This window comes from Rattus norvegicus, chromosome 9, assembly GCF_036323735.1.
Source record: "Rattus norvegicus strain BN/NHsdMcwi chromosome 9, GRCr8, whole genome shotgun sequence".
Classification (NCBI taxonomy): domain Eukaryota; kingdom Metazoa; phylum Chordata; class Mammalia; order Rodentia; family Muridae; genus Rattus; species Rattus norvegicus.
In genome coordinates, this window is record NC_086027.1 from 80,024,685 (window position 1) to 80,168,863 (window position 144,179).

Sequence of the window (144,179 nt, forward strand, 5' to 3'; positions counted from 1 at the left end):
CAGCAGCTCTCTGCTCCCAGACCCGGTGAGAGAGAGACCCAACCGCCTGGTCAGGTGGGCACTCCTGAGGCTGCAGAGCGGAAGAGACCACCAACACTGCTCACCCCTGCCCACATCCCTGGCCCAAGAGCAAACTGTATAAGGCCTCTGGGCTCCCGTGGGGGAGGGCCCAGGAGCGGCAGGACCCCTGCCACAGACACCGCCGGACCCTGAAGGAAACAGACCGGATAAACAGTTCTCTGCACCCAAATCCCGTGGGAGGGAGAGCTAAACCTTCAGAGAGGCAGACAGGCCTGGGAAACCAGAAGAGATTGCTCCCTGCACACACATCTCGGACGCCAGAGGAAAAAGCCAAAGACCATCTGGAACCCTAGTGCACTGAAGCTCCCGGAAGGGGCGGCACAGGTCTTCCTGGTTGCTGCCGCTGCAGAGAGCCCCTGGACAGCACCCCACGAGCAAACCTGAGCCTCGGGACCACAGGTAAGACCAAATTTTCTGCTGCAAGAAAGCTGCCTGGTGAACTCAAGACACAGGCCCACAGGAACAGCTGAAGACCTGTAGAGAGGAAAAACTACACACCCAAAGCAGAACACTCTGTCCCCATAACTGACTGAAAGAGAGGAAAACAGGTCTACAGCACTCCTGACACACAGGCTTATAGGACAGTCTAGCCACTGTCAGAAATAGCAGAACAAAGTAACACTAGAGATAATCTGATGGCGAGAGGCAAGCGCAGGAACCCAAGCAACAGAAACCAAGACTACATGCCATCATCGGAGCCCAATTCTCCCACCAAAACAAACATGGAATATCCAAACACACCAGAAAAGCAAGATCTAGTTTCAAAATCATATTTGATCATGATGCTGGAGGACTTCAGGAAAGACCTGAACACACTTAGGGAAGCACAGGAAAACATTAATAAACAAGTAAAAGCCTACAGAGAGGAATCGCAAAAATCCCTGAAAGAATTCCAGGAAAACACAATCAAACAGTTGAAGGAATTAAAAATGGAAATAGAAGCAATCAAGAAAGAACACATGGAAACAACCCTGGATATAGAAAACCAAAAGAAGAGACAAGGAGCTGTAGATACAAGCTTCACCAACAGAATACAAGAGATGGAAGAGAGAATCTCAGGAGCAGAAGATTCCATAGAAATCATTGACTCAACTGTCAAAGATAATGTAAAGCGGAAAAAGCTACTGGTCCAAAACATACAGGAAATCCAGGACTCAATGAGAAGATCAAACCTAAGGATAATAGGTATAGAAGAGAGTGAAGACTCCCAGCTCAAAGGACCAGTAAATATCTTCAACAAAATCATAGAAGAAAACTTCCCTAACCTAAAAAAAGAGATACCCATAGACATACAGGAAGCCTACAGAACTCCAAATAGATTGGACCAGAAAAGAAACACCTCCCGTCACATAATTGTCAAAACACCAAACGCACAAAATAAAGAAAGAATATTAAAAGCAGTAAGGGAAAAAGGTCAAGTAACATATAAAGGGAGACCTATCAGAATCACACCAGACTTCTCGCCAGAAACTATGAAGGCCAGAAGATCCTGGACTGATGTTATACAGACCCTAAGAGAACACAAATGCCAGCCCAGATTACTGTATCCAGCAAAACTCTCAATTAACATTGATGGAGAAACCAAGATATTCCATGACAAAACCAAATTTACACAATATCTTTCTACAAATCCAGCACTACAAAGGATAATAAATGCTAAAGCCCAACATAAGGAGGCAAGCTATACCCTAGAAGAAGCAAGAAACTAATCGTCTTGGCAACAAAACAAAGAGAATGAAAGCACACAAACATAACCTCACATCAAATATGAATATAACGGGAAGCAATAATCACTATTCCTTAATATCTCTCAATATCAATGGCCTCAACTCCCCAATAAAAAGACATAGATTAACAAACTGGATACGCAACGAGGACCCTGCATTCTGCTGCCTACAGGAAACACACCTCAGAGACAAAGACAGACACTATCTCAGAGTGAAAGGCTGGAAAACAACTTTCCAAGCAAATGGTCAGAAGAAGCAAGCTGGAGTAGCCATTCTAATATCAAATAAAATCAATTTCCAACTAAAAGTCATCAAAAAAGATAAGGAAGGACACTTCATATTCATCAAAGGAAAAATCAACCAAGATGAACTCTCAATCCTAAATATCTATGCCCCAAATACAAGGGCACCTACATATGTAAAAGAAACCTTACTAAAGCTCAAAACACACATTGCACCTCACACAATAATAGTGGGAGATTTCAACACCCCACTCTCATCAATGGACAGATCATGGAAACAGAAATTAAACAGTGATGTAGACAGACTAAGAGAAGTCATGAGCCAAATGGACTTAACGGATATTTATAGAACATTCTATCCTAAAGCAAAAGGATATACCTTCTTCTCAGCTCCTCATGGTACTTTCTCCAAAATTGACCATATAATTGGTCAAAAAACGGGCCTCAACAGGTACAGAAAGATAGAAATAATCCCATGCGTGCTATCGGACCACCACGGCCTAAAACTGGTCTTCAATAACAATAAGGGAAGAATGCCCACATATACGTGGAAATTGAACAATGCTCTACTCAATGATAACCTGGTCAAGGAAGAAATAAAGAAAGAAATTAAAAACTTTTTAGAATTTAATGAAAATGAAGATACAACATACTCAAACTTATGGGACACAATGAAAGCTGTGCTAAGAGGAAAACTCATAGCGCTGAGTGCCTGCAGAAAGAAACAGGAAAGAGCATATGTCAGCAGCTTGACAGCACACCTAAAAGCTCTAGAACAAAAAGAAGCAAATACACCCAGGAGGAGTAGAAGGCAGGAAATAATCAAACTCAGAGCTGAAATCAACCAAGTAGAAACAAAAAGGACCATAGAAAGAATCAACAGAACCAAAAGTTGGTTCTTTGAGAAAATCAACAAGATAGATAAACCCTTAGCCAGACTAACGAGAGGACACAGAGAGTGTGTCCAAATTAACAAAATCAGAAATGAAAAGGGAGACATAACTACAGATTCGGAGGAAATTCAAAAAATCATCAGATCTTACTATAAAAACCTATATTCAACAAAATTTGAAAATCTTCAGGAAATGGACAATTTCCTAGACAGATACCAGGTATCGAAGTTAAATCAGGAACAGATAAACCAGTTAAACAACCCCATAACTCCTAAGGAAATAGAAGCAGTCATTAAAGGTCTCCCAACCAAAAAGAGCCCAGGTCCAGACGGGTTTAGTGCAGAATTCTATCAAACCTTCATAGAAGACCTCATACCAATATTATCCAAACTATTCCACAAAATTGAAACAGATGGAGCCCTACCGAATTCCTTCTATGAAGCCACAATTACTCTTATACCTAAACCACACAAAGACACAACAAAGAAAGAGAACTTCAGACCAATTTCCCTTATGAATATCGACGCAAAAATACTCAATAAAATTCTGGCAAACCGAATTCAAGAGCACATCAAAACAATCATCCACCATGATCAAGTAGGCTTCATCCCAGGCATGCAGGGATGGTTTAATATACGGAAAACCATCAACGTGATCCATTATATAAACAAACTGAAAGAACAGAACCACATGATCATTTCATTAGATGCTGAGAAAGCATTTGACAAAATTCAACACCCCTTCATGATAAAAGTCCTGGAAAGAATAGGAATTCAAGGCCCATACCTAAACATAGTAAAAGCCATATACAGCAAACCAGTTGCTAACATTAAACTAAATGGAGAGAAACTTGAAGCAATCCCACTAAAATCAGGGACTAGACAAGGCTGCCCACTCTCTCCCTACTTATTCAATATAGTTCTTGAAGTTCTAGCCAGAGCAATCAGACAACAAAAGGAGATCAAAGGGATACAGATCGGAAAAGAAGAGGTCAAAATATCACTATTTGCAGATGACATGATAGTATATTTAAGTGATCCCAAAAGTTCCACCAGAGAACTACTAAAGCTGATAAACAACTTCAGCAAAGTGGCTGGGTATAAAATTAACTCAAATAAATCAGTTGCCTTCCTCTATACAAAAGAGAAACAAGCCGAGAAAGAAATTAGGGAAACGACACCCTTCATAATAGACCCAAATAATATAAAGTACCTCGGTGTGACTTTAACCAAGCAAGTAAAAGATCTGTACAATAAGAACTTCAAGACACTGAGGAAAGGAATTGAAGAAGACCTCAGAAGATGGAAAGATCTCCCATGCTCATGGATTGGCAGGATTAATATGGTAAAAATGGCCATTTTACCAAAAGCAATCTACAGATTCAATGCAATCCCCATCAAAATACCAATCCAATTCTTCAAAGAGTTAGACAGAACAATTTGCAAATTCATCTGGAATAACAAAAAACCCAGGATAGCTAAAGCTATCCTCAACAATAAAAGGACTTCAGGGGGAATCACTATCCCTGAACTCAAGCAGTATTACAGAGCAATAGTGATAAAAACTGCATGGTATTGGTACAGAGACAGACAGATAGACCAATGGAATAGAATTGAAGACCCAGAAATGAACCCACACACCTATGGTCACTTGATTTTTGACAAAGGAGCCAAAACCATCCAATGGAAAAAAGATAGCATTTTCAGCAAATGGTGCTGGTTCAACTGGAGGGCAACATGTAGAAGAATGCAGATCGATCCATGCTTATCACCCTGTACAAAGCTTAAGTCCAAGTGGATCAAGGACCTCCACATCAAACCAGACACACTCAAACTAATAGAAGAAAAACTAGGGAAGCATCTGGAACACATGGGCACTGGAAAAAATTTCCTGAACAAAACACCAATGGCTTATGCTCTAAGATCAAGAATCGACAAATGGGATCTCATAAAACTGCAAAGCTTCTGTAAGGCAAAGGACACTGTGGTTAGGACAAAACGGCAACCAACAGATTGGGAAAAGATCTTTACCAATCCTACAACAGATAGAGGCCTTATTTCCAAAATATACAAAGAACTCAAGAAGTTAGACCGCAGGGAAACAAATAACCCTATTAAAAAATGGGGTTCAGAGCTAAACAAAGAATTCACAGCTGAGGAATGCCGAATGGCTGAGAAACACCTAAAGAAATGTTCAACATCTTTAGTCATAAGGGAAATGCAAATCAAAACAACCCTGAGATTTCACCTCACACCAGTGCGATTGGCTAAGATCAAAAACTCAGGTGACAGCAAATGCTGGCGAGGATGTGGAGAAAGAGGAACACTCCTCCATTGTTGGTGGGATTGCAGACTGGTAAAACCATTCTGGAAATCAGTCTGGAGGTTCCTCAGAAAATTGGACATTGAACTGCCTGAGGATCCAGCTATACCTCTCTTGGGCATATACCCAAAAGATGCCTCAACATATAAAAGAGACACGTGCTCCACTATGTTCATCGCAGCCTTATTTATAATAGCCAGAAAATGGAAAGAACCCAGATGCCCTTCAACAGAGGAATGGATACAGAAAATGTGGTACATCTACACAATGGAATATTACTCAGCTATCAAAAACAACGAGTTTATGAAATTCGTAGGCAAATGGTTGGAACTGGAAAATATCATCCTGAGTGAGCTAACCCAATCACAGAAAGACATACATGGTATGCACTCATTGATAAGTGGCTATTAGCCCAAATGCTTGAATTACCCTAGATCCCTAGAACAAACGAAACTCAAGACGGATGATCAAAATGTGAATGCTTCACTCCTTCTTTAAATGAGGAAAAAGATTACCCTTGGCAGGGAAGGGAGAGGCAAAGATTAAAACAGAGACTGAAGGAACACCCATTCAGAGCCTGCCCCACAGGTGGCCCATACATATACAGCCACCCAATTGGACAAGATGGATGAAGCAAAGAAGTGCAGACCGACAGGAGCCGGATGTAGATCGCTCCTGAGAGACACAGCCAGAATACAGCAAATATAGAGGCGAATGCCAGCAGCAAACCACTGAACTGAGAATAGGTCCCCTATTGAAGGAATCAGAGAAAGAACTGGAAGAGCTTGAAGGGGCTCGAGACCCCAAAAGTACAACAATGCCAAGCAACCAGAGCTTCCAGGGACTAAGCCACTACCTAAAGACTATACATGGACTGACCCTGGACTCTGACCCCATAGGTAGCAATGAATATCCTAGTAAGAGCACCAGTGGAAGGGGAAGCCCTGGGTCCTGCTAAGACTGAACCCCCAGTGAACTAGTCTATGGGGGGAGGGCGGCAATGGGGGGAGGGTTGGGAGGGGAACACCCATAAGGAAGGGGAGGGGGGAGGGGGATGTTTGCCCGGAAACCGGGAAAGGGAATAACACTCGAAATGTATATAAGAAATACTCGTTAATAAAAAAAATAAATAAATGGGGTTCAGAGCTAAACAAAGAATTCACAGCTGAGGAATGCCGAATGGCTGAGAAACACCTAAAGAAATGTTCAACATCTTTAGTCAAAAGGGAAATGCAAATCAAAACAACCCTGAGATTTCACCTCACACCAGTGCGATTGGCTAAGATCAAAAACTCAGGTGACAGCAGATGCTGGCGAGGATGTGGAGAAAGAGGAACACTCCTCCATTGTTGGTGGGATTGCAGACTGGTAAAACCATTCTGGAAATCAGTCTGGAGGTTCCTCAGAAAATTGGACATTGAACTGCCTGAGGATCCAGCTATACCTCTCTTGGGCATATACCTAAAAGATGCCTCAACATATAAAAGAGACACGTGCTCCACTATGTTCATCGCAGCCTTATTTATAATAGCCAGAAAATGGAAAGAACCCAGATGCCCTTCAACAGAGGAATGGATACAGAAAATGTGGTACATCTACACAATGGAATATTACTCAGCTATCAAAAACAACGAGTTTATGAAATTCGTAGGCAAATGGTTGGAACTGGAAAATATCATCCTGAGTGAGCTAACCCAATCACAGAAAGACATACATGGTATGCACTCATTGATAAGTGGCTATTAGCCCAAATGCTTGAATTACCCTAGATCCCTAGAACAAACGAAACTCAAGACGGATGATCAAAATGTGAATGCTTCACTCCTTCTTTAAATGAGGAAAAAGATTACCCTTGGCAGGTAAGGGAGAGGCAAAGATTAAAACAGAGACTGAAGGAACACCCATTCAGAGCCTGCCCCACATGTGGCCCATACATATACAGCCACCCAATTAGACAAGATGGATGAAGCAAAGAAGTGCAGACCGACAGGAGCCGGATGTAGATCGCTCCTGAGAGACACAGCCAGAATACAGCAAATATAGAGGCGAATGCCAGCAGCAAACCACTGAACTGAGAATAGGTCCCCTATTGAAGGAATCAGAGAAAGAACTGGAAGAGCTTGAAGGGGCTCGAGACCCCAAAAGTACAACAATGCCAAGCAACCAGAGCTTCCAGGGACTAAGCCACTACCTAAAGACTATACATGGACTGACCCTGGACTCTGACCCCATAGGTAGCAATGAATATCCTAGTAAGAGCACCAGTGGAAGGGGAAGCCCTGGGTCCTGCTAAGACTGAACCCCCAGTGAACTAGTCTATGGGGGGAGGGCGGCAATGGGGGGAGGGTTGGGAGGGGAACACCCATAAGGAAGGGGAGGGGGGAGGGGGATGTTTAAAAAAAAATAAAAAGAAATAAAAAAAAAAGTAAACAGAGGCACAACAACACGGAGAGCTGAGTGACTCTCAGTGCTCACTCGGGGCCAAGAGACACATGAATTCCAGCCAGCTAATGGAGAGACTTCCTCAAAGTACTAACACAACCCATAGAAGCTCTCAAAGGGCCAGTTCTTAACATGAAACTAACCTAGGTCTACAGTAAGAAACTCTCATGAGTTATATTAAAAGAACAAGCCTAAGGATTTCTGTGTGACCAACCTGGTCTATAGAGTGGGTTTCAGGATAGCCAGGGTGACATAGAAAAACCCGTCTTTAAAATACAATAACGACACACACACACACACACACACACACACACACACACACACACAAATCTAAATTCTAGAAAATTCAAATATTTAGTTCTTGATTATAACTGGCATTCCAAAAACAAAGCAAAACAGACAAACATAAAAACAAAGACATTCAGAGAAGAAAACTGTGATCAGTCACAAAGAAAGCAATAAAAGAGACAATTCACATTAGCACAGTAGTATTCAAAGGAGAGTATGAGAAAAATGAGGAAAGGCATAGAGGGTACAGAAAGGACTAGAAGGAGTTCTAGAAGTGAACAGTGAAGAGTCAGAAATGTCCAGTTCCCTGTGTGTGTTTAAGATCATATTACACAAGATACTGATGTGAAGATGTGGTCAAAAGAATCTTCTAGATGGAAGGAGGGGAAAAGGTCTGAACAAAGCAGATAGACTCCTGCTTACTGGGCAGAGACAACAGCTACAACGCAGACGGAAGTATAATAAGAACTGCAAACCCAAAGGAGCTCAAAATGTATCCAGTGACATCATTAATACCAATGCTAAGAGGAAAAGTCAATACTCTCAATGAAAGCAAAATGAAAAATATAGTGACCTCCCACCAGAAATATTTCAAGCCAAAGACTATAAAATTAAAATATGTTTAAAAAATAAAACATCAATCTTATGGGCTGGAGAGTTGTCTCATTGGTTAAGAATACTTGTCCTTATCAGAGAAAGGACTGAAGGAGCTTGAAGAGGCTCGAGACCCCATATGTACAACAATGCCAAGCAACCAGAGCTTCCAGGGACTAAGCCACTACCTAAAGACTATACATGGACTGACCCTGGACTCTGACCTCATAGGTAGCAATGAATATCCTAGTAAGAGCACCAGTGGAAGGGGAAGCCCTGGGTCCTGCTAAGACTGAACCCCCAGTGAACTAGACTGTGGGGGGAGGGCGGCAATGGGGGGAGGGTTGGGAGGGGAACACCCATAAGGAAGGGGAAAGGGAGAGGTTAGGGGGATGTTCACCCAGAAACCAGGAAAGGGAATAGCAATCGAAATGTAAATAAGAAATACCCAAGTTAATAAAGATGAAAAAAAAGAAAAAGAAAAAGAAAAAAAACATGTTAAAAAAAAATACTTGTCCTTGCAAAGGACTCCATTCCCAGCACCTACATGGAGGCTCACCACTTCCTTCGGCATCAAGCACATATGTGATGCACAAACATACATGATGCACTCACATCCACAATGCAAAATTAATCTACCAAAAAAATGAAAGAAAAAAATCAATCTGAAATTTTATATCCAACAGAAAATATTTTTCCAAAATTAAGAGAGAATAAAGATGTTCCAAAACAGAATGTGACACAGCGGTGTTGCTGGATTTCTGTGCAGGTATAAATGTTGGATGAAGTTCATTTGGTTCACTAAAAAGACTACCCCAAGAAAACCAAAAATTACCGCCAAAATGACGAGAGCTAGAAAGCCATTATGTGAATAATATATTACTTATATTTTCTAAAACCTTTGGTTATTCAAAATTGTAAGCATGATAGCATCATTATCTGACAATAATTTAGGGGTTATAGCATGAAATAAAATAATCCTAAGATACTAGTATTTTATTATAACGTCGTGAAGGTTATAAGATATGGGTAAATCCAACGATGAAAACACAGAAACAGAAGAGGCAAACGCACATACCTAGCTGTAGAGCTGCTTCGCAGTGATGGTGTGTGCTCGTGTAAAGGCTCTCCAAGATAAGAAGAATGTGGTGGGCTGGACGGTGCTTCAGTGTTTCGAAGCACTCGCTGCTCCTGTAGGGGATACAGGTTCCTTTCCCAGCACCACAAAACTGGGCGTGGTCTGTAACTTCAGTTCCAGAGACTCCAAGGCTCTCTTGTGACCTCTGCCAGCATTGCACAAACTATTTGACTTTGTGATATAGTAACAAGAAATTTAGAAGGCGTCATTACGTGAAGAATGAACAAAAAGTATCTCAGAAGAAAAGGAGAGCGAGGAAAATAAAACCAGAGCCCTGACCAGGATGCTACATTATCATTTGGGTTTTTCGTCAGGTGCCGTCTGTCCGTGCTGTGCTGTGTGACTTACTGCACTTCCTTTGCTCTTAGTGGATGAATATTCATTTTTATCGCTAGATTTGTGCTCATCATCCTGTATTGCTTTTCATTAAAGGGAGCACTCAGAATTATTTATGCTTTAAGCCTCACAAGACCTTTAGACAAGAAATTGCCTGAAGGCCTGTGAGGACTAAGACATGGCCCCTTGTCAGGCCTCCGGAGCTGTGTGGCTGTCTTCATGCCTTCTTGCTAATACAAATTTTATATTGACAAAACGGGGTTCAAGACTTGATTTTAATGTAATACAATACATGGAAGGAGACTGAAGGGGAGAAGACTGAGGCAGAGAAGCTCTGCCATTTGTCAACCAAACTTTTAAGGTCAATGACCCACTACATTAAATGAGCAGCAAGAGAATACACACAGAGAAGTCTGGGCCAAAAAACCGGAGCAAATACCCCTGCCCGTCCTCTAAACACAGGGCGCTACAAAGTAATTCAAAATAGGATTTCAACAGACCACATGGGCTGTCAATGTTGCAATACTTAAATTTTATGTCTATGAATTATAGAAACATGTGCATTGTACATAGATGTATATATGTACATTTTCATGCATATAAGTACATGAACAAAGTCTAACAATTACAAATTGCTACATATGTGTGTATGCTTTCTATGTATATATGTGTGTGTGTCTGTATGTGTGTATAACTATTGTAAGCTGCTCATATATGTATATGTCTGCATATATATTAAAATTTTCGAAACTAGAAATAAAATGTACTAACATGGCACCACCTACATTTAGGGCTCTTCCTACCTCAGTTAATCTAATCAGGAAAATTCATCAGAGACACGCTAGAAATTGGTTTTTATGATGACTCTAAGCCCCATCACGTTGTTAAGATTAACCATCACAGACCAACTAAGGGATCTGGGGGGAGGGGGGGGTTCCTTCCTTATGGAATCCAGTTCTCCAGTCTGACACATTAAGAAAACTTCCAATTGCCATGATTTCTCAATACCTGCTCAAGGCAGAGGTGAGAGTTGGGTATATACCAAAAGAGTCCTGCAAGAAGGAGGCACATTAAATGCCCCAGTGTCATCTCTCAATCCCCAAACCTTTGTTCTTATATATAATAAATCTGAAAGGGATACGGTTCAGGAACAATGTTTACTTCCCATTATTATCATCCCATAAGTTTAATATATCCAAAATTCTCACTAGATTCTATTTTAGCATGATTTCCTCAGAGCAGTACATTATACCAAATAATTGTCATTAAAAAAAGAGGCAAAAAAGAACCAGAAGTTTGATGCACTGTTTATACGTTGCTTTGGGGGGCAGGGGAGTATATTATTAGTTTTATTTTATTTTATTTTATTTTATTTTATTTTATTTTATTTGTGTTTCAGCTGTCCTGGAATTTGCTTTGTAGATCAGGATAGCCTTGAACTCAGAAATCCTCCAGCCTCTGCCTCCCGAGTGCTGGAATTAAAGGAGTGTACCACAACCACCCCACTAATTTTATTTTTTTTTAAATCTTGAACACAACTGACTCTTCCTGCCTATTTCCCACTTAGAAGTCTATCGGGCACACATCCCCTAAACATTGCCAGTGGCCTTTCATCGGAATAGACTGGGGGCCCTTAGGTCAGCCAACATCGAAATTCAAGGTGACAGGAGAGTTATTAGGAGAAAATATACACTAGTTGTGACTTCACACTCCAGTGTCTTGTTGGTTTCTGGTCTGACAGGTGTAAACAGCAGCAAAGGAAGTTCCCAGCGCAGAAGAGTCACAACTTGCCTGGCTTCTTGCCCGCCATTCATTTAACATTTATCCTAAAACAGAAGTGTTTACAGCACAGAGCCTTCTGCCTATTACAATAAGAAAAAATGCAATTTGACAATAGTTTTCTCTCAATGTAGTCAAACAATCTTGTGTAATTTGGAGGGAGGCTTTAATAAAAGAGGGTATTAGATTATTCTCCACCTTTCAGTATTTCCTAGTCTGTTTCTATGAAATCTGAGCGCTGTCAGCATCCTGACTGTTGTCATCAAACAGTTCCAGAAGGACGGACATTCTCTATGCCTCAAGTGACAGCATGTATGTGTGAAGGAGCACAGGGAACATGAACTGGTGGCTTGTTCTGCAGGTCACTGGGTCCAGATGGCAGCTCAGCTGCCTCCAGAAGCCCCACCCCTCACACATCTGCCCCCTCTTTTTTTCTGTCTTTATTCAGCTCCTTTATTTCAAATGTGCAAAAATAAGTTCACGAGGCCCCTACCATGAGCTTTGACACTTGATTCCATGTCACGATCTTTTCTCATGTTCTCTCCTCCCATTGCCCTCCCTCACCTCTAGTCACCTCTGCTGACAGTTGTGAAGTAGACCCTCATGACTGTCTTTATGTACTTGGATAGATATGGACTCTTACAACACATCAGGGCATAGACAGATTTATGGACTACTGAATTCAAGTCTCATTTTTAAGTTATTGTGGGTTTCCTTTTTGAACCTAACATTGGTCTGCCACCCTAGCTACACTACTGTTTTTCAATGTGGTTGGCTAATACTGAGGCTGCACAATATTACATTTGTAACACAGCTCAAGTGGCGAATCTCCTAGAAATAGCCACATGTCATACACACGAGCTTTCCCCCAAGGTATCTCCTTGGGAATCCATGACTGAGTTTCTCATACAGAATGAGCTCTTAGGGTCTAAGAGTACATCCACATCAAAAGTCACTAGGTTTGGCATTGCATGCCCTAAGGATCAATGTATACATTGTTATACAAGGGAAAGAAGCCGGTGGACTCAAAGAGAATAGCCTTGTTATTGTCACCAAATACCCAAGGTATTCCTCAGAGGACTGTGCTTGAGGATTCCGTCCTTCCCTGTATCTCCATCTGAACCATGGCTGTTTGGTGACACCTGGAAAAGTTAATAACATCTGCACATTACTTGGCTTTTCTTCTGCATGCTTCTGTATCCATCTCCTTAGCCACTTGCTTTGTGCTTCTCTAAGTTACCAACATTGTCATCTTTGGGCAGTTCTCTATCCACTTCCTTTCTTTTATGTTCATGTACTATTTCCTCTGTAGTCCATGTATTTAATGTCTGATTGCATCTTAGATATTCTGCAAATATCTTCCTCTAGTCTCTCACCACATCTTTTTATTCCAATATAACATTTTTATAGACTATTGGGAATCCCACGTCATGCATCCCAATCATGCTTACCTCCTAGTCCTCCCATGCCTTATCATCCTTCCTTGTGGTCAAACTCCCAGAGGCCAGACCCTAAGGAAAGCAGAGTCTTCCTCCATCTACAACCCTGCCAGGAGCCATGAATTGTGTGAATGCCACACCTCAGCATCCCCATTAAAATTTTTAAGAATTCTTTTTGATGGCTCCCTTTTAAGGCTGTTACTTGTTTTAGGCCTGAGAAGGGTGGGGTGGGGGTAAGGCAGGGTTATCACAAACCTTCTATATTCCTCTCTCTCAACTGTGAGTATTCAGTCTACCGCTGGAGGAGTAGCTTCCTTGCTCTTTATGGTTAACGGGAGCACGGGTCCTGGGGTCATGGTTTCTAACAACATCATGGACCATGAATAGCCACATGGCCTTCAGTACCAGCATGGGCCAAAGACCTCTGCTTGGTCTCCAGTAGCAGTACGACCTGTGGATGCCAAAGCAAAAGCCATGGATCAGCATGGCCTCCCTGAGAAACTCAGACCGTGGAGGTCTTTAGAGGAGGTCCAATCCAGTAAACATCCTGTGATTGTTCAGAGCCAGGGTAACCCCACAGCTGGGCAGCAAACTCCAGGCTGCTGCACACCATCCTGCTGAAGCCGCTGAGTTCCTCCACCATGACAGCCTTTTCTCACACTCGTTACAGCCGTAGTGTCTACATCTCTGACACACACCACTCCCTCTGCCTTCTTTCCTGCCTCTCCAACGAAGATTTGTTCATCATAGTGGCAATAGAAGCTGCTGTGTGTCACACAGTATGGCTTTTGTCCAAACAGCATTCCACACAAATGTTCATCACAGTGAGCCTTTGGTCTGGTTAGAGGCCTCTGGCTTCTGCCACACCACCACTAGTGGACCTTGCCAAAACTCCTCTCAGATACCCTGCTGTAACTAAAGTCATGGAGATCCTGTGGTTCCGCTTCTGTGGGACCAGGCCCCCTCACATGTTCCAGCAGCTCATACATGGAGTAGGTATTAGGGTGGACCAACTTAAAATCCTGGAGCTGGACCTGGGTGGTAGTTGAGTTGGTTACTCCTAGCCACTGCCTGCCAGTGGGTCTCACCGCATCTTAACATGGTTACAGGAAAGTGGTAGGAAGTGAAGAAAACCCCAACAACAAAACAAACACACACACAAACAAACAAAATATGGTGAAGTCAAATACATGGTGGTTTTTTGGTTGGTTTATACTTGGAGGAATCTATTTGTTTTAATCCTTCTACCATCCAAGGCCAGAAAGAGACTTTTCTCATTTTATTCCACATAGCTCTCAGTCTATCTTCAGCATTTAAGATCATCAGAGGTTCATATAACTTTAAGTAATTATTCCATTACGTTTTTTCCTCTTCGTGAAGGGAGAATTTCTCCAACTTGTGTTGACAATCTAGTGAAGGGAGAATTTCTCCAACTTGTGTTGACAGTCTACTCTATAATTTGTAATGCCATCTGCTGATTTGTAATGCCACAACCATCATATACCATGTGACCTCATTTCTGGAGCTTAATTATTGGTCCATTGCCTGCTGTTTTTCCTCACCAACATGACACCAATTTTGCTCCTTTGTAATAAATCATAAGGGTTGGTACGTCGTGCCCGTCTGGGTTTTTCCTTTTTAAAGTTTGTGTTTATTTATAAAAAGACTCGGTAATTATTTATCTATATGACCTTTGGATCACACATATCATGGAAGAGTCCTTCTAGAATTCTAACTAAAATGGAATTAAATTCAAGGTTTACTTGAGAGGTAAATTAGCTCTTTATTGTGTTAGATGATCTTACTTTTTAAATGTAAGTTTAGTATCATATCATATATTTTGATCATATTCCTTCCCCTCCCCAATTTCTCCTAGATCCTCCCCTACCTCCCTACCCACCCAACTTCCTCTTCTTTCTCTCTCTCCCTCTCTCAAAAACAAAGAAAAAAACAAACTAAAAGACAGAAAGGCAAGATCTAGCACAAACAAAACAAAAAATACATACACACATAAATAAATATGGAAATAAAAATTTTATTAATTATAATAATATAAACGATATAATTATAATAATATAATAGATATAATAAACATGGAATGCATTTTGTGCTGGCCAGGTCCTGCCCTGGGGTGTGGTTGATATGTTCCCTCTCTGACACCCCATTAGAGAAAACTGATTTTCTCTTTCCCAGCAGTTATCAATTACATAGAGTTTTAGTTAGGGGTAGGACTTTTGTCTTTAAAATACTTACATCTTGACTTTGTTTTATAGGTTTTTTTAGAATCTCTATTTATGTTCTTGTATGTTCTGTTAAGTTTATTTCCAAACATTTTATATTTTGTAGTGCTCTGTTAGGAAAGTAATTTGTTTTATTCTAGTTCCTACCTTGTTACTAATTTGTAGAATGTCACTGATTTTTGTATGCTGAACTTGCACACATCATTACTTATTGAAATGTTGTTACCTGCCCTCTAATGCTTGTTTGTTTACCTTTTTTCTTGGTTACAAACTATAGGGACATTTGCCTTTCTACTTCTGCCCTCCAAATCTTGTTTTTTAATCTTTCTAACTTTTTCTCTTAGCCTGAGGCTTTCACAGTGTTCCCCAACCTACTCTCCACTCGCTACTACGTGAGCTCACTCCACATCTCACCCAAACATCCAGTTCATATCTAAACCCACACTTGAAACCACCAGATAGAGACCAGTCATCACCTTGGCAACTTCTTGCACAAACACACCCACAGGATGTGAGAGGTGCATGAAGCAGTCTTCCTACAGGCACTAGTGAGTCCAGTAGTTTGCTAACACAGCAGTAGATAGGATAAGCAGCAGATGGTAAGAGTGAGGTCCCTACACTGAGACAGATGAGATACAACCCAGTCAAGGTCATAACCAGAGACTAAAACTAACCTAGATTCTATCTAATGTCAAGTTTTAGAATAAAATAGAAGATGCCTAGCCTGAGCCCAGTGGGACCACAGTGGCTCTTATCATGTGACATAGTTTAGTCCTAAAAGACTGGAATACCAGGCTCCCAGGGAAAACCCATCTGTGGGGCCATTTAGAAAAGGGGCAGGGGGGACCTTGTTCATAGTGCTTCAGCCTGTTTATGAACTGAAGTAGCTAGCCTCATTATGGATACATCAAGCTTGGGTTTGCTCTTTGGATTCTCAGAGTGATTTTTAAAATACCTTTTTGATATGCTAAGAGCCACTAATGAGGACAGAAAACATCAATTCAAAAAAAAAGGAGGGGAGGGTCTTCAGTCAAGAGCAGCTATCTCTTCTGCTGTTAGGTAGCAGACGGCCCATAGGGACTACAGAATGGATTTTCATTCAGCAGCAGGCCTCACTAAAGAGGGCAACTATGACTGACCTTGAAGAACTTAAACATGTATTTGCGTTTAATATTCCATGATTTTAGAAAATTCAAACTCCAGCTGTCTGGGAGTTAGTGTTAAGTGCTGATGTAACAGGAAAAGGTACTGGGTTTTGATTTCCAAAGTCTAATGTTGTTCCACAAAGAAGCAGAAGGATCGTTGGCAAATTGTGCTGGTATTTTGTTTGTTTGTTTGCTTCCTTATCCATAAGAAGTTATTTCCCAATTCTCTACACCAATGTGAAAAATGGTTTCTAAACCATCTAATACATAAGAACTCTGAATAAATGACACTTGTGAAGTTTGCTCTTATCATTAGAAAAGTAGAAAATGAATCTCAGCTATATCACAGAGATCATGAAAAGAAAACACTTTGACAAGATGTCACTCCAAAACTAGCCAGGAGAGATTAATTGGGAAACACACACACACACACACACACACACACACACAGAGGGGTGGGGGGGAAGGAAAGGGAAGAGAAGGGAAGGGAAGGGTAGGGCAGGGTAGGGAAGGGAAGAGAATGGAAGGAAAGAGAAAAGAAGGGAGAGAAGAGAGAAGAGAGAGATATCTAAAGTTACAAAGTACTGTGGGATACGAATTACAATCATTGTAGGCAAGTACTCCAAAGAAATCAAGACTGAAGAACTTGTGTACACAGGACATCATGAACCATGTAAACTGTCGCTCTTGATACACCAGCTTTTAAAGGGCAGTATGCTCTGATGAATAACAATCAAAATAATGAGAAACAGAGAAATCCTTTGATGGCAGGAAATAGAAATGGCATAGTAGGACGAAGTAATGCCATCAAGAGCCTCTTCTGATGGGCCAGTGAGATGGCTCAGCTTTGTATAAAGACACTTGCTACCCCAGAAACCCACGTAGAGGAAGGAGATCGTTGACTCACGCAAGTCATCTTCTGACCCTAATTTGTCCTCTGTGACACATATACCAATTTACCACTAAACAAGCAAATAAAGAAAACATAATAAAATAAGTGCATTAATCAATTAATTAATGTAAACATTTCCTACTAAAGCCCCCCCCCCCTCAGAGAGGGTACTCAACTTTCAGAAAGAATAGTCTGATAAGTAAAGCCAACACTGTCACTCTTCACTTAAGATACCTCTAGACTCTTTGTGCACACATTAATTTGTCCACTGCACAGTGTGTACTTTTTACCCTCCAGGTCCCAGCAGTACCTCTGTAAGGGACTTCCCTTAGGTGACTAGAGTCTAATATCTGTGCATATAGAATATCTCAAGTGTATGTGCCTATAACCCTGGGGCAGGTGCTATCTTGGTATTGAACACTACAGAACACGCACGCTAGCTTTCTCTCTGGTGTCACAAACTGAGGACTCACAGGAGGGGAATCTGCTACAGTTTAGGACGTCATCGCATGCTGTGCCTCTGCTTGACTCTTCCATCCTGTGTCCTGCTGTCCTTGTTCCTTTTGTAGTCCAATGGGAGTGCCTTAGAGAAATCACTGATGGACATAAGCATCCTCATCTCAGAGTTTCCTCTGGGGACTCCTGCCAGGATGACAAGCCACTGAAAACATGGAGAAACAGTGAAAGGGGAATCTCTCTCTGTTCGTCAGAAGGCCCTTTGTTTTGCTGGGCTTGAGAATAAAAATATGATGATAGTAGTTACAGGGGAAAAGCAGGGGTTTTGTGGGGTGATGTCTGTGATATAGCAATCACACACACACACACACACACACACACACACACACACAGCACATGCACAACCACATAAAGAAGTTCTGCCACTTTCTAAGTTGCTTACACACCAAACAGATTCTTTTAAAGAACTGGACTGAGTGCTGAGTTCTTTATTGGGATGGTAAAAAGCATAGAGGAGAGGTTGGCCTTGAGGTCCACTAAAGGAGCAGAGCCTAAGGACACATTTCATTCTGGTTGCACATAAAAACAAGAGTTCAGCCTGTCATCAATACAGCAGAATGGGAAAATGACAAAAATAATGCTGGCCTAATCTGAATCTATTTGCTCTCTGCTTCCACCAACCCTTTATACAAAATGTTTAAGCCATTTGTGCCAAGCTCCACATTCTGTTACACAGAATCTGACATAATTAAAACATTTCCTTTTCTTCTTTGTTCAGTGATCAAATGCCACCCTCTGTCATCCTGACTCCCCGGTGGCTTTTCTCCCACCTTTCCTCTCTCTCCTTCCTTCAGATGTCCTCGCATCTTCCCATAATTGAAGGCTGATGTCATCTGGAAGACACATGCACTCTCTATTTTCAGAGGCTCTGTCATCAACACAGCTGTTTGGCATCCTGTCATTGCCCATCGCTGTCAGTTAATACAGGAACACAAACCTTCGGTGACATTATGCAAATGCGTAACCTTCCCTGGAGACTTTCTGCCTCGATGCCAACGTCTAAGTTGCACTGAAATAGCACATTGTCCATGTAGACAGCTGTAACCTACATGAATGTGTGTCACAAAACAAGGAAAAATTATCTTCATCTCATTTGCTAAGGGAATCTTCCATTTCTAGACTCAAGTATCATTCCGGAAACAAAGGTCTCACAAAAACAAAAATCTGACTTTAGAACTCCATACTCCACAGCACTTAGAAGGAGCATTCAGTTGAAGTAAACTTTACATCTCAGTTCCTGGAATCTTCATCTCTATTACTTCAGAAAGCAGAGTATATTTTCCATTATTTATCACACACCCACCTGTAAGGAAAGAGGATATCCACTTTGACCTGTTCTGGTCAAGCACCCACCTTCCGTCCTCTCTACCCTGTTCTTTCCTGCAGGTTCCTCAAGTCAATATAAGTCCTCTAGATGCATTAAAAAGCTAAGATTCCAAGCTTACTATGCTCGCCATTCAAGCATCCCAGGAGACTTAGGTACACTTGTTCTCCATGGCCATTTTAGTTTTCAATATCCTCAGTGTTTCCTTATATCCTATCTTCCTTTCACTCAACATATATTTTATAACTATTGACTGTACTCAGTCACTTAATAAGTCCTAGGACAAAGACAACATTAACTTGCAAATGGCCTGCTCTCGACAACCTTGGGATCTAGGCATACAGGCAGAATCACTGAGGGACTCTGCATTGTGCTGGCGACCCAGAGGTTTTTCAAGGAAAAGGCAACACGTATAAGCAAATAAAGAATGTGTACTGGTTTTCATATTGCAGTTATAACAGTAGTGACTTAAAATTGTGCAAAATATAATGCATTTAAGTCCTAAAGTCCAGAAGTCTAGAGTTAATATTCATAAGCACTGTTTCTTCTCAACCCTTGTCTCCTACAGTGCTACCAGGACCGTTGACACTCCCAGCCTTGTAATATCATCACCCCGATGTCATCATCTCCACATCTGCTCTCCTGTCATAGAGAGACCAACTGGGTAATATAGAATAATATCCCCATCCAAAAATCCTTAACTAAGTAATAACTACAAAATCCCCCTTGCCATATAACATAACCATACGTTCCAGGGATTACTGAGGTACAGATGCCTTTGGGTTATTAGGTATCAGGTATTATTCAGCCTTCCACAAAAATATTACGTATGTAGGAAATGTTTTGATCAAAGTCAAGGAAGCAAACATGTTGCCACTAGGACATGGTGAGAAGGATGTATGCAGTAGACATTGGGAATCTCCACACCCAAAGTAAGACAAAGTGTATTAAGGATGCTGGAAATATTTAAAGACAACTAAATAATCAAAAAAATGTGAAGTGAAGATTGTTTTCAAAATTGAAGTATGGCAATGATATACAGAGTGGTTTGAGATCAATCTCACTTTTAAATACAACAGAGCCCAACAGGTGCTTTCAAGGAATGCAACGATCTAGTGGAGAGAGAGTCCAGTCCTGACAGCAAAATGGAGGTCACGAGAGCACAGGCTCCATTCTGTTAGACCAGTACTGGGTAGCCCTGTGCTATCACTGTAGGGTATGGGCACAGTGGTGTCACAAATCAGATTTCTCAAAGGAAGCTAGAAATTGAGCATGCTCTGTATAGCCTAACTTTTAAATATCAATATCTATTCAGTTGAATAAAATAATTATAATGTTGAAATAATACATCTTGGATTTACAAGCCGCCTGTGGTAATTTGTAGCCTCTGGCTTAGAGGGTAGCAATGCCCATCAGTAACTTTATCTGATGCTTAGGGCCAGTACCAGCTCATAGGTACAACTGAGATCAGAAGTATCGTTACTGATCTAGTCCTTAGCCAGCCTTTGAATTGATTTCTCTCTGCCACCATATTCAGCCACATATCATCCAGTTGGGAAAATAAGACAGAGAAATAAGATGAGTAACTCCAAATGACAGAGTACTCAGTCATTAAGTGTTATACTAACAACTGCAGCAGGGGCAAAACGGTTTGGCTAAGCTCACCTTGGCTTCATTCTTACATAATCGTAAATTCTACAGCTAATTTGACTGCCCTACGCTGTAGCCAATCCTGTTCTGGAATATTCTCATCAGTATATTTGATTCTATGAAGAATCTGTGTCCACATGTTCTGACGGAAGCTGGGCATCCTCTCTTTCTGGATAAATCTTTTGTAGTATAAGTCAGTTATGGCAACCTTGCTTGTCTCCACAGTGATTGGTCACCTAACTTACCTATCAGTTCAACTCTAACCACTGAAATTCAATGACAACTTTGCTGTGGTGACTTAGAAGAGTTTTCTAGGCTCTTACAAAGAGGGAGCTGATTCAGACACTGGAATCTGCCACGTGACACCTGAAGTTTGCTGTCGTGTGTCTCTGCCAGGGCAACTGAGAGACAAACAAACACGTTGAACAGAGTAAGGCCAAATGATGACATAAACTGAGAGTCACATACAGTAATGCTATGGAAGGCAACATGTGCTTGATTGCTTCTCTCACAATAAGGAAAGAAATATGCTGGCTTTTACTTTTCAGAAAGAGAAAAAAAGAGAGAGAGAGCAGATGAGTCCAGGGAAGAGTCGAGGGCATGATAAATAGGGCTGACTGCAGAGATCTGAGGCAATAGTCATTGTCAGCATCAGTAGATGGCTACCAACCACAGCCTCAAAGGAAAAGAGCAAGCTACAACTGCTCAGGCCTGAGGGCTCTCCTAGGAGCATAGCTGGCCATGCAGCTCGGCTATCTGGAGGCTGTTTAATGGAAAGGGATTTTTTTTAAAGGAAACGTTCACTAACTGTTTAGATGACTTCAAACAATGTCATGCTACAGATTAGTTCCGTTTCCTGACCCTGTGACTAAGCACCTGATGAGAACAACTTGAAGGAGGGAAATATTTCTTTGCAACTTCAAAAGGGTTATCCCATTGGTGGAGGAAGCTGTGGCAGAGATGCTCAGGTGCAACTTGAGGGGAGAAGAGAAAACTAAAAGGGGCCAGGGCAATGTAGAACCCCAAAGACACGACCCTGGGGAATGGCTACCTCCAGCCATACCCCACCCTCCACAGTTCTTCCACCCTCCTGCTCAAATTCTAAATCTTCAATGGATTAAGTCATTTATTAGGTCACAGCCCTTTTGATATAACTGTCCCTGGTAACCCTGGAGAGGGGTCATAGCTAGAAGGGAACCTGACTAACTTTCTAAGTATTTCTCATCAAGGCTGACCATCAAACACTGAAATTCTGCTGCCTGCTAGCAATATCTGTGGCTAATTGTGAATATTCTAGATATTTCTATAACAAGTTAGGTTCTATCAACTGGGATGTTGAAATAACTGGGATGATAGCAACAGGAAATGTCACATGCAGCGTCAGGCGAAATGGTAAAGCAATGTGATTAAGCATGTGTGTTCAGGAAGTAACGGACAAAAGAAGCCATGAGAGGACCAAAAATAAGAAGAGCCCTGAGATTGTGGCACAGGTTAACTATAACAACTTAGGGGCTAGAGTGGAGGCTCAGAAGATAAGAGTTCTTGCTGTTCTTCCAGAGGGCCTGAATTCAAGTCCCAGCACCCATCTCTGGTAACTCACAACTACTGGTAACTCTACTGCTAGGGAAACAAGTCCCCTCTTCTGGCCTCCTTGGGTCCTTCTTCACATGGTATACAGCACATGCATACATGCATGCATACATACATTCATACATTAAAAAATAATTTAATATGAAACATCTTTTGTTAATAAAATTTTACCCTATTGGAATAGGCCTGATAGGTCAAGTGAAAATAGGCTAGTCAAACTGAAAATCATGGCCGACCAGAGGCAACAAAGGTTTCCTATCAGAGAATAATAATTCCTATTAGATGGCTCTCTGACCATCTTTTTATACTTGGTTCTCGAGGGGGGAAATGAAGAAAATTCCCCTCTACTCTTTATTGATGAATGGGTATTGATTGATAAATACGTTGTGTTTTAAGTTTCCCCTGTATACTGTGTAGTTTCTGAATGGGCTGACACTATCTAAGTTCAAGACAGCTTTGAGAAGTTTCCTGTGCTTGGGAAGAAAGCTATGTGTTAAACAAGTTTCTTAAACTTCAGACACAACCGTACTACACAGTCTACCCATTCCACAGTGTCTTAGCTCTATGCTAAGAAGAGACACCATGACCGTGGCAACATTATCAAAGAAAGCACTAAATAGGGGCAGGCTCACATTCGGAGGGTTAGTCTACTGTCATCATGGCCTGAAACACAGAGGCATGCAGACAGATGTGCTAAAGCGATAGCTGAGTTCCACAGCCAGATCAGCAGGCACCAGCAAGAAGAAGAGGAGGAGACACTAGGCCAGGCTTGAAGCCCCAAAGCCCTCTCCCCAGTGACACTGGACAAGGCCACACCCACTCCAACAAAGCCACACCTCCTAATCCCTGTCTAGTAGCAACATTACCTAATGAGCAAGCATTCAAACCTATGAGTCTATGGAGGCCATTATTATTCGAGCTACCGCAAGCAGGTTAAGATAGAATCTGTTTTAATAATTACATTTCCCTGGTAGAGATCAGTGAATTATCTTCTTAGGGAATTTAGCCAACATGAAATATTGTTTGCCTAAACAAGGTTTCAGGTGTCTCCTCAGAAATAATCTTAAGCACGTGTAAGGGATCCTCAAAATAGAGAAAAATGTCATATTTGTATGCCTAGCCATGCATTATTCTCTCTATTTTAGTGCCTCTCATTACATACTTGTTTTGGTTGTAATGCATGTATTGTGGGATGTGCATGTTCACATTAGCATATCCATATATTTTGCTGAACTCCGCCCCCCCCCAAAAAAAGGTAAGGAAAAGAAAATAACTAGCACGTTTGTAAATAGTCCCATGAGTGTAATGTAGAAGTAAGATATATTTTCCTATTTACAAGTTCTTTGTACTTAATTTCTTCCTTATTATAAATTTGCCCATTTGGTAAAATTAAGTAATAAAAAATAATTAAAATTGCAACTTACAGGAATTTAAATGATTTGTAATCCCCGAGGAATTACCAGCACATTAATAAGAGCTGCGTTCCAGGGAAAAGGCTTTGAATTATGCACAACTTCCACCTTGCTGACTAAGTATTTCAACTCTTTTTGCTCTCCTAACCCAGAAAAGTGGTGAGAGATATTACTGGGTTCGCCTTAACTTTTCATAAAAGGTTAACTCTTTTTCAAACCCTAGTACTATTGTTAGGACTACAGCTGAGTTTAAAGCCTATTTCATTGTACATGTATATATGGCTTGGTATAATTTTTAAACAACTACTAGCTTATTAAGTGCAAGCTAGCTGTGTCTGCAAAAGAAAAAAATGAATTTTATGTGTTTATATCTACCTGTAAAGAAGTGTTCAGTGTAGTAATTCTGAGTCATTATAAATCATCAATTTGGAGAGCGAGGTCAGTTTATACTAATAATTTTTATTATTTCTTTTCTCCCAGAGTCATTGCATTAATTCTGTCTGTGTTTCAGATTAATGAAAATATGAAATGTTATTAGAGGAAACTGCATACAAAAATTCATTTTTCATGCAGATCCACTGCACACTTTGCTGATCTCATTATAACCATAAAACGCAATTTCTAGGGTTTCTTGAGAAGGGAAGCAGGAGCTATGGGAAGAAAGAGTGTCTCAGGGCACTTGATGGTGGAGCTCTGAGTGAGTCAATAGGGGAAGGATGCAATCAAGGGATTCTAAAATAATCTTCATTAGAAATGTAACGTCCTCAGGGAATTCCCTGCCTCCCAGAAGGTGTTTAGATTAATGAATGGGTTTGAACCTCCCCTTCTTCAGTGCAGTGTGAACTAACTGCAATCAGAGGAGAGCATCTGTGAAGCAGGAAGAACGCGCATGTGTGTGTGTGTGTGTGTGTGTGTGTGTATGTGTGTGTGTGTCTGTGTCTCAGCGCGTGTCTCTCTGTCTCTCTCTGTCTCTGTCTCTCTGTCTCTGTCTCTCTCTGTGTGTCTCTGTGTGTGTGTCTCTGTCTGTCTGTCTCTCTCTCTGTGTATGTGTGTGTGTCTCTGTGCATGTCTCCCTGTCTCTCTTTGTCTCTGTCTCTCTGTCTCTGTCTCTCTGTCTCTCTTCTCTGTCTCTCTCTCTCTCTCTCTCTCTGTCTCTGTGTGTGTGTGTGTGTGTGTGTGTGTGTGTGTGTGTGGTGGGGTTAGGGGAGAGGGTATCACACTAAGTAAAATAGACCAGTCACGGTACAACCATTCTGGAAATCAGTCTGGAGGTTCCTCAGAAAATTGAACATTGAACTGCCTGAGGATCCAGCTATACCTCTCTTGGGCATATACCCACAAGATGCCCCAACATATAAAAAAGACACATGCTCCACTATGTTCATCACAGCCTTATTTATATTAGCCAGAAGCTGGAAAGAACCCAGATGCCCTTCAACAGAGGAATGGATACAGAAAATGTGGTACATCTACACAATGGAATATTACTCAGCTATCAAAAACAATGACTTTATGAAATTCGTAGGCAAATAGTTGGAACTGGAAAATATCATCCTGAGTGAGCTAACCCAATCACAGAAAGACATACATGGTATGCACTCATTGATAAGTGGCTATTAGCCCAAATGCTTGAATTACCCTAGATGCCTAGAACACATGAAACTCAAGACAGATGATCAAAATGTGAATGCTTCACTCCTTCTTTAAAAGGGGAACAAGAATACCCTTGGCAGGGAATAGAGAGGCAAAGATTAAAACAGAGACTGAAGGAACACCCATTCAGAGCCTGCCCCACATGTGGCCCACACATATACCGCCATCCAATTAGACAAGATGGATGAAGCAAAGAAGTGCAGGCCGACAGGAGCCGGATGTAGATCTCTCCCGAGAGACACAGCCAGAATACAGCAAACACAGAGGCGAATGCCAGCAGCAAACCACTGAACTGAGAATAGGACCCCCGTTGAAGGAATCAGAGAAAGAACTGGAAGAGCTTGAAGGGGCTCGAGACCCCATATGTACAACAATGCCAAGCAACCAGAGCTTCTAGGGACTAAGCCACTACCTAAAGACTATACATGGACTGACCCTGGACTCTGACCTCATAGGTAGCAATGAATATCCTAGTAAGAGCACCAGTGGAAGGGGAAGCCCTGGGTCCTGCTAAGACTGAACCCCCAGTGAACTAGACTGGTGGGGGGAGGGCAGCAATGGGGGGAGGGTGGGGAGGGGAACACCCATAAGGAAGGGGAGCGGGGAGGGGGATGTTTGCCCGGAAACCGGGAAAGGGAATAACACTCGAAATGTATATAAGAAATACTCAAGTTAATAAAAAAAAAAAAAAGAATAATCGAGTAAAAGGAAAAAAATAGACCAGTCACAGAACAACAAACTCTGTGTGGTGTGCTTCCATTTATTTGAGGGTCTTAGAGGCAGCAGGTGGGATGCTTTTTGCCAGAGGCTGGGAAAAGAGGAAGTGGGAAGTTGTTTAATTGCTGGAGAGTTTCCATCTGTGAGATGAAGAGAACTGTGCAGATTGTTTGTATAACTATAGGAATGTACTGTGTGCTATGAATGGCTAAAATAGAAAAAAAACCAGTGATTTTAGGTTGTATGAATTTTAACATAGTTTTTAAAGGTTTAAGCAAACTTATGAAGGGATTGAAAATATTTAATCAGTAGAAAAAGAGAATAGGGGGTCACCACCAGAAAATAAGTACATTTATTTTGGGACTTCGAAGAGAAATGTAGCAGCAGTAAGAATTCTATGGAGCTAGAGATTCCGGCTCAATATGAAACAAGGATACAGAGCAAAAGACCGAATACCTGCGGCCTGCGGTATCAATAACTCGGACTAAGGCATTCTCCGTAACCAGCCAGTAACAGGAAGTCTCGTCTTAAATGTGAGTCATCACTGTCACTTAGCAACTATGTCTAGGTTCAGATTAATGTTCTGTTTCTGCTTCCCAAGTCATAGGTGGCCAAAGGCTGCTGTGCAGAAAGTCTATCCTTTTGTCTGTTGCTTTTGCCATCAGAGTACTAGCGCACTTCACAAGCAGGAAATGAGTAAGTCTAATACGACATCAGGCAGGCATTTGAGTATTTTTATTTTCACATGGGTGTGACTAATATGGAATCAATGGTTGGCACAAAAAAGTTGAGCTTCTTAATAAATAGAAATATATAGAGGCTTGAAATATTGTTCTTTGAACTACATCATGATTGCCATGACCGCTATTTTTTTTTAAAATAGGGCACTTTAAAAACACAATTTACTTGCTGGAAGTTTGTCCGTTTAAAGTGAACAACGTGGTGAGTTTTAGTCATCCACACCATCATTGTCATTTAGCTTCAAAACCTTTAACCTCCGAAAGAGATGGCTCAGTGAGGTCCTGAGTTCAAATCCCACATGGTGGCTCACAACCATCTGTAATGAGATCTGATGCCCTCTTCTGATGTGTCTGAAGACAGCGACAGTGTACTATATAATAAATAAATTAATTAAAGTCCCAACTTAGCCCTCTGCAGCCCAGCTCCTCTGTGTCCTGTTACAACTCATCTAGACAAACGGCTTCTTTCACTTAACACGATACTTTCAAGTTTCTTCTCTATCACGGTATTTCCAAGGACTTCGTTTCTCTCTATGGCTGAACGGTTTCCAGAGCATGGATTATTATGTTTTGTTTTGGCTATTATTAATAATGCCACTATAAATATTTACGCATAACTTTTGTGTAGGCATGTGCTATCATTTCTCTTGGATTTATACCCAAGAGTTGGACAAGTGTATGGTAATATTATACTTAGTCATTTTGGGAACAGCCAGGCCGTTTCTCTCCATGGTTGTAGTGTTTTTCATTGTCAGCAGCAGCGGATGAGGGTTCCCATTTCTCTGCAGCCTTCATAGCTATTACCATCTCTTTTACATTCTGGGCATCTTTATAGGTCTGAAGTGGCATTTTGTTATGCTTTTGTGTTTCCCTAATAACTAATGGTGTCAAGCAGCATCCATATACTTACAGGCCACTCATTTCTCTTCTGTGCAGAAATATCCATTCCTTGCCTTTACACATTTTTATTTGAGTGATTTGTCTCTTTGTGGTGTTGTACAAGTTCTTTAACTGTCATAAAGACAAGTTCTCTAACAGATATACTTCAGACTTTTTTTCCTTCTTTGAGTTATTTTTCCCAATTTTTTTAGTAGTGCTCTTTAAAGTTAAGCCTTTGGTTTTTATGATGTCTAATTCACCTGTTTCTCATTCTTCCACCCCTTATGGATGTGGTATCATATCTACAAACACTTGCTGACCCAAGTCACAAGGATTGTCTCTTCTGTACCTCTCTAAGGATTGTATAGTTTGGGTCTTACAGTTAACTCTAGCCTTGGTGCTGAGTTAACTTTTGATTTCGGATCAAGGGAGGTGTGCTACTTCATTTTGTTTGTTTGGGACAAGAGCTTAACTGTTGTGACAGCTAGGAAGTGTCAGGGAAGTCACCATGCAGCACAGGCTGGCCTCTAACTCTCAATCTTCTGATTACATCCTCTATGCTGGGACACAAGCATGTGCCTGCGCCGGCCTCAACCTTCTCAATGAGGATACCCTGTTGCTTCAACGCTCTGTTGAGAACACTATTGGTTTACTATATTCTCTCATTTTTGACAAAAGCAATAATTTTGTAACGTGGTGATTTGGTTGAACACAATAAAGTACAGTAGTAACTGATCTCCCCTTCTTCCTGGATGAGCGAGGAGATGATTAAATGTTGATGTCAGCATCCTTGAGCATATTCAGATGAGCTTCTGCTTCTGTTGAAAAGGATGCTGTGTTTGATTGTGGTCCGAAGCTTTGAAGCACTACTTGGCATCTCCTTCCTTGGAGGTCTCACTGTTTAAACATAACAGATTTGATAGCTTGTTGGTAAGGTGAGGTCCAGCTTGTCTCCACTAGGTCATCTTTATGTGAATCCGGTGGTTATACGGTTTTGTTCTAGGGATATTTCATTTTTTTAATAACGGTTTTAGCTGACATTCATGGAGAGAATGAATCCTTAAAACTGTGCCACTAGTGAAAGGAAATCCTGTCTAGAGTATGTTTCTTTACAAAGCTGTGTCACACCATCCTTTGGGCCCTCTGCTGGAAAAGTAGAATCAAGTCTCAAATAATGCCTTTTAAATTGTATCCTCTAGTATTATAGATGTAGGACAGTACTGTATCATACCTCTGTGGATGTAAAATAGCTTGTACCTGCTTTATGACACGTAGTAGTGACCATGCTTTATCAGAGCTGTTTTTAATGATGTTGCTCAGAATGTTTTCTTTCCAGATGATGATTGAGAAGCTAATTTAAAAAAAAAAAAGTAAAAAAACAAAACCCGAGAAAACAGCACAGTTCTGTTACTCTTGTGGTACCTGGCACCATTTTCTTTTCAAAAATAGCAAGCTGCCATAATAAAAAATAAGGCTCCTCTATCCAGCACCAGATAGCATCATTTTACTTTCAAGCCTAGAAATTGCACACTTGTATATAAACCAACCGAAGATGAGGATTGAGAGTTCATCTTGGTGGATTTTTCCTTTGATGAATATGAAGTGTCCTTCCTTATCTTTTTTGATGACTTTTAATTGAAAATTGATTTTATTTGATATTAGAATGGCTACTCCAGCTTGCTTCTTCTGACCATTTGCTTGGAAAGTTGTTTTCCAGCCTTTCACTCTGAGGTAGTGTCTGTCTTTGTCTCTGAGGTGTGTTTCCTGTAGGCAGCAGAATGCAGGGTCCTCGTTGCGTATCCAGTTTGTTAATCTATGTCTTTTTATTGGGGAGTTGAGGCCATTGATGTTGAGAGATATTAAGGAATAGTGATTATTGCTTCCTGTTATATTCATATTTGGATGTGAGGTTATGTTTGTGTGCCTTTCTTCTCTTTGTTTTGTTGCCAAGATGATTAGTTTCTTGCTTCTTCTAGGGTATAGCTTGCCTCCTTATGTTGGGCTTTACCCTTTATTATCCTTTGTAGTGCTGGATTTGTAGAAAGATATTGCATAAATTTGGTTTTGTCATGGAATATCTTGGTTTCTCCATCTATGTTAATTGAGAGTTTTGCAGGATACAGTAACCTGGGCTGGCATTTGTGTTCTCTTAGGGTCTGTATGACATCTGTCCAGGATCTTCTGGCCTTCATAGTTTCTGACGAAAAGTCTGGTGTGATTCTGATAGGTCTGCCTTTATATGTTACTTGACCTTTTTCCCTTACTGCTTTTAATATTCTTTCTTTATTTTGTGCGTTTGGTGTTTTGACTATTATGTGACGGGAGGTGTTTCTTTTCTGGTCCAATCTATTTGGAGTTCTGTAGGCTTCTTGTATGCCTATGGGTATCTCTTTTTTTAGGTTAGGGAAGTTTTCTTCTATGATTTTGTTGAAGATATTTACTGGTCCTTTGAGCTGGGAGTCTTCACTCTCTTCTATACCTATTATCCTTAGGTTTGATCTTCTCATTGAGTCCTGGATTTCCTGTATGTTTTGGACCAGTAGCTTTTTCTGCTTTACATTATCTTTGACAGTTGAGTCAATGATTTCTATGGAATCTTCTGCTCCCGAGATTCTCTCTTCCATCTCTTGTATTCTGTTGGTGAAGCTTGTATCTACAGCTCCTTGTCTTTTCTTTTGATTTTCTATGTCCAGGGTTGTTTCCATGTGTTCTTTCTTGATTGCTTCTATTTCCATTTTTAATTCCTTCAACTGTTTGATTGTGTTTTCCTGGAATTCTTTCAGGGATTTTTGTGTCTCCTCTCTATGGGTTTCTACTTGTTTATTTATGTTTTCCTGGAATTCTTTCAGGCATTTTTGCGATTCCTCTCTGTAGGCTTCTACTTGTTCTCTAAGGGAGTTCTCCACGTCTTTCTTGAAGTCCTCCAGCATCATGATCAAATACGATTTTGAAACTAGATCTTGCTTTTCTGGTGTGTTTGGATATTCCATGTTTATTTTGGTGGGAGAATTGGGCTCTGATGATGCCATGTAGTCTTGGTTTCTGTTGCTTGGGTTCCTGCGCTTGCCTCTCGCCATCAGATTATCTCTAGTGTTACTTTGTTCTGCTATTTCTGACCGTGGCTAGACTGTCCTATAAGCCTGTGTGTCAGGAGTGCTGTAGACCTGTTTTCCTGTTTTCTTTCAGCCAGTTATGGGGACAGAGTGTTCTGCTTTCGGGCGTGTAGTTTTTCCTCTCTACAGGTCTTCAACTGTTCCTGTGGGCCTGTGTCTTGAGTTCACCAGGCAGGTTTCTTGCAGGGGAAAAGTTGGTCCTACCTGTGGTTCCAAGGCTCAAGTTTGCTCGTGGGGTACTGCCTAAGTCCTCTCCGCGGCGGCAGCAACCGGGAAGATCTGCACCGCTCTTTCCGGGAGCCTCCATGCACCAGGGTTCCAGATGATGTTTGGTGTTTTCCTCTGGCGTCTGGATGTGCACAGAGTGCAGTCAGTCTCTTCTGGTTTCCCAGGCGTGTCTGCCTCTCTGAAGGTTTAGCTCTCCCTCCCACGGGATTTGGGTGCAGAGAGCTGTTTATCCGGTCTGTTTTCTTCAGGTTCCGGCGGTGTCTCAGGCGCAGGGGTCCTGCCGCTCCTGGGCCCTCCCCTACGGGAACCCAGAGGCCTTATACAGTTGCCTCTTGGGCCAGGGATGTTGTTTTCAATAAAATATTTATGCTTTTGGAAATTATTTTGAACATTTTAAGGGAATGACATTTACAGATAAAATGTTTCCCTTCAATATAAAAAAAGCAAGAAAAAGAAAACCACTTTTGATAATCTCTCATTTTGTTAGTCATACTGAATTGACCTTTGATTTCTGACTACTTTTCAAAATACATTTCCTGTACCATTGTGTAGGTTTTGTAGGTTTATAAGTTCAGAGCCAAATTTGGAGTTCAAATATTTTAACCACATTGAAAACAACAAAATCTCAGACTGTAGACTGCTTTGGAGGGGATCTTTCTTGTGTGCTTACTTTGTGAACTCAATAGTCTATGCCATTTAAAGTCCCTCCTCCTCATTTGTAAAGATGACTGGAATTCATGAATGACTAAAAATCTAATGCAAAGATTAATCATGTTTGTGACTATTATACTATAGAGTATATGATTTTGGCTGTCTCAGTTAGGGTTCCAGTGCTGTGAAGAGATACCATGACCAAAACAACTCTTATAAAGGCCAACATTTAATTGGAGGTGGTTTACATTTCAGAGGTTTAATCCAGTATCATAAGGACAAGAAGCATGGCAGCATATAGGCAGACATGGTGTTGGAAGAACTGAAGGCAGTAAGGAGAAGACTTTATTCTGCAATGGGTAGAGTTTGAGCATAGGACCTCAAAGCCCAGCCCCAGGGTGACTGACTTCCTCCAACAAGGCCACACCTCCTAATGGTGCTGCTTCTCATGGCCAAAGCATATATTCAAGCCACCACAATGAAGAAATAGTCAAGAAAATATTCTCTATATTCTATGAAGGCAAAATATATTACAGGGTTTAAGATAAAAAGAATCTACATCTAAGTTTCTCTTTATCAAGAACGTAAATAAGCTTTCCAGAAACTAATTAATACCATGAAATCACATGAAAGCTAATAAAGTACAATCTGAAGATATTTAACCTATAATACTTCACATATACCAAAATATTCCAAGGTTTCTAATAGTTCATGGGATGTATTAAAGCTATTATTGATTTAACCTACATCTATGGAGTACCTGCAACATAGCTTGAGAATATTCAGACAATAACATTATGATTGTTAGAAATTTGCATATTGGCCTAGTGAGCTTCTAGAAGGGCTATGTGCACCCAAGATATCAGACATCACAATGATGTCAAATCTCTTCCCATTCTCTTGAAAGCTGAGAATGGGTCCGCCTTCGTCATATACATCTATCTACTGTAGGCGTCCTGAATTTAGAATGGGCAGTATGCTATATGCCTCCTTGATCAATGGAGGAATCTAATCATTTTCCCCGTGTGACATCTTACGTCACCAAAATAACCATACATGGCTAGTCAAAGACCCCTATTTGTAGAGGGGGAGGGGCAGATAGCAAGAAATATTCTGGAATTTTTGTACATCAAAACTTAGGAGGGAGATGGCAAAGACGAAAGAAAAGAGCCCTGGAGGAGGAAGGCATCCCAGCCATAACTTGTTTTCTAATCCCCTCATCAGGGTAGACTCCAGGGAAGAGCTCTAATAGCTTTGTGGGGTATTGGTGGGTAGTACAGAGTCCTAATCATGATTCTGGAGAAAATTCTGAGTATTTCTATAGTAAATGTGTATTAAGAAAATAACCAGGAAAGCAAGGCACTTTGGGATGAGAAGATGGCTCAGGCATTAGTGACTGCTGTATTAGCATGAAGGCCTAACTTCATGCTAATGACTCCCAACACATACACAAAAAGCCAGGAATGGCAGCGGCTGCAATGGGGATATGGAGAGAGGCAGATCCCTTGGTCTTGGTGGCCAGTAAACCGAGACAAACTGGCAAAGTACAGCTTCAACAAGCGACCTTGTCACACATGAGAGTGTGCTATCATGCCTTTAATCTCTACACATTTAATTCTTAAATAAGTAGAAGCAGGCGGAAAACTCTGTGAATTCTAGGCCAGCATTTGTTCACATATTGAACTCCAGGCCAAGCAAGACTACAAAGAGAGACCCTGTCTCAATAAAAAAATAAATAAATAAATAAATAAATAAGTTAATTAATTAATTAATGGAAAAGAAAATACACACACACACACACACACACACACGGTGGCATGTAGGCATATATACACTATAAATGCACACAAACATGTAAGCAAGCACAAATATACCACAGAAGGAGGGAGAGACAGAGAGACAGAAATATAGGGAGCAAGGACAAGTCTAGGAAAGGTCTGGGTGAAAGCGGTGGGCCTCACCCTAGCACCTCAGACACTGCGCTTGACTTGCTGCTGTGTCAGTCGGCTTCCAATCACGTAACACACCACACCAAGAGATGGATCACAGAACCTACAACTGCTGTCTTTAAAGGAGAAGTGTAAGTTTATTTTATGTTACATTAGAAATTTCAGAATATTATAAAGGACAGGAACATAAAGTGTGGTTATAGTCATAAAACACCTCTGCAAAACCTGTTTTGGAAGAACATATATTTCTTTCCCATGTGTCCCGATTCATGTCTGCTTAGTTTACTCAGAAAAATAAATATTTTACAACTACCGCCTCTGCTGAACTGATACTTCTACAAAGGAGGAAAATGCATAATATTCTGCCTCATGAATGAACAATATTGCTGACTAAACTCTGATTTCTGAGTCCCCATCATTGGCAGTGACACACAGGCAAGAGAAAAACAAAACAATGTTTTCAGTGCCGAGTTCTAAATATATAAGATAAATATAAATGTCAAGCAAAACATGAAATTTGAACCCTCTTTCAGGAATGCTTGAATTTATTCTGATAGAGACAGAAACACTTGACATCTCAAAGTCTTGGATGTGGGAATGTGCTCTATGAGTGGCAGTCACAGATCTCATTACCAGGAGACAGAGATTTAATTTAATATATCCTTGACTTTTATGTGGCAGAAATATGTAGCAAAGCTCCAAGAAATTGAGAAACATTGTACAGGCCCAATCATGCCTAGCAGTGATTTGAAATTAGGTCCAGCACAATCTGCCCTGCCGTAGAGAGCACATCTACATAAATATCAGGGACTCAAGATGACTGCAGCAGCTCTTACGTTTATAATGGCAAAAACCCAGCAGCCAGGGCCGGCACTCAATCACTGCCACAGTGGAAGGACTCTACTCTGAATGGCAGGGCTCTAGTGTGCCTATCTCCATCCAAGGACAACGGCAACAAGAACCTACAACCTTCAAGGCTCTACTTCTGGGCTTCTGGTAAAATACAAAGGCAGTCTGACCTTTAAATTGCTCCTCAGATTTTTGAATGCTTTTTAGTATATGAAACAAATATTGCTCTCTTTCCTGCTCCTCCCACTTTTTACTTTAAACTAAAAGAAAAATGCTGATCTTATAAAATGGTAAAAATACAAGACTTGAAATAACACACACACACACACACACACACACACACACACACACACACACACACACACATAACCTCAACCTCCCTTCCTCAACACCCACCCCGAGTTTTTGAGATAAGATTTTGCTACAGACACAAGCTGGCCTCCAGTTCTTGACCCTCCTACCTGTGCCTTCCAAGTACCAGGATTAATGTTGTGGACTACCATACCCAACTAAGATCTGGCACATTGAAATTACGTTATATCTGTGCTTTAAAGAAAGGATCAGTCATAAGTATCCTTTCAACCACCTATTTCCCAGCATTATGAAGTACTTACTATAAGCACTGGACTTGGACAGTATTATGATGTCAACTTTGGGTATTGTTCCACAGGTGATGTCCACCTTGTTTTTTGTTTTTGTTGATTGATTGATTGTTTGAGACAAGATCAATCACTGCCAGAGATTCACTATTGGGCTAAACTGGTTGGCCAGGGAGACCCAGAGCTTCCTTCCTCTTCACCTCCACTGTGCAGGAATTCTAAGCACATGCTACTGCTCTCATCATTAAAACCAAAACAAGAGTGTAGGTTGTGGGCAACAGACTCAGCTGCTAGTGCTCAAACAGCAATGAAGTCTTCCTACTCAGCCATCTTCCCAGCCCTAGCTGGTTTTGAAATTCACTTGCCTGACAGTATCATCTTTGGTATTAAATATTATGCAATAGGATATTTTAGTGTAACTTAAAAAAAAACTTGCTGTATAGAATAGTCGTTCCTCTATTTACCCCAGCTATAGGAAATCGACTTGAGATAGTTAATGTGTACGTCTTCACAGGAAGCCGACTTAGCCAAACAAAACGACACAAAGTGGTATCAAAATCTCTCTCTCTCTCTCTCTCTCTCTCTCTCTCTGTGTGTGTGTGTGTGTGTGTGTGTGTGTATGTGTGTGTGTGTTTTCAAGGTTAAATTAACCTTTGGTCATAGACTTTGATTGTTGGAACAACGGTAGCCATTGAAAAGTCCATTTTTCATTGCCAATCAGTCATTTAAAAAGTAAGTGCCGACCAAGTAGCCACTAGATCATCTCAGTGTTAAAGACAGCCCTAAACAGTTGCTCCAAAAAGTATCTAGTCTGCTGCAGGTCTATAGGTTGATAAAGGAGTTCCTTACAATGATTGTCATGCCCTAAGCCAATGGTGTGTGGTCTGTCATCATAAAGTAGACTTGTCTTTATAACCAAGAGTATGACATCAACTACTTCCTATTCAGTGAATATTCTGTGGTTTGTGATTGCTTTTCCCTTAGACTAGGTTGAGATAAAAATTCCACATCACTGTTTAATCTAATTCATTCATGTGGTTTATCCAGGTTAAAGAATAAAGTAACAAGCAACGAATCCCTATGCAATCCAACCACAAGCTAGGGCTTTGGCCTATCACTCCAACTTAAGATGTGACTGTGATCTTCTCAAAAAAAAAAAAAAAAAAAAGAAAAGAAAAGAAAAACACCATTGTTGTGGTTTGCCCTGAAGTTACTGTAGTTTGATGCTAATTCCACTGCCCCAAGGACAGCTGCCTAGTCAAGGACTCAGAACTCAGGTGACTTCACCAGAACCATCTCTCCATTGAATTTGTAAAGTACTGGTGAGGGGCAGGTACAGGATAGAAGGAGGCCTGTCATTGGAGGAGAAGGAAGGATGGGCGGGAGAGAAGTTTGAAGGAAGAGGAAAAGACGGGAGGGGGAGAGGGAGAGAAGCTGTGGCAGGACAAGATGGCAGGTGATGTTAAGATTCTCCTCTGTGTCCCCAGCTCCGCAAAAAAAGAACCAAAAAAAAAAAAAAAAAAAGATTCTGCTCTGTGTATTTACAGGTTGTTATTAAAGTTCTCAAGGGATGGATGGTACTGAGCTTTGTATGTTTAAGTGGGCAATTATATTTTACCAATTGGATCTAAGATTATTGTGTTGTGTGTTCTTTTATGTGAGGGTTTGAGTGCAGGAAAGTGTGCGGCTGGGCTGTGTTTCCACCAAGATATCTAGCAGATATCTTGGGGCACTGCGGCGTGGGCTAAGCGGGGTAAAAGACGCCATTACTCTTTTTTATTTTTATATTTTTACAACAACACACCATCATTGTTTTGAAAGGGTCAAGCTCCCATTATCTATCTTTGTTGTTTTATTGGAGAGAATCTTTTCATTCTCCCCAACCTACTCTGCCTGAATTAGCAGCCACTGTGGAGGTTTCCTCCTGGCAGTAGGCCACTCTCTGCTGTCACTGCTTTTGTGTGTGTTGCTGCTTCCTTAGGTATATAATACACACATTTAGTCACCGTGTACACACATATGCCAGCCTAGCTTCTGTGCTAATTTTGTTGTCAGTCAACACTTGGCAGACGGGATGCTCATGTGACTTTCTGGGCAATAAGACAAGGCAATTGTTGGGTGTGGCTGTTAGAGCTCCTTTACTCTCCTCCCTCATTTGGTCTAAAGGCAGAATAGTGTGGTGGTTTGAATAGGCATGCCTCACCTCCCAACCCCCATTGGTCCACAGGAGTGGCACTATTGGGAGATGTGGCCTTGTTAGAGTAGGTATGGACTTTTTGGAGAAAGTATGTCATCAGGGGCAGGCATTGAGGTCACATATATACTCAAGCTCTGCCCAGTGCGTAAGTCAGCACCATTCTGCTACCTGTGGATCAAGATGTAGATCTCTCAGCTCCTTCTCTAACACCATGCCTGTCTGCATCTGCCATGCTTTCCACAATGGAATCCATCTCTGAAATTGTAAGCCAGCCCCAACTAAATGTTTTCTAAGAGCTGCCAGTCACCTTGGTCATGGTGTCTCTTGACAGCAATGAAACCCTATGACAAATAGTTTTAATGCACAAATGAACCAGTGATGATGCCACGTTTCTCTAGACTTCAATTTGTATAAGAGAAAAAAAGTTCTCTACTGTTGGGGCTGCTAGCCTTTAGAACACATGTGATTGCCTAACTGTGAGATATGTACCATGTTACTGATTGTCCTCTCTATACCAAGTACTTGTGAATTCTCAATTAATCTTCAGGGTCCCACCAACGTACTGTTACCATCCTTATAAACTGAAAGCCAGGTATGAACTTACTTGCCATAAGCATTCAAAGGACAAGTCTTAACTTAAAGCTAGCCCATCACTAAACACTATGGCTTGTGTCTACGTAGGCTGCCTCTTCTATACTGCCTTTAAAAATTCATTCCTCTGGATTTTCTTTCAGTGTGCTCAGGTCTTCAGGGCTCTTTCTCCTTCCTGTCCTCCAAACCCTCTTTGATAAAAAAAATTATTGTGGATGCCAAAGGTGAGTGGTTAATATTTGGGGCTCTTGAGTCAGAGGGACTAGGCTCAAGTCCCAGAAAGAATAAGGCAGCTCATGACCTTGGCCAAGTTATTTAAACTCTTAGAGCCCGTTTTCTCACCGTCTAAGTGGGTCAAAAGTAGACCCGAGGAAGAGAAGGCTATTGTAAGAATAACCCATGAAATGGCCAAAAACTGCCAGATCCAGCAGCCATGGGACAAGACAGCACACATGCTGTCAGTGCTGTATGGTTCTTGCTTTAAGGGACTTATGTCATTAGGTCTCAGCTGTTTTACCAAAAGCCAAGGGGCCACTGACTTGCTCCAGATCTTGGAAATACACATTTTGGTAACTCTGGCAGCAATATTTGGATAGTAGTACAGAGAAAATAAGGGGACTAATAAACAAATAAAACAGGCATGTTCCACTCTTGAAAGCAGGTGACCTGGTGGGTTTATGTATGTGGAGAATTCCAAAAATCCATTGGCACACTTCTTTTCTCTGGGATGGCAAAGCAAGAAAATAAGTAGACAGTATGTAGGCTCAGAATTTGATATACTATTAACAATCAACCAGGGCTCGAAACAGCAAAGGAGTGGTGTATCAGGATAAATGGAAGTCTCAGAGAAACAAAAACAAGTGATAAGCCACAGACCGTGCAGCCTGTCTTCTGTTCACTATGTAACATGCAGATACAGGCAGAAACACAAGGGGAAGATCACAGTAAATACACCTAGTGACAAAGTTAGCAAGAAATATCTAAGAACAAGATGGAGAAGAAAGGAAAATGAAGGGGAATTCACCATTTCCTGACACGCAGCATAAGCTGGGCTCTTAGAAACCAGGATCCCATTCTTTAATTCTTTGTTTTGCTCTATGGCATCCATCAAAAATTATTGTATAATTTTTACAATATTCTCCAGAGGTAACCATCTGAATGTTATTTCTGTGAATTATTTATTACTCAAAACAGGCAAAGTGGTTTATTGCTCCTAACTCCCACAGAATAGAGATATAATGAAATTTAAATGCCTATATGTTCTTAGAGGGAACCCAAAAAAGCTCAAATTTATCTTTGAGTAAAACAAAGAGCCTACCTGATGATTTCCAAGGAACTGTAATCCCATCAGACATGAAACAATGTGTCCACTTCAATTTGTCCCCCTTCCTCCTTTTAAGATTAGCTTAATACTTGATCCCCTAGAATATCAAGTCACCACTGACTGCAAAGCCTTCTCCTTGAGGCCCTTTTAACAAGTAACTTCTGTTCTTATGCCTTTTAAGTCCCCCATCACATCCCTACACCCAGATGGCATGTATAAGCACTTTGGCAGACCTCTTGTGAATATGGCCTAGGTTATAATTAAGACTTAAAAATCTCTGCATAGTAGTACTGCCTAAAGGCAAGTGCCTGTCAGGAAACATGAGACAGAAAGGCTTGCTGTTAACAAGACAAATCATGGAAGTGCTGACATTTTTGAATGCAGAATACTTCAGTAAGAATTATCAGCATTTTTTTGGTCAGGAAATGACCCAAGAAATCTCAACTCCTGGTATCATGTGTCATTGGGGGAAAAATGTTTGCTAAGTTTTGCAGGTAATTTGTCCCAAAATCCACATGACCATCCTGCTTGTTTTTGCAAATATTACATTGAAAAGGATAGGTTAACTTACTTGAAGGAAAGACTGTGCCATCCTTCCTAAATGGCAGCCCACTAAAGCACCATTAAATATACAGAGATGGTGATGATCTGGGAGTTTTAGAAAACGAAAGAATGGATATCAAAGGCATGTTCACTTCTCCATCGGGAAACATAGTATCAACAACTGGATATGGCCCTCAATATAACATACAATAGTTAGCCTTTACTTCTCTGCAGTGTTCAATCCTATATACCAAGAGCAAACAACAAGCTAGCTGATCCACCCCACAAAGCTTCACTTGGAGGGAAACAAAAACCCCTTGGAACTATTTGAGGCCCAACATGTTGTGATAGAATAGAAATACAGTACTCACATATGAAATTCTCAGACAAACTAGAAAATTTTGGAGACCAAATATTTACTGATTATGATTTCTGATGAAAATACTGAAGGATAAACTCCAACAAAATATAGACATAAACTAATAGGAAATTCAAAAAAAATAAGAGAAGCAATGGGCTCCTGGGACCTAGCAAGAGCTCACAGCATGAAGGACAGGAGAGCATATTCAGTCTGCATGGGACAGAAGGCTCCAGAAGGGACACTTCCAGAAAAACTAAACCTAGGGTATGATAGCTACAGGTTTATCTTGATGAAAATCTTATATTATGAGGCTTCTTAAAAAGAACTAAAAGGTTATCTAAGATCTAGACCCAACTTTTCAAATGGATTTTTTTTTTAGTCATAAAAGTTCAGGAGACACACAAAAGTTTATCTCCCAAATGAGATGTATTCACTGCAAATAGCCTGAAATATAACTGTTTCCACAGTGATCTTGGTAAAAATGCCACAAAGAGATATAAATGACCTATTGGGAAGAACAGGAGAAGGAATCCGAGTTTCTAGACCATCATGTACTAGAACAGAAAATCAATGACTAAAACTACAACTCCAAAAATCACAGGACAGACATCCCGTATGGGAGGTAAATACCAAAATAGTACAGAATGGCTGTTTCTAGACAGAGGCTGGGGTGAGAGAGGCAGAAAGCATGGTTTTAACAGTTTTAGAGTAAAACTGTTAGCTCCTCCCCCCAACCCTGCCGCCCAGTCTAATTGTGTTAACACTTCTGAACCATTTTTAATATATACAAAATCAATTTGTGACAAAATAAATTCTTCAAATGCCAACATTGTATTAAGAATAATCCTGACACTAGAAATAGCCAACCGTCCCATCTGATAATCACACATGGATTCACAGAACGTCAGAATGAATATTCAAAATATGCATCTTTAAAAGTTAGATTCAATGTACCTGAATAGATTTTACTGTCTCAGCAAATACCATTTGTCATTTAACAAGGATTCCTCTTCTACAAAAGACTAAAGTATCATTTCAAGGGGAATAAAACAAAAGCCCGTGTTTTTATCTGAATACTTAGACAATTTCTAAGGACAAAGTGTCCCAAAGCCTCCAAAGTGACCATTCACTGAAGATGCACCTTCATACTTTTCCAAAAAGAACCTGATAAACCAGCAAACGCTGGTTAGTTCTTTTACTAATTAAGGCATAGTTGGCAAGGCAGATTGTTTAATGTCCTAACACGACAGTAAATGTGGGTTTCCAGGGTATTCCTCATGCACAGGACAAGGGGCTGCCTTACGAGGGCTAAGACCTGTGCAGTCATATGGGTGGGTTCCTTTGGCTCTTCAGCCAAAAAGACAGTGGCCATAACTTACTTGATGCCTGGTACCCAGTGGGATCTCAATAAATAATCAAAGAATCAATGCATATATTGATTGTCCAATCAGTATCATATTCTTTTTCTATTGTTTTAAACTGTAAAACCCAGGTCTATACTTTTAAGGGGATGGATTAAATGCCTAGGTACGGTCACATGTGAATCTTTGCATTAAGTTAAATAAGAATATTTACTGAAAGTCAATTATATCCCCTTCATGCTTTCTGTCACACACGGGCAAGGAGCAACGGACTAACAGAAACAACTCTGCAGACTTCCCTTTCTAGAATTCATCTTTTAAGTACAAATTAAACATCCTGTGCTAATCAGTACTCCCATGGCTAGAAAAACCATTGGCATTTACTCAGGCAGGAAGAGAAATGCTGCCATGGGAACGACAATGGCAAAGACTTGGAAGCACAGCATCATATTCTACCACACATTGTGCGGGACTTTCAGAAATGTGTGTCCTGGGGAACCAGACACTTGCGTATTTGGTTATGTTCAGAGAGAGCGTGCAAGCATGTGCGTGCACACAAGATACAATTTTACATTCCCAAAGGTGCTTGAATGGAAAATACAAATTGTGCACCATGTTATAGGTAATTCCAAAAGTAAATGGTGCTAAAATGGCACCTTGCAATTGTGGAAACTACAGGCACAAAAAGCACCTGGGTGGTGGTTGTCAATCACATTTCTTCCTGTTCTCATCAGAAACCGTTTGAGGGTATGTGTGTGCACATGTGTAGACTTACCTTGCTATCCCCAACTGTAGACACTAGTCCCCAGTTAAGAACCACTTTGAGCTGAGAAAGTCACAGAACTGACTGTGGCCATGTTTTCAATTGTCATTTTTATTTATTTACTGTGTGTGCATACTTACCATGATGCGCATCTGGTGAGTGAGTGGGTTCTCTCCTTCCCTCATGTAGATCCTCAGGTATTGTGCTTCACCCCAGTGAGTCACTTCCCTGGCCATTGTGCTATTGCCTGTTTCCTGCTTTTGAGACAGGATCTCATTATGCAACCATATCTGACCTGGAATTCACTATGTGAACCTGGCTAGTCTCTAAACTCAGAGGTCCACCTACTTCTGTATCCTTAGTGGTGGCATTAAAGGCATGAACTACATACCTGCTATCAATTTTTTCTCAATTATTTTTTATTTCAATGTGAAGAAATAAACATATGAAGGTAAACACACCAGAGTATTTAACCTAACATTTTTAAGTTTTTATAGATGTGTATACTGTATGCTGGTAACTATTAGGTTGTACTGTTTTATTTTGTTTAACATGCATTAGGTTAGATCAGTGATTCTCTCAATCTGTGGGTTTCGAGCGCTCTTGAGGTAGAATGGCCGATTCACAGGGGTCATATATCAAACATCCTGCATCTCAAATGTTTGTATTACCATCCATAACAGTAGCAAAGCTAGTTCTGGAGAAGCAACGAAAATACTTTTATGGTTAGGAATCACACAAGATAAGGAACCATAATAAAGTCTGGCAGCATTAGGGAAGGTTGAGAGCCACTGGTTTAGATTTTTAATTTCCAGCTGATAATCCAATTTGACCAGTTAGCTGCAGATGTATAAAGGGCAAGCTGAGAGATTCTGAGATCAGTTTGGTCTCTAATTAATTAATTAGTTTGGTGACTAATGCTGCTTGCTGAGGTACAGGTGGTGGCAGCAACTGTGGAATACCACTCCTGCTTCTCACTGTCCCTGCCCAGTCCAGCAATCCCACAGGAATCTGTCACCATAGACAAATGGTTCTAATAGATGGTTGTGCGACCCTGCCCCTAGAGAGTGACATGACTTTGGACAAGCCTCTGGTGTTCCCTTGCCTATCTCCAACACAAATTCCACACAAGCAAGGTCATCTCAAATGATTACCAAAAGGATGAGCTCATCCCTACATCTGTACCCTGTAAAAGCTGTAATGTCCTGAACCTTACACCCCAAATCTAGTCACCTTGTAACATAGTAGTCAGTCAGGCTCGCTCTGATGCTTTAAGCGTAACCTCAGCACCTAACTGAATGTGAGGGGCTGCAGTGTGTTCTGTAAAGACGCCGACCTCCTCTGACATTGAAAATATTGTCTCCATAAAAACTGGCCAGAAAATATTTCTAATTGATTTATAAAGAAAGAGTCTGGATAGCCAATGACAGAGACCAGATTAAATAACGATACAGCCTATTGGTAGAGGGTTGTAACCATTTAAAATTATATATGGAGTAATAGAGGGGATTTTGTATATAAGGTTGATACCCTAATTATGGTGGCTACTGTCAGTTTTCCATATTTGTGAGTCCTGTATCCCTAACTTAACAGATCCAAAACACTTAGGAAAAACCATTCCATCTGTTCTACACATGGTTTTTTTTACCTTTCCTGTCATTATTCTCTAAACAGTATTTTCATGGTACTTGTATTATATTGGCATGGTAGCCAATCTAAAAACAACTTAAAGAACACAAGAACACAGGGGCTACATCCAAATATTACATCATGACCTCGTTTTCTATAATGCACTTGACCATCTGTAGGTTTCAGTTTCCATGGGGTTCTTGGGAACAAACCCCAGTGATAACAAGGATAGACTACATGCATGCTTAAAGAAAAGTTAACTCTCTTTCCAAATACCACACATACACTCACACACCCCAGAGTGGTCAGGACTGACTGTGGTGAGTGGATCATGCACAGGATTCTTATCAGGGTTTTTTAGCACCATAAAGTCGCATAAAACTTACTTTATAAATCTTAGATTTGAAGCAACTTTTTCCTAAACTTAAGATTTTTATACACATTTGCCTGGATATACATGTCTGTGACCCACATGAGTATAATGTTGCAAATTGCTATGGAGGGCAGAAGGCATCGGAACCTATGGAACTGCAGTTACAGACAGTTGGAAGCCCCCATGTGGGTGCTGGGAATTGTTCCCAGAACCCTTGCAAAAGCAGCCAGGGTTCTGAACCCATGAGCCATCTCTCCACCCCATCTTCTCTAATTCTTTTCAAAATTCCTACAGTAACTACCCAGTATTTATAAACACTGTTTCTGAAAAACCCACAGCTAAGTCCAGAAAAAGACCTTCAGAACCTACTCACAGCACCTCATCTAGGTCACATTATTATAGCCAGCAGGTAAATGAGTCACACTGTGTCTCACAAAGTAGGAAGTAAGGTTATGTGTGAAATATACCCGGAAGGTCAGGCTGGGACAGCTGTTTTGTGACCTCATGACCAAAGTGGATAACCAGGCCTCTGTAACCAGGCCATCAGTGCAGTGTGGAGACCTGAGCAGCTTGGATATCAACAATGCTTACATCTATGCATGAATGGGGCTGTGTAGACCCACACAAACCACAGCTGGAAGACTCCTTCACAAGTCAGGCCGAGTCTCATTCTTCATTATCAAAATAAGTCATTTTTACAGAAGATACAGATACAAGCTCAAATGGTTTTAATGATTTATAAGTTTAAATCCATTAGGAAAAAAAATTACAAACATTTCTGTAGATGAACGTACAGCCTCGAGTGCTAGAAGGTAACCTAAACCAAGTCCCGACACTGCTGATGGGAGGGAAGCGGCAAATGCGAGCGGAGAGTAAAGGGCCAACAGTTATGCCGCTATCTCAAAAGTGGATCCGCCGCGATCAGAGACTGAGTCTCCATAAATGGAGAGAAGAGCAAACAGCGCCTGGAAGCACTTGATGCCAATTCTTGGTGGCAAGAAGCAGCGTGGAAAGCAACCAAGGAGCTGGGAGGTGGTGCGTGCGTGAGACAGTGAGCAGTACAGAAAGCGGAGGCAAACGGCCGGGCAGCACAGCCATTGTGAGGACACTAATGAGTGTCCCAAAGTGGGTGCACAGCTGTGCGACTTTACCCTAAGCCCAGGGAGCAGGCCACAGATGTCTCCCACGTGCACTGCATCCTTACCTCCCTGAAGCAGCCCTGAGAAGCCGCCCTACAGAAACAAGACATCTGCAGCATCTTAACCCTGGTCAGTGAAGCTGTTCACATAATTGGATAATGGTAAGTTCTTTTGGACCACGCCTTTGTCCTTAGAGTTGGTCACTGTTTTGATTGCATATTTCCTTCAACTGCGTCCTTCTCCCTGGCATTCAGAGAAGGGAAAAGGTAGGAGAAGGGAGGGAAGTTTCTGCATAGCTCGACCTGTGCTTTTATGCATTATTCTGAGAATACATTTCTGTTTCAGACAAGTTTTTTAAAAATCAGCATTTAGAGCACTCAAAAGTAGTAATACTAACAGTAAAGGGGAAAACGAGAAAGGGGGTAAGGCAAGAGAGGAAACATGAAGAGGAACCCCAAAGGCATTTCAGACACAGGAGTTCACAGCAAAGAGAACAGAACCCTGAGCAGGGGTGAGATACCAGGAGCAAGAGGAAGGAGCTCAGCGAGCGAAGAGAAAACAAGCCCTATACCCCAAACCCACACCTAAACAGCTTAATCCACATTACCCTTCCACCACTCCCCAGATTTAAAAAGAATTGTGTCAAACACAGACAAGACACTGGGAAGCCAGCATGGGGAGAACATTGTGTTCACATTAACATACCTGTTGGCATGAAAAATAGTATGCTAAAGAAGGATTTATGCAAGGTATACTTTCATAAGATTAGCAGAATCTCAACCTTTCCTGGTAAGTGGATCTTGAAATGACTGGCTTTCCCAGTTCCGAGCTGGGAAGATTCCCACCATCCATGACCATCCCCCTGCCCCGTGCTTATCAAGCTGCCCTGTTCTCCTAAAAACAAAACAGATGGTTCTCTTAGCACCTCCTTCTGTACATCATAGTGCTGTCAACACTAGCTTATGCAAAGATGCACGAAAGAATCCTCTTCTTTAAGACCATTTAAAGTATAGAGCCTGTCCATTCACAATGAGAACCTTCAGAAGAGGCAGGGTAAGCTTCCAGTGTGCGCATGCTCAGGGAGGGCCCTCTCTACTTCCCTGCTGTGGCTGCTTCTCTATCAAGCAGCTCTTCTCACTCCCACTTCCTTATTTCCTGCTAGGGAGTTTGTGTAGAATATGTCAAAAATGTTATAAGTCAAGCAATCTCCAACTTTTGCCTACCCACCAACTTAAAGGCTGTATAAAAACTTACAGCTCAGTGAGATCAAGGGCAACCTCTCTAACTTAGCAAGATGTCTCCAAATAAATGAAGGTTTGGAGTGGAGCTCAGTTCCCTGGTATGTGCAAGGCCCCCATTTGCTCACCAGAGAGAGAGAAAAGTGGGCTGCAGATATAGTTCTGAAGGAGGTAACTGCCTAGCATGCATAAGATCCTCCCTTCTATACTCACTATCACAAATAAAGGGAAGGAGAGAAGGAGGGAGAGGGAGGAAGGAGGAAGGAGGAAGGGAATAGAGAAGGGATTAAAGCCTTCAGGGACTATTTTAGTAATTCCCAGAAAGATTTACCAAAAACAGATTGCTTCTAATGTAAGGAATTGACATTTAACAGTGTTCTAAACTGGCAAGACCTTCTAAGAAGTAGTGGCACTATAATAAGTTACAGAAAATAGGTGTGCACAAATGCACAGTAGACAGACAGTAAGTGTGCATACTGAAAGCATGCACACAAGCACACTGCTGATTTTGCCACTAACATCTAGCGCTTGGAATCATGATTTCCTAATACATACACAAGATTTTTTTTTAAATGAACAAACACAAAGGAAAGCCAAGAAAATACAAGAAATTAAAATATAACATAAAAAAGATAACTCCAGATAGAGCTTTTCACCCACACTGGCACATTTATATCATAAAAGGGACAGAAGAAAATCATCTGGTGATGCTCTGTTTACTAAAGGATGCTAAATTAGTGGCAGGCCACGTATAGATTTATCAAATAGTTTGATGCTATCTCACTTATTAATCCTTGACAGATGTTGATAAAACTGAAAAACATGATCAATCAAAACCACAGGCCACGTGTAAAGTAAATTCCTAGTGTGGAAACTGTGCCTCAGCCAGAGTTGATGAAGACTCTAAGACTTGAGTTATAGCCCCCACCCTCGAAAGAGAGCAACAACAAGAAAATCTTAAAAGTGGTTTAGGCATCTAAATGAATTCCTAATCTATTATCAATTATTTTATTTTGCAATTCAAAGGGAGGGGGGATATGAATGGTTCTACCTATCCATAAAAGCGAGAGTGATCAAACATCACAATGGCCGTGTTCTCACAAACCACGCGCCTTCAACTTAAAATGTTCACCTGGTACGACATTCAGCTGTCAAGAGGAAGCAACTCAAAGGCCATTACACAGCTGATTAGCCAGGTGGAAGGAGCCATCCAGACTTTGCCCTGCCGAACCCTCTCTGGGTGACAGTTAAACAGATCCTCATAGACAATGTACTGCGTACAGAAGCGCTGATCAGAGTCAGGCTTGGCATGGTATGCAACCGTGTTGATGGTCTGAGTCACGTCACTGTCTGGCTTGGGCTTTCTGCTGAGGATTCTGCCTCCTGCTGCAGCAATGAGCTTCAGGAGGTCTTCTTTTGGATGATGTTTGAAGTTCCCCCCCAGAAAGAAGTAGCATCCATCGAACAGTTTGGGCAGCTGAAATAACAGGAAAAGAATTGTTAAAGTAGACCAGAATATTGTGAAACACTCTCTCTGAATGAAGGACATAAAAACAATAAGCATGTGTCAGAAAGAAGCTTCCTAATGAGGTGCTGGCATAACCTGCACTTCAATCAAACTAGCTGGATCAGGAAGCACACTTAGGAAAATAACAGTTTCTTATTTATGATTTTCCTCATTTAAAGTTCAGCCACTGTCTGATTCCTTTTTACTCTCTTAAAATTTCAGATGTGTTTTCTAATGAGAAGACAAAAAACCAAACAAGCAAGCAATCTGTGGTCAAGCATAGCAGTAATAAGTATAATCCTAGTGCCAAGGCTAAGCAGGAAAGACCACTGCAAGTTCCAGGTAAGCCTATGCTATAGAGTGAGACACCGTCCAAAAAAGAAAAAGCTTCTTCATCAAAATTTCCTCCATTAAGATGCTTGTGCACATTGACAGGATTTATCTCCCAAATTTTAAGATATCTAGAGAAAGCATCAAAGACATCAGGCTGGACTTAAAGTAAGAGTAGCATTTTCCCCACATACAAGGGAGTGGCACTATTAGGAGGTGTGGCCTTGCTGAAGGAAGTGGGTCGCTCTAAGGGTGGACTTTGAGACTCTCCTCCTAGCAGCAGAAAAGAGCCAGTCTTCTCCTGTTTGCCTTTGGAACAAGATAATGGAACTCTCAGCTCCTCCTGCACCATGCCTGCCTGGACCATGCCATGCCATGCCTCCTGCCATCATGATAATGGACTGACCTTTGGAACCTCTATGCCATCTCCAATTAAATGCTGTCTTTTTAAAGATTTGCCTTAGTCATGGTGTCTCTTCACAGCAATAAAAACCCTAAGACAATACCTAAGGTCTCCTAGGCAGCCATAGTTGGAGTGTGGCCTTAAGGTTCCAGAGATGCATTGCCAGTACACAGCAGACAATGAAGTCATGGCTGAAGATCCAATTAGAAAATGTCTTTGTCATTTCTACTACAGTTACATACATCAACAGAATAATGGAATATTGTCCATTAAAACCACAGTATGTGGCAATAAAGACATATGGCAACTAAATCCGAGCAGCGGCTCCAAGTCTTCTTTCAAGCTACTTCCTGTATCTGAGATTTACCTCAGCTTCTGAAAGCTTTATGGGAATGTTCAAGATGCCAAAAATCCATTAACAGTGTGAAATTATTACCTTCTGGATTTTACTGCACACCGTGATCATCTTTCAGAATCAAGTGCTTGAAATAAGCACAATTAAAATTTTAATCAGTCACCTGGACTGGATGAAAGGGCAAAGTTTTCCCGATGATGATAATGACACGAAGCCATAAGAACAAGCAAGTAGTATGTAAAAGAAAAATACCAGCTGCTCTCTGTTGAGCCTGCTCCTCTGCGGACCTCCAGGAACTTCATACTTTTCTTCCTGCTCACGTTCTTGGCTGTCCAGACAGGCTTTCACCCCTGACAAGAAATGAGGTATAATCAAATAAGCAGCACATGAGCGTATGTGAAATCCATCTAATTAGTCTCTCCTTTATGGTGGGCCTAAACATTCCGAAATCTTCAAACCCCAATTCTACTACAATAGAGGACAATAAAGCGAGGACTGGGGAGACAGCTCAGCAGGTGAACAGTATGAGGTGTAAGCATAGGGAGGTGAGCCGGATCCCCAATGGGTGTGGCAGCTTGTACTGTTGCTAGGGTTTAGGGAATGAGCAGACCCCACAGGTCAGTGGCAGCTAGCCTAGCCGAAATGATATGCTCCAGGCTCTAGGAGAGAACCTGGCTTGAAAGATACAGTGGAGGGTGACAAAAAAGAGACCCCAAGTCAGCCTCTGGCGTCAACACACAAACACACAGGTTGCTGCACGTATATACAGAGTGATATCTCTCACACACACACACACACACACACACACACACACACACCACCCCATCCCACATAGAAAAACCAAAAGAAAATATGACAAAGCTAGCTTTCTAGACTTAAAATAAATGGAAGAAAGCCTTCTTTCCCATGGAAGATTTTAAGCAGAGTACGCTCAGTCCAGTCTGAACTGAGCATTTAACAAATGTTGGCTCATTTTGACAGTTGCATGCATGGTTTCCTATTAAAAGTCCAGTGGTGGAGAGTGCTTTCGTCTACAGCACCTCCCTCAGCTAGCCACACAACAGGATCTCAGCAGGACCTGTTAAATTCTAAGCAGAGCCCATGAGAAGCCTGGGAACTGACACCACTCCTGTAGACAAGTTTGCTTGATATTCCCTGGAGAAAGAATCCTGATGGATTGCACCAGTGTGTTTACAGCTTAAAGAGAAGGAGCTATTGCATCTAGTGAGTAGGAAATCCCTAAGCAGGGACATTAGCAGTCACCATCAATGCCTGGCTGTAGTCTAATATGCCCAAAACTAATCACAGAGGAGAACAGAACATAAGCAGCAACTTCTTAGTAGAGGAGCAGGAGGAGGAGGAAGTGGAGGAGGAGGAGGAGGAAGAAGAGGTGGTGTGTGTGTGTGTGTGTGTGTGTGTGTGTGTGTGTGTGTGTGATACTGCTAGGTTTAACGCAAACAACTAAATTTGAGATGTGAAGTCAAATGACTTAGTGCTTTAATATAACTTCATAAACTCATAAGGGTTATTTAGTTTTGTTGCCTATGAAAGAAAAAAAAAACAGAATTAGAAATATCACCTATCTCACAGATTTTTATCATAAACTGTAAAAAAATGAGGTAACCTAGACCCAGAAAGACAAATGCCACAGGTTCTCTTGTCAACAGTTTCTAGCTCAACTCCTCAGACTGAGTACACAGCATGAAGTAACCAGACATCAGGAGTGTATAGAGCTTAGATAGGGGAGGCCTTTGGTAGAGAAGAACAGGATGTAAGTGGCACGTAGTAGGAATTGCAATAACAGGGAGGGGCTCCCATGGGGAGGAGGGAGTGTGGTCAAGACAGATGGAGAGGTGCGGGTAGGGGACAAATAATGGCAAGATTTCTTGATAAAGCCTCAAGGAATCATATTATTTTATATTTAAATGATCTATATAATACATACATGTGTGTATACATATATACTTTTGTATGTGTATATATAAGGAGGTTAAGCCAATTGGGCTGGCAATGTTCCCCCTGAAAACCATAGAGGAGCCAAACCCCAGTGCTAGACAGCAGACTCCTGAGGAATATCAGGGTAGACATGACTTTGCAAATAGCTCACTATTCCAGCTGAGCTAAAAGTGTCTGTCCTTCAGAAGAGGTTCCATGGTTTCAGAGAATACTATTTGAGTTGCCAAGAAATGGAAGCAACTAAACTGTCATAGCCAGCTGCAACACCTAGGAGCCATGACAACTACTAGCATGGCAACACATGCAAATGGTGTCAGCCAACAGCTATGTAGTTGGGACAGGAGGCCCACTCATCAGGAGGGAAACTGTCCAGAACTGGAAACCTTGTCAGTTTTCTGGAGCTAAAAGGTGGGCCCTAACATAAAAATGAATGTCTAGCACTGCTGTGCTGGGCCAGCACGACTCTTTACTACATTCTAAACCTGATCCTTATACCTCAGGTGAGTTCAATGAGGCCTCTCTTTACAGCAAATGAGCACAGGGCCTTCACAGAAAACCAGAGCTCGTGACCATGCAGAGGTCAAGAGACTGTGGTGAGCCTCCCTCAACATCTACACCACAGCTCCCGCATCTTATGAGTCAGAACATCACAGAAAGGGGAGGAGACTCAGACCCAGAGTCCCAGGAAACACTCTGTGGACAGTCTCCCTCCCATGACATGGTAATGTGCAAGAGGAATGATGTTCTGAGGTCTTACCCTAAACAAAGAATTATAGGCACTGTAGCCTGCTGGGAAGAGGATCAGAATCTCCTGGGCTGAGCTGCCTTAGGGTTGATCAGCCTTGAAACCATACACAACCATATACACAAACATCAAAAACTGAATTGGTAGGTTCTACTTACATCTCCTTGTGCATAGAGGTGTGTGTGTGTGTGTGTGTGTGTGTGTGTGTGTGTGTGTGTGTGTGTGTGTGTGCGCGCGCGCGCGCGCGCGCGCGCGCGCGCGCGCGCGCGCGTATTTAACAAATACAAAAGCAAATGAGGTTATCAACATCAACCTGAGAGTGGGAGACATGAGGGGGTTTTGGAGGAGGGCGCCTAGGAGGGGTTAAAGGAAGAAAAGAGGAGAATCTATATAATTATATTCTGAGAAAAGACATTAAAAACAAATTTGGAAATAAAGGGTCTATCACAAAACAACCTCAAAATGGATCTATAATATACTGACTTCACTATAAAAACAAAATCTCCAGACCATTCTCTATTTGCCTTTGAGATAACTTCACTCAATGACCTGAGTTTTACCACTGAGAAAACTACAATTTAAAAACAAACACCAAACAACCATTGAATAAAGCTTATCCAGAAGAAAAGCTTATCTATACCAACATATATTGAGAATTAGACAGATATGGTAGAAATATATCAACATCCTAATAGGAGGAAAATGCCGTGATTAGATGCCACTGAAGGGTGACACTGTGGTCTGCAACTCCACAGAGGGCCGTAAAAGACTCATTCAGTTCGGGGCAGAATTGGCCCAGAACCAAGTGTCAATCTGTCATCAGCACCTGAACTGTCCCATATTGTGACTGAAATAAACAGACTCTTGTGAGGGTGAGAAGAGAAAAGCCATGCTGACAGGACAGAGGTGACAATGTAAGACAATCAGTACTTTTCAAGAGTGAGTGACAGCCCACTTCAGCCTGGCCTAGGGTTTGAGGCACCCATCTTTAAGCTTCTTTTCCATTACCCCCAACTAGAATAGTGATAAAACATCCCTGAGTCACCCTGAAAACACCGAGTAAGGGACAACTTTGACAGAAAATGAGAGCAACAACAACAACCACCACAAAACCATAGTTTGAGCTCTGGTTTGTCAGAATCCCTGATAAACAAGGAGAGTAGAGCTGCCCCTGCTCACGGCCTTCCTCCACAGGGCCTTCTGCAGCTTTATTCGTACACACCTACTATTTACAAACTCAATTAGTTATGTCCCTGTAAAAAACATGTTTTTAAGGTTTTGTTGCAAAAACTAATCTTCAATTTTCATTAAATTGGGAAAGCTCTAAATGAGTACTCGACTAAAATGAATCTATCTGCACAGCTCTATCGTCCTCCGTCAATAAATACTCCATTATAAAACCACTTGAGAGGCTCCCTGGAAATCTTCATGTGTCAAAGACATGAAGGCTGTCGGTCCAATGCGCTCCAGCCGGGGCACCCGGGATGGCAAAGGGCAAGTCTCCTCACACTCGGCAATGTTCAGGGCCCAGGAGGATTTGCATTTCTGTTCTGACGCCAGCTGTGGGACTCAGGTCACAGATGCAGTGGGACACAAGCACAGCCATGCCCTTGATTGACATTCACCTTTCCCTCTCTCCTGATCTAATTGCAAACCCTCAGAAGAACAGATTCTATCTGACTGACAGGGGTAATTTAAGAAAAAACATTTCCATTACATTTCACATTTAGTTTAGATGTACTAAAAGCAAAAATAATTGGACTTTTTTAGTAAAAATGTTTGAATGCATACTTATTTCTAAAACACAATTCTAGACCAATTTACCTTCTTTTTTTTTTAAATTGCTGCTGAAATATTCTAGAAGTATTAGTGGTTTGGCTATGGTAGGGAAGTGAAATGCAAAATTTGTAGTGTGGTAGGAAATTATGTGCAGCTAGAGTTTTAATTCTTTCATCTAATGAAATATTAAATATTGAGAGGAAAACTAGAATATCATTAAGGAAATATAAAAAACCTTGAAGTGTTTATTGTTATTTCCTTGGGTACAGATAAATAGAATATGAACAGAAGCGAACTATTTTATTCCCAACACCTGTAAATCTTTTCCAAACACCCTCTGCTCATTCATTTTCATTAGTGGAAAACCATCACAGTAACATGATTTTATCAAATCTATGGTTGCTGTGTAATCTAATAATTCATCCTAGGAGCACAATGCACCATTATAATCCAAATGCATAAACATTGTCTAATACTCTAAAAACATTAATTTCCTACTATTTAAATAATAAAATACTAATGAGCACAGGGCCTACCCAAAGAACATTAAAAGGAATGTATTTCTTAAGGAGATAAAACTATATACTAATCGTCTCTGATGATACTACAGGGAGAAAAAAACAAAATACTTGCCAGTATAACATAGTGCATTGTTTTCTGTCTTATATAGCCCAACTTCAAGGTTTTAAAATCATTTGAATTATTTTTATTTACTTTGTGGGTATGTGTGTGAGTGCACATGCATAGCGAGGTCAGAGGACAACTTGCAAGAGCTGGCCCCTCCTACCACATGGGGCCCAGGGATCAAACTCAGATACTTTAGATTTGATCCCTACTCAGCCAATCCGGCTGTCCTGTTTCTCTAATTCTCATGACCAACGATACTGGTATTGTTCCAAGGAAAAGCCCTGACAGTCTCAGAGACTGCAGCTACTCTGTGTGCTTTACTGTATGACCGGTCCCTGTACTGAAGAAGACTGACTTGGTGGGCGCTCCTACCTGCAGTAGTCATGTTCACGAAAGAAGTGCCAGCACTGAGTATGGACTCTCAGGAAACGCACTGCTGTGCTCCTGGGAGACTCTGGTCCCAACACTTTTGTAAACTGATGAACACTTCTCATTCTGGGTGTGTTTGAAATCCCCACAGTTCTTCCACAGTACCACTCATTAACATTGGAACTACATTAAGATATGGGCCTGAATAAGGCTCCCCCTCTAACTGTTTTCTAGAAAGATCTTCTGTGTATGGCATGGGGGCAGCGTTGCAGCATTACACTAGGGCCTAGTTTAAGTGTGCACTCAACAGCACGAATGCATGAGAGCATGCTCTGCACACTCAAAGCTGCTTACACTGCCAGGCAGAGCGGAGAAGGCAAAGGATCACAGCTTGGTCTCAGCTGGGAGCGCGTTCATATGCACCTCAAACCCTAAGGGACCCCACAAGTCTACGAAGACTTTTAAGTACGGACTTGGGGAATTACAAAATTTTAGCATGTAGAGCAAATTCAAAAATGTAAAATCCACAAACAATAGGATTTACTGTGTGCTGTTTCCATTTCAGAAAGAGAAATAAAGCACAAAGTACTTAGCAGGTTCCAAGCCATTTAGCTGCTAAGTGTGGTAGAATGGGACTCTGAACCCAGGTCTGCTCAGCCTTCTAAAGCCTATGCATTCCACATACAAAATATACTTTTTGGTGCAAGCTATACCTTGGACTGTAAAGGTGTGATTGTGAATATGGCAAATGATTTTAAGCTGCTTTGAGTATTCTAAGATGTTGCATGTTATGCTAGCAAATAAATACACAGTTCCTCCCAAAACTGAGAGCTGTCAATATAAAGCTTCCCTTCATTTAGGATTGCTAATGTGTATTCAAACTCAACAGCAGGGGACTACAGAGCCGCTTGAGGCTTAGTGACCTTGCTCTTCTTGCAGAGGGTAAGAGTCAGATTCCACAGGCACACCAGGCAGTTCACAGCTGCCTGTAGCTACTCATCTGGTACATCCAACATCCTATTCTGGCTTCTGTGGGCATCTGAATATACATGCTCATACATGCACATAAATAAAGATAAAATACCACACTTAAGAAACTTCCCATAATTCCTTATGTGTGTATTATTAATTTGTTAGGTTTGCCTATTCAACAATCTTTTGCCCAGTTTTTAAGATTATATCATTTGAGTTTGGTGAGCTGAAGTGCTAAATCTTATTGTTCTAATTTATAAATTATTGTTTGGCCTGCAATAAAGTATCTTAAATAGCCTTATTTTAAATGATTGCTGGTTAAAATGCTATTTAATGTAGCTAATATTAATATATTAACTTTGGCTAGGTATGATGGCTCACATCTGAAATTTTGACACTTGGAGGCTGAGGACCTGCTGCTGTGAGTTTGAGGCTAGCCTAGACTGTATAATAAGTTCCAGTACAGCCTTGGCTAAAGAATGAGATCATGTTTCAAAAAAGGGATGGGGGGTGTTAAAATGAAGTTTCCTATACATTGAAAACGAGACTCAAAATCTGTGACTAGGTGGAAATACTATCCTAGCAACAATGCCCAGTATGCTGGTCACATGCTGTTTGTATACAAAATAGGAACCTAAAAGGAATTATCAGTATAGCAAAATCAACAACAAACCCATCCCTTTACATCTAAGCTCCTATTTTCATTTTGTATCACTTAGGCATACACACGTCCACTCCTAATTCTGCCTGCAGAGCAATGAAATCGTTAGGTGAGTAACGTGCAACAATGACTACTTTACCAGGAGTGGCCAGCAGACACTGTGCCTATGGGCTGCTTTAGCTGTTCTATGGGTTTATTTTGCTTAATATTTTAACTCCCACAATAGTAGTATCTGTTGCTTCTAACAATGTGCTGCTGTTAGTCAACAGAACTAGACAGAGTAGGGTTTGCTAAGTAGGGTACTTGGACAGGAGACAGAAAACACCAACACTGAGAAGGTAGCTGGTTTCCTAAAGAAGGACCAGTACTTCTACAGTGGTTGCACCATGCTTCATAAATATCTCTAGTTTTGTAGTAGTTGATAAGTAGACAAGTTATTCTAATTGGAAAAAGATGAGCATTTACAAGTTAGAAGGAAACAGTTACTAATTTCCTTAAGAGCAAGCAGTGTTGATGTTTGTGCTAAGCCCACATATACAGCCTACTGTGCTGGCTTCACATCCAAAGTGTTAAGAACAGAATCCACAGCTGTTCCTTGGGTAAAGATTTCTTACTAACAATCTGTGACAACCTGACATTAGTCTTACTCTAGTACAATGCACACAGAATTAAGCTAACATGCTCAGGCAAGTCACCATGGTATGGCATTGTCACTATGGGGTTAAAATACCTGGAAATATAAGAGGACCATATATGACTAGGGCTGTGTTCCAAGTTCACACTTCAAACCCTTTCTGCACACCATCCTGAAGTAAACTACTTATGCAGCAGTAACTGATCTGAAGCATATCTTTAGGGGACAAGACCACAAGATAATTGTGTGCAGGTTCTCTGACATTCACTTTTACTCTATATAAACAGTAAATCACCCTTTTTCTTGCAAGAATCAGTGTGCTGTACAGGAGGAAAGTAGCAAGAAGTAAGTCAAGTGTGGTCATTCTATGATCACATGCACAAAGTATTCCACTGACTCTGTCCACCCCCAATATCTTATATCTCTAGCCATTTCATTTGTTAATTTTCCTTCACAGTTCATCATGATGTGATATGATTTTGCTGGACTGATGTAGCCTTTGCCATGCTTGCCAGAGACTTGGAACGTTTCACAGATTTCTTCTGTATCTTCCCCTTTTCTTGCCACCCTGGCTTAGTATTTGGGGAAGTGAATAATGTCATTCCATCAGCATCATCCCTGGACCATATCCCACAATTCAGCTCCTACTGGTTTGACACAGTGACCTCAGGGCAGTTGCCATCTTTCCCAGATAGAGAAAGCTGCCTTGAGTTCAGCAATGTGTTCTTCCTTTAGGTGATCAGCCTTAGTGTAAGGAAGGGATGAACAGGGGCAGGAGAGGGCAGGAGAGGGCAGGAGAAGGCAGGAGAAGGCAGGAGACTGAACGCCGGATGCCTTCACTGCTACAGCTAGCCCACAGGTGTGCTTGGCTCTCCTCCCCAGACAAGAGACACCAAATGTAGAAACGTTTAGTGATCTCACTGCAAATTACTGAGCTGATCAAACATTCCTCTGATTCTCTCTTATTCTAGGAAACTACCCAAGTCTCTGGCCCCCAGCACCAGATAAGGAAATCTGAGTGAGTTTCCATGTCTAGAAGATGTTTGAATGGCAACGAAGTCCTTTTATAAAGTTGCTTTCACAGTACAGAAAACTGCTGGGAGCTTTGGAAAACCAAGGGACAGCTCCTCCTAAGGTTCCAACTCAAATGCCTAGTCACACCCAACACTATGGAAATCCTCAGACTCGAGTGCTTTTGCTGTGGACTCGATGAGATGAAAGCTTAGATGGTCTCCAACTCCTGGACAGCTCTTTCCTTACGTCTCTTCCTTGGGTGTAAAACAACCATCTACACAAACAGCAGCTAACTCCATAAGTAGTTGGTTCGTTCTGTTTCTCCTACAGGAGATCACATGGTCCATTTCTTAAGGATTGAAGACGAAAAATCATTTTCAAGAGATTACCCCAAATGTACAATAAATAGTAGAAAGTACTAGGAACTCCGAAGACAGAAGGGATGGAGAACAATAAATACATTTATCTGTGTCTTCAACAGTCAGTGAGTTTATTTGATCTGATACCCAAACTGCCACTGTCATCCTGGTCTCCCAAGTTCTAGAATGAAGACACATTTGAAGACACGCTATTCAGCAGACATTTTCCATATTAAAACTTCAATGCTTGTGAACTTCCTTTTGAGATTAATCAACTAAATGGACTCAAGTAAAGCACACACAGGACACACTCTGAGGTGAGCTTTCTGTAACTGAATGACATAGTGATATCACTAATGAAATGAAGGCATAGATTAGGCAAATATTATGTACTTATTTAACAAGAAAATAAAATGTATTTCAAAGTTTTATCTATTCCACAAAAATTAGGCAAAAGGGCAACTTTCCATATGAATGTATTTTTTCATCTCTAAAATATTATCACTTAAAAACAATCCTATTCCCCAAACTCATATAAAGTATAATGTTTACCACAGTCCCTAATCTCTACACTTACACCATTAATTTAAAAACTAATCTTTTACCAACAATTCAGTAACCTCTTAATTTTAACCCTTCACTGAGGTTGATTGTTTTGTTTGCTTGTTTGTTTGTTTTTCAAGACAGGGTATCTCCGTGTAGCCCTGGCTATCCCAGAACTCACTCTGTAGAACAGGCTGGCCTCAAACTCAAGAGATCCACCTACCTCTGCTCTCTAATCCAATTATTTTATATCTATCATAAACACTTAATAAAGCCCATCGTGATGCTATCATTTGCTGTAAAAAGTTTGGCAGACAGATACTTATATTTTTCCTTTTCAAGAATAAAGCAAAGTTGAGATCACAGTTTTGCTTGTTTTCTCCACAAGTAATTCCCAACGTAAATTAACTTGATAGTTACACATGTAAACAAAGACTTCCATCAACTAGAACCATGCACACTATTCTCATATGATGTATGATTTATTTCATCTTTGTTACCTTGAATACATTCTATTAAGATTTTTATCTGGAGTTATCACTTTGCAGGGACAAAGGAACAAATCACATTGCAGACACTCTTTCAGTGAATCAGACAAAGTCCTGATGACACCTACTACTTATGCTCGTTTTCTTTGGGCCTGACATTGTGAATTTTCTGTGTGCAGGAGAAGCACAATCCCCAAGTATTACTGAGCTCAATGTCATGAGGGCAGTTCTGGCCACCTTGGCAAGACCAAGGATCTTTGCATGCTCAGGGCAACATCAGTATTTTTAAAAAAGAAATTTATACTATACAGAAAAGTATTCCTTTATTCTAAACTGTTAGCCTGCATTCTTGTCTCTAGCCCATAAAAACATAAGTTATACATAGATCTTCATTATAGATGCATGAACCAGTGATGATCATCAATTTATATTGAACTGAATCGTTTTCCTGAAGTCTGAGAGAGAAGGATTAACAAATGAAATAGAGTAAAAATAAGTGCCCCTGAACCCACAGCTCCACAAAATTATTAAAGAATGCAAAAACTCGAACAGAGCTAAAGATACCAATCTATTGAGTGTCCACAGGAAGAGAAGGTCTGTCTTACAGGGAAAGTAAAACCAAATACACAAACACAAAACACTTTGCCTTCACTCTCTTCGAAAGCCAGAACAACACAGATTTTAACAAACTGTTTTCTTTCTGGGGCTTCTGGCTCTTCCTAACAAAAGAACATGGAGTTAAATATTGCTCTAAGTCAACAAGTTTCCTTTAAGAAACTCAGAATACATGAACATCACTCCACCTCAAAGCCAGGATTCTGAATAGTTATGGCATTAGAACTAAGTTGGAATTTATGTCACTCTGAATGACAATAAACAAACATCCATGGAGTTCCTGACTGATCCACTTAAAAATTAACACTTGGGCTGTAAAATCAAAGAAATCTTTCCTTGCAAATGCTTCTATATTAGTTTTCAGTCAAACAAAATGGAAAATAACAAAGTGCATTATCACAGCTTCTCCAGGGCAGGTGACAGTTAAGCGACAGAGACATGAACTCACGGTGTGAAATACCAAGAGTAAAGCAATGGTGAAATAAATGAAGGTTCAGAGTAGAAAAGAAAACCATTTATGCTGTCCAAGATGGGCTTCTCTGTTGCTGTGATCCAAAAGCCATGTGATGACCCTAGCTTGTGTCTAGAGACAAAAACTAACCAGCACTCAAGTCATCATCAACAACCACATTACAGGAAATATTGTCATAGGTCTTTAGATTTTGTCAATAATACTACTTCAGTATTCACTTACTTTTTTCCTATAGTTCAAGTTAATGTTCTAGATATAAATATGCACACACACCCTAACCCTAACCCTAACCCTAACCCTAACCCTAACCCTAACCCTAACCCTAACCCTAAACCCAAACCCTAACCCAAACCTTAACCCTAACCCTAAGCCATGTGATGACCCTAGCTTGTGTCTAGAGACAAAAACTAACCAGCACTCAAGTCATCATCAACAACCACATTACAGAAAATATTGTCATAGGTCTTTAGATTTTGTCAAAAATACTACTTCAGTATTCACCTACTTTTTTCCTATAGTTCAAGTTAACATTCTAGATATAAATATGCACACACACACACACACACACACACTTCTTGAGATACCATGCTGAATTTACTTAATAAATACAAAAGAGCAAACAAGTCCTATCATGAAATGTATTAGTATATCATAAAAAATTTTTAAACAAAACGTGGGTATTAGTACTGACACCTATACTATGAATAATAATATCAAAATTGTCTGATGTTCAAAGAACAAATTGTCTAATGCCCAAAGATAATTAGAAAACTTACGTTCAGTGGTTTTCAGTCAAATACCTTTTTAAAAGAAATGTTTATGTAATTTTCTAAATCTGTAATACAAACTATTTTATTAATTGGGAAACAATTAAAAATGCAGGTTTTAATTTCTCTTTTTAAGATCAAAGCCCTGAACTGTCCAACTAATCTTCAGAACAGTCAACAAAGAACGACTGTACTTTAATTGCTATTAGAAATGTGAAGGTTTGCACTCAAGTCATCATCAACAACCACATTACAGAAAATATTGTCATAGGTCTTTAGATTTTGTCAAAAATACTACTTCAGTATTCACTTACTTTTTTCCTAGACGATGTAGATTTAATACAACAGGCACATATTCTTTAGAAAACTGTTAAAAGTTAATTACAATATGGACACCCTGACTGTAATCCCAGCACTTAATACTCAATGCACAGGCAGGAAAACCAGGGTTTGAGACCAGCCTGGGCTATACAGGAATCCACCCTGTCTGGTACCCTCCTCCCCATGTATGCTTTCTGTGTGCACTCACATACTGACAGTTACCATGAAAAAAGACACAACTGTTTCACTCCTATGCAGGTCATTCCCACTTCCTGCTACCATATGATAGACACCTTTTATCCCGCTTGTGTTACAGACTAAGAAAATTATCAAATAATAGATTATTTGATTAAATGGTTTTATTTTCGAGAACCTTTGATGGGAGACGTCTGTTACTTGCTAACTTGTTTTTGAGCAGGGGTCTGGGTAGGACAGCTTGCTGGGAACTCATTGGGTAAGCAAGGATATCTCTGAACTCCTGTTTGTCTTGCCTCGGCTTTCCAAATGCTGGAATTCTGTAATTCCACCTGTGCCACCGTGCCCTACCTGACTGGTGAGACCTCAGGACACACACTAAAGCTTACTTTACAGAAATGTTTTAGTATCTATTTACATTTTATAAGTTGGCAAAGTTTATCAAGCAAAACAGAAATCACATCAATCTTTACAACTCTATGACACTTTCAAAAGTCCACTTTAGAAAGCAACTCTAATAGAAAAGAATGACTGTTAAGCTGATCATGAGGTTCCTTAGTGGCTGCCTTTTAGAGTCCATAACTCAAATCAACCAGCCAATCAGAAAACAACACTAAAGGGTGTCCTCTGTGCTCTTCCTCGCTCAGTTCATGGACAGAAGTCTAGAGTAACCCTAGCCCAACCAAGTGGGGAACAGGTAGAGACACAGGCAGATCTCCAGATGGAGGGGAGCCAGTCTAGCTCATGTCTGATTGCCTGGTTCACTGAAGATCCAGGACACTGTCTCAAAAATGAAGATCCAAGGCTAAGAGGCCAGATGTCAAGCTCTGACTTTCACACACGAGGTCATGTATGCACACATGTGATGACAACTCCTACTCAATTCAACTGGTGTATGGAAATACTGCAAAAAGTTAATATTAAAGTTTATAAGTCACTTGCCTCCTTAGCGCAGTAGGCAGCGCGTCAGTCTCATAAAGTTTATAAGTGCTTATTTCAATTAATAATTTTATCTACCAAGAAACTAATTCCTAGAATCAAACTTTTAATAAGTCATGCACCTTTATAACTAATTCTGAAAGCAGTAATCCCATCATTTTTCTCTAATATATATGATTTCTAGACAATTCTAAATTTCTCTGAAATATTTTCCAAAAAATTGAGGTGCCTGACACGGAAAAGAGATACTGAGGTATACTGTTAACACAGACTTATTTTTATAAACCCAATGACCTAGTGACTACTTAAATACTTGTCTCAAACTTTAAATTTATTTCTCTTTGGGTTCTATATTTAAAAATATGAACATATGACTTGCAATAAGAGATTCTATCCATCTTTTATCCTAAAATAACCATCGGTATTAGAGGATGTTATTCACTACTTTGAGAATCACCAAATAACACACTATTAACTCAGTCTGAGTCCATCAGTGATTCTATAAAAAATGAGATGGCCAAGCCATTAAAGTGACAAACTCACATTTCCTACAGAAGGTAGGTTTTATAGAAATGGATCGTCTGCAATATAATCAAATGCCAGTGCAGCAAATTCTTAAGAAACAGACTCAAAGTTCAGAAGCATCAGATTACTCAAAATTCCACATGGTTTCTTTATTGATAAGATCTTGTTATGAAAAGTGACTGGTTCTAGCCATTGGCAATGGTTCTGGCCCATGTGTGCTACAGAAGAGTGAATAACCCTGGAGGCATTTGGCTTTTTAAATCCTGAGACTCAAAAAGACTTACAGTAGACAGGAAAGGTAAAATACAGTTCAAAACCAGACATATTGCCAATTCACACAATTACACTTCTCAAACTGGTTTTGACTGAGAGCAACAGAGAATGAGGAGAAAAGAAGCATGGTCTTATTCACAGGGAACCAAACTCAAGAATACTACAAGGAGGAAGTGGAAACTGGTTTTAAGAGGATATGAACATCGATGTTTGGCATCAAACTGCTCTCCAGATCAAATCAACTTCAAACCTAAGTTCCTTATAATCACTCTACCATAAGGCCTTCAAAGCACAAAACCAATATTTTTAGTGCGCTTCTTAAAAACAATATACCCATTCTTCTGCTTTGGAACAATTAGCATTACAGGAGACTGCAGCTGTCCAGCCAGTGTTAGTATCCAGCTCTAACATAGGATGAGCAGCCCATCCGAATCCGGAGCAGCTCCATGTGCACGACTGTGTGTGGCAGGCCTGGGAAATGCTGGCCTTCAATCATCGCTGAGCATAAGGCAAACCACATCCTACAGATCCTAAGAGTCCCTGTTAGAGCTTTACAACCACTTAGCTTTCTAAAGAAGTACTTAATAAGAGCTGGGGCATATTTTAGCTGGCATACCAAAAAGTAGATACTTCACTCAGGTACCAAGAAACAGAAAATAAATAGGAAGAGGAAGGGAGATATGGAAACCATTCCTTTGAAGGGATGAAAGGGAGGGAGAAATGCTGTCGTTAAAATTCAATCTCAAAAAATAAACAAAGAAGATAATAATTAGGAATATGCTTTCCTTTTTTAATCCTAAATGATACAAGGTTAAGAATAACATTCAGCTAAGCAGGTGAGGTAGACTGCAGCTCTGAGGGTGGCGATGGCATTTGACTGCCAACAGAGGGAAACAGGGATACAGTGAGTGGAGGCTTAGGTAATGGCTGCTGGAAATCACCAAATCAGGTAGATCAAAGAGTCAATTCCCCAACAAATGCCTAAAATCACTGAGTCAGCCACAAGATTAAAAGATATTATCTGGGTAATACTGTAGAAATCGTAAATGGAAAACAATAAATTTCACTTCATAGATACACCAAGCAATGGATTTAAAACATGAGTATATTTTGTAAAAAGAACCATTTAACATTAACACGAACTATTTAGACTTCAAAGTTAACATCAAACTACGTTTATTATTTATTAATATGCTTGGTATTACTGAATAAAGCCACTTTAAAATCAGAGCATATTTATGAACAGTTATTAAAAGAAATCTGAATGGCACCAATACGTGAATCTTTTTCAAAATGGTGGCTATCTCAAAGGACAAGAATATACTAAATAGTGATCCTCCCAAATCCACTACTTACAATCAAACTTCAGGACCCAGCATCCATTGAGAATCCCAAGCATACACTTCAAGGTACTCTGAGCTTCCTCATCAGGAACAATGACATGAGTTACTAAGATACAACAAAGCAATAGGAAAACAGAAAGAAAATTAATCCTCTACTTTTTATAACCAGTTAATTCTATTTACTTAACTGACACTGAAGTTTTCTTCAAAAGCAACTTTTATATTTAGGATAGTGTTTCTTTTATTCAGTACTTTTTAACCTGGCCATCAACATGAAAAATAAGATCATAAAACACACCATAAAATGGTATTATTAATAAATACAAATTTTCAGCTACTTTCAAATGATTTATTATATTATACTGTGTTTTAATTTATTATTAACAAACTAAAAAATCTGTCCTCCTGACAGTGCTCTATCCTAACATGTGTATAAGGCTTAACTTTACAGTTCCCACTGAGGGTAGAGTTGAGCAGTAGAGTACCTGCTTTTAGCACGTGAACAGCCTGCATTTCTCCCCCAGTCCCACAAAAACAAACAAAATAAACACTTTACATTTCTTATATTAAAACTATAAGGTACAGAAACACTTTACAAGATGCAAAATATATAATCACAACCCAATGTTTAAAACACGCACACACACACACACACACACACACACACACACACACACACACACACGATCAGAGGTTATTCTTTAAAGGGAGTAACTTAAAATTGTTTTCTACCAAAAAACAAAAACAAAAACAAAATGAACACCATCCTCACCTGTGTTGTCAAACTCAGCACACTTCTTAGCCTTTAGCACTGTCTCAAGTTTGCTGAGCAGTTTCTGCTGCTGTGAAGAAAGCCCACTGCCTATTAGTACCAGCGGCCCACTCTTCCGCTGCCCGGTGTTCACCTGCTAATGAAAAATGAACAGGCACCATGGTAAAAACATGTAAGGAAAAGAGAGAGGGCACACACTCACTGACGAGAGTTCTATCTTATTAATTACCTTACTCCAGTTACTAATCCCCAGTAATCCCTAGTGAGTCAGAGTCTGTAACCCTAACAACACTCAACGCATTTGAGTAACTATTTTTCTGTTTATTTTCCTACCACATCAGTGTTAGATGAAATAGCTTTCTCTAAACGGCAAGGTGCTTCCCTGATGCTGAACTAGATTCCCAGAGGGCTTCACAATTTCATTCTGTTCCCAGTAACCTACAACAGCCATTGAAACGACCAACCTCATACCCCTCCTCCAAAAAGTTAAACCCAAATTTGGACTATTCGATTTAAGCTAAGATTGTTTTGAAAATTCAGCACTAATTCTAAGGAAAGAAAATCAGTTTTAACCCTGAAACAAAGGGATAGACATGGGCCAGAGAACTGAGGAGCGAAGAAAGTGGATATACCACTAGGAAGGACTCCCTGTTGCTCCTAAGAAAGGCTGACTTACAGGCACTAATGCTATGGCTTAACATCTAAACTCTCACTCACGGAGACAAATGGACAGCAGTGTCAACAGTGTGAGATGCGAAGGGAGGGAGGGCTCAGAGGAACGGTGACACAGTAGAACATCCAAAAGAGTGAAGGACAAAACTAGAACTAGAGTTAGACAAAAGCTGCCTGTGAAAGGGAAGGAATGATCCAGAGAGAAACGCAACACCAGCACTCCTGTGCAGAAGACATACAAACAACGCACACAACACAGGACACTGAGCCTTCGCACGCAGTAGGTGCAAACGTGTACGGGAAGGCTGGGCTTTCAAAGGCTCTGCAGAGCATGAAGGAAACAGCAAAGGCACAGGCACCACCTCAGCTCAGCAGCTAGATGAGAGGGCTCAGTATTTAAACACTGACTTCTCATTAGAATAGTGATGACTTCTTCAGACTCCCTATACATAAGACAGTTAAACTGTTGGTTAACTCTATAAACAGCTGACTCAATTCATTCAAAATGAATTAAATGAGATCTACTATATAGTAAGCACACAAAAATATCATAAGCTTTTTAAATGGCAATACTTGGCACTTAAGTTCAGCAAGGGAAATTATTTGCTTATGGTTCAGATGACAAAGATTTGACTGGACACACACATACAGATTCTCGTATAAATGCATTATTAGTCTCTGTCAGAGTATATAGCTAAGTCAAATCAAAAGTGTAAATACTCGCTAACATGAAAATAGTTCAGAATAGTTTCAAAGTTGCTCAATTACACTGATATTAAAAATCAATTGTCAAAAGTTCTTGTCCTTTAAGTAAGTGCCATCACGATAGCTCAGAAGAGAGCACATTGCTTCTCAATTTACATGACTCCACCTTACGTGAATTAGTTCTTACATAAAACACAAGAGTGAAAATTATCATTTCTAAATATAGTATGCAATACTACTTGTGCCAACTAAGGGAAGTATCAAAGTGGGTCATGCATTTTTCCTATTGTAGACTTTTTAAACAATTTGCATAAGACAGAAAACCTGGTCTAGTTTCTTATGGTTGAGGAATGCTGTGGTAAAACATAAACAACGCCCAAATCACATGTCAACTTGGGATTACACATCACAGGGACCGAGGGTTTAATCCAAGTAAGGTGCTGTCCAAACCAGAAAGCTCAAGTAAATCCAGAGGTAATACACCCTCACTTTATAGAAACTCAGGGACTATGTACCTTGACATTAAATAAACTCCGTACTTAAATTCAATATGGGACTTTCATAGATAAAATTATTGTTATTATTAATATTATTATCAGATTAGTGGAGTTAAAGCATTGAAAGGGGAGCTAAAAAGAGAGCACAGGGGGTTGAGGAGCTTACAGCTAGCTAGGCCTGACTATCTGAGTCTGATCCCCTTCTAAGAGGCAGAAGAAAGTGATTCCTGTGGCCCATTTCCTGGCCTCCACATGTGCACATACACACACATAAATATAAGCAAATACAAAAAGAAATCCTAAAGAATCAAGACAAATTAGCAAAGATAAACATGTTGCTGTAAGGGGCCGAGGGCAGAGAGGCCCCTCAGTGACATGGCAAGAACCTTTCAGTAAAAGCAGAAGCTGCTTCAGCCTCACAGCAGAGCCACCAAATTTTACTTGAAACACAGTTCTGAAGGAGACACAAATGAATTAAACTGCAGCCACTTACCAGCCCCACCTGTCTACCTAGTCCCTGAAGCAGTCCTCAGTACAGCTGGCAAGACTGCCTATTCCAGACTCCACTGTCACGCCAGTGTACATATAGCAAATGTGTACATGTGGGGTAGAGCATGGAACACGCCCACCATCCCTAGGCTTGAAAACCTGCTCATAGAATCCAAACACATGTAAGTGACCTCTCGATACTTGCCACTCTGCTCTCCAGGCAAAGACCAGTTACGAGCCCCTGCCTTCACGTGGTTTACATTCTGATGGGGCAGAGACATAACTAGAGCAGGAGTGTGATGCTGTAGGGTAAGGAAATAGAGGGTGGGCGCAGGGAGCAGCACTGGGAGGTTGCTGCTTTTACGCAATGGCATGGAGCCGGGGCTGTAGCTCACAGGGAGACTCCTTATCCAGTAAATATAGGATTCTAGTTTCAGTATAAATAAACAGCCGACATTTACAATCTGGCCTGAAGGGTAAAGGAAGGAAGACATAGGAACCCTGGCTCCTCAAATCTGTTCTTAGTAAAGAAAATAGCTTAAACACAGGGAACACATTTGATAGACTAAAGACAGTCAGGTTGAGAGAGTGGAGTCTGATGGTGGCTATGGGTACCACACCCCAGCAGCTTTTATCACCCATTAGGTTCCTGAGCCGCAGAACAATCATTAAGACAATAAATAACACTGAGGCAGAAGCAGATAGGTTGTAAATTCTAGGCTACCCTGGGCTACATAGTGAAGGCCTGTCTGGAAACAACGAAAAGACATAATAATAAACTCAATGACACATGGCATACAGAAAGTGTATGTCTCTTAGATTTCAAAATAAAAATCCTTTTTTTGAAGGTGATAGCCATAATCAGACTCCAAGAATACCACAAAAGTATCTGTATTTCTTACATGTTTAAAATAACGCATGGTAACAACTCAGATCAACTATGTCGGACAGAAAGTTCAAGTACAAATCAGTAAATAAGAACCAATGTACAAAGCATGGTAGAACTGAGTGAGAGCTGACCCAAGACTTACAACATCTGAGTTCTGACAGGTCCATTAAAAAAAAGTTTAATGTCTGGCTAATAATCCTGGGCAAATCATACCTTTCTAGGTCTCAATTTTCCCATTTTTAAAAGGAAGAAATTAAAGTGCTGACTTCTAGGTCCTTTTCATTTCTCAAACTATCATTTGGAACACATTTATCAGACTGGAGTCTAAAACACAAGAGAAAGGTTCTAAGGGATAAAGGTGACTACCCATGATAGCACCTGTGACCACAGCAAATTATAACTAGCTCAGGCTAAATCCGTAACTTAGCGATGGCATCAATCACTACTGCACTGCCCTTTCTGGATGAGCAGGGCTCTGAAGAACAGTCATGGCTTCACTCTGCCTCACAAGACCCAAAAAAGCCTGGGTTGAGTGAGTGGAGTCTGGTAGTGGCTAGGGGTATCATATCCCAGATGTTACTGCACATGACCTACTGTTTCCATGTACACAGACTAGTTTATCATTCCTTAGCTTCCTCGGCTAGGTGTCAACCATTAAGACAATAAGAACGCTTGGTCATAGTGCCACGTCCCTCTCTTCTTTTGAACAAGCATGAAAATAAAGCAAGCTCACTGCGCCTGTCTCTCCTCTCCATCCTCGCCTCACTACCGTCACCCATCATTTCAGATCCCACAAATCCTAGACATCACTGCAGCAGCCTCCACTCGGCCTGAGCTGCTTCTGACTCCTCGCTCTCCTGCAGACCGTGTAGTTCAGGTATGAACACACCGATGATGCCCCATTAAATCTAAAGTCCCTATTAAGGAAGTTAAGGCCGCTCACAGGCTGATCCCAATCTAGCTTCCCACCCTGAAGCTACTTTAACGTTCTTTATGCTCTTTACACACTAAACCTTGAGTTCTTCACATTTCCAAGGGCTTTCTACTCTGAAGCTGCAGCAATGGGGCTATGCTACTTTTCTATACAAAGCCCATTCTTCTCATCTTCTACACAACAAAGTCAGACTTTATTTAGGTAGCCGCCCTACAAGATCTCTATCCCTAGATACCTCAAAACCAATTTGTAGCCAGTTCTAACAAACAATAAAACACAAGAAGCCTCTCAGCAAAGGTTCCAACAAAATGCTCTGATGTCTTCTAGCTGGCCACTGTCACATCTGGAACTATCCTAAAGGCACCAGGACACATCCATACCAACAGAGATACTAAGTCAAGGACAGCAAATAAAGGAAAACCATGAGTTCTCAGTGCTGTCAGAAGTGCCCATGTGTTATCTAACAGTCAATGGTTCAGATTAGAAGCTTTCTGTTATTTTCCACAACAGCATTTATCAGCTCTTCCCCTCAGATACTCTGTGAAGTTCTTCCTGACAGCTTCTGAAGTAAGCTTGATCCTATTGCACATGTCGCAGCTTCTGCACATTTCATTGCTCTTTTTATACTACAATTTATAATAAACTTTTACATTTATGAGTTCCAATTGGCTATGGGTTCCCAAGGAATGGGTCTTTCTTCATTATCTCTAGCTTGTACCTCTTGTCTAATTCACAGGCTCACATATCCAATACTATTTAACAGTTCTATCAGTAGACACACAGTTGGAACTGAGGATGAAGGGTTTGCCTCCTAGTGCCAGGAATTGGCACCAACTATCCTATGACTCCAGTGAGACTCGTTTCCCACTCACTCGCCAGAGAAAATCCAAGAGAAAGCACTGCTGACAGAACTGAACAGCACTTCTTACAAACCTTAAATGTTAATTCACTTAATTTGAGTCATATTTGTCACAACCCTACATGTTATTTCTTTTACTCTCTCACACTGTGCACAGACTCCCTTTTGTAAATCAAAACAGCAAATGCTGAGAACAAAATTCAACCCTATCATGCCTGCACTGAAACCTTTCAATGGTCTCCATTCTAGACACTCAGTATCTCCAGCAATAACAAACTCTGGAATCTTCAAGCAGAGCCATTTCATCTACACAATGTCCTTTATGTGGCCACCTGGCTGCATCCCTCTCATAATTCGTCACAGTTTAAACTGTTCCTTAAAAGGCCCTCACTAACATAGTGTCCTTCAGTAGCCTAGCACCTCACCCAGTTACACACTACAAAGTCATCTTGAAAGCACTTGTGTACCCACTTCTGAAATAATTGCATGTATCAATTTACATATTCTCTGACCATTTCTCTACCTCTTACTGGCAAGCAAGTTCCTTGAAATAAGAGTTGCTTTAGTCAAATTCATTGTTGAATGGATGCTGTCTAAAGTACAAAGGGTTCAGTAAATATTTCTTGATAGACTTATTCTGACTGTCTTTGAAGTCCTTAGTAACTGGTGAATGACAACTATCTGCTAACTGGAAGTTTCCCTAGTTTGTTCCTTTTATAACCAAGTTCAATAACAGATATAAATGTGGCAAAGAAGACTCCACACTTACGACAGAGCACTGGCTAGTTGAGAATGAATCCGTCTTCTCTGGCAGCAGCAATAATGACCTTATATTCTCAGCGTCTGTGTAATCCACTGGCCGCTCACCAAATATGTTACTGTTAAAAGAAGTTCACATGGGCTTAAGTAAATAAAATGTGTTGCTTCATTCTTAACAAAGAGACGCACTCCTAGAACCATTTTCAACACCCTTAATGATACACATTGTAACCACAGTGACTCAGCGCTCACTTAGTCATGAGGATTTACTATCAAAGGCTCCTGGACTTGGTGAGGAGGGAAAGAAGACCACCTCCACTCTCTAGGGACTCTGCCTCCAGATGAGGACCCAGGCTCTTCCTAGTTCCTCATGGCAGCCACGTTCACTTTTCCTTCTGGCCCATCTCCATTCCTCTCGAACACCTCGGACCCACAGAACAGCTCTCTCCCAGAGACCCAGAGCTTTATCCTCCTTCCTGCCCCACCCCCCCATTAAGGTCGCTCCAGACTTATTTTTAGTCCCTGTGCAGTCTGTCTGTGGAGTCCCTCCTCCCAGCCCACTTCATCCCTTTATGGGCCTGACTTCTTAGAACAGACCCAGGTTCCCCTACACCAGAGACCCAAGGCTAGGTAGGATCCAGAACCACATTTTTTGACTGGGACTCTAAGCCTCCTTCCAGGCCACACCGATTATCTAAGAACTCAGCCTCTTAGTGTAGATCCAGGGGTCTCCCTAGTTCCCTAGAAAATGGATAGACAACAACGAGATATAAACAGAAAGTAGCCTGAGGGTTTCTTTTTGAGATGTGATCCAGTGATACTGGGAGACTTGACTTATAGACAGGCACAGACTGTCACTCAGGCCAATAGAGAAAAACTAATGCTATAGTTAAGTCATGTCATAAACCAAATGGACAGAGCAGATATTGATAGCCCATCTCACCCAAACACTAAAGAACATGCTCCTTCTCAGCAACCCATGGAACTTTCTCCAAACCTGACCTCAGATTAGGGGACAAAGCAAATCTCAACAGAGTTTTTTAAAAAAACTGAAATTGACACCCTGTAGTCTATCTGATTACCCTGGGTTAAACCTAGATATCAACACCAGAAACCACAAAAAGGCAGACAAACTCACAGAAGCTCAACAACTCACTACTGAGTGAAAAACATGGGGCAAGACAAGCATAAGAAAGAAATGTAAAACTTTCTATAATGGAATGAAAACAATATCACAGCACAGGCACACACCTGAGTGGGCACAGGCACACCAGTGAGCAGTGGCACACCAGTGGGCACAGTGACACACCAGTGGGCACAGTGACACACCAGTGAGCACAGTGACACACCTGAGTGGGTACAGTGATAGCAGTTGGAAGAGGCAAGCTCACAGCACTGTGCCTATATCAAACACTCGAAGAGACCTTGTATAAGAAACTCAGTGAACACCTGAAAGCTCTACAAGAAATTAACGCCCTTAAGAGTATAGGGCAAAGAAAAAGACCAAATTCAGGCCAAAAGTGGTGAAATAGAAACATAACAAATAAAAAGAATCAATGAAATGAAGTTGAGTGGATAGGGAGGTGGGTAGAATCTAGGAAGAGTTGGGGTAGGGGAAATATGATTAAGCATATCCCATAAAAACAGTTTATGTGAAAAAAATTAACTTTCTTAAAATGGAAATTTCACATTTGATACCGATCAAGGAAGGAAGTATCTTTAACTGGATAGAACTTACATGCACATTTTCCAGAATCCTGTATTCTGTGTATCCCTATCTTTACTTCCGACTCATTAATGATCATGACTCGGATGCTTTCACGTGCAAATATAAACTGATTTTATAAACTGAATTGAGTGTCTAGAAAAGTGTCTCCAGAGGGAAAAGACTGAACAAAACACCATAGGAAGGAGGAGAAGGAAAAGTGTCAACCATATTGGACCAGTCACACAAGTACACACTAAGGATGCAAGCCTCTCCAGTTAGTGACCTGGGGAAAGCTATTATTATAATGGCATCTTGGGGATAAAGAGCTAATAGAGTAAAACAAGAAATGAGTCACAGCAAATCTCTCATGACAGAGATTCATGGCCACCGGGCTCAGGTGCTGTCAGCTTTCGGCAGTGCTGAACAACAGTGAGGAGTCTGCATTCTCAGGTTCCCCTTTCTACCAAAGTCCACACCATGGATCTTGCCCTAGCAACAGTTCTTCTCCAGCCAAGGTAAAAGGCAACTGCCCTTGAGGTTCCTGATTTACAGCAATGTGGCACAAGCCACTGTTTACAGTTACAGCAGGCAATGTCACAGAGATTCAAAAGGAGATGTCCCTACTGCAGATGTCCCAATTTCATACTCTATCATGCTCACATGCCGACTCATAGACATATGCTATAAAGCACTATCACAAAAAAGAAGCCTAGTTTGAAGGATCAAGATTCTATTTCTTAAACTACAAACTGCAAACGTGGGTAAACAAAGTCAAAGTAAGTTAAAGTAATACACACACACACACACACACACACACACACACACATACACACACATATGCACATACACCAAGTACACAAGGACTTGCTAACAAATAGATTACAGACCTCAAAGAAAAGCTTAATCACGTGAACTTTAATACTCAGTAACTGACAACATTAGCATTAGCAATCTTATTACACAACCAGAAATAAAACTTCCCTGTGATGAGATAGATAGACAGACAGACAGACAGACAGACAGACAGAGGGATTTTTATAAGACATTTATTTATTACATACAGATTACAGAATCACATGTTCAGATACCACAAGTTCCGAGAAAGTTTAAACCTTATCCTACTTCATAGAAGGCATGGCCTACAACACTGTCATAATTTTGTCTTTGGCTGTCAACTACAGAAATATGGAAACAGACAGACGTTTACAAGTAGAAACTTAAACACATCAAGCAAACATGAGGTATATTCTACTTTTATTATGTGGACATACAAAAAAATGTGCTTTCTTTCCATAATATTTGAATGGATTAACACTTGGGTAACAGGTATAGTGTGAAAAACTAATTTAAAATTCATACTGTTCATTCCATTTGTGTAAAATTTCCAAAGAAAAGGTAACATGCTACTGCATAGTCAGTCACTAACACTGTGACTGCTAATTAGAAGAGAGGCAAATTAGTTATTCTCCGTCATTGTATATTTAAGGTTTTTTTATGATTACATTAACTCAAAATAGACATAATTTATTATTTTATTAAAAAGGACTACAAAGAGATTGCACAATGATTCCTATCTAAATATAAATGCAATGTTCTCTATTTTCTGGCATGAAGCATTAGCCTTAACACTCACATCAATATCCAGAAGAAAGAAGACGGTGTCTAGAACTTTTCCTTCTCCATCAGCAACTGAGAAAATACTAACTCAACAGATGAGCATGAAACTGATCGTGTATCTATCAAAGCAAAGTAATGGGGTGAAACACAGGTAAAGAATATACACTGGCAAATGAAACGGCCTTGGGCCAAGACTGGAAACTGGCCTGTAGTAGATGAATGAAGAGCCGGAGGAGGGAACAGCAAGATGGCTGCAGAGCTAGCTGTGTGCACCAGATGGAAGGCAGCCTTCTATGTCTAAGGAGCTGAAGCCTCACTCCATGAGTGCATGAGATGGCTGACCACAATAGAAGGAACTGCTACAAGTATCAGACACAGGCACTGAACCTTAGAGAAGGAGACACTACAACTGGGAAACTGTAAAAGCAAGGGTGTGGGGGTCAGTGCATACCAACAATAACTAAGATATTTTCAGGATACGGGTTTATAAAATTACATGTAGTTCTTGACAGTATATGAATAACTTCCATATGTATCACTTGTAATCATTTAATGCTTTCTATCAAAGAAATAAGGAAAATCTCTAAAAATTCTATAAAATCCAAATGATTACAGATAAATAATATTCTTCATGCATTAGGAATTCATCTAATAATGCCGTCGACCTCATTACTGAAGCATATATGATCATTGACCAAAACCCTATCCTTTTATTAATTTCCTCTGATTTATAGCACAGTACATTAGCAGGTTGTCCTACTGAATTCCCTCTCATATATACCTGTCCCTACTCCTTGCCCTGTGATTTTACTTGTTCAAGTGTGAGTGAGTGCTGTGGAGACCAGAAGATGCAGGCAGTAGTTGAGCTCTCCCTTCCTATAGGACCCCTGGGTCCCAGGGAGAGATCTCACATCAATCAGGCATGGAGACAAGGGTCATTACCTAATGCCATTAGCCATTTGATTGGCCCATTTCTAGTACTTGTGTTTGGTTGGTTTTGGTTTTTTTGAGACAAAGTCTGACTATGTAGCCTCAGCTGGCCTTGAACTCTTAGAGATCTACCTGTCTCTGCTTCTTGAGTGCCAGGATTAAAGGTTTGAGCTGCCATGCCTGGCTCTCTGATTTAAATCACATTTTAGAAAATACATTCCATCTAAAATTTTTGTAGACAAAGTTAAGGATTTTACATGTTCAACCCCTCACAGAAGATGAGTGTTTCCTAAGCAACAGGATTTTATTATCTAACAGCTAGCAGGAAAAAAACAAACAAACAAACAAACTAGAAAACCAGTCCTCCTGAAGCACACTAATAGACTGTATAAAAATTACATGTGTGTCTATATGATGGACATGTGATAGAATCAATAGTCGCCTGTGTAGTTTACACACATTGAGAATGTGTTAACCACTGCTATGCAATCAGTTTGAAAATATTCATTCATTCAACGAGGTGGGTTCTCCTCTTTTAGATGCTATGGAACCAATTACACCAAAGCAGTTTCTGTCTTGACAGAACTCAATGGGAGAAGCACACTGGAAAAACATTGAAGCCTCGTGAAACTTTCCAGACCTAGAAAAGGATACAGAGGCAGAATAAGAGTCCTCCAAGCACAGAGAGATGAGAAGGTTCTGTGGGATAGTCTAGGGAACCCTCAATACTGAAAAGGAGGGAAGAGATGGAGAGCATAAAGGAGCGGGGAGAGGCGCAACACACGTGTGCCTCAGGAAATGAGGCTTTGGGGAAGCAGGAGCAGGAGTCTGTGCCTGGTCTTGAAAGAACAAAGGAATAGTGTGAAAGGGTGGATGTTTCTCCTGCAGCAGCAAGACCCTGAACAGCTCTCTAAACAGGCCTCAGCAGGAGGGACAGCACGGTAATGCAAGAGCTGAGAGCCAGGTTCCAGAGGAACACTGCCCGGGTCAAGTTCCAGTGCTACCATCAGCTGTGTGGCCTTTCACATGAACTACTTAAATCTCTTGTGCCTGTTTCCTGTCAGTAGAGGGTGTGGGGGGGGGGGGGGGTCTGTTAGAACTTACTTTCTATGACTACTAGGAAGATCAAATGAATTAATATATTAAATTTATATCCAAAACTAATATATCAAAAGTCCAAAAGACAGTGCCTAGAAAATAGTACCAGCTCAGTGACTGCTAATACTGCTAGATTTGCACCCTTGGGAGACAGACAGAAAATACAAATAAGAAAACATGGTAGGTTATGCCTGGAGTGCAAATCATATTATAATCTCCCCCATTTGATGATACATTTCACACATGTTTGTAATAATAGTTTGGAGGCTTAATAACGGAAAATACATTGAAGCATGATTTCTTTAAATATTAAAATAGGAAATCTTCATTTCCCTATATGGTACAATCTAGACATATGGAGTATGAGACAAGGACTGAAAATGTTTTTTTAAGCCAGGATTCTTTCATATCACCAAGACTGATGCATTAAGACGATGCATTTCACTTATTGAAGGCTTAAGCTGAGGTGTTTAGTGTTCCAGCTCTACCCAGAAGTCAGTGTTCAGACAACAATAAACTCCTTTAATGTCCATTCCTATATAGGAATGACCTACCGACAGCTGTGCCCTGAATCAGTTGTAGCAACAGGATGAAGTAAGGAGAGATACGAAAACAAAAATTTCCGTGTATATGTGTGGATCACCCAACACTCAAAAACATAAACTAGGCATTATTAGTTGAACTAAACCTACAAGACACGGCAGAATGTCAAGAGAAGTGATGAGGAGAAAGAACCCTTTATGAACAAGTATAAAACTGCAATCACAAAGGCCTAATTTTTCACAGCAGTTTGCTTGCTCTGAGCAGGCAAAAGCAATCTTTCAAAAAAGCAACATGCTTTCTTAATGCTACAGAACAGTTATCTTTGCTGTAAATGATCCATTTTTTAAAAAAATTTACTAGGGCAGGAAGATAATTAATAGGTCCAATAGTCCATGTAATATTTTTCTACTTGAGAATTCAATGTCCATCCAAGGGAAAGTTCTTAACGGGAAACCAATCACCAGGTCCATATTTGGAAAGGAGGGATAGAGTGTGAATTCTTCAAACAGTTCTAAGGTGTCAGCATAAATTTCAGTTGTATGTTTGCATGGGGCCGTAAAGGCAAGCAGCAGATGCGATTGGACAACCATCAGTACAAGACTTACTAGATAACGAGTACATATATATTCTTGGTCGTTAGCCAAGATTAAAATAAAATTAATTTTCCTCTTGGACAATGGATTCTTAGTTCACAGAAGATAAATTACCTACAATTAAATACAGGGGTAAATGAAAATCAGAACAAATGTAAAACATTATGAAGTTTGCAGAGTACAAGTTCAACATACTGTAAAGACTCCAGCGAAATGTGACCTCAACAATGAGATACAAGAAAATGAAGCTAACTCAAAACACAATGTGAACTCTAAAGTAGGCTGGTATGTTACTGCCTACCATCCAGTCAGTCCTCCTGTAATTATAAAGACTCCGGGTCAAAACTCTGAAACATTCAGTTGAAGAGCATAGCTTGTATGAGAAAAAATAGGATTAGGAAGACTCTACTGATGATAATCAATAAGAATATCAATGATACACAACATTCACACTGGGTGCCATTAATCCCTAGCATGCCTTGCCTTAGACCATGTCAAGATTCCCTTCATGCACATTCAATACAGTGTCTATCGACTCATTTGCCTTGCACTATTGCACTAGGAAGTGCTCTATCCTTTCTTCCACATCTGACCTTCCATAAATGCTCACTAATTATGCTGATGAGTCACTGACTCAGCAGTTACTCTCAGTTACTAAGGCTGAAGCAGGAAATGATTTGAGCAAAAGAGTTCAACAGACTAGACTGGACAATAAGCAGGACTTTGCTTCAAAAGAATCAAAAAAGGTATATTAGAGCATCAATCAAGTGTATCCCAGAACACATGTATGTTTTGAAATGAATAAAAGTGTCATGAAAACAACAAAGTATGCAATCATCTCATAAAGATGAAAATCATTTAATAACATGAAATACAGTTTTGTTTTTAAGAAAAAAGATAATAGAGTCCTGGCCACTCAAGATACTGAGAATAAAGGACAGCTGAGTGCCCCAGACATTTATCCCCTTTTCTTAAGGCTGGCATAGAATGAGTGGCAAGAAGATAGTACCCTGAAGATAGGGACCGGAGCTACAAAAATGCTATCTTCTAAGCATAGCCTGGCCGTGGCAAACATGTACTAGCTCTGAACGTACACAGTTGGGCCAGCCCAAAAGTCACCTATGGGTGGGGAAGGGGCTCACACAGCCACCCCCACAACCTATGCTGAACTGCAGGCAGTTAACACTTCTGGGAAGAGGAAAGCATCCTATGCAGTCGAACACCCACTGTGAGCCTACCAGACACTAAGGAACAATTCTAAACCCACCCACACAGACAGCCACTGGTCCTGGATAAACTTGGGGGACACTAAGGAAGGGAAGCAATGGAGGGTATACAGAAGAGTAACCACACTCAGACAAAAGAGAGGAAGGTAGAAAGGAAGGGGAGAGGGAGGGAAGAAGGGGGAAGGGAGGGAGGAGAGAGAGAGAGGTGGGGAAAAAGAGGGGGGGGAGAGAGAGAGAGGTATGGGGGGGGGGGAAGGAGAGGGAGAAGAGAGGGAGAATTCATTAGTAGATCCAGCAAATCAATACCTAAACAGCCTTGGTACTTAGGCACATCTGTCCATACACACATGTAAAACATTAAAAACTTCCTAAGAGACCCACAGCAGAATGCTTAAAGAAATGGGGGAAATGCCAAGTAAGAGATAAACTATGGCAACTCACTGCAATGTGATACTACTAATTTTCAATCAAAATCCTAAAAGGATATTTTTAAAACGTGGCAAAATTTTAATCTCATTCCAATTTTTACTGACAGATGAAGAGGCATTTCTCTGCGCACTGCACACTGATTCTCGCTACACATAAACATGGGTACTGATTACGTTGGGTAATTGCTAGAGACTGGGATAGCTGACATGGTCTCTACCTGGTCCATAAAGCAGAAAACCGAATGAGAAGACAAAGAGAAATAGACTGTAACCTAAACCTTACTGACAAAAGGGCACCATATACAGACATCTGAAGGTAACAAAGACAATAAGAATGAAATTAAATATAAATAATATCAAAGGATAAGCTACTGGCTAACTAGATGAACATGCCACACAAAATGAAAGCATGTACAAAGGGCAAGAGGCAGGATGGCCTTTTGTTTTAAGGACATAAAAAGTTAAGAAAGGGAGCTGGGCGGTGGTGCGCACCCCTTTACTCCCAGCACTCAAGAGGCAGAGGCAGGTGAATCTTTGAGCTCAAGGCCAGCTTAGTCTACAGAGTAAGTTCCAGAATAGCCAGGGCCACAAAGAGAAACCCTGTCTCGAAAATAAAAATAAATTGATTAATTAAATATTTGGTCACTTGGTCAGATTTGTATAGTGTTTTACATGACTATCAAGTTTAATTCAACACACACTCATCCAAGATGGGAGATGAATTAAAGAAAAAGAATGTGAAAGGGAAACCAACAGAACACTGATAATTAAGTGAACAGCTCATACACAGTGAACGAGTAGAACAAAAGGAGAGTAGTTTATAATAACCAAGAGTCTAGAAAAGAAAGAATAAATGTTTACTGACAGCAATCACAACATATTAAACTGACCCTTTCATCTATCCTATTATCCTTTTTCACTATCAACCTTAATTTCTCTTGTCAAACAAATCCTCCTCCCCAACTGCCCTATCTGTACCAACCACCTGACCAACAGCAGAGCCACCAGACACATACGGCTATTTAAACTAGTAAAAAGTTTAAGTACCTTTAAAGACTTTGTTTCTGAGTAGTGATTTCCAAGTGCTTCCCAGACATAGCTAGCTACCAGCCTCTGAATGCCAGACAGTGACACAAACATTTCCTTTAATGTGGAAAGGTCTACTAGCCAGTGCTTAACTACACCTAATTGTGTCACTTTGCTAGGTCAGGTCACTCATGACAAAATGGCACCTGATCTCGGAGAAAGAACCAATGAAGGCAGACTCCATCCCCGCCTCGTGCCCACTCCTTGTATATTAACGGATCCTCACTGTGCAGTGAAGAATCATGGTGAACAAACCACAAGACAGGCTCTGTGTTTTGGCTCATTAATCCTCACTGTGCTCTGAAGAAATAGAAAAGCAGCAGGCAGCATCATGTTTTATAGGTGAGGACACCAAAGCACAGAAATTAACCTGCCTGCGGCTATAAAGTCAATAATGGAGTCACAAATAAAAGCTGGGTTCCCTAACATGACCAGTGCTCCATTCATTAAAGTAGTCACGGCTGATTTAAGAACCTAGGACAGAAACTACTCTGTTTCACCTGACCCAAGCAACCAGTTGCTTTATCAAATGACTTACTACACCCCCAGGAGGGTCACATCTATAAGGCCTGCACACAGTTATGTTTTACCTCTATGAGATTCCTGTATACAAATACAGAGACAGAAAAACCATGTACACCCTCCCACCCCCACACACACTTAGGTAGGAATACACACACACACACACACACACACACACACACACACACACACACACACACTTAAATCTTCCCTAGAGTTTGACCCAACTACCTTATAACTTGTGCTGGGAAGTTAAGAGGCCGATAAGCTTGCCGAAGCTAAAAGTACTAGGGTGTGTTACATTTTTCATTAGTAAATTGTTTTTCAATTGTGTTAAGTGGTTACCTCTTAAAATCACAAGTCAGAGGATCTACATGTTGTGGTTCTTTCTTATCTCTCTACCAAGGGTAAAGCTTTCATTGTGCTCTTTTGAAGCCTACAAAAGCAATGAGGGCACAAAGAGGCAATCCTTGCATTTTCATTCCAACTGCCTAATTAACTGAAAAGAGTAAAATAACATATAGGGAGACAGGAGCCAAGCTACAGATTAAAGATATAAACTCTGCACACAGCACTTGCTGGCGGCCCTCTTGAAAACAGCAATCTGAAGCTGCAGCCGCCAGCACTCGCTAACGCCCCTCCTGCCCTGACACTGCAGAACAGTTTGCTCGGAGCCTCATTTGAATAATGGGAAAAATCTGCGAGATAATTCAACTGCACACCCAATATCTGAATTCTTATACACTTCAACTTTTGTTGGACTAATATGCAGAAAGGGATAACAGAATATTTAAAATGAGTCTAAAGTATTAAGTACCACAAAAAAATTAAATATCAAGTTGGTATTAAGTATCAAAAATTAAATATCTAATTTTCATTACATATGACTCAACCTACAAAATATAACCACTAAGTGAATTTGTCTATGAAACCAAGGTCTGTAAATGTGTTTGAACTTGTTTCTGAAGAGAGTAAATCTCCCTGAAATGGGTGAGTTTTGAGGAAGAGAGTGTGAGTGTGGACTCTAATACCCCCTAATCAGCACATCTGACTCTGGCTGTGGAAGACAAGAGACCAAAATGGCACCGTGGGCAGTTATTGCTCTGCTACACACCTTTACTCAAGATCACAGATCCATCGACAGCTGGATACTTACACAGCGTTCCTGGAAGCTCCGTGGGACAGTAACACCTTGACTATATCGATGTGGCCATTCTTGGCGGCATCGTGCAGTGGCGAGTCATTGTGATAGCCGGTGGTGTTCACCAAGGCATTGTGCTGGAGCAGCAGCTCCACTATCTTCAGGTGCCCATGACTGCAGGCTTCATGCTAATCCAAACAAAGTTCCAAACAGGGTGCGGGGGGGAGTGGGAAGAAGATGGGAAAACAGTGCATTAATACATACACTCGAGAGAAATGAGTGGGAACCTCAAGTCAGTAAACTTACTCTTGTATAACTATCGTCTGGTTGTTGACAGAGTCAAAGCCACTTATCCTAATTTTCGTGGTAAAACTGCAGTGGCGAAAACCCATGCAGTTCATGGGAAAGGACAAGCCTTGGATCACACGTTTTTCTTGGAAAACTGTGCTTCAGAGCAACTACAGCTCCTATGTTCTGCTACAGTAGCATTACAACACAAGAAAAGAATCTTAATGTGTAACACCCAGATCAAAGAGAGATTGGGAACTCTCCAAGGCCCAAGAGAATTCAGGGCTTCCGGTCCATACACCAACGTTTACACAAAATCACCCAGCAGAATGACATCCTAGGAAGATTTAAAGACATGTAAATCTCTTTGCTAATAGACACTACTGGGAATCTGGAGTCAGTGTCAAGAGAAGTATCACAATTAAATGTGGCAATTAACATTCCTTTACGTGCTAGCCTGCCTGTGGAGCACAATGGACTGAATCCAGATTAAGCCCTCTCGGCTTAAGAAGTTGACAAAAAGTCATTTTATATACTACATATTTATTTAAACATATTTATATATTATATCTTTAAGCCATTTAGCACCTGGCCTAATAGGTCTCATTTCTATGCTGAAATTCTAGTCTACAAATAAAGGCTTCCTTTGTGCGCACTCCTGGGCTGCATTCTAACGCAGCGCTTATGGTCTTCATTAACACATGCTGATACTGTTTCCAAATATGTTCTCCAGTCTTTTTCCAGACCATTCCTCAAATTGGAATTGATGCTAGCAGTAAAGAACAGACATTTTTAAATGTTTAGGACAAAGCCTTCTACTTCTGCTTCTGCAAACAGATAGAGTGTAAGGCAAGATCCAAGTACTCCCAGTCATCACATCCTATCCTTCTACAATGCTCACCAGGAAACCAACATCTACCAGGTTCCAGTGGCACGCAATGCTGCCCAGCACAGCCCCATGTCCACTGTAGCTGCTACTCCATGCATGAGCTGACTTCCAATGATGCAGTGAGACTGGACTCCTATATCTAAAAGTACTCAAAAGGTAGCCAATTACTTTCCTGTCACAACTGAAAAGCTACATGAAAAATAACTTTCTTTTCATACTTGGTCAAAGCATAAATTCTTCAGACTAAAAAGAATGTAGTAGGTGGCAGAGCATGATATATGAACAACCACAAACCATAAACTAGAACCATAAGCATAAAAAGAATGAAGGAAACAGAGATCCACAACACTGCAAAGATATACAAAGGAAAACTACCAACGGTGTCCATCCAGCATGGTCCTTAACATTTGGGTCGTTTCCATTTTGCAAGAGGTATTCAACAGAAGATATATCACCCTGGTAAAATAACAAAAAAAAACAAACAAACAAAAAAATTAAAGGATATTAAAATGTATCATGAATGAAATGAGGCTACTGGGGCTCTATTATAAAGATTCTGTTTTCTTCAAATCCAAAAAATCTTTACACGCTGACCACTGCTCATGAGCCAAGAAAGATTATCTGCCTCTAAAGTCCTGAGATAACAAGTCATCTGGTCTATACTTGAATATTTCTAGCAGTCCATATTAGAAATGCGATTCAAAATACAAAATGAAGCTAAAGCCTATTCTAAACTTCGAGTCACACCAAAATAATTTCTGAGCATTAAAATAAACAAAGCCGTTTATAGTCAATAAGTTAGCCAATGAAACCAATGCTAAAACTGCCCAAAAGTACTTACTGTTCTATTGGTGGTTACTCTAGTTACCCTAAGTCACTAATTTAGTTTATATTCACTTGATTTGCACCAAAGATATCTTCACGGAAGAAGCAGTTGCTGTTTAAAACGCCGGGAAAGGGATTGAGAGAAACAGCCAAACAACACTCAAAATTCAGCGTTTAATTTTTATCCTCTGAGTTGAACCTAAAACCATTACCCATTATCAGCTATCTGAACGGTAGGGAATACAGTTTTCATCAAATCCATGGAATTCTTTGCATGTCCTTCTCACTAGCTGAATAGACTTCCATTTTTCTCTAGAGACTCTTGTGGTAACTTTTCAACAGTGGCTCAGACACAGGGAGGGCAGAAGGAAGAAAGAAAAATAAGAACAGCAGTCACTTTATTGTAGTATCAGAGCCTGCTTTCAAGGGAGATGAACAAGATATGGAAAATAAGTGAGTTAAGACGACAAAAAGGACCAGAGACAATATTCACTCCCCCTTCAGGTTAAGGTACTTTCAATTATTAAATGACATGAAAAGTAAGTCTCCTTCCGATTCTAGCCTTCTGTGTCTTCTGTGTCTTAATTTAAGTAAATCCTAATATAGATGAGTGAATTGAAGGAAGATGTAAAACGGTTTGGTCAGTAAGATTTCCTCTGTTGCTAGCATTTAACACAGTGAGCCTTGGCAAAGAAGTTAAAGCTAAGAATTAGGCTTGCATAATCTCTCTTCTCCAAATTCTGTGCATGCTACTAAAGCCCATCCACCACCTTCCAACACCCCAACCCTAGTTTCTATTCCTTTCCCCACAAACACAATTTCCAAACCACAAACAGGCTCTGTATCACACACATGCCCCATCAATGAGGGTGGAAGCATCGGGCATCTACGTACTAAAGTATTGGTCAACCCTCAAAGCCTTAAAAAAAAATCTTTAGCTATAAAAAATATCACCTCCTTTTAAAACAACTGAAAGCATTAGGGAAAGAAATTGCATTTATACAGTGGGATGAAGTTTGTAAAACTCTCCTAAAATTGTTATCAGCAATGGTAAGCAAAACAAAACCAGCTCTTTAGGTGTAACACACACACACACACACACACACACACAGACAAACAGACACACACACACACACACACACACACACACACACACAGACAAACAGACACACACACACACAGACACACACACACACACACAGACACACACACACACACAGACACACACACACACACACACAGACAAACAGACAGACACACACACACACACACACACACACACACACAAAAGACAGCAGATGTCACACAGGAATGTCCAACAGAACCCAACGGCGTGGCAGCGTTAGAGGCATGAACAGACCAACTGTTTCCTAGGCTCCCTGCTTTACTTTCATGTCACTTCTGAGTATCATCAAAGGTAGGGCTCTATTAATAGTCTACCCCTAAAACATACAGCTGATTAGCAAACTGCTAGCTTTGTAGACCCAAGTTGCTTTCTTCCCCCAATACTAAAAAGTTGGTCTTATTTTCATCTTTCTACTTCATGTAAATGTAATGTCATGCACATAAATAAAATTATGCTAATTAGAAGGTGTCTACAGTAACTGGGTGAGTTTGCACCGATATAAAGTTTCCAGGAAATAAATTAACTTCTGCTTCTCGTTGCTTTAAATTACTTTTTTCTCTTAGAGAATTATTTTTTTAGTAGAAGCACTCTCTCATTCCTTATAACTTAAAAGAATAATTGAGATTTCCTTAAAGCCCTGAGAAAAAAATCATCTGAAGAAAGTATTTATGAAGACTTATAAGAAATTTTAAATGCTTTTGGTTATTTCAAGTAATGCTTTAAAGCCCCCAAAATAAAGACGTGTGTGCCCAAGTGAATTTGTATATCTGCAACTTTGGAGTAAAAAGGAAGATTCTTCATATGGTCACACATACTGTGAATATGTGCATATTCCAGCAACATACAGTAAGTTTCTAAAAGCATACAAACATTTCCTCTATTAGAATACTGGCTCTTTAAAAAAACCACTAAAAATAAACTTCGTTAAAAAAACAACAGGACATTACAATTAAGTATAATAAAATTTACTTAAACATCATAGCTAAGCTTTCCATTAAAACCAGCTGACCAGAGAGTTAAAACTTTATCCCATTCAGCCATTAGATGTTGTGGGTTTGAATAGTTACAGCCCCATAGACTCACATGCTTGAATGCTTGGCCCATAGGGAGTGGCACTACCAGCAGTGACCTTGTTGGATGGAGTGTATCACTGTGGGGCAGGCTTTGAGGTCTCCTATGCTCGGGCCATGCTCAGAATGACACAGGTCTCCCACTGCCTGTGGATCAAGATGTTGAACTCTCAGCTCCTCTCCAGCACCGTGTCTGCCTGCACACTGCCATGCTTCCCGCCATAATGACAATGCCCTGACGCTCTGAAACTGTAAGCCAGTCCCTAGTAAATGTTTTCCTTTGTAAGAGTTTGTGGTCATAATGTTTTTTCACAGCAATGAAACCCTAACTAAGACAGATGTCATTTTTAAAAGAGAAAACAAAATGACCTTTACGAATGGAGTTCTGCAGTATGGTAACCTAAACAGTTCTCAGGCTTCTTAGAATTTACAGAAGAAAGTAATTTCATAAATAAATAATCCTGGCAACTCAATGCTACAAAAAGTTGCTAGTATTACAATGGCAGAGGTGGGGGCCAACTGACAGAGTTAGATGCTGGCTCCATGTGATGCTCCAGAAATCAAATCTGGAACATACCACAGATCCCAGTTTGCTCTTTTACTTTCTCATGACTGCTAGCATGAAGGAAACAAACTACCATGACTTCACATACATGTAACAGAACTGACTGGAATTATGAGTGTCAAAGTCACAGTCTGAAGCGGAGCCTCCCAGTGACGTCTACTGAGATTAGAACTCCTGAGATGCTCAGCACCTTGCCTTCAAGCGTTGACATCTACTATGTCTGCATAACATCAAGGGACTACACCTCAGAAAACCTACTTCTCGAAGGGCAATCAATAGCTTCTGTGTTGCTTACTTCTGCAACACTGTGACCAAATGGGCTTTTTTTTACAGGGCTTTGGTGTATTGTGGTTCAGAGGTAGCATAGAGCAATTCATTTCACGGCAATTAGGAGGCAGAGAGGAGCAGAAATTACAGGAGGAAAAAAAAAGGCTAGTGTAAGATATGCCTGTAAGGATACACGTCAATGACCCGCTCCCTCTAAAGATTGAATTAGCCAGTGGACTGACCATTCCTTAGATCAGAGACCTTATTATCTGTCTCAGAGACACACAGAGGTATGCTTTAGTAATACCGTACGTAGGTGCCTCTAAAACAGAAAGCTGTGACAGACCTGACCATGTTGGTGTTTGAAGGAATATGGAAGACTTTGGACTAGAAAATCGGTTGAATGCTTTAAGCAATGCTTAATAGACCATCTCAGCAGGAACATAGATGACAGCGCCGAGGGTGATGTAGGGGCCCAGCTTAAAAGATTTCAGAAGGGAAGACTAATATTGGTTGGGCACATTGTTGTGATACACTGACAAAGAATATGGCTACTTTCTGCTCCTGTCCTAAAAACTTGCAAGGGGCTAAAAAGAGTTCTGGATTAACAGCACAGGCAGAGATTTCAGGGTAGCCTTGTATTGTCTCCGGTGTGGATATTAGTGATCACTGTTAAAAGACAAGTCTAAAACACAGTCTGAAGAGAAAGGAGCTCCAGGAAATGATCCTGAGGCCAAGTCTGGTACCCAGCAGCGTTGAAGTGTTAAAGAACTTTATGCTATACAGAATAAAGGGAGTGGTGACCTCAGCATAAGACACCATCCACCTTAACCCTGCAACCTAGGGAAGAACAAACCTGAGGGATTCTCTCAGCCTAGAAATTATCAAGACAAAGCTTATGCAAATTTAAGACAATATTAAGAGGGTTGCATTTCAAGTGGCAGAACTTGACAGGTTTGGTCACAAGGTTCTGGTTCAGGGTCAAAAAGTTGTGGAATCTTCCTCCACTAAGGAGAGCCTTTCATGCTAGGCATGTGGCAGACCTTGCAGCCTGCAATGAATTGGAGACCCCAGGAAAGTGTGGTGATATCTGGTGAGTGAGGAGAACTGCAGACTGGGTATGGAGCCAGTCCAAGACAAGGAAGTGTGTTGCAGTCAACAAAACTGAACTGAATTAGAGACCTGAAGAGTGCCTTGACATTGGACATGGAGAGCCAGAGTGTAGGAGTCTGGCCTGCGGGCTTCAGTGCTGCTTTGGTCCAGTATTTCTCCACTGTGCCCCCTCCTTTCCCCCTTGAAATGGTAATAAATATTCTGTACCATTGAACAGAGAACACTATAATTCATTACAGTTCAGAGATTGACTTGAGTCTGGACTTTTAAACGGTGCTGACTTTACATTGTGATGTGACTACAAGTGGACCAAGGAGTAAAATGTGTGGTAGTTTAAATAAAAAAGGCCCCATCTTTGTCTCTGTCTCTCTCTCTGTCTCTCTCTCTGTCTCTCTCTCTCTCTCTCTCTCTCTCTCTCTCTCTCTCTCTCTTTCTCCCTCCCTCTCTCTCACTCTCTCTGATGCCTGTGGATCTCAAAGTAAGGCTCTCAAGCGACTCATCTAGACCCAAGCCTGTCTGCTTCCTTCCTCGATAATTATGGACGAACACTCTGAAACTCTAACTATGCCCCCAAATAAATGTATTCTGTTATAAGAACTGTCTTGGTCATGCTGTCTCTTCATAGCAATAGAACAGTGACTGAGAGATGTTGGTACAGGAGTGCAGTGATGGGGAGTGTCTGTTTTATGCTATGGCTAGCTGCATGATCCAAGTTGTCCTTCAACTCACAGTACTACTCCTGCCTCAGCTTCCTGAAAGCCAAGGTTACAGGTGTGAACCACTTGACCAGGCTTCAAAAAGGGCGACAATCAAGATTAACATCACAAGCACCATAAACTGTGGAAGCTGCAAAGCCACCTATGTGCTACAGAGAAAAGTCCAAGCACAGCAGCAGCCTGGGGATGCCTTCCTTGCATAAACCCACGCCCTCCCCTTCCTTGGTTTGGCTGCCTTGAAGGTCACCAAATCTGAATTCACTGCACCAAAGACACGCCTGCCCCTGCTTCTTGCTCCATTTCACAGGAGCTGTAATTGTAAGGCCATGCAAATATTAAGTAGGCAGACAGGGAGCTAGAATAAGACTGCAGAAATATGGTGTTTGGCTTCCTCATAATCAAATAATTAATTCTTGCTATAAATGAAAAAATTAAGGTAAAAATTAAATGAAAACTATTTCTAAAAAGGTAACAACGATGATAAACCCACTGCTATTTTTTTCCTCCCAAATTATATCTATCAAGTTCAAACACAGAAGCTGAAAGTGCGGCTCCCTGGTAGAGCGCCTGAGGAAGGCCCTGTGTCCCCAGCATTGTAAAAGCAAACAAAATTGAAACAGGTGGGAATGTACATCCAGCTCACATCAAAACTTTAAAAGACCACGAGTGCTAATTAGTGCTAATTTTAATGGTTTAAAAACAAGATAAATCAATGCATGTTTAAGGGCAGCAATTGAGAATAAGTCAACTAAGGACAATTACAATAGCAGACACTTAGGTTCAAGAAAACAAAACAGGCGACTTTCATTTGGGAATGACTTTTCAAGTAGATGGCCAATTGAGAAAAACTTACACAAAGTAACTATGAACACATCCATGAAGAAAAGGCACCAGGACACCATCATGCCACAATTTCTCTATCTGCTCTATACTGGCTTTTTTCCATGCCTAGGACAAGAAATATAATCTGCAGTCTGTGGGTGAGCGACTTGAATTTGCATGTCAAATTTTAACTGGTGTACTTGTTGTCTGTGGCTACTTCTGCTCTAGAGTAATATATGGCACATACTATATAGTTTGTAAAGTCAAGAACATTTTCCCTAGCACTGCCTCTAAGAGTTTATTAAGCGCTGGCCTAGACACTAGGCTCTAGAGATCCTCACTAATGAAAGTAAATTTTTCTTATAGTTGGAATAGCATTCTCTACCAAATTAAGGGAATGCTTGGTTTGTGGTCTGAAAATTCCCAGAAGGAGAGACATAGAAACTCATCAGCCTACATCCTTACTAACAGAAACTGACTGGAGCATAATGAACTAGGTAAGTCTAGGAAGCATTAACCACGTTACAATGGCTTTTGTGTGCATATACACACTTTATACATATGACAAGAATGACCAAAACTATACATTTTCTAAGTCAGGCTTAACAGAAATCAACTGAAGCATAACCAGGGTTAACCCCAAATACTTGACTTGCTCAGAGCAGAGGATGCTTAGAGTATAGCCATTACCACAGCCTCTCACCTCCATCTTCTACATTAAGGTTTTCAAGTCACTGGCCATGAAGAGGGAATGGGATCCCCACTCCTTCTTTACCCCTCTTTCTTCTCATTTATGGGGCAGTGGGGGTATGGGGGGTGGGGGGGAACACACATAGCTAGCTTTGTTCCACAACACATATCAGCATGACAAGTTCAAAGCAACAGAACCTATTGGGCATGAACTGAAATTTCCAATTCTGTGAGAGAAATTTAGTTTTTAGTCTAATCATCTCACGTATTTGTTATAGTAAGAGCCAGCAAGTCTGGTCTCATCCCAAGACTTAGTGCAGAGCAAGCAGCCTACCTTTATAGAGGCAATGTGCAGTAACGTCTCTCCTCTGTGATTTCTTTTCCTGGCTGGAATACCAGAAGACAGCTTCACTGTGGAGGGCTTTGACATCATTTGTCTGTGAGTGGAATTGTTCAGCAGAGATGGGGGTGTGCCTGGTGAAAGGCTAAGAGAGTCATCTGATGCGTTACTCTGTCTCCTGAGGGTGACATCAACCTGAAGTCGGCCTGAAGGCAGTGAAGAACAGTCAACCAACACTACATTTTCTGCAAGCAATGTTGGCTCACGGATTTCTCCGCTGGTGCTTGGAACGTTGCTCCCACATTTCTTAGAAGTAGAAGTGGGAGGCCTGTGGCAGCCTTTGGGATTTCCATCACTCCCTACTGGACAACGATCTTCTACACAGACCTTCTTCTCAGGAGCCTCTTCACTCTTGCTCACAGTATCTGGAGACACTATATGCTCAGCCAATGGTAAAGAGACTTCAGCAAAGCTTCCAGAACATTCGGATTCTACCACAGAGCCACTCGCTAATAAGTCTATTTCGCCATTTACCCGTGAATTCTCCATAACTAGTGTTTGGCTAAAGGAGACAACCTTCTCTTCCTTCAGCTTTTCTTTGGAATCAAATCTACTATCCCTTGTTTCTGGCCTGAAATTTCCCTCCCGGTTGATCTTAGCTACAGATTTCTTGGGATGCTTTTTTGCAGATGTTCTTGAAGCTGTTTTAGCCCTCGTAGAAACAACTACAGGGGGAGTTGCGGAAACAAATTCAAACACTGAGGCTTCCTGGGCTTTGTCATCCTTTGCCTTTTGAGGCTGGGTTTGTACTGAAACTTTATTCACAACACATCTAATTTTCTTACTTCGAGGACTAAACCACATTTTTACTGAATTCTTCTTCCTTTCTGCATCACCAAGTAAACTTGCCCTAGATGTGTCGTCTTTTGAATCTGATAGAAAAAAGAAAAAGAAACATGCTATGAGGATTAATTTCTCCACCTTGAGCTACCGATGAATTCAACTTTCTGTTCTCTAAGGACTGTTATACTTTATTCCTCTACTGCTCGACCACCACTAGGATTGCTTCCTTTCTCTGTTCTTTCTCCTCCCATCTTATAAACACAGCCACCAAGTAAAAAGCACTCTAGGTAAGGAAGAGGAAATGGGAAATAAATAAGTTTTTAACCCTGCAGGAATGTCCCAAATGACCCTGCCTAACAATAACAGCACTGGACGACACTCTAAAGAAGCCACTTCTTTCTGGTGACATGGGGGAACAGTGAAGACAATGAAGACAGTAAACAGATAAGGCTGCCTACAAGCAGAACTATGTAACTGAATGAGGGCAGATTCCTCAAAGTCACTGAAGTGGAGGTGTTGAGAGATCCATGGTCTACAGTGTTACCAAGACAGAAACTTGAAAATCCTAAGAATGAGATGTCCATTCACCAAGAGACGAGATGTCTAAATTCAACAAGGTCTTTGCTCTACAATGATAAGTAGATTTTAAAACCAAGCCACTTCTGATACAATCTGGAGTCTAGAGAAAGGTCAAAATAAAATGTTACCAAGGATTGCTTCTTAAGAAGGCCTAAGGATTACAAAGACTTAAAGGTTAATCCTCAAGTCATCTGTGAAAAGTTGTATTTGATTTTAATTTATTATTTTAAATGCAGCTGATGACATTTTCAATGAAAAACAAGTCAAATCTTGATTTCTCGATGTTTATAATAAAAAGTAGAGCTGGGACACTAAAGGAAATTAAGCAGTGATAACACATTCAATCAACTAAAAACCCCAAATCTCAAAAAACATATCAAATTTCAACCTCAGCAGCATGTCCCCTAACTTCTAAAAGAGCAAATAAAGAGTGCAAAACTATGAAATTCATATGCACACGATTGTTTTATGGACTATCATGTACTAACACCTTTGCCTGGAGATTTGAATCACACCACTTGGTCTAACTAAGCAAGGAGAACCACAGACAATGGCTGTAAAGTCTGGATTTTATGCAGCATATCTAAAATAAAACTGAAAAGCAAAACAACTCAGTTGCTAGAACATAAATCATATTATTAACAGCTACAACTGTTTTATGGATGAATGCTTCTAAGCTTGATAAATTATCATATTTGTTTCACAAAAAACATTGGTTCTGCCTCTGCAGAGCAAATTTCTTAATGACATTTTAAAAAAATCTTATTCTCTGAATTTAAATATTTTAGAAAATACTATGAAATTCAAGAAGCAGAAATAAGTGTGTTACTAAGAAGCTGCGTTGTCAAGGTTTTTTTTCCCCTCAAAATTTAATAAGCATAGAAAAGAGAAACAATTAGAAAATGTGATTTCACTATCATTAATCTACATCAAAGGATTATAATGATGTACATTGTGCTTTCCAAATTACTCTCTATTGTAAGTTACACAACAGAGGTTGAAAACTCTGACTAGGTAGTTCCTTATTTTAAAAAAAACTAAAGGGAGTGTTCTGTATACCATCTGTGTAACATTGACACCTGAAGAATTATTATTCTGTAAGTTAAAATGCACGTAGATCTATTTAAAATAACAACACCTGCATGGCTATCTAAACAGTCATCTTCGTCTATTATAAGAAGTAATGGCATATATGAAACACCAAGAAATCACTTCAGAAGGACCAGCATCTCTCCAAAACTAGAAAAGAGAAATGCAAATTGTGATCTCTGAAAGCATAATCAAGGTTCTTTATTTAATGTCACCAGCACCGACACGTTCTACAAACGTGACCACACCTGCAAGGGCTGTTTAATATGGTGGGTTCAAGGGAAAAATGGAAACTTTAAATTTAACTCTATTAGTAGAAAAAAGATTGTTATAAAGAATAAGGTAAAATTACCCATAAATGGTCATCAGAAAAAGATGATAACCTCTTCTCTTTAAAGCACACTGAACCGAGGAAAACATGCGGAAATGTTTAGAAGTTCATCTTAGCACGTTTTCCTATAAATCCGCTTCATCTCCAATATACCATGTACCATGTCCACGAGCTGACAAGCTCTTCCTAATTATCCACCTTAATTATAGTAATTATACAGTTTATAGTAAATGCAAGTAACAAGGTTCACTTGGAAGATAAATTATGTACTACACGTTTTGTTTAAAGATAGAGAAACTGTGAAAGCTGCTAATCCTCCACTTGGTTCATTCTTCTTCATGTGAGCATTTAACAGTTACATCACTTGGAGTTAGTCAGGCTTCAGGAATCACTCAGTCTCCTGTCCTTATCTTAATTAAGGTGAGATCATTTTCTTACTACAAGGAAGAGCAACCCTCACTTGTTCCCAGTTTCTGGTTCCTTCTACTGATAAAACATTTCACCTTCTGTGACTTAAATTTGGTTTTAGAAGTTCACACTAAACCAATACAGGCCCTCATTACATGTGCTAAATATACTATAGAGAAACAAAGGGAGCTACCACAGGGAGGAAAAACTGAAAAGCCAAACACCCTTCAGAGCTGGCTTGCTTTGACAAGACTTTAGAAGGAAAACTGATAGAAGGAAAAAAAAGAAAAAACAAAAAAAAAAAAACTTGTACCAGGAAAAGAGGTATCTGAGTAAATACACTCAATAAATTTCTCTAACATTTCTGTGATCTCCTATCAAGGTAACAAGGCCCATTGCCAGTTTTACTTTCTTCGTTTAGATTATGCATGCGTGTGCGTGTGTGTGCTGTGTGCTGAGTGGTGAGTGTGTTTGTAAGTGCTCACACCTGTGCATGCACGAAAGGTCAAATGGTTAGAGGAGGCTGCCAGCCTCGCAGAGCTGCAGTCGCAGGTGTGAGCAGCTCGGCTTGTGGCGCAGGTGCTGGGATCTGAACTCCAGGCCCACACTTCATATTTTTATACAACTTAATTTAACAAACAACCCCCACCCCCAAAAATGTTCAAAAATAGGGAAACAGTAAGAACATATTCTAAAAGGGCTCCTACCCTGAATCTTGTTTGAAATTTAGTTTTTCCTCTGTCTACAAAATTCGAAATCATACTATGATTCAAACGCCCTCCATTCACTATAGTAAATTTTTAGTCTTATTCCTAGCGAGCCATAACGGATGGGAATTAGCTTACAAAGGTTACTCCACCCTCCTCCTACTTTATCACTATTAAAGGTGTCAAACTATTTATTTATGCATGAAACTGAATTTCCTTCTACTTCTTAAATCCGTATGCTGAAATCATAACTAATACCTGGTAGCCCAAAAGTAATCTTAATTAAAGTCTACGTTAGACAGCCTCCTGCAAGCTGAAGCTGCACTGGTGTGGGCCCCTCATGTAACATGAGGACACAAGGTGAATGTGAGCAAAGACGGGCCAGATCTCCCAGAGGACTCTCCTGAAGCTCAAACCTCACGCCTCCAGAACTGAGGCAGGTTCTTGGACTTGAGCAGCCTAGTTTGTCACCCTCTGTTACAGCATCTGAGGTGACTCAGCACACTATTCCACAGGGACTGGAGAAGAGGCAAGTTAAAGAATTATGACAATCTCAAAAGTAGACCCCATATTTCAGTGTTTAGCCAATAATCTTAACAGTCAGACATACCTGTAAGAATCAAATGAAAGCAACTTTCAGAGATGTATTGTTTGTACTGTACAAATAATTCAAGGGGCTCCTTGATTCTTTCCTATTCCCAACTCTGACACTGCCAACCACTCATGGACCTTGACCAGGAATCACTGTCAACTTAGAGTCTGCATGCGGGGTACACAGGCTGATTAGATCATACACACAATTCTTTCAACCACCAAAGACACACCATCAGACACTGCTCTTAAGGGACAAAAGCATTCAGCTAAACTGATGATATTTTTCTCCCCAAGGCATCTTTTTCTTTCTTAGGATTTAATTTTATACCTATGTTTACCTGCACATGACTACAGGTGCCCACGAAAGCCAGGAGCTGGAAGTGCCAACTGCCTGACCTCAGCACTAGGAAATGGAACACAAGACCTTGCCAGAGTGGTAAGAGCTCTTACCCTGCTGAGCTGCCTCTGGGCTCCCAATACAGTCTTCTTTATAATTTTTTCACAATTGTATTATACTTTTTTATTTCTTAAAGTGATAATTATATCATTTACCCATTTCTCTTTCCTCCCTCCAACCCCTGCTAATTACCCTCCCACCCCGCTTTCTTTCATATTCACAGCCTTTTTTTTTGTTACACAACAGACACACACACAGAGTTGTTATACATATATAAGGTATCTACATATATATGATATGTGTGTGTATATATATATAATATATATATTCATATTTACATATCTATCATAGTTGCCTAAACAAGACCCTAACCATCACCAGACATGCTAGCACAAAAGGGGAAAATAAAGTTCATGAGCTTCAGCCATGAATAAAGAACTACAGGAAACTAAGAATACTGGGAACTGGAGAAGTGTCCCCCAAGTGGTTATCCGATACCAAGTAGTCAGTTATGAGATCAATGCATTTTTGAGACTTAAAACCACAATACTTTTTAAAGCAAGTCCTTTACAAAATACATGTACATACCTGTATTCCATAAATCACAATGCTAGTATAACTTATTTTACCATTAAAAATGGGACTAGCACAAAGATCAGATAACTCAAAGTAAACACAGGTTAACTATGACTTACATTCTTAAAAATACAACCAGTGTCAAAAATACTTAAAAACATTTGCCTTTTTAATTTTTGTTCAATCAACTTTACCAGTAGCCGACAGTTACAATACTGCATCAGAATCCAAAGACAAAAGACTTAAAAACACAAAGCCAACAAATTTACATTGCCAGTATCAATTTATCATGGCATCCTGCCAGACAGGGTCTCCTATAAACACATGCTAAAATAATATGATTTGGTCAATGAAAAGACAACTCCAACATCCAATTATGAAAATTCAAAACACTTTACTTTCTTTTCACAGCCAATTAGTTCTCAGCAGAAAGCATAATGCAAGGATATATAGTTAATACACAGAGTCTAAGAACAATTTGAAAAACATTAACCCCCATTTAAATAGAAAAGAAAATGTGTTAGATTTTTGCTCTTTCAAAATGTATACCTAATTAATTCAGCCTAGAAAGTGATCCTTGCGAGAGTACTGCATTCTATCTTCTAACAGTGTGCCAAAGTGAATTAAGCACTGTTAAAATAAAATCACTATAGTATCTATAGTCTACAGAAATTATCTCTAGTATAGAAAGCAGCCAGTGTAAAGTCCCGAGCCTCTCTGGACTGACATCAAGAAATGAACTCTGCTTCTCTTGCTTCTTATATTAACTACACATAAAACTGCAGGCACGAGCAGTTAACTCCTCTGGACCTCGGTACCTCATCTCTAAAGTTTACACCTAATTATCTCATTTCTCAAAATGACTTTTAAAAACTACTAATCTTGAAATGTGAACTATATCATTCACAATTCTTTTTAAATCCTTTATGTGCTGAGTATCAGCATTAATTTGTCTTTAACAAAACAATGAACGAATATCACTCACCTGAACCTTTATTGTCATGTAGCAAATTTTGAAGCTTACTATAAAGCTGGATCATGCTGTCCAACTGTCTGTTTATCTTGAGGTCTAGGATCCAGGCTGGGGTATGACACACTGGGCATCCTGATCCAACACAGTCGCTTATACAACCACTTAAAAAAAGTAAAAGAAAATTCAGCAGAATCTGAGCTCCAAACACTAAGGAGCATGAACAGTAGGAAAACATAGGTTGTTTTACACAGAATGGCAAAACAGTGTGCTCTGATAATATGATATATGATATGCACATATATGCAAGATCTCTGCTCAATTTCCTATATAGAAACATTATTTAGCAAGACAATTTGCCTATTTTTTCCCAACTAACAAATCAATGGCACCTGAAAGCATAAGGAGATAGAGGTGTGGATAAACATAGTCTCAGCATAAAGGAACATGGACCAGAAACCTCTAAATTAAATCCTTCTCCCTGTTATATACAGGGTAATCTCAAATGAGTGCTTTAGAGCCTGTGACAGGAACATACAATATTACAAGTGTCCCTGACAGACGTACTTGGTCCTCAACTAAGTAGTGCTATTTGGGTGGAACTTTAGGAAGGCGGCCCAGCTAGAAAAATCACTACAAATAGGCCTTTGAAGGTTATGCCTAGTGCCAAATCCCTGTTCTCTGTCCCAAGTCCTTTGAAGGATGAACACTTCCTGCCCTTGGCTTATTACCCTGACACCAAGAAGCAAAATTAGTGTTCAAGCATCAAATTCACCAAAGCCCACCACTGTAACTGAAGCTTGTGAAATTCTGAGGTCTTCTATCACAGCGACCAAAAGGGTGACTAACATACACCCATCAACTCTTTAAATCAAATATTGTCACAACCATGGAAAACCTCACTAATGGACCACAAGAAACTAGCTGGAAACAGATCCTCCCTCATAGTCTTCTGGAGGAACAAACTCTGTCAACACGTATCAGAACTTGACCTCCTGGCCTTCTAATCTATAACAATAAATGACTACTCTTTTAAGTCACTCATGGTTGGAAATTTAAGAATTAGACTTCTATAAATTTTGAAAGACTATTAGCTCAGTCATTCAAACCAGATTTAAGAGGTCACATCTGAATTATGTCAAAGGCATTATTCCTTTTCCAAAATCTTAGCAGAGCTACTGCTTACTAAGCTCTACAACTCTGGACATTACCTCCGAGCTTTATTTCTTACTCCTAAACAGAAAGAGGAATAAAGACCAACTCAAGATAACGTACAAACAGCACAATTACGTCAGTGTCCGTCAAGCTCTTACAACTCACCTACAGAAGATGTGCTCGCATCCTCCTAGGCACACGGGCTCCCTCAGAATATTAGCACTGATTGAACAAAGGAGGAGTCAAGCATAAGTCATTTGTAAGATATTTCATGCCCAGTATTTTACAAATGCAAGACCTGACACTACCCGTTTCTCTCTTTATCAAACCAGAAAATATTAAGTGTACTTTTATTCCAAAGACTTTGACTCTGCTGACTATACAGCCCATGGACATACTTGTTGAATTCAAATAGAAATTCTCAGCACACGTTTTAGCCCCTTTTATCATTTATTTGTTGGGAGGTTAGAGAAAAGAAAAAGTGTTCGAGCACCTCCAAACTTCTTCTTTCAATGGCTAAGGTATACTTTTCCTGAGTGACTTGAAATGAGACTCATGAATCTGAAAATGTGGTATGTCATCCAAATGAGAAGAGAATTTCTCAGAGTGAGAGGGGTGCCTAACTATAGAGAATGTTGGAACACCCTTGTGTTCCAGAACTGCCCCAAAAACCTAGGATATCAGGACATCTTGACCAGAACCCATGGATTCATGGATTCCCATTTAAAAACAAAAAGCCAAGCAAACATTGTTTCTTGCTATTAAGAAGCCATCTACCTCTTACATTAGTTTTGACCAAATATGACCATTCCTTCGATACATAGCTAATTGAAGGTCTTGTTCTTTAATCAACTGTAGACACAAATCAAGCTGGCAGTCTGCAGACTAAAGGAGATCCAATAAGCAGAAACAGAAGCTCCCTGGTGCTGTCTGTCAGAACACTTGCTACCCCTGCAAGTCCTGTAAAGCATGGGCCCTTACTAATATAATATCCATGCATTAGTCCTGACACTCAGAGGGGTACTGAATCAAGAGCACAGCACACAAGTAAAGCCTTCAAAGGGTGAACACTTCCTGCGCTTGGCTTATTATACCAACCCCAGCACCTGTAGGTGTTTACACCATTATTATCCAATTATCCCCGCACACAAACCACATATCAGTAAACCACAGTTCTCCACATTTCTGGCAAGATCAAAAATTTCCACAGTGCACATTTTAGTGGGTATGAACATTAAAGTAAAAGTAAGCTTCCAGGAAGAGGCTGAGAAGAGAGTACCCAACCCTGTTATTCTCGAGCTATTAAAAATACTGCTCGTGGACATTACAAAACCCATCACTTTCAAAAACTCACAAAAACCTCTTTTTTTTTTTTTTGACCATACTACATGGGATAAATTGACAAAATATAAGTTGGTGACTCTGGCAATGTGATGACTGTAAACAATATTTGTGTGGCTCCTATAGTTTTTATTCATGGTAATAGTTCAAGCCTAACCTCTTCCTTCATAACTAAGAACTAAATATGAACCTCTTATACCTTTCTGTGTATCTCCTGTTGCAACATCCTGGCCAAACCCAACTGCTCTCCACCTAGAGTGAATACTGACCATCCTTTTAGTTCCTAGGACTCCCTGTTCAGCCCAGACTGCAGGCTTAATGGCTAAGAGTCACCTTTACTGCTGAGCTCCTAAGACACTCATGAATGGAAGTTCACAATGCTACACAGTCCCTGGAGCTTCCTGCTGTGTTTGTCCAGGCTCTGGATTCCACAGTACAGACAGAAGAAAGGCTGACATGGCAGTGCACTCCTAATTCCCCTCCACTCAGAAAGCAGAAGCAGAAGGGTCCTAAGTTTAAGGACATCCTGCCCTACATAATGAGTCCAGGCCACCTTGGCCTACACAAAGAAGACTATCCAAAATAGGAAAGGGAGAAAAGAAATGTCTTTAAAGAACAGTATTTCTCCACCTCTGTCTCTCAACGATGATGAAATAAACTGCTAAGCAGTGGCTACATGGTTATTCAAGGCTCCCCGTGCTCCTAATCACCTCAAATGGTGTGAACTGGTCATCCTCTAGACCACTGGCTACCGGTTCCATAGCCTCACCCCTTCCTCCAACTCAGAAGCCCTCCCTCAGCTGTTCTTCATCCTGAGATGCTCTGCTGTCAAGCTTCCACATCTCCCTGCTTAAAGTCTGTGACCCTCATCATCTGACTCTCCTTCCTGTCACTCAAATGATGTAGGCATGCCAGGTAGGAAAAAAATAAAACAAAAAACACTGCATTTGACCTGGCACCCATTCTACCATCTCCCCCACCTCAACTAAGTGCTCTCTAGAAAGTCTCGTCCTTGAAGGTCTCCTGAGTGCTTTGGCTCTTCCTCCTCTCTGACATCTCTGTGAGTGCACACTGACCTCATCTTCTTCCTGAGGCCTCCCCTTCCAGTGAGTCTTAACTTTCTTACAGAGCCTCTACCTGGCTCCCTCACCTCCGACTCTCCATATCAGCATGTCTCCACACTGCAGTCAGTCCACAGTCTGCTGGCTGTCTGTGGTACCGTGGAGTTCAATGTCTAAAATCTGTTCCTAAACCTCTTATTTCCCTCCAAAGAGATCTTATATAAGTTATCCTAAGATAATGTTGAAAGCTCTTTATAGTTCCTCCTCTTCACCCTAGCAATGATACGCTATCATGTAATTAGCAGCATAACATTGATGAGTAGACCTTATCTATTCAGTGGACTAGACTGGATTTCTTAAGGTTATTAACAGATGAGAAAAGATGCGGGAAATGTCAGTGAGTTCTGTGTGGGTTCTGAGGAAAGGAGCAGTGAGCAGAGTGTGATGGCCAAGTGGAAAGAAGGCATGGCCAACTTCAAGGGATGATACAAGGCAGATCCTGTAGGGGTGGAGTTCATCTGTGTCAGAGACAGACTTCAGGGAAGGGCCAGCCTCTGGTTAAGAGATATCAAGAATGAAAGAACTTTATCTTACAACTAAGTGATACTAACCAAAATCTTAAATGAACCCAACTTTAACCAAATTATTTCACCTTCAGCAATTTCTGTTGGGTTACTTGTAAATAATGAAATGTCAAAACCCCAAACAGCCTCTAGGTAAGCTTTTAAAAGCTTCCAGAAGTTAAGAAACAACACATTAAACCCACACAAGATCAAGACAGCCAAAGTACAGAGGAGGAAGTGATCTCCAGGCCTCGGGCCTGACTAAGAGAGTTGCCTAAGGAGACAATCATTTGAGGGGATGGCCACTGGTAGGTTTCCAGTGCTCCAATGGGTGGCCCACCACCATTCACATAAGGCAACACTAATGGAATTCAGTTAAAAGAAAAAGCAATCAAAGGCAATGTTGGGAGCAGAGTGGATTGGGACAATATGGGAGGAACTGCAGGGGATAACTATGATCATATTTCATTGTATACATGTCTGAAATCCTCAAAATTAAAGAAAAATGTTTAAAAAGTAAGCCAGTTTTGCTGCCATAAAGACCCCTGGATGCAGCTATTTGAAATTTTCAAAAAATGAAAAGGAAATACAATTAAAATGTCACATATATCGTTTAAAAAGAAATCAGCACGTAGGACTTTTCAAAGGTTATAAGAGATGAGACAAGAATGGAATGTGGAGGCAGCAGCTCTCTGCTCCCAGACCCGGTGAGAGAGAAACCCAACCGCCTGGTCAGGTGGGCACTCCTGAGGCTGCAGAGCGGAAGAGACCACCAACACTGCTCACCCCTGCCCACATCCCTGGCCCAAGAGGAAACTGTATAAGGCCTCTGGGCTCCCGTGGGGGAGGACCCAGGAGCGGCAGGACCCCGCCGGACCCTGAAGGAAACAGACCGGATAAACAGTTCTCTGCACCCAAATCCCGTGGGAGGGAGAGCTAAACCTTCAGAGAGGCGGACAAGCCTGGGAAACCAGAAGAGACTGCTCCCTGCACACACATCTCGGACGCCAGAGGAAAAAGCCAAAGACCATCTGGAACTCTGGTGCACTGAAGCTCCCGGAAGGGGCGGCACAGGTCTTCCTGGTTGCTGCCGCTGCAGAGAGCCCCTGGGCAGCACCCCGCGAGCGAACTTGAGCCTCAGGACCACAGGTAAGACCAAATTTTCTGCTGCAAGAAAGCTGCCTGGTGAACTCAAGACACAGGCCCACAGGAACAGCTGAAGACCTGTAGAGAGGAAAAACTACACACCCGAAAGCAGAACACTCTGTCCCCATAACTGACTGAAAGAGAGGAAAACAGGTCTACAGCACTCCTGACACACAGGCTTATAGGACAGTCTAGCCACTGTCAGAAATAGCAGAACAAAGTAACACTAGAGATAATCTGATGGCGAGAGGCAAGCGCAGGAACCCAAGCAACAGAAACCAAGACTACATGCCATCATCGGAGCCCAATTCTCCCACCAAAACAAACATGGAATATCCAAACACACCAGAAAAGCAAGATCTAGTTTCAAAATCATATTTGATCATGATGCTGGAGGACTTCAAGAAAGACATGAACACACTTAGGGAAGCACAGGAAAACATTAATAAACAAGTAAAAGCCTACAGAGAGGAATCGCAAAAATCCCTGAAAGAATTCCAGGAAAACACAATCAAACAGTTGAAGGAATTAAAAATGGAAATAGAAGCAATCAAGAAAGAACACATGGAAACAACCCTGGATATAGAAAACCAAAAGAAGAGACAAGGAGCTGTAGATACAAGCTTCACCAACAGAATACAAGAGATGGAAGAGAGAATCTCAGGAGCAGAAGATTCCATAGAAATCATTGACTCAACTGTCAAAGATAATGTAAAGCGGAAAAAGCTACTGGTCCAAAACATACAGGAAATCCAGGACTCAATGAGAAGATCAAACCTAAGGATAATAGGTATAGAAGAGAGTGAAGACTCCCAGCTCAAAGGACCAGTAAATATCTTCAACAAAATCATAGAAGAAAACTTCCCTAACCTAAAAAAAGAGATACCCATAGGCATACAAGAAGCCTACAGAACTCCAAATAGATTGGACCAGAAAAGAAACACCTCCCGTCACATAATTGTCAAAACACCAAACGCACAAAATAAAGAAAGAATATTAAAAGCAGTAAGGGAAAAAGGTCAAGTAACATATAAAGGGAGACCTATCAGAATCACACCAGACTTCTCGCCAGAAACTATGAAGGCCAGAAGATCCTGGACTGATGTTATACAGACCCTAAGAGAACACAAATGCCAGCCCAGGTTACTGTATCCTGCAAAACTCTCAATTAACATTGATGGAGAAACCAAGATATTCCATGACAAAACCAAATTTACACAATATCTTTCTACAAATCCAGCACTACAAAGGATAATAAATGGTAAAGCCCAACATAAGGAGGCAAGCTATACCCTAGAAGAAGCAAGAAACTAATCGTCTTGGCAACAAAACAAAGAGAATGAAAGCACACAAACATAACCTCACATCCAAATATGAATATAACGGGAAGCAATAATCACTATTCCTTAATATCTCTCAATATCAATGGCCTCAACTCCCCAATAAAAAGACATAGATTAACAAACTGGATACGCAACGAGGACCCTGCTTTCTGCTGCCTACAGGAAACACACCTCAGAGACAAAGACAGACACTACCTCAGAGTGAAAGGCTGGAAAACAACTTTCCAAGCAAATGGTCAGAAGAAGCAAGCTGGAGTAGCCATTCTAATATCAAATAAAATCAATTTTCAACTAAAAGTCATCAAAAAAGATAAGGAAGGACACTTCATATTCATCAAAGGAAAAATTAACCAAGATGAACTCTCAATCCTAAATATCTATGCCCCAAATACAAGGGCACCTACATACGTAAAAGAAACCTTACTAAAGCTCAAAACACACATTGCACCTCACACAATAATAGTGGGAGATTTCAACACCCCACTCTCATCAATGGACAGATCATGGAAACAGAAATTAAACAGTGATGTAGACAGACTAAGAGAAGTCATGAGCCAAATGGACTTAATGGATATTTATAGAACATTCTATCCTAAAGCAAAAGGATATACCTTCTTCTCAGCTCCTCATGGTACTTTCTCCAAAATTGACCATATAATTGGTCAAAAAACGGGCCTCAACAGGTACAGAAAGATAGAAATAATCCCATGCGTGCTATCGGACCACCACGGCCTAAAACTGGTCTTCAATAACAATAAGGGAAGAATGCCCACATATACGTGGAAATTGAACAATGCTCTACTCAATGATAACCTGGTCAAGGAAGAAATAAAGAAAGAAATTAAAAACTTTTTAGAATTTAATGAAAATGAAGATACAACATACTCAAACTTATGGGACACAATGAAAGCTGTGCTAAGAGGAAAACTCATAGCGCTGAGTGCCTGCAGAAAGAAACAGGAAAGAGCATATGTCAGCAGCTTGACAGCACACCTAAAAGCTCTAGAACAAAAAGAAGCAAATACACCCAGGAGGAGTAGAAGGCAGGAAATAATCAAACTCAGAGCTGAAATCAACCAAGTAGAAACAAAAAGGGCCATAGAAAGAATCAACAGAACCAAAAGTTGGTTCTTTGAGAAAATCAACAAGATAGATAAACCCTTAGCCAGACTAACGAGAGGACACAGAGAGTGTGTCCAAATTAACAAAATCAGAAATGAAAAGGGAGACATAACTACAGATTCGGAGGAAATTCAAAAAATCATCAGATCTTACTATAAAAACCTATATTCAACAAAATTTGAAAATCTTCAGGAAATGGACAATTTCCTAGACAGATACCAGGTATCGAAGTTAAATCAGGAACAGATAAACCAGTTAAACAACCCCATAACTCGTAAGGAAATAGAAGCAGTCATTAAAGGTCTCCCAACCAAAAAGAGCCCAGGTCCAGACGGGTTTAGTGCAGAATTCTATCAAACCTTCATAGAAGACCTCATACCAATATTATCCAAACTATTCCACAAAATTGAAACAGATGGAGCACTACCGAATTCCTTCTACGAAGCCACAATTACTCTTATACCTAAACCACACAAAGACACAACAAAGAAAGAGAACTTCAGACCAATTTCCCTTATGAATATCGACGCAAAAATACTCAATAAAATTCTGGCAAACCGAATCCAAGAGCACATCAAAACAATCATCCACCATGATCAAGTAGGCTTCATCCCAGGCATGCAGGGATGGTTTAATATACGGAAAACCGTCAACGTGATCCATCATATAAACAAACTGAAAGAACAGAACCACATGATCATTTCATTAGATGCTGAGAAAGCATTTGATAAAATTCAACACCCCTTCATGATAAAAGTCCTGGAAAGAATAGGAATTCAAGGCCCATACCTAAACATAGTAAAAGCCATATACAGCAAACCAGTTGCTAACATTAAACTAAATGGAGAGAAACTTGAAGCAATCCCACTAAAATCAGGGACTAGACAAGGCTGCCCACTCTCTCCCTACTTATTCAATATAGTTCTTGAAGTTCTAGCCAGAGCAATCAGACAACAAAAGGAGATCAAAGGGATACAGATTGGAAAAGAAGAGGTCAAAATATCACTATTTGCAGATGACATGATAGTATATTTAAGTGATCCTAAAAGTTCCACCAGAGAACTACTAAAGCTGATAAACAACTTCAGCAAAGTGGCTGGGTATAAAATTAACTCAAATAAATCAGTTGCCTTCCTCTATACAAAAGAGAAACAAGCCGAGAAAGAAATTAGGGAAACGACACCCTTCATAATAGACCCAAATAATATAAAGTACCTCGGTGTGACTTTAACCAAGCAAGTAAAAGATCTGTACAATAAGAACTTCAAGACACTGAGGAAAGAAATTGAAGAAGACCTCAGAAGATGGAAAGATCTCCCATGCTCATGGATTGGCAGGATTAATATAGTAAAAATGGCCATTTTACCAAAAGCAATCTACAGATTCAATGCAATCCCCATCAAAATACCAATCCAATTCTTCAAAGAGTTAGACAGAACAATTTGCAAATTCATCTGGAATAACAAAAAACCCAGGATAGCTAAAGCTATCCTCAACAATAAAAGGACTTCAGGGGGAATCACTATCCCTGAACTCAAGCAGTATTACAGAGCAATAGTGATAAAAACTGCATGGTATTGGTACAGAGACAGACAGATAGACCAATGGAATAGAATTGAAGACCCAGAAATGAACCCACACACCTATGGTCACTTGATTTTTGACAAAGGAGCCAAAACCATCCAATGGAAAAAAGATAGCATTTTCAGCAAATGGTGCTGGTTCAACTGGAGGGCAACATGTAGAAGAATGCAGATCGATCCATGCCTATCACCCTGTACAAAGCTTAAGTCCAAGTGGATCAAGGACCTCCACATCAAACCAGACACACTCAAACTAATAGAAGAAAAACTAGGGAAGCATCTGGAACACATGGGCACTGGAAAAAATTTCCTGAACAAAACACCAATGGCTTATGCTCTAAGATCAAGAATCGACAAATGGGATCTCATAAAACTGCAAAGCTTCTGTAAGGCAAAGGACACTGTGGTTAGGACAAAACGGCAACCAACAGATTGGGAAAAGATCTTTACCAATCCTACAACAGATAGAGGCCTTATATCCAAAATATACAAAGAACTCAAGAAGTTAGACCGCAGGGAAACAAATAACCCTATTAAAAAATGGGGTTCAGAGCTAAACAAAGAATTCACAGCTGAGGAATGCCGAATGGCTGAGAAACACCTAAAGAAATGTTCAACATCTTTAGTCATAAGGGAAATGCAAATCAAAACAACCCTGAGATTTCACCTCACACCAGTGCGATTGGCTAAGATCAAAAACTCAGGTGACAGCAGATGCTGGCGAGGATGTGGAGAAAGAGGAACACTCCTCCATTGTTGGTGGGATTGCAGACTGGTAAAACCATTCTGGAAATCAGTCTGGAGGTTCCTCAGAAAATTGGACATTGAACTGCCTGAGGATCCAGCTATACCTCTCTTGGGCATATACCCAAAAGATGCCTCAACATATAAAAGAGACACGTGCTCCACCATGTTCATCGCAGCCTTATTTATAATAGCCAGAAACTGGAAAGAACCCAGATGCCCTTCAACAGAGGAATGGATACAGAAAATGTGGTACATCTACACAATGGAATATTACTCAGCTATCAAAAACAACGAGTTTATGAAATTCGTAGGCAAATGGTTGGAACTGGAAAATATCATCCTGAGTGAGCTAACCCAATCACAGAAAGACATACATGGTATGCACTCATTGATAAGTGGCTATTAGCCCAAATGCTTGAATTACCCTAGATCCCTAGAACAAACGAAACTCAAGACGGATGATCAAAATGTGAATGCTTCACTCCTTCTTTAAATGAGGAAAAAGAATACCCTTGGCAGGGAAGGGAGAGGCAAAGATTAAAACAGAGACTGAAGGAACACCCATTCAGAGCCTGCCCCACATGTGGCCCATACATATACAGCCACCCAATTAGACAAGATGGATGAAGCAAAGAAGTGCAGACCGACAGGAGCCGGATGTAGATCGCTCCTGAGAGACACAGCCAGAATACAGCAAATATAGAGGCGAATGCCAGCAGCAAACCACTGAACTGAGAATAGGTCCCCTATTGAAGGAATCAGAGAAAGAACTGGAAGAGCTTGAAGGGGCTCGAGACCCCAAAAGTACAACAATGCCAAGCAACCAGAGCTTCCAGGGACTAAGCCACTACCTAAAGACTATACATGGACTGACCCTGGACTCTGACCCCATAGGTAGCAATGAATATCCTAGTAAGAGCACCAGTGGAAGGGGAAGCCCTGGGTCCTGCTAAGACTGAACCCCCAGTGAACTAGTCTATGGGGGGAGGGCGGCAATGGGGGGAGGGTTGGGAAGGGAACACCCATAAGGAAGGGGAGGGGGGAGGGGGATGTTTGCCCGGAAACCGTGAAAGGGAATAACACTCGAAATGTATATAAGAAATACTCAAGTTAATAAAAAAAAAAAAAAAAAAAGACAAAAAAAAAAAAAAAAAGAATGGAATGTGGACTTAATTAATAATGGAAAATTACTTTGTACTTTGAATGTACTAGTAACCTTCTACAGTACAAGGTTAATAGAAAATAAGAAAATTCAGCTTTAAGGGTAAGTAAGGAAAAGGCATCTAAACTAAAACAATCAAGAAATGAGGATATGCTGTGTAGGAGGTAAAAAGTCAGTGGAACCCAAGCTACAGACCACACCTCAGGAGTGATGAGAGATGAAGAATGTATCCACCACAGCCTTTGCCTTTGTCAACTATGCTCAAAAATAAGCGTTTAAAGTCATGGTAAAAATACTCATTCCAGCACAGGTTGTTACTGCAGAAGACCACAAGGAATTAAACCTTTACCAGGAAGGTCAGGGCTATGCCATGTCATAGCTACTTCATGTACAGCATCCTCTCAGATGAAGGAGTAACAGAGAATCTCTTAAAAACTACACACAAAAACCTGATCATCATGAGTTACCAGTCAAAATTCAGACTCATCTGACTCACCCTTTCAGGGGTATTATTTTAAAGTAAATATTTCTACCATCGTGGTGCCCTTCAGAATCTGGTAACAGTAAAGTCTCGCAGTGTGACGCTTCGTGTTGCTTCTCAGCAGAGCTCTGCTATGGTTGGGCCAGTGTCTGACAATTCCTACTTAGCCTCCATCTAGCTCCGGCCCCACAGCTTTGCCTGGCCTGCTCTCCAAGCCTACACCATACTTCCTTCTCCACAGTAAATACCTGACATGCTTTCCACACTGCCCAAACACTAGACACACAGAGAACATATGAACAATGGCACCACCAAACAAATACGCAGAGGACTTCTTGGATTTGGGTTCCATCCCAAGACTCAATGCAATTACCATGCCATGAAGGACACTAAGCTGTCTCATTCTTTCCTAAGGGGCTTAGAATCAAGTGGGGGTATTAGATAAACTGTTAAGGCCTGGGTAAAATATTAAGGCCTAAATGGAATGTTAAGGCCTACATAAAATGGTAATGCCTAGGTAATTGTTCCCTGACTAGCCTGCCATGTTGTTCTATTACTAATATTATAACTTTCTCATATGCTGTTTTTGTCATTACTAGGAAACTTGCCCAAGTGGATTACATAGTCTGTTATGTTCTGTGCCCTTGGAAACCAATCACAATAGAATTCAGTAGAACTGCTTTGTACAGTTACCCACAATAAGCTTAGACCCAAACCAACCACCCAGCATACTTCCTGCACCTGGAAATAATCTTTATGGTATAAAATGTCCCTGGGATGGACCCCAACATAAGAGAGACACCTGCACCGATATAAGAAACTATTTGGTAAATTAAAGTTTGGTAAGACCTCCCTGGGAACTGACATCCTACTTGGCAGAAAAAGACAGGAGCATGGGTAACTGACTTCCTGGTTAGCAAATTAAGACATGAATGTTTGACAAGTGCCATCCTAGTAGATAAGATAAGAATATTAAACAAAGCAAGTCCCCTGCCACAATTGAATGGCCTAACCAATGGGAGCAGGATAAATGTACAACAAAGACATTTTCCTAAGGAAATCCCTATCCCTAAATCCTGACTAGTGAAATAACTTGGCTCAGACTTAAAAATCCTATAGAACCTTAACTCAATTCCTGAATCTGGACCACGGCCCTGATTCATCAGTCCTAGGGCATACACTCGATCAACCATTGCTGTCTGACTGAGAACGGTGTTCATGTTTCATGTGGTTTGTAAGGCAATTCCTGCACCCCAACATAAGCAAACTGACATAGGACTTAAGGAAGATATAAGATGTTCTATGTTCCAAGGAGCAGTGATAACATCTAGTTAGAGCTCTGGAATTTAATGCTGAAAACAAATACTTTGTATTTTACCTGCCAGATTCTCATTTCCTTCCACATGAGACTTAAAAATTGTTCTGAGTTCCCTGATGGCTTTTATCCACCTAGCATCGATGGCAATGACCCTTAGTGGATGAAGCAAATAAAGGACTGTGCGAAACTTCACTTATATTAGTATGTATAATCTACCCTTACATTTTCTGTATAAAGGATTTGCAAAGAACAGTGCATTATAACTTAGAAACAAACTGAACAGTGAAAACAAGCAATTCTAAAACAATCTTACTTAGTCAGGGCTTCTATTACCACGACAAAAACACCATAATCAAAACACAAGCTGTGGAGGAAAGGGTTTCCTCTGCGTACACTTCCACATTGCTGTTCATCACCAAAAAAGTTAGAACATGAAAATAGGGCAGGACGCTAGAGGTAGGAGCTGATGCATGGAAGGATGCTACTTACTGGCTTGCTCTCCATGGCTTACTCAGCCTGCTTTCTTATAGAACCTAGGACCACCAGCCCAGGTTGCACCACCACAATGAACTTGGCCCTCCCCATCAGTCACTAAGAAAATAAATGTCTTACAGTCAATTTTTTTAAGGTGTGTGTGTGTGTGTGTGTGTGTGTGTGTGTGTGTGTGTGTGATATGTTTTTGCATGTTGCCTGCATGATAAAAGAGGACATTAGATCCCATTACAGATGGTTGTGAGCCACCATGTAGTTGCTGGGAATTCAACTCAGGACCTCAGGAAGAACAGTCAGTGCTCTTAACCTCTGAGCCATCTCTCTAGCCTTGTAGCCAGATCCAGATCATATAAAGACATTTCCTCAATTGATGTTCTCGCTCCTTTCAGATAATTCTAGTTTGTCAACTTGAAACAAAACTAGCCAGCACACCTACTGACAACATTTTCTTTACAAAGGAAAACTGAATTCAATTGAGATTATACTAATGAAGCAGAAGTATTTAACTGAATGGCTCTCCTAAACTCCCATGAGGTACCAACTGCTAGTTAATATTAGATGGAACAAGGACTCCAGTGCTCTTACATTATACGGTATTCTCAAGGTATTTTTAAGTTACAGATCAGTGTGTTTAACATGAAATTGTACAAACTTCCCAAGCTAATTAAGCACCCTGTTACACTTCCCTTTTCAAGAATGAGAGAAAAGGTAAATAAGTAATACCTTATTCTTTTGGTTTGGGCTTTGTGTTTGGGGGAATGGGTGTTGTGTGCACGCATGCATGCAACATTTTTACTATATATTTCAGGCTAATAACAACTCATAATATTCTTGCTTCTACCAAGGGCTGTGATCACAGACATGAACCATCATGCCCAACTAAGCATATTATCTTTGTGACTATTTTTATTCGAAAGAGATTTTACTTCTCACATAATATGTCTGATTATGGTTTCCCCTCCCTCTACTCCTCCCAGTTCTTCCCACCTTTCTTTTCATCCAGATTCACCCCCTTTCTGTCTCTCATTAGAGACAGTCTCTCATTAGAGATAAACAGGCTTTTAAGGAATAATAAAGTAAGCTAAAACTAACATGTAGGAATAGGATTAAAAAAAAAAAAACAGAAAGAAAAGAACCCAAGAAAGGGCACAAGGTACAGATTCAGATGAAGAGACCACTTGCTTGCACCCAGAAATCCTATAACAAAAACACTAAACTGGAAGCCATAGGATACACCTGAAGGACCTGGTGCAGACCAGTGCAGGCCCTAGGAATGCTGCTTCTCTAGTCTCTGAGGTCATGACCTTTGCTTGTTTCTTGGTGTCTCCCATCCCCTCTGGCTCTTACCCTCCACTGCCTCTTTTGTAGGATTCCCTGATCCCTAAGGGCAGAGAGTTGATGAAGATATCCCACATAGAACAGAGTACCCCAAGGTCTCTACTCTCTGCTATAGTCTAGCTGAGTGGGGTCTGTATTTGCTCCCATCTGCTGTGGGAGGAAGCTGCTCTGATACTTACTGAGCAAGGCACTGATCCCTTCCCCGGCCGGAGTCTCTCTGATTATTTTATATGTCAGATTCACGTAAATCACAAGGGAAAATTTTAAATTTGTATCGAATTGCTTTGTGTCAGCAAATGTCGAATGAGATAATAATTCCAAAAGTAAATGCACAACAGAATTCTAGTAATGACTAATTACAGTAGAGCGTATCCTGGGAGAATCTGCTCTAGAAGCCCCAGTGACTATCTTGTAGATGTGACCAGTGTTGAGTCTGTCTTCTATTCCCTTTCCTCCAAAGTAAACCAGCATCTAAGCAACTGCTGTTCTGGCCTCTTTTAAAGCTTCACCCCTTCCACCTGCCATTCAAAGGCTGAATGTCAAGGCTCACACCTAGGCATTTCTTTCTTCCCTTCTCATTCCTAGAAAGATTTCAGTCACAAGCAAGTAACTCAAATATGTCCCTTGTTATTCGCTAGAGCTTCCTCTGAGCCCAGATGTGCTTACCAGTGATACCTTCACTTGTGGTATAAAAGACAGAATAAAGGCATCCAGCTGTGTTCAGTAGCACACGGGCAAACCTGAACCAGGGAGGCAAGGGAGAAAGAATCTGGGAGTTTGAGACCAACCTGAGCAACATGAGACCCTGTCTTAAATTAAATAAAATAAAAGACATCCCCAGTGTTTGATAAATTTCTGTAGAAGTCACAAGTCCTATATAATAACATCTGCTGGGCCCTCCCCCATAATGGGACTGCATGTATAGTAGTTTTAACTCTGACTCTCAGAAGTCAGACTGACCTACATGTACATCTGCCTTGAGGCCTTAACCACTGTTCAGTATTGGTAATTAACAGTAGAAACCAAGGCAGGATTCTCTTGTGCTCTTGGTGACTTTAAGTAGGTCATCTTAGCATCACCACTTTGAAGCTGGGACCTACTTGACCTCATTTTTTTCATTCATTATTTTAACACTTAGAAACATTATATCTGGCACTGTGGCTAAAAATGTGAGCCTGTCTTTATGAGAACTATACCATAATTGATATAGGCAGACATCAAGCAAAAAAGTGACACATAAATAAATTCCATGAATAAAGAAATTCTACACTGGAGAATATGGACACTAACAACTGTTAATTTTTATTAAAAGCTCTAAACAATGCTAATAATTATGAAGTCTGAATTGGCTTTAAAAGCCAATTCATTTATATTCATCATTTGATAGCTAAAGACATCAGATTTCAAGAAAGCCAGATAAATAGCCCTCCTTAGGAAGTTAACTGTGCTGGTTCTTTTATTTTTATTTATTTTTTTTTTAACTGTCAATGAGAAACAACCTACAGTTACTTGGGTCAAGGGAACTTCAACTGAAAAACTGCCTTATCAGATTGGCTGTGTTAACTGACAATTGACTTAGACAACCCAGGCCACTGTGGCTGCACCCTCCCTAGGTAGCACCCTCCCTAGGCAGTTGGGTCTGGGCTGGGTAAGTAAGACTGCTGAGCTCTGGTTAGAGAGCAGGCAGCATTTCATAATTTCTATTTCAGTTCCTACTTCTAGCTTCCTGTTTTTAGTTCCTGCCCTGGTCTCTCAGTGATAGACCCTGTCCTAGAAGTATAAACTAGAGGAAACCCTTTCATCCCCAAATTGCTTTTGGTTATGATGTTAATCACAGCAACAGGGAAGCAAACTAGAACAATGATTATGTAGACTAAATGGACACTTTGTTTTTAGGCTACTTATCCATCAAGAAGATCTAACTGGTTTTAAGTCTCAGACCATCTAACCAAGTCTCTGTTTATCCTACCATTCTTAGCTTAGTCATTTGCTAATACCACCACCACCACTGTGACCAACGGTTCTATTAATAAAAATGTACCCACATCTCAAAGGTATAACTGCAAAGCCCAATACCTTTGCTCCACCATACAGACCTAGCAAAGTGACTTCTCCGCATCTCCTGGGCCTTCATCATAACTTACCCTGAACTGTGTACCCTTTGTACTCAAAATTGAGCACACATGCCTTACAGGGAGAAAATGCATTGCTGCTACTATGCCTCGGTGATTTCTTGTTCTAATGAATAACCAACCAGTACCACAGCAAACCAGAGGGAGCACTCATCCTACTTAAGGATCACTGGCCTGTAAGAATCACCCCGAAGAGCTGGAACTCCTAAAGAAAGGCAAAAGCGAAATGCCTGGAGTCAGGAAATCGGTGCTTTAAGAACACCCATACCTAACATGGTTGCAAAGGGCAATTTCATTACCACTTAGAAAACAAAGACGTGAACAAAGAGCAGTAGTAACCTGACCCAGGATCTGGGATGCACTGGCAGGCGTCTATCCATTTCCATCCATTTCCTTGTATTTGTATGTTTACCTGCATGCACAGCGGATATGTGTGTGGTATATGCATGAATGGGCACATACAGAGGCCAGAGGCTAATTTAAGAATACAGCCCTCAATCATTTCACCTAAGCTTCTGAGACAATCTTTTACTTAACCTGAGATAACCATTTCAGCCTGACTGCTGACTGGTAAGCCTCTGAGATCTACTGGTTTCCTCTTCCCCCAAAGCACCACACTGGGCTTACAGAGGACACAGCAGCCTCTTACACAGACAATGGGGATGTGAATTCAGATCTTCATGCTGTTTGCTCAAGTGTTTGTACAGCATCCACTTTAACCACCGAGCAACCTTCCCAGGGCCTGGAATCCATGTATACTGCCGTGGGCCCAGCATGCGCAAGGCTGAGGCAGGAGGATCCCAAACTTAAAGCACATACTCATTAAGAATATACATGTGTGTATATATATGCATAATATGTATGTGCTTTAAGTTTATATATGTGTATATGTTATCTTTTTAATAGGGATATTTTGAAAAAAAACAACTATCTTCAAAGTTATGATTATTTTTAATCTTCTCTAAAGTGATATAAAAAGCAAATAATAAAGTTAGCATGAAAAGTCTAACCCTCCTCACTCCAAAAATAGTAGTACCTAATTAATTTTAATTCACAAAACAGCATCACAGGACACCTGGAACCACTAACAGGGCAGTTCTTATATGCATTTCCTGCCTCCTTTGGAAACACATTAGTTCTCTGCTTTCTGCCAGCCTCTCAAATAAGGCCTTCCAGCTTCCCTTCACCAATCTTTAAATAGCTTCTATTTGGTTGTGAGGCTTGGCCCTACCGTCAATGTCACATCTGGCCTCTTCAACACATTCACAGCTTCACCTTGAAGCCAGAGTCATGTTAAAAGGTCAGGAAAGGATGCCCTGTAACATAGCCAATCCACTGTGAGAGCAAGCCATGCTTGCTACAAAACAGATCCAGTGTGCTACACAAGACAGGTGGCAGCTGGGAACAGCAGAGAGATGACAGCTGCAAGCCGAAAGCAAGGGTAATCGGGTAATCGGCAGCCTACTGGGGAGAACGCTGAAGCTCAGAGAAAGAACGTACACGACTTCAAATAACATGACACTCTGGGTGCTGACGAGCTGAAGCAAGCAGCCGACTGACCGTCTACCACTGGTAGCTTTCTTCTAACAAGCAGAGGAGAGGCTGAGAGAGCTTGAGAGATGGCAAAATGGGGAAAGAAAAGCATTTCCAATGTGATCTAAATCACTTCCTCTACAATGCAAACCAGTATGTTCAAAGTGTCTTTAAACTTAAATTTCCTTTGTTAAAACTGAGTCTGAGGCTGGCCATGGCACCATACATCTGTAATCCTAGTGCTAAGAACACTACAGCAGGACGCCACTTAATTTAAAGATAACATGGGCACATGCTATGCTCCCTGCTAGCCTAGGCTACATAGCAAGTTGCAGTATCAACAGAATAAGAAAAAAGTTTGGAAAGTTATTGCCTCTGGTCCAAATCAAGCCGAACCAGTCTGCTTTCCCACAGCCCTTTGAACTTAGAACATTTTTATATTTTTGGTTTGGTTTGGTTTGGTTTGGTTTTTGAGACTGGATCTCACTATGTAGTCCTGACAAGCCAGGAATTCAATGTAGGTAGACCAGGCTGGCGAAACTCAGAAAGGCATCTGATTATAAGTGCCTCCAGAGAGCTGAGAGGAAAGACATGAGTCACCCACTCCCAGCCTTTTAACCCTTTTAAAGAAAGGGGAAAAAAAGATGATTTATAACTGCAAAACCTAAGTAGTATTTGTTGACACTTCATAGGAAAAAAATCAATTCGAAGTCCTATATGAGATTATATCCTCTAATAGTTAAAATAAGTTCACCTACCAGACATTATAAACTGAAAGAAAAAAAAAGAAAGAAAAACAAAACCACAGAAATTCCATATTCCCTGGTCAACCGGATGCGAGCTATTAAAGTCTGGGCCTAACTACTACTGCCTTCAGGCCCTGGACTCCTATGTAAGCTCACTTAGGTTAAAAGAGTTGGCAGTGGCAAAAAGGGAAACTGGTTGTTTAATTTTAGGACAATCTATAGAGCATTTATATACTTTACCTAGTTAGTCTCTTCCAAATGACTTACTGAGCAGACTACATTCTTTTCACCACACCCTTTTGTTACCATTTTTGGATAATTACCACAGGGAACAACTTACATGTATTTAATTTTTTCCTGTCCCAAAAAACAGAATATTTGGGACCCCTGAGGCAGAGTGATAGAAACATGGTAAGTAGGCTTTGTGCTCACTAATGAGTTCTCCATACTCAGAACAGTGTTTTGGTATGGCATAAGTATTCAATAAATGTTTATTACCAAATTTTAGTATTGGCAAATAAGACACGGATGAGCAAATCATTATTACTGAGGAACAGAGAAAACCGAAGATGTGGCTGGAACCTGAAATGTGCTCTGACACAGTCTAAGTGGAAGGCTGTTTCTATCTGTGAGTCTAACTTTGGTTCAACTAATTAAAGCAGTGATTGGGTCTCAACCTTCTCGGATGCTACAACCCTTTAATGCGGTTCCTCATGCTGTGGTGACCCTCTTTGCTACTTCATAACTGTAATTTTGCTATTAAGCAGGGCCTCAGTTTTTAAGACCATCGGGAATGTGTTTCCCAAGGGTCGCGATCCCCAAGTTGAGAACCGCTGATTTCAAGCGAGGCATCACTGGCTTCAGCTATGCAACTATAAGTAGAATTTCCCATAATGCCTACGCCCAGGAAGATCCATATGCTTTAGAAAACACAGAGCTTAGAACGTCTTCATGCTAACAAAATCGCCACTCTTCTAAGAAGTATAATGCCATTCTTTAAAACATTAAGATTTTGTAAAGAATAATTTAATGTAAGTGCAAAGTTTATTGTCAATTATTTTTAAAAAAAAAAAGTTGCAGTTAAGACTGTAATAGCTGAATGCTAAAGACTGAAGGTTCAACTTCCGCTACTTCCAAAGAGAAAAAAGGGAGAAGGGCACTTCCTGGGTAGTATTCGATAAACAGTTACAGGTTAAAAAAAAAAGTACCACTCAGGAAGGCATTTTGGACTGAATAAAACCCATGAGAGGACGTATTGGAGGATCGGTGGTACCATAATCTTTCCATCAAACTATGGGGAAATTGCGATGTCCATCACACTGCCATCCCCAAACTAGCCCTAATTAGGTCCCTACACCCACCCCCCACGCCGAGTCTGCTACTAGAGAAAGGACCAAAAGGTCAGCTTCACTGGGGCTGTTGTGGTCCGCAAACACGGGACCACCTTCCCAGAGCACAGAACTCAACGGCCCTAGAAGCCTCAGGTCCGCCCAGCTCCGAGCGTCACCTTCCGGGCGGGGCCAGCGAGCTGAGCTCTGAGCCACGCCCCCAAGGCAGTTCTCCCGCGAAAATTCGAAAAGTGCCGTTTGAATCCTCTTGGCTGCAGATGACTGGAAAGCCACTCGGAAAACACAGGAATGGGACAGACACGGAGGGGCAGACCAAACCAGGTCGCTAGGCCGGTTCTTACCAGCGGGAGCAGCGCAACAACTTCTCCAGACGGGCAAGCGCCGCACGGCTGTGGGCCCAAAGCCCGTCGGTAGCTGGTTCCATGGCGGGCACGGGAGGAGGCTTGTTCCCGGAGCGGACCCTCGGCGGCCGGTGCGGCATCCCGCGTAGGTGGGGAGGTCAGGTCTGCTTGAGCGCCGCACCCCGCTGGTCACCGCCGAATCCCGCTGAGCGCGGAGTTTCAGAATCCTTGGGTCACCTAGGGCTGGGCAGCGCAAATGCGGTAAAATTCCCAGAGATGGAGGGACGCGGCTTGAAGCCACGCCCTCAAGGTTTGGGGGCGGGGCTTTAGAACGCGGTCAAAGTTCCGGAAATGGAGGGGCAAAGCTTGAGAAGCCACGCCCTCAGGAGTTGTAGGCGGGACTGCGGAAAGCAGACTGCCTGAGCGCGGGTTTGAGGAGGCTTCGGTAGAGGTCACGACCTCAAGTACTAGGAGGCGGGACATAACGCGTTCAAACTTCCTGAGCGGGAAACAGAGCGGCACAGCCTCAAAGCCACGCCTTCAAAGAGGCGGGGCTCCCCGTGGTTTTCATCGCTCCCCCCATCCCCCCACAGGCGCCCCAGCCCCAGCGAGCAGAAAATGCTTACTTACCCGGAAGTCCGGTTCTAAAACAGTGGCAAGCTCGCTACTGTTGAACCTGGAAAAGCTTTTCCCAGGACAATAAAAGTACCACCCTTTATATAAGTTAAGTTTTCTTTTTCTCCTTACTGTAGGATATAAAAGCCCGCTAAATACTAGGTTTCAACTTAACTTTAAACTAGCTGTAAATATCCGACCAAGGCCATGTCTTAGAATTTCTGGTTTGCTTTTAAAATATGATAGATTCCATAATATGTTTTCTTTGTGTGGTTTTTGGTTTTTTTGCTACAGTGTCTACCTTCCTCCGGGATTTTTTTTTCTTTTTGAAACAGTGTTTGCCAAACTGAAGCTAAGGGTGACACGAACTTCTCAATTTGTGATCCTCCACCTCATGAGTGATAGCAGATTCCACATATGCACCACAATGCCCAGTTTACATGGTGCTGAACTGAGCCTAGAGCCTCCTTTGTGCTAGAAGTATTCTACCAGCCCAATCCCTATACCCCTGCGGATCTGAATATTAACAATAGGCAAGCCAGCACTCCCTCTCAACAGCTTCCTCCCATTAACACATTCTTGCATATCCCCTTTTATTCAATTTCTGTCTCTGCTTTACTGCCCCAACTGCCTCTGTTTACCCCAAAATTGTTGCTACAGCCTTCTTACTAGAATCCACATCTGCCTAGATTCCTTCCCAACCTTAGGCCTCACTAAAGAAATGCAGACCATTACAAAGTACAAAATCAGTCTACCCTGACTAAACTCTAAAGGTCGAAAAAGGCCTGGAGTGGGCACTCCTTTAATCCCAGCACTAGAGGCATGGAGTGGGCGGGAGGGGAGCAGGTGGATCTCTGAGTTCAAGGCCAGCCTAATCTAGAGAGTTCCAAGACAGCCAAGGCTACAGAGACAAACCCTATCTATAAATAAATAAATAAATAAACAAATAAATAAATAAATCTCAAAAGATACTTCCTTGAGGAGATATGAGGCCTATGCCAACCTGGGAAAATATACCATTATTCTCCCATGGGGCTTTTCTTCATCAAAAGCCTCTGTCTTGCTGCCTCTGGCCTTTTACACAAAGACTTACTTTGACCTGGAATTTTCCTCTTAGGCAGTACTCCTTCAGATCTCGGCTCAAACATCAGTCCTTGAAAGATTCTCCTGATCCCGAATTTAGATTCTCTCAGGTACTTTTAACCTCACAGTTCGTAGCATGCACATTTATATGAGCATTTTCCCTCTTCAAGCTCCAAATTCCAAAAGGCCAGAAATCCACTCCATCTGGCCTGTCCCTTAATATAGAGGCAGCATGGACATGTAGTACAAAGCTCTAAGTAGAGCTGAGGGTTTGAGTTCATGGATTATATTGCAAGTGCTTCACTTAATTATCTGATTCAAGCCTCGTATGAATACTACAACTTGAGAGAGAACTCAATGTTGTGTCTGCCCCAAGTTCTTGAATGGAAGCTCTAGCCACTGAGAGGGCATTTGGAGACAGGGCCTTATGAAAGCACTTAGGTTTGCATGAGATTTTGAGGATGGAACTGATGAACCAGCCTGTCTCCATCTTAGGCTTGAAAGTCATCATCTTAGAGTAAAAACAAACCAAGTTCATTCTTAATTATGATTAAACTTCCGTTTCCTAAGAATTGGGTTATGCCCAACCTGTAACCTTTATTACAAATGGTTCTGTTCTGACTGTTCCAGGAATCAGCAATCATGTTTTTGTTTCAAAAAGTTATAACCATCTTGCAACCCTACCTCTGTTTCAAAGGTTGTTATAACTGACTACCTGTTGTTATGTCTACTTTACGACCACCTTGCAATCATTTCTTTGTTTCAGGAGGTGTTATGACTAACGAGTTATGCAGCTTATGTCTGCTCCTGTAACCCCACCTACTTTTCTCCCCAAATCCCCCACTTGGAAAACTGCTACCCTGAGCTATAAAACACTTGCCTTCCTCACATCCAACACTGACTTCTCAAACCCCACCTTAGGGAGAGGGAGTACAGGAATACAAATGCTGGCTTTCATTTGTTGCTTCCTCTGACTAATGTGGCCTTGGTGATTTGGGTTGATGGTCTTTCTCCTCTCCTCTCTGGGAATCACAGAAACCACCACAATCTTCAGCTGAGAAAAATTCACTCACTTTCTGTCCTGTAAAAGCACAGAAAGTGGGCAGCCCCTCATCAGAAAGGTGACGTGCTAGTGCTGATCCTGGCCTTCTGTCTTCCAGGCTGTGGTAAATTCTTGATATTTTTGTCACCAAAACTTTAATTATAACCGTAGTCCAGCCGAACGAAATCCTACAGGAAACGCTTCTGCATTTAAGGTGTGGCTCGTCTTGACCTAGATGTTTTTATTTATTTTTATTTCCAGTGCTCTTTTTTTTTTCTCAACCTAAGTAGTCCCCTATCACAAAGGCCCAGCACGTTTCAATGACTTCACCAGAATCCAGTAGGAAAGGTAGATGAACAAAACAAAAATCCAATCCAACCCCCAACCCCACCACTATTAGTGCATGCGACATAGGTACTCTACCTCTGAGCGCACTTCTCCTATTTGGTCTCATTAAGCATTCTAATGAGATGTTAACAAAGGCACACTTAACCACATAGCTTGCTAAACCTCAGAGGCACTCATGGAGTTAGTCCTTGGTTACAAGCTCTGTCAAGCCATTACTTTTTGCTAAGCCTCAGGATAATCAACTTCTAGGTCATTTCAAATAATAAAACTTAGAATGGCACTTCAGCATGTATGAAATAAACAGATAATGTCATGACTCCATTCCATTACAATCTCATACAAATGTGTGACCTACGACAAAGGTTAATTTTTGAGGCAGCATTTACCATATAGCCTAGGCTGATTTGAATTTTTCACCTTCCTCCCTCAGCCTCTTGAGTGCTAGAATCATGAATTTAGGGCAGATCTTCAGGTGTCTAAACATTAACTTTATCTGGAAAGTGGGCTAGTAAGTCATACAGATTTTTTATATTATCACATGAGCATAAGTATGAATTGACTATATTGATAAGCATCCAAGAACTAGCAGCATTGAGTTCAGTCACATAATTTCTAAAGAACAGGGAACACATTTATCAAATGCTCTTTTAATTATGGCACTACTTAACTGTGATCAGAGTAAATGAAAAATTCACACTCTGTAAAATACTTTAGGGACCAGATGATTGCAATTGGCCCGTTTCTTCAATTCTGTAGAAGCCATTGTAAAGCAGGTGCCATGATTTCTCTCTTGGTTTCCGGGCTTTCTTTCCCTTTGCCTCAGCCCAGATACCTGTCCCCAGGGCTCAGGTTACTCTCAATGGCTGTTTAATGGTGGCAGCGATGGTAGACTTAAAAGAATCAGCAAGATTGTCTGCTCTGCTTCACTCAAGGCACTAGCTCGTTACTATGACTGGAGATGGCGTCTATGTTTTGAAACCAGCTCCTCACTCACCCATAAATGCTCAAGAGCCAACTCGTGTGTGTGTGTGTGTGTGTGTGTGTGTGTGTGTGTGTGTGTGTGTGTGTGTGTAGGGCCCAATAATTGAGAAAATACTAATTTTGGGGAGGTGGTAGAGCACTTCACAAAAATCTCTTCCACCCCCAACAATAGTGAGGGGTGACAAATGAATACTGAAATTATTCTCTCGGGGGAAATCTGTACGGAAATCCAGTCCATCAGTAAGGTGTTACTAAAGCCGTGGTCTGCAGCACGTCTCAGTTTAAAGGGGCTAAGTGGTTTCCTAGGTTTCCTATTCGCCTTCCGAGCTTCTTCCTCAGAACTGTTTATGCAGAAATTTAAGCTTGTTGCTCCATTTCTCTCGGCATGTATTCCCCAACTAAGTAGTACTCCAAACTTCCTGAGACTATTCCTCCTCCCCCAATTAACACTCTGTTCCTAGGAGGACTCCGAGGCATACAAACTGCTAGCTTTAACCTATTTACCTACGTGTGCCCGGACACTCCTGCACCTTCCCCACCGGCCTTCAGTTATCCCCTGCAGTGCGTCTGTGCACACAGGCATCTCGGCCTGGATCTCTTTCCTGATCTTCAGGTTCAATGTCACGTACAGCTTTGTTGAAAGTGGTCACCGCACTCTGAATTTTCTTTGCCAGTGTTGTGAAGGATTTTACATGTGGTAAAGCTTTCTCAGAGCTACCTAGATAAGCACATATAACAACAGAAATGGAACAGATAGAACATCAGAATCCCCAGATTTTTCACCTATGGAATGGGAAGCTATTTCCAAATCCCTGCCCTCACACTAATTCTTCTCTGCCTTCCCGTTATGGATTCATGCAGTAGGTTCAACCACTTTGATATTTTAGTAGTACTTTACAAATTTTATTTGGAAAGACTTTTATGGCCCATGCTGGGAGGCAGAGGCAGGCAGATCTGAGTTTGAGGTGAGCCTGGTTTTCAGAGAGAGCTTCAGGACACAAGACAACCAGGGCTACACAAAGAAACCCTTTTCCAAAAAAAAAAAAAAAAAAAAAAAAGACATGAAATCCAGAGCTTTTTTAAAAAAAAAAAAAAAAATGCTGTTTGAAAGCAATTGATTAGGGAGCACAATCAAGTGTGTTAATTAATGAAATGGAAAAAAACACAGAATTTAGGATCATGGTGTCTGCTATTTGCATCTGATTGAGCTGTGTGCATCTGACTGAGCTAGCCTTCCTGCATAAAAACGCTATTAAAATAAGCTAAAGTAATATGCTTTATGCCGGCCTGTCTCCCTCTGGAACCCAACGTGGCATAGTGATTAAGTACACAGAGCCTGGAGCTGAGCAGAGCTGGGTTAGAAGCCAAGCCCTGTCATTTCCTAGGATTATCTCCGTGGGCCCATCGTTTTGCCTCTTTTAGGATTTCTTTTCACCTTCTGCAAATTTCAGTTTACTTTATATCAGTCTCTAAGCTAGCTATATGGCTGAATGCACAAGTACAAACTTCATATAGTGAGGGGCAGGGAAGACTTATGGACAGAGGAAAGAAGGAGCTGGAGGAGGAGGGCAGAGGACAAAAAGAAAGGGAGACAAAGAAGTACTGACTTCATACTCAAAGGAATCACAGACTCGGAAACTGTCCGAGGCCATTAGACCATTGGAGCCCCCTTCACCATGGACAGTAATGGACACAGACAACTAAAAGTTAATTCAAAATCTGCTCTCAGTATACCCCCCCCCATTTAGAACTGGCTATATTATTATTGAATTAAACTATACTAGGTATATATATACTTATAACTTCTTTTATTAAAGAATAAGGATTCTATGCAAGATCCAACTCGTTCTATTAGAGAGATTCTTACTGTAGCAGTCCTTTTGCAAAATGGTGCAGTGGGTGTGAAAGGAAGATGAAATGATTTCATGATCAAAGCACTTTTAATATCACCTTAAATAAAGCAGCTACTGGGTCCCTAAAATTCCTTAGCTTGTCATAAGGACAGGATAGTAAGAATCTTTATGACTGTGTTTAATTAACTTGGCCACCTTTTGTTTATATTATTGTGAGGCTCCTTCATGAGGAAACCATCCTCAACAATTAATGCTATTTTTTTCCTATATACAATAGACAGACTTTTATGAAGAAAACACACCAGCAGGATGAAAATCAGTCAATATCCACCACCCATGGATATCATAATGATTAATGCAGATCTCCTCCTGATCCGTTCACTTGTGCCTGCATATATTGATCAAGATATTGGCTTCAGTGGACTGTTTGTGGAACTGAATGCTTTTGACAGGCTGCAGTCTCTTTGACTTGCACATACTGATTAGGTCTCAATGTCATGTAGACCTTGGCATTCAGTGAAAAATTACCCAAGGCAATAGAAGCATCCAGTTGCTGTTTTAAGATAGTTTTCGGAAGGATGTAAACAGCAGTTTTGTGGGCGCTCCTACATCCCTGTCATAGGATCAAGTAGCCAGTCTAAAGGAATAGCTCCAACAATAGGCTCCTCTAGAAATTGTTTTTAAAAGGCTTTCGTATGTCTTCTGTACCACCTGGTCACTTGTCAAGTTCCGTCTGATACAGATAGCTCATTGGTCATTGCTTTTTTGTTCAACAGATATCAGAGTTCGGCCCATTCCACTGCATTTTATTACTTGCTATTTTTTAAGAAATACCTCAAGAGAAACCCCCATCCCCACCCCTTCTCAGTACAGTGTAATTACTGAACCGCATAAAGCAGTTATAGCAGGAATTTATCACTTTCAGGTGGAAACACTCCCAGCCAAATAAAAGATAGAGTAGCAATGCCAGAGGCAATTTATAACAGGCTCACTGACATTTTGTGTTGAGAAGCCCCACCACTGAATAAGCATTAAGTCGTAAATCTCCGTAAACGTGATTAAGGCAAGCAAGTTATTCTTTGAGGGGACACTGTAATAAAAGAATGCCGCGATGCAAAGCCGGAAAATTCTGTTGACAAAAATCACCAGAAACAGCTGTCAGTAAACTTTAAAAACAGCTTGTTTAAAATTCCGCTGGAGTCCAGCAGCTGTTTGTTTGCACATAAAACGCTCATTTAGAAAATGAACACAGGCCTTACTTGGGGTTCCATTGTACTTGAAACTTCTGTAACCAATTTAATCAAATTCATGCAATGATTAAAATTTCATTCAAAAGACAACTGAGAAGTTACCAATATATTTGAGTATACCTCATAAACAATGTACGTTCGATAAATATGGGAGGAAGTTGTATACTATTAACATACAAGTCGTGAACAATCAAAAATGGCATTTCAGCTTTCTTACCATGTACACGACGTGGGGACTATGCCTTGGGTTTACCTCATTAGTGTTGTTAGAAGCCTTTAAAGGCCATTAGGCAGTGCACTTAGAGTTAGAAGTACCCGTATATCCTCAATTTATGTGAGATGATTAAATCTCACCTTGATCTTATTGCGTATGCCTTTATTTACTAACCTTTCTCACTACCTCAAAAGATGCCGTATCTACTTTTTCATATGAATAAGAGTAATGGAAAATATCCCATCCCTAGCGTATGGATAAAAAAGCTCATACACAGCGGCGTGCTTGCATCATAACGTTATTGATACATCCCAGCGCCTAGAGCTCTAAGTTCAAGAATTATAAAATAATAAACCTATTCTTTTATATGAAACTAAACAAATTAATCAAAGGATGAACAATGAAAGGAAGCCATTATGTTACGGCTCCCCCTCTATCCCAGCTACTCTAGAATATGAAGCATGAGCATATAGAGCAGTCTGGGTCAGCCTAGACTACACAGCAAGGTCCTGCTTCAAAACAAACTAAAACAGAGCTGGAGCGGGTGGCATACATCCTTAATCCTAGCACGGGGAAAGCCGAGTTAGGAAGATCACACGTTTGAGATCAGCCAAAGCTATAGGGCCCCAGTGCAAGCATGCAAAAGCACATGCATACACATATATATCCTGCTGCTTTTAATCTCTAGAAAAGACTCCATGTAACCCCAATTCACTGGCGTGATCATAACATCACTCTATAGTATAGGTGCCATCATCATTCATCCTAATCGAGGGGGATACAGGGTCCTTAAATATTAGTGAATTTCACAGGGATACACAGCTTACAAGTGGTACAGTGCAGAAATAGATCCAGGTCTCCCTGACTTCAAAGCCCAGACTTTTGGGACCTGTGTAACCTAGTATGAGTTTAGTTCAACTTCAAAGGATGACGTTTAAGGCCTAATCTGTCGAAATACCAAGAGTGCACACTAATTCCCAGACAACTGTGCATCGTACATTACAGAACTTTTAAGTTATAGCCTCTCCTGGCAGAAAATGAGCTGCCTACGCCACTGGCCAGGCTAACAAAAGAAACAGTGGAAATGTTGTGTGTGGCATAATAAAGGATTCGGTTGTGTGTGTGATAATATAAGTATCACAAGAGGTCAAGGGAAAGACTTTACAATTGCTTTAGGAAGATTAGTGTGGCTGTGGTTAGCTTTGTAGGAGAGGGGAAAAGAGGAACTTGAAGCCTGGAAAATAAAGCAATTTGAGGTAGTAGAAGGGAGGATGATTATTTCAGAGGGCAGAATTGTGAGCTCAAACACACAGAGAGGACAGAGAAACATTCATCCATCTTCCTGAAGAGCCGGGTGAGATACTGACTCAAAGCACAGAATGAACTTTCTAAAGTCCAAAAAAGTCAGACAATAGCCATCCATTTAGTCCAGCCTAATTCATTTTAGATAATACTGGCTACAGCAAATACACATCTGGATGCATTAAGGAACTGCCAAAAATTGGGCAGAAATCAGTGAAAAGTCACTTTTACAGAAGGAAGCTCACAGGAATCAGCTACTAATGGCTGCGACTTTTGTCTACTCATGTGTCTCCCTCAGAGACAGTTAGTAATGTGGGTGCTTAGATATTCAGAGAAAAACCCTTAGTCAAGTCATAGGAAAGAGAAAAATTAAAGAACTAAAGTAGCTCAGGGTTATTTGAGATTGGAAGTAAGCATTCTACATTAAAATGGATCATTGTTCATGCGTAGTTTGGGGTTTTGTTTTTGTGGTTTTAGATAGGTTATGCAGCCCTGGCTGACTTGAAACTCACTGTATAGACCGGCCTCAAGATTGTGGTAGCCCTCCTTCTGGTACCTCACAAAGGCTAGGATTACAGGCCCATAGCATCAAAGCCTGGCCCCATCTACATTTATCTAACTTTGGCATCACCCATGGCATGTAGTGCCTGGTCTATGTGGGCTTAACAAAAACCACTGATTAAATCATTCAGGAATTTTACAAGCGATTTGTTTAAATAACTATAATTTAAAATCACGGGTGACTATAGAATTCACAATATTACTACTATTTATTTTGATTTTCTGAGATGATTCTCGGGCAGCCCAGGCTAGCCTCAGATTCATGATGTAGTTGAGGATGGCCTCGAGGTCCTGATCCTCTTGCCTCTACTCCCTGAGTGTTGGGACTCCATGTATATACTACTTCTCCCAGTTTAAACATATTATTATATTATATTATATTATATTATATTATACAGATTATTATTATAACAAATGTAATAAACATTTAAACTTAGCACTTCCTAAATATTGTACTATATTTTCTTTAACTATGCTTTTGATATTATTTATATTTTTATCTTTATCACTGAATATTGTGGCATTAGAAGGGAAATTTGGTTAAGACTTTTGTCTGCTTCTTTGTCACTGTCAAAGACAGTTGGTAATGTGGGTGCTCGGTATGATGTCATTAGGTTCAATGACATCACCAAGGTAGCTTGGACTTAACCATGTTGAGAGCATTTACAGCAAACATGCACAAGGGCATAGGTATGGCGTATCTGTTGTTACTATGTAGTGAATAGCCACCTCACAAAAGTCAGTCATATTTCCTTGCAGTGTTCAAAAGAGAATCAGAAAAAAAAAAGATAAAAAAATTTTACAGAGTTTTCTCACGAATTTAACATGGACGTCAACCAAGATAGATGTTGAAACTACAGAAAGGTCCCCACTTAGTGTTTACCAGAACACCAGTGCCCCTGCCCAATATGACATCAAGTGTCTTCTCTGATTTCTGCCCTATAGACATTCAGCTGGTTCTCACAATTAGTCCTACACACAGTATTGCCAGAATACGGCATAGTTGTCCATGCCTGATGGTATTTGGGGTTCACGGGAGTTTGGTTTGTTCGTTTGTTTCTAGGTTAATATGCTCAGCATGGCCTACAGTCATGCATCCTCATTTTGGGGGTTTCTACATTCCTCCAGTATAAAACTAACATTCCAGATACAAGATGACAACACTATTCTGTTCAGACAAGGACAATGCCTTTTCCTGACCCCAACACCTATTGTTGTCCTGGGTTTTTATCTCTCAGACACTTTATGTGATATCAGCAGCTTTTGGGGGTTCTTGTGCTTTTTAAATTCATAGCACAAGTCCATGGAGGGCTGGTTTGGATTAATCCTCCTCACCACTTCCCTTTCTTCTTTTTCTCTCACAACCCCAGTACCAGGGATAGACCCCAGATCCCCACTAGGGAAATGCTCCACACTTGTCCACACATGTGCTATATTCCTCGCCCTCTTTTCACTCTATATTTTGAGGGTAGGTCTCACTAAGTTGACCAGGTTGACCAGGTTTGAACTAGCCTTGTAACCCAGGCTGGCCATGGACCTGAGGTCCTACTATTTCAGCCTACCACAAAGCTGTGTTCACACACCTCTGCCATCAGGTCCAGTACACTGTCCCTTCTTTATGTATTTCCAGCAGCCATCACTTGTTAACACAGTATATATTTAACTCACTCCTAATTTGTTATCTGTATTTCTTAACAGTGTACATATGCTAAGAGAACAGGACTTTTGCATATCCACTCTAATATCTCTAATACCCAGACAGCACTAAGGATACTTCAGTGTACATTCCAATCAGCCAGTGAGACAAGGGAGTAGAAACCAGACCTTGGTCAAAACAGATTTGACGTTTTGACTCAAAGGTAATATTATTTTCAGACCCAATTCTCTTTTTCTCCTAAGATAAGTTTGTCTTCTCCGGAAAATCCTTGGTCATTTATATCCAACAAGCTCTCTAATGTGAATCAATTCTTCAAGCTCCTTAGCTAAATTTTACTCTACATCCTCTCTCCTCATCGTCTTCTATCTGTACATAAAGTTGTAATTAGAACAATTATGTTCCTTAAGTATCTGGAGAAAAATGAACGGAACATGTAAATGGGGATGCGGATGGGGCACTGGAAAGCAAAAGCAGCAGTCTCTCACTTTAAGCAAATGTTCTACCATTGAGCTACAGCTCAGCACCTACACTTTCTTTTAAAGGAACCTTTAAAACGTTTTTAAAGATGGGTGTGTGCATTAGCGTTCTCTAGAGAACTTATGGAATGAATCTGTATATATAAAGGGAATTTACTGAAATGACTTAAAGGCTGCAGTTCAGCTAACCCAACAATAGCCAGCTGTGAATGGGAACTCCAAGAACCTAGTAGTTTCTCAGTCCCATGGAGCTGGATGTCTCAACTGGTCTTCGGTATAAACTGGTCTCCCAAAAAAGTAGGTTCCAACAGATGTGCCGACAACGTGGGTGCAAGCAGGTAAAGAACAAAGGAAGCCCTCCTTCTTCCAACACCCTTATATAGGCCTCCAGAGGCCAGAGGGTATGGCCCAGATTATGGATGTGCCTCAAGATCTGGATTAAAGGCATGTGTCCATTGGGATTAAGAGCATGTGTCATCCCACCTCAAGATCTGGATCAAAGACATGTTGTCTTCCTGCCTCACAATCTGGGTCACGGGTATCCTCTCCATTTCTGGGTTGTAGTTCAGTCCAGATATGGTCACGTTGACAACTGTGAATAGCCATGACATCATGATAGTGTAGGATTGCAATCCCAGCCCTCAATCCCTCTCCTGGGGCAGGAGAATAAGAAGTTTGAGGCCAGCCTAAGCTACACAGAGAGTTCGAGGTCATCCTGGGTTCTATAAGGACACCCCATGTCAAAGAAAAAACATACATTTTCTTAAAATTTCAGATAAAACCTCTATAAGGGGATGGCTTAGTGAGATGGCTGGCTTAGTTGGTAAATCTTAGCAAAATCCAAAGCAGCAATCGGCAATGTGTAAACTATCCTGAGACCAGGAGAGAAAAGTCAGTTTGGGGTCATGAGAAGGAAGAATAGAAGAGAAATTGGGGAAGAGAGAAGTCTGGCAATGAGAAAAAGCAGATTGCTGAAAGTTCAGAAGTTAAACAGCTGAACATGGTAAGAAAAAAGAAGCATCAACTGTAGATGCTTCTGTAGAATGCTTTTAGAAGCATAGAAGTACTCGTTGGGGAAAAAAATGTGAAATCTATAGATTTATGAGCTCTGGCTCCTTGGAAATGCCATGTAAACTATGGAAATGAGTGGAAGGGTGAAGAAACTGCATATGCTAATATGCGAAAGTGACTACATACCTTGTATATGAATCATTAGGAGGGAGAAAGGAGGGAAGGAGGGAGGGAGGGAGGAAATGAGGCAAAGAAGGGAAAGAAGAGAAGGGAAGGGAGACGAGGGAAAGTCTAGTCTGAAACCCAATCTTAGTAGAACTGGGTAAGGAAAGTCTCTCTTTGTTGTTTTTTAAGTGAGTTATTTTATTTGTTTTGGTTTTCAGACAGGGTCTCACTGTGTAAGCCTCACTGGCCTGGAATTTGATATGCAGAGCAGGCTTCAACACACAAAGATCCTCAGGTCTCTGCCTTCTAGGGCTAGGTTTACAAACGTGCGGCACCATACCCAGATGGCTTTGTGCTGCTGCTGTCGTTGCTGTAGACATGTATAAATATCCCCCTGTTCCCACTGGAAACATTCTGCTTCCAGAACAAGATGGTCAACGGTTCCAGAGCTAGTTCCCTAGGTTTCTGTCATATACTTCTCAGGACTCTCTCCCCATCCCACACACCATAACCTCATCCTGCCAGAGGCAAGAAATGACAGCCCTATGGGTGAAGCATAGGACCTGATTGCTTTTCAGATTGCATTATCTTTTATTTTCACACTCAGCGACTTCATGTCAAAGACTGTCACAACTTTCTGGCTTAGTGCTATAGGTGAAGTAGATGTTCTGATAATCACCAGCAAAACCAAGTGGTCAGCAAAAGGGAAACATACACTTTGTTTTCCAACTACTTTTTAGTGATGAAGACAATTTAAAGCTAAAGTGGAAGATATATATTTTAAATATATAATTTTCAAAGGTCATGTGTGTCAGTGACGGTAGCAGGAGATGGGGACAAGGGGTAGCTACTGAAAAACAGGAAAACAAAAGACTATGGCAATGTTGAAGCTACAAGCTTCATATACAGATTGTATTCATACCTGACTATATGATGTATTTATTGCCCTAGTTAACCCATATAAGGTTGAATCTTCCCAGCCACCTCATGCCTTAAATGATCTTTGCAGTGTTTATCATATGCCAGTCAATATGTGTGATGTTTCATTTCTATTGTCAATGTGATGAAATCTGTGGTCACTTGGGGGAGACTGTCTTCATTGCATTGAGGTAATACTTGCCCATCGTGGGTGGTGCCATTCCCTATATAGTGGGTCAGAGGGGGCAGGAGAGAGAAGAGGAGAGGAGCGAGGGAAGAAGCCATGATGGGATGGAGGAAGAACATGCAGGAGAAGAGAAAGGAAAGCTGCTATGGGTTAGCTAGACCATAAAACTGTAGCCATGTTGGCTGGCCAGTTGGAGCCAAGAGCAGCCCAGATGAAGCAAAGTAAGCAATAACATAATGTGGGTTATGGATAGCAAGGTAGATTCTAACAGTATGGAAGGTAGACAGTTGCCCAGCTATTGTGCTGCTTAAGGCATATTTAAAAATAAACGTTTTGTGTATCTTTTATCTGAGAATATAAATGGTTTAAGGTGGGTAGAAACCCTGCATCAGGATTTTAAGATATTTTCTTACTACACGCTGGACTGGGGTCCTGGACTGTTTAATAAAAAGGAGAAAATGAGCTAATCACAGGCATTCATCATTGTCTGCCTTTTGACTACAGATGCACTGTGACCAACCACCACTCTTGCTACCATGGTAATTAATACACCCTTGAATTGTGAGCCAAGAGAAATCCATTCTGCCTTAGGTTGCTTTGGTCAGCATATTTTATCACAGCGATGGAGATGGCGATGGCAATGGTGACAAGCAAAACAGTTGGGTGCTAGAAGGGCGGAGGCGAAGGAATGACAAGACCAGGCCCTGTCCTTAGAGTTTACAACCATTGCTTTCCTTTCATGAACTCTATAATAAGGAAAATAATAATTGCCTTCTCCTAGTGTTGCTGTGAAGAACAAATGGGAATACCTTATGTAAGAGTAGTTTGTAAACCATCCATGTCAGAGATGATTATACTGCTCTTTGTGCAAGCTTAAAATAAGGACTCAGCCAACCCCACCTTTGTTAAGTTAAAACAAAATTATTAACTTCAATTGTCAGTGCACAATTGCCTTTAGAAAAAAAGTACCTTCCTTTAAAAACCTCTGAAGAGTTTGTACAACTCCCATTGTGATCAATAGATAATGTGGCTTCCTTTGAAATTTCTATATTTCATCTCCAAGCAGGAATTAAATTTCTTTTCTTGAATTATAGGGTGCCAGAACAAACTGTTGAAGCACTGAACAAGAATCACAAAATCTAACTATTTCTATCCTAGTAGGTGAACTGCAGACAAAAAAGCCCTGTAATTTTAATAGAAATATCCTCAGACTCTAGGTAATTTTTTATTATACAACATAAGACAGAAAAAAAATTCATCCCTAAAAATAAGCTTTAAAAATATTGAATTTAAATAGTCATTTTATCTGGTTATTTGGGGGGATAAATTTAGTATTGAATCAAATAGAACCACGGCTTAATTAATGTCCTCTCCCGTTATTTATATACGATGTCTCTTTAAATAAAACTAGAGCTTAAACATGCTTGAAGATCTCGGCAATCTTGATGAGCTCAGTGCTGTTGAGTACTTTATAATTACCCAAAAAAAAAAAGGTTAAGGACCGCTTAAATGAGTATTTCTTGCCTTCCAAGTATTACTTGGTTCAAAGCACACCATTTTGGAAGTAACGCTATGACAGAATGATAGATATTTGAGGGAATTGCCCTGTTCCTGCCTCAGCTCCTTTAACCCCGATCATTGTGTAAATGATTAGAACAGTGTGTCTTTTTGCGAAAATACTGGTCATAACCAGTTCTTGAGGGACTTCTCAGATAAGAGACAGTTTTTTGTTAAAGTCCCTTTCATCCACACCTGAGTTTATCGTTAATGAGGTCATTTTTTAAAATTAACAGCAACTACAGAATGGAGGAAACCAACCAAGCTCTCAGAGAGTTTTAACCTTACACCTCTCCCTCAAGCTCTTGAGAAAGGAGAAGTGGATCGCGGATGGAAATACATGGATCAATCCTTGCATAATACAACCCCCATCAAAACCTTAAGCAACAGGGTTGAGGGAGCTTCCAGATGATGCAACATTTGGATATTTGTGTAGAGCAGGAAAGCCATGCCTCCCCTCTCACATACCTTGCATGAGGCTTCTCTTCACCTCTCTCCTCTAACGTCCATTATGATGAGCGAATAAATGTGCCTAGGTACTTTTCTGAATCAGTGAGCCACCTCTGTAATAGGAATCAGAGCCATGGCGAATGCTAGCACTTGCTACTAAAGTGATGGGGAGGATGTGCAGTCGTAAAGACTGAAGTCCTCTCAACCGGACGATTGAACCGCTATCTCCAGGTAGACTATATCTGGATTGAATTGAATCAGCACACTATGGCAGTTGGCTACTACAGAACAGATTGATTGATTGCTGGAAGAGCTCCTATATACTTCATGGTGCCTGGGAAACAGAGAAGGCTTCCACGTGTATTGCTGGGTGAAAGACCTGAAGACACCCCTTTTTCCACTATATTGCCTTTGTCGTGCTATTTTACCATAGCAACCGAGTAACTAAGACACTGTGTTGGGTACTAGATGTGAGTGAGTAACCCAACCAAAATCTCCACAGAATTTACAACCCGCGATTTCCTTTCACTAGCTCTAACACAAGGAGAACACTTCCCTTCCTACAGTGTTGCTATAAAGAACAAACGAGACTACCTTATTCCTCTATTGTCAGAAGTAATGGTGCTTATCTCATTGATCACCGCTAATGTTAGAAATGAATGGCACCCATATAGACTTCTTAGAACAGTATCATAGATAACTGCACCATCTTTTCCACAAAATGAAGTATGTCTTCATATCTGGATGCATTTCTCCATTGTTCTCTAAGTTTACAACTGTAATCTTTGAAAAGAACCGCTATATCCCATAAAGTATAAGGCATATGAGTATTCTAGTGCTCAATCCAGATGTATCCTATCACTATTGATTCATGATTATTCAAGACTGATGAGGAACACAGTCTAGTAATACGAGAATCCTTTCTCCTTACTCAGTAAATTACTGCAGACAGACATTCTAAAGTATAATCCATGTGTCCATTCAAGCGAGAAGGGAAAAAAAAAAAAAAGACAAATCCAGACCACTAAAGATTTACATAGTATTTAAGCAGGAATAACACATCCCTTGTCTTGATAGATCATAGATATTTTTAAAAATCCATTCATACTATGACAGAAAGTTACTGAATGAGTTCTGGGCATGTCAGGATGCACTGTGGAGCTCTCAACCTATGCCAGCATGAGTTAAGAATGCTAGGTCTTGTCAAGGCAACTGAAATCCTAGCCCAGTTAAGAAAGCAATTTGAATGCCAAGCAAAGAAAGAACTCAAAATGAGAAATAGCAATACCGTTTCTGAGAATGTGAAATACAGCCTTCATCCACAGATGTTTTATCGAGGTATGACATTCTGTTCCACGGTTTGTTTCTCATGCAGCACATCATATACATACATAGCTTGTTAAAATGCCCAGAAGAAACTTTGGAACAAAAACACTGTCCTTGCTATTTTATGTGGTTTAATAATGATTTGTAATACAGTGAAACTTAAAATAATGTGGAAAATCAGTACTTTAGCTAAAAAATGGAATAAAAGGAGAATTTTTAAATTGTGAATTTCTTTCCAATTTCTAATTTTCAATAGAACTTTACTGACACAAGATTCTTTTTGCAAAAACATGTGTTCTACATGTGTGGAATTTAAAATAACATGAAATATTTGATAAAAAAAATTGATCAGTTTTAGCAAGTCTGTTCCCTGTTCAAGTGAAATGGACTAAAACCTTTTATAAAACATGTTTCTATGACATATAATCATTTTACCTGTTGTACATGAAGCTTTATTACTGTTTAAAACAATCTATTAAGGTCAGCCACCAGTTATCTAAAAATATAGTTTAAAATATAGATTGCCCTTAAGACTGAACTTCAACCCAATTGTGTGCTCAGTACTCATTACTGCCCTAAGCCAGAACAAGCAGTATCCAAATAATGAAGTACCCATTACCCATGGTTCATTAGAATGTACCAGAAGCAAATGTACCAATGTAGCTTGTTCCTCACTTACGTGGATGGCCTTGGCTGAATCACAATAAACAGGCTATTCAGACATATCCCCCTTTCAATTACTCAGTACAGGGAGAGATCAAAATTTATTCTAGCAGTGGGAGTCTCTGATACTTAGAATTTTTTTTTTAAAGTACATTGGATAGGGAAGAGCTTAAGTTTCAAATCCGGAGAGGAGATTTGTTTTTACATAGTGGAAAATAATAATACAACAGGGGACTCCTGAGGTTTTGTGTGTTCTGCTGGGGTTGATTTGTTAAAACTTGATTTTCATGTAGAAAATGAATTTTGTTTGTTTGGCTTAGAAAGCATTCTACAGGATTTCTGAACTGTACATTTTTACCAGGTCACATGTATACTGCATATGGTGACCTGTGCTTGTGAGCCCAGCACCAGATTGATGGGAAGGCTTGTTATGGGTTTGAGACTAGCCTGGGCTATAGATTGAGGCCTTGTCAGAAAAAAAAAATCCATCCATATACATACATTCATGCATAAGTCTATCTCAAAACATGGTCCTTGATTTACATGGCACTGGGGTTGGTAGGATGGCTCAGCAGTTAGGTAGTGGCACTTGCCTGAAGCCCTGAGGACAGCAGTTGGATCCATGGATTCCCTGAGGTGTCAGGAGAGAAATGGATCTTAAGAGCCTCTTCTCATCTCTTCAGTCACATTAACAAACTTGGAGAATATTGGTAAGTCAATGACTCGTCTCAAAAATTTAACCTCAAAACATACAGTAGAGAAAAGTAACTGCTTATAATTATTAAATATGGCTTGTAATCTCTCAGCAAATAAAAGATCTTTCTATTCCCATAGATTTTCTTTATGATGATTTAGAGTTGTAAAAGTTGGAACTGAGAATGTAGATGGGTGGCAGAGTCTTTGATTCATATCATGAGGCACAGAAAAAAAATGAATGCATAAAAAAGTATTCGTTGTATGGGGGAGGGTCTGGGGAGGGGATGGGGGCTTATGAACAGGAAACCGGGAAGGGGAATAACATTTGAAATGTAAGTAAAGAAATATATCTAATAAAAAATTTTTAAAAAGAGAAAAAAAAGTATTCGTTTCTTAAGATTGTTCTTTTTTAAACATCATTTTTTGTTCTGTATACATATGAAAAACAATTATAAATCATGACAATTTGAAATGTAATTATACTGTTATGGTTATTTTGAGACCAACATATGTCACCCTACAAAACATGCCTTTGGCAGAATGATTTTAATTTGAAAGCAGTTAGGAGGAGCAGATTAAAGCACAGCTCTGCCTTCTCCCTATTGGGCTTAAGAGCAGAACATCACTTTAGAAAGACAAAGGAATCACCTCTTCCCCTCTCTACTAAAAAGCGCCAGTGTTGATCACTGCGGAGAATTATTTTTGTTAACTTACTTTTGTTTTTGAGACAAGGCTCCCTAATTAGAAAACCTCCTAAGTTCTGGGATTACGAACCTGTGCTACCTGCGCCTAAGAAACTTAGACTCTTATCAGTGTGGAAACGGTACTGTAGGAGTCTTTGCGACTGTACTAATTAATTTTCTGCAGCTGTGAGAAAGTGCCATGACCACAGCAACTTATACCAAAGTTTATTTTGGCTTATGGTCTTAGAGTGATGTGTTGTACACCATGGTGGGGAGGTACGGCAGCAAGCATCAATGACAAGGGCAGAATGTTGCAAGCTCACAAGCATGAAGCAGAGAGAACAAAGTACAGTGGTAAGGATTTTAGTCTCAAAGGACCCCCACTCCCACCCAAGCCCAGTGTCATACTGTATATATTTACACACACACACACACACACACACACACACACACACACACACACACTACCACTTCTTGACTTCTTGCTTTGATCTTGTTAATGGTTTTTGTTATACAGATTTGTGTCAACCAAGAACTCAGAACAGAAGCAACTATTTTTTTCTTTACATGATAAAATTCAACTTGCTGCCAGAAAGTAAATTTGCTGTGCCATAATTTGAAGTAAACTTCTTGTTTTGAATTAGTATTTCTTTTTTTTTTTTTTTTTTTTTTTTTTTTTGGTTCTTTTTTTCGGAGCTGGGGACCGAACCCAGGGCCTTGCGCTTTCTAGGCAAGCACTCTACCGCTGAGCTAAATCCCCAGCCCCTTGAATTAGTATTTCTGAACTTGTCTATTACGGGTAGGTATTGATCCATTCTGGAAGTTTATCTTGAAACAATGAGTTACCGTGAGAAAAATGTGAATTGAATTTAGGTCCTTTTAGTGCTTCCGGGAAAATAATTATGAATAGTTTATTAGAACTCAAACTGTTGTTGGCAAATAGGAAATTGCTAAAGGAATAAGACAGTCTTCCTGACTGGTGCCACTAATGCTTATGTTCTAAGGTTTGATCTGTTTTTGGAACACTGCTTTAATTATTTTTTTTCATTTAGAGTTCTGACGATGTAGTTGTATTTATTTGCCTTGAACAGAGGAGGCAGTTTTAAAAATTTACTTCTTTTACTTTACTATTTCATTATTATCTGCCCCATGTATGTTCTAGCAATATGTTATCCATCAATTCCAGTAGGCAGTGGCTATGAGAGGTTTGACATTGGTTTATGAAAAGGGCAAAATATCCTGTGTCCTTTTCCCCAACTAAAGAACATGGAAATAGTGTTATTATTGAGGATAGGGCAAGAGAGTAACATTAATAACAAGGTGGCCTTAAAATGACTTTCAATTATCATTAGTCTTTCTTTGTATTGAACTCATCTAGGTTTAATTCATGCAAGTATCAAACATTGATAAGCTCCTAGAAACTTAGCTGGACCTAAAAATTACCAAATGATTAAAAAAAAGATTCCACATGGGTTTTAAAATTTACGTGTGAAGAGAATGAAAAAGAAATGATGGAAAAGAGGGACCATGGAAACTTCCACGTCTTCCCTCCTAACAATCTCTAAGCACTGAAAGGTCCTCTCTCATTTCATTCCATCTCTAATGCATTGAAATCCACGACAGCATAAATGGCAGATGTCACACTGTGTTGGAGAGAGCCTGAATGATGGGTACAGATCCTGGGGTTTTGCATAAATCTCCCATTCCTATACCTATAAATACCTATAAATTCAGTTTCCGTTGCATTTCCTGACAAGCTGTATGTCAACTTAATTTGTTTATGGAACTGATCTTTCCTATACAGAAACATATTCAAGGAAACCAGTAAGGACAGACAACTGTTGGACTGCTTATCTAGATCCAACCCAACTTTCTCTTCATCTGAAGCACCCAGCAATACTTTTAGCCTTGTATACTTTGGAGCAGTCTCCTCTGAATTCATCTCATCAATTGATAATGACCTAATGACCCCAATAATTCCACAGACTCAGAATCATGGAGCCCAGTCTCCATTTGCTGAAGAGATTGTGCAATTACACTTGCGAGTAGACTGCACTCGTCTGAGAACGACCTACCCTGCCAAGGACCTTCTGAAAGGCATGCCTGTACCACGTCCTTTAAGGACACCTAGATGCTTATCTGTAACTTGTAGGCCACCAGATGCGAGTGCCTGGTAATAGTGTGATAGTTTGAGAAATCAACTGAAAAGGCTATTTAGGGATCACTGAAGTGGCAAACATGTGGTTAGTCAGAGTCATACAATATCATGCTATCTCTGTGCTGTGTTCACATTCTATATACCAAATTAAAGCAACATTGACTCGGTTTCTTAGTAATAGAACGTTTGAAAATCCTTGGAAATATTTAATGAATATACAAACATGCTGGGCTCAAAAGTCCTTTACTATAGCAGCCAGTGTTACAGATACATCCCAGGGAGATTACCAGTCGGGTCTTCAGCTATGGAGTATGTATCATTTTACATCCTTAAAGCATTATGACTATGTGGTTTTATTAAAAATTGGAGATGATAACATCGTCTTGATTACTTGCAGTGAGCCCTGAAAACAAGCACAAGTGTCTTTAGAAGAGCAAACCAGGAGTTTGTTTACAAACACAGAAGAGTAGACACGGTGAGGTAAAAAGAGATTGAAAGATGCTGCAGTGCTTGTTTTGAAGATGTAACACAGGGTCACAGCTCAAGAAATGCAAGGACTGCTGTTTTAGAATCTGGAGAGGACACTGGAACATGTTCCCTAGAACTTCCCCCAAGACTATGACCCCATCCGTGCTTTAGGATCAGCACAAACTGAGTTTGTACTACTGACCTCAAGAATTGAGAAAGAACAAAGTCGTGGGGTTTTAGCTCACCGAGGTGACAATCAGGAATGACTATGGCAAAACTCTGATGAAGCATGAGGGTACTTTTTTTTGTCTTCAACTATTAACCAAATGCTTGCACTTACCATATGAGTGTGAACGACATTTTCTGTGTCATTTTTATTGAGGTTATGCCCCAAACGTGAACTCTGACTGTCTATAACCTTCTAATCCATTATACAGGTTCAACAAACCAGTAACACATTTTTCTAAAGTTCCACTCATGGTATCTCTGATTCACAAATTTATCTGCACATTTACTTTTAATCCGTAAGGACCTTCTACTTAAGGAGTTTATATTTATTCTTTGTACTTATTGAAATCAACATTGAAGTATGAAACCTGTTTCTTTTCAAAGCAATTTTAAAACTATTAGATTGATAAAAGTTCAAAGTTTATTTGAGATTTGCCTCGGCAGTTATCTACTCCTGTGTTGCTTTCCAGTCTCTCTTTCCTCTACAGTGTGTCAGTCGGCTTTCCACCACTGTACCACAATAACTAAGACGGTTCATTTAAAGGGAAGAAAGGTTTGCTTTGTGTTCTCAGTTCAGAAACTTTATTCCACAGATTCTTGACCATGTTGCTTTGAACACACAGTAGCTCAATATATCACAAAACAAGGAAGAGTGTGGGACACGAAACCTGTTTACCTCAAGCGACCAGAAAGCAAGAGAGACAGCAATAAGCCAGGGTCTCAACACTCCCTTCAAAGAGTCGACATTGACCTAGGAACACAGAATCCAAAGTGTGCACATTGGTTATAACTACAGAATATAAATCCTGTTAAGAGGAAAAACTGGCAGCAGCTATTGCGCCTGGGTTGAGTAGATCTTCACTGTGGAAGCTGTAGGAACAGGATCTATTTGGGAATAGGCTGGCTGCTGTCATAGCTACACATGAAGAGTAGTTAGAAGTTTAGTATGGAAAATCAGAAATCATGGTTTATCTTACTCTTGTTTCTAGCTGTTCTATATTGGATAAAAAGAAAAGAAAAGCGCCCAAATGAACAAGGTACCTCGGCCAGCAGAACTCCAGGAGGGACAGAATACTATTCCTATTCAGAAGTGTGCCGGTGGCTAACAGACACTTGGTGTGTGCTCTCCCTGCAGTAGGAGGCAAAGCTGAGCCACCAAGCTAGCAAAACAAAAGTTTGCACATAGATGGCAAAAGTGAGGAATATTGCCAATGTGAAAGGGGGCTTGGGAATTTAAGCCATGACCATTCAAGAACTAAATGATGTCCTGTTCCATTCCTCAAGGCTCATTGGAGGGAACTTCAGGTCAGCCAGGGAGACAAAGAGAAACCCTGTCTTGGAGGGGAAAAGAGAAGAAAAGTTGGACTCAATCTGTGTCAATGGATTTGTGATTTTATTCTAAATTATGTATCATATATCCTAGGGCTACAGAAACCAATCACTTTGTATTTTGGAGCAATTTCATGCACAGCATAAACTCAGGGCTGTTTTCCTCTAAAAGTGAAAAAATTTTATGTAGGGATATCAGGTTAGGAATGAAAAAATCTCATCACATCCTAAAGGCTGACTGGCTGAAAAATACAAACTACAATTAAAAAGCAAAGGAATATATGTTGTAACTGAAATAAATGATCTATATAAAACCCAACACTACAATGAATATATATTAATAAAAATAGTGGAAAGCAGTTTTTTATTAAAAAGTAAGACATATGAAAGGTTTAATTTTAAAATACCTTTAGGTTATTAGACGAGAACTGCTTTATGTACCAAAAAATGAATAATCTCATTTAAGTATCAAAATTTTGGATTTGACAGATGCCAGTAATCATTTTTTATACTATTTTGACAGCCAAGTTATGAATAAAGAGTTTCATAATAGGAGTTTCTGGTTAGTGTTTGGAATATCCTGAGACTTCCCCTAGGGAACCAAGATCTGTTTACCCCAGGTGGAAGAAACAGTTCCAGGCCAGTCTAGCTTGAAGAATCAACAAATCTCTTGGGGGTTCCCAGGCACATGGGTGCGGGGTTTCTTACAGGGGCCTGCCTCAAATGGAGCTGCATTCCCAGACATGCTTCCCCAACCCTAGCATGAGTGAGGACTCACAAAAGCTGCAACCCTGCATCCCCCACTTAGCTTGCAGGTGTTTCCACAGACTACAGTCTCCTGTCTTTCATTGATTGTTTACGACCTATATAACCATGGGGAGGGGCTTGGAAGCTCCTTAAATTTCTTCTCAGGCCTTGTAACTTTCTTGTACTTCCTGAGTCTTGTATCTCCCTCCCTCCAGAAGTGACCATTTCTATTCAGACATATAGCAACAATAATTAAATCATAAAATATTTATCTTAAAATGTATCTAAAAATTCTTCTGTGCTCAAAATAACTACCCCTGGCCATGATATTTTAAAGGCAAAATTTCTTTGCCTTTAAATTTGTTATTTGATTGTGTGAATTACCCTAGATGCCTAGAACACATGAAACTCAAGACGGATGATCAAATATGAATGCTTCACTCCTTCTTTAAAAGGGGAACAAGAATACCCTTGGCGGGGAATAGAGAGGCAAAGATTAAAACAGAGACAGAAGAAACACCCATTCAGAGCCTGCCCCACATGTGGCCCATACATATACAGCCACCCAATTGGACAGGATGGATGAAGCAGGGAAGTGCAGGCAGACAGGAACCGGATGTGGATCTCTCCTGAGAGACACAGCCAGAATGCAGCAAATACAGAGGTGAATACCAGCAGCAGACCACTGAACTGAGAGCGGGACCCCCGTTGAAGGAATCAGAGAAAGAACTGGAAGAGCTTGAAGGGGCTTGAGATCCCATATGAACAACAATGCCAACCAACCAGAGCTTCCAGGGACTAAGCCACTACCTAAAGACTATACATGGACTGACCCTGGACTCTGACCTCATAGGTAGCATTGAATATCCTAGTAAGATCACCACTGTAAGGGGAAGCCCTGGGTCCTGCTAAGACTGAACCCCCAGTGAACGTGATTGTTGGGGGGAGGGCGGCAATGGGGGGGAGGATGTGGGGGAACACCCATAAAGAAGGGGAGGGGGAGGTGTTAGGGGGATGTTGGCCCGGAAACCAGGAAAGGGAATAACACTTGAAATGTAAATAAGAAATACTCAAGTTGGGGTTGGGGATTTAGCTCAGCGGTAGAGTGCTTGCCTAGGGAGCGCGAGGCCCTGGGTTCGGTCCCCAGCTCCGAAAAAAAAGAAAAAGAAAAATAAAAAAGAAAGAAATACTCAAGTTAATAAAAAAATTGTTATTTGATAGAAATTTGGTATTTGACCTTAACCAAGTGATTATGGGAAAAATGTATTGACTCCAAGCCTTGTCCCAGTCTAATAAAACTTGAAAGTATAAAATTGTAGCATTTAAATTATTCTACTTAAGTATGTGTGTGTTTGTGTGCATGCATGCACTCATGCATGTATGTATGTGTGAGTGAGACAGAGAGGCAGAAAGAGAAACAGACTTTTCTTTGTCAAGTGAGTGGCT

General features: G+C 40.6%; 1 protein-coding gene and 1 long non-coding RNA gene across 8 annotated transcripts; one reads left to right on the top strand and one right to left on the bottom strand.

The window, feature by feature from the left end:
* Positions 1 to 45,275: 45,275 nt before the first annotated feature.
* Positions 45,276 to 119,483, bottom strand: Bard1 (BRCA1 associated RING domain 1). 7 transcript variants are annotated; one of them, NM_022622.2, is made up of 11 exons: positions 118,766 to 119,071; positions 99,133 to 99,189; positions 97,828 to 97,976; positions 91,313 to 92,250; positions 84,160 to 84,240; positions 82,623 to 82,795; positions 71,726 to 71,834; positions 65,912 to 66,047; positions 65,153 to 65,245; positions 49,795 to 49,892; positions 45,276 to 48,424 (listed from the first exon to the last, which is right to left on the bottom strand). In NM_022622.2, the coding sequence occupies exons 1-11, from the start codon at positions 118,903 to 118,905 to the stop codon at positions 48,092 to 48,094; spliced, it is 2,307 nt and encodes a 768-aa protein (NP_072144.2). In that variant the 5' UTR covers positions 118,906 to 119,071; the 3' UTR covers positions 45,276 to 48,091. The 7 variants fall into 7 exon arrangements, with proteins under 7 accessions (NP_072144.2, XP_038940101.1, XP_063123758.1 ...); XM_039084173.2 differs by having other exon boundaries at positions 45,282 to 48,424; positions 65,912 to 66,044; positions 118,766 to 119,483; XM_063267688.1 differs by lacking the exon at positions 84,160 to 84,240 and having other exon boundaries at positions 45,282 to 48,424; positions 65,912 to 66,044; positions 118,766 to 119,483.
* LOC120094698 (uncharacterized) lies at positions 45,722 to 58,777 on the top strand. The gene is made up of 3 exons (XR_005489178.2): positions 45,722 to 45,870; positions 56,710 to 56,760; positions 58,257 to 58,777. It is a non-coding gene; the product is annotated as an uncharacterized LOC120094698 (long non-coding RNA).
* Positions 119,484 to 144,179: the final 24,696 nt, after the last annotated feature.

Coding starts and splice junctions, on each gene's coding strand:
- Bard1 (NM_022622.2), bottom strand. CDS start 118,905: ATGCCGCACCGGCCGCCGAGGGTCCGCTCCGGGAACAAGCCTCCTCCC. Junction 82,796..84,159: donor ATGCTGGATGGACACCGTTG/GTAGTTTTCCTT, acceptor TGTTTGGATTAG/CATGAAGCCTGCAGTCATGG. Junction 71,835..82,622: donor GGAGCTTCCAGGAACGCTGT/GTAAGTATCCAG, acceptor TTCTTTTAACAG/TAACATATTTGGTGAGCGGC.